The sequence below is a fragment of the Taurulus bubalis genome (assembly GCF_910589615.1).
Source record: "Taurulus bubalis genome assembly, chromosome: 15".
Classification (NCBI taxonomy): Eukaryota; Metazoa; Chordata; class Actinopteri; order Perciformes; family Cottidae; genus Taurulus; species Taurulus bubalis.
Window position 1 is genome coordinate 8,419,132 of NC_136603.1, and position 140,072 is coordinate 8,559,203.

Sequence of the window (140,072 nt, forward strand, 5' to 3'; positions counted from 1 at the left end):
ATGTTGTTGGTACAGCTGATGGGGAGGGGAAGCGGGTCAGCGGTACCTCCCAGGCTTCCCATTCCGTCCCCCCATCCCATCTGTCCTGCACTGACAGGCTGTGAGCAGAATAACAAGTCAGCATCTGTCCGGTGCTGAGGTTCCCTGCTCAGCATCAAGATATCAAATGTTAACAGGTAGATGATGATAATAGTGTAGCCTCATCAGCCTCATCGCTGTAATCACTCACTCCTCTACAGAGCACCCTAAACAATAATTACCAGACAGTTCTGCATTGCAAGTGCAAAGGTAGCAGAGATCTGTACCCTTCAGCTTCCCACCACAATCTGTTACGCAGTGTAATTATCTTCAGACTGTCTCAAGTGTTCTTTTATAGAACGGACTAAACAATGTGAGCAATTGGATGAGTGGTGTGCAAGTGTCCTGTACGATGAAATCCATCCAATTTCAACACAGCTCTGTCATTTTCATGAAAAGTTAAGAATTAAGTTATTAATAATAAAATACAGAGAGAGAGTTGATCAGAAACTGGGAAACAGCTTCTGCAAAGCTGAAACATATACTTTCCAACAACTCTAAACTCACCAATGAACACATATTACATTTTTGTAAAGAAAACAACAACAAGCTGTGGTTTCAGGTGTAGTACTGACTAACAACAGTTTATCCACGTGTCAAGTGTCTGACGGATTCTTCACACAATATGAAACATGTTAGGTGCCCTTTATGCTAAGCTGGGCTAACAACAACGTGACTCCGGGTCAAGATAGATCTTAATTCTTCTAATCGCATACATTTCCATTATAATAATTGGCTAACGGGCCATGTTTGTCACAGCCTTCTTCCTGACTGCAATAATACAATAGTTATTCTCTGCATGGCATTCTGTATGCTTTTAAGAGCCTTCAGTCGAGTCTGAAGAGCTGGTGGTTTGCCTCCTCATCCAATCGCAGCCTGCTCAAAAGACCTGACACCATGAACTCTGAAGTGAGAGTGTGCTTTTTTTAAGAGGCTTTAAGAAAGTAAGCTCATTTATTATTTATAATAAACAACATATATTGCAGATGTTTCGCATGAATGGTTTTTTGGTCAGAAAAGATTCAACTGGTGACATTTAGCTTTTTGTTCCACTTTCTCATGGGAGGGAATTTCTTTCATTTTTCATGCGGGGGTCAGTTTAGAGAACTAAGAAAATGCACTTTAGAAGGAGGAAGCAAAGGCTCGCCTCAGTTACCTGCTTTGCTGCTGTGACCTTCAGCTATAAAGGCGGATCCCTGCCATTTTCTGTCGATTATTTGGTGCCCTTGTCAACAGCAACCTTTTTTTAATTCAGATTTAGATCAATAACTTTACATGTACCTCCATTTATGTTGTTCTCAAGGGAATATAGCTGTAAGTCATTCTGTAGAAATATCTGATGCCAAAGTTAACTTAACGCCATATTGAGCCCTGTTCATGTTCTGACACATATTTCAAGCCTCTGGAGAGGTTTTGCACGATTAGTTTATCCCCAGCAAGTGACACAGTGGTCACATTCACTTGTTTTCACTGTTTAACATATACATATTGAGGGTGTGTATGAGTAATATGTTGCAATGCCACATAAAGCAGCGTGCTGTGATGTGAACTTGAAGAGAAGTGATCCTCAGGGCTATAAAAAAAAATAATCACTGAACCCTGCTCTTTGCGCTCATGTGCAAAGCATGGCAATTCCTCAGTCCACTGCACAAGCTTCCCATATTTTTCTCATCCCTTTGGGCAGTGTGTTCTTACATATACAGAAAAATGAGTGTCCATATGGTCCTTCAGCAGATAGTACAACCTTAATAATGAGAGCTCTCATTGGGCAGTGGAACCTCTGACTTTCATCTACTATATAACATGCTAGCAGAGGCTGAACATGCTCGCCAAGGCTGAACTAAGCTACTGAACCACACCATGTCCAATCGCAGCATTAATACAAGCTGATATGATACCTAGCAAGCCACACCAGTCATTTCAGCATTTTCATAGTGATTAAAGCTACTGTAAAACTCAAGTGTTCTGAATTTACAATGAAGTGATGATTGAAAGCCTCCCGGTTTACCTGTGTAGTTTCACAGTAGAATCAGCCTAATCACAAATGAAAAGACATTTTGACCGTGTGGGTTTGCATGACTTATTTGATCCTTCTTTCTCACTGTGTGTTATGTCGTTTCACCAGGTCTTATCATTTACTACAAACAGAGTTATCTATTAGCGTTTCACTAACAAAGACCACGCCAATAGCGATACGGGTTTACAGATTCTTTATTGTGCGATGGAAAGAAAGGGTCGGGTCGAGGGAACGGACCGGGGTCGAGGGATGAAGGGATGGTTGTTGGTGCGGGAACGAGACGGGTAGAGCGGGTCGTGAAGAGAGGGTCGAAGGGGTGCGATGAGAGGCTGCTGCCGTCTTGGTGGCTAACGGGAACGGCGGGGGCGGAGACTCGTGAGTGGGGGTTACCTCTTCTGAGACTCTGGCTGTGCAGAGTCCCTCGTTGGTCCTCTAGTCCTGTGGGGGAGAGAGAGAAAATAAGAGAAGAACGGGGTTGGGTGGGCAGGATGTCAGAACCGAGTCGAAGTAGAAAGTATCCTTTATTAATCCCCTTGGGGAAATTCTTCTCTGCATTTGACCCATCCCTGGGTAGGTAGCAGTGGGCAGCCCTGTGGGGCGCCCGGGGGTTGGGTGTCTTGCTCAGGGACACTTTGACATGTGAGCTATGGGGGGACTGGGGATCGAGCCTGCTACCTTGTGGTTGCGGGACGACCACTCATCCCCCTGAGCTGCAGCTGCCCACCCTGAGCTATAGCCGCCCGGCTGTAGCTCAGGGTGGGCGGGTTCGATTAGTTTAAGTACCTACAGCTCGGCTGATTGGCCGAGTTCGAGGCGTGGTCTTCGCTCCCGAACTACGTTTCGCAAAACACCATATCGACTGGACATTATATTTTATTTATTAATTTTCCTCAATGATTAAACCACCCACTGTTAACTGTTTTAAAAGAATTACAGTAAACTACTGGTAGCAATTTTGCCAGTAAGCTGTTAAATTTACAGTGTCTACTCCTGTATTACTGTATCAAAGGCATATACAGTATACATTTCTCCTCTGCGGGACTAATAATGGGATATATTATCTTATATGGCAACTTACAATGAAAGCATGCAGTAATGTGTTGTAATGATTAAAAAAGTATAGTACAAGTCTGAATATTGACCAGCAAGAAACTGGACAGTTAAGAGTTTCTTTACTGTATCGGCTAAATAAAGTAACTTATTGTCATTAAAATGTACAGGAATTTGTTCATGGTCAATTATTGTGAAAAGAAACTCTTGACCGTTGGGATCATATGAGCAAGCATTAAGACTCCAAGAATGCAATCCTTTCACAGCAATATACAGTATAAGTATAATACAGTAGGTCTTGTTCGAATTTCACTATAAATTCACATCGAATTGTTGGCTTGTTGGGATTCTTTAGCCTTTTGCTCGCTGTAAATATTGACATTGCATTTATTGAAACAGTCATTATGTTCTATAGATGAATTCTCTAAACTTGTGTTTTTAATTGTCTTTTTCTCTTGACGAACAGTGCATTGGTACGATGTATACTCTGATATGCTCTTAGCTTATATTCAGTATTCAGTGTTCTGTCTCATCAAGATGACCAGAATAGTTTGCCATGGTGTTCACCAACCATCTGCAGTGAGGAGAGCAGCCAAGTGGTGCTGATCGCAAAATGAAACCACTTTGTCGGCGTCATGGTCATGATGCCATGCAAATTAAATGTTAATTTTATTTGAAACATTTAATATACATTTATTATAGATGGCATGCATTTTTAATTGATACTGTTTGCCACAGAAACCAATAATTTCAGTGTAAATATAGATAGCTAGATGAGTCGTAACAGTACAAAGAGCCCTAACAGCATGCACACGCTAACAATACACATTACAGCGGACATAAGGAACCTTGATATAGGTAGTTCAGTGATTTCAGTCGTATACGATGAAGCTCATGTCCGGTACTTTCAGCTGAAAGGAGGGACAGTAAAGCAGCTCTTTGGAGTCTGTGACAACTGTGCATGCTCCCCGTGTCACAGGAGGTGAGTTTAAGCAAATTAGGAAAAACGACAGATCGGGAGGACAATTTTGGCAGCTTTATGTGAAATTTTGGGGACAGCTTTCGGTTTGTGACAACAAACCAGAACAGTCATTGAGAAAAAGCAAATGGTTACATGTAACAGGGTCAATACAGTTACATATATGTGACACGCTTGAACTGACTTTGAATTGACCGTGACTTGTCGACCTGTGACTACATGATACTTTGATATTTTACGGGCAATTTTGCATTCAGGAGATGGATGCATTCAGTTTTGTTTCCGATTTGACCATCAAACGGGCCGATGAGGACAGTGGGAGGGTGTTGATGGGTCACCACCGTGCCATACGTGCAGATCAGAGAGGCCGGATAATATAAATGGGCTGTAGGGGGCATGGATGCCATCCCCTGTGAATCACATAGACAGCTTCAATGGTGATGGAGATTTTTGCAGAGTTCTTTATCATGGCTTATTTATGCACATCTTGCTGTGCATAATTTTCTCGTGAACAAGACAAACTTGCTTTTTTAGCTCAAACAACTGAGTTTCAGAAACTGCAGACATTTCCATCACAACATAATTATACTCCATAGCCTTCAGCGAACAAAGCTCTACCCACAGCAGGTACATCCAATGGAAAGCTATGATCTTATGACATTCATTGTATTGATTGAAGAAGGTGCATATGAAACATAGGAAACACAGTTCGAACATGGGACTTTTAAGTAAATTGTCATTTTATAACGTGCAACAATGGGCTCTACTCATCAGCTAGAGATGCAGATAAAACACTGCAATGAAAGGCTTTGTGAACACAGTCATACAATTAAATTAAATGTTATTTAGATTAAATTCACTTTAGGACATTTCCTTATTAGATTGTAAAAGTGTAATCTAAAGTTTCCTCTCACTCAGTGCAGTTATTAGCTCAAGGGGGAAAAAAAGACCAAATATCAGCCTGCTGTCTGCCGCCTCTACAATTCCACACCTTCAAATATGAAACATCGAGAAAAACAAGAAATACAATATTTTATGGCTTTTATGGAAATATGACATTTCCCCTGCCAGTTCCACAGAGCCACATTCTCTGTTGACCACAGACACCTGCCTGTGTTACTGCTGGGGTAGCAGCAGCCTCTGCTGCATGAGTCTTCATTATTAGTTATGGACACATTAATACCTGTCGAATAGAAATTACACACATGCAAGTCTAAAAATTGTAGGTCAAATCTATAAGTAAACCGGCTCTCACGGCTGCACTTTCGGGACTGAATTGCAGTACAGCCAGCTTTTTTTCATTTGTTTTTATTGAAGAGATTGAAAGAGACAGCACAGTCCTTATATACAACATATCAACTCCAATTTATCAGGCACAATGTGGATCATGTCGGGGGATCTATTTGTAGAAATAGAGTTTATAATAATAATGTTTCACTGGCAGTCCACTTAATTTACAAACAGTATTAGAAAATTAGACCAATTTTGCTGATCAATTAGTGAAAATAAATAATATATTCATGGAGCGTGTTTTTTTCTAATTGATGGCTCGCCGTGCATAGACAGTGTGCTGGAGAGAACAACATTGTGTGTCTGAGACTGTTTCTCTGGTCAAACCAAGGCATCACTACTAGGCACCTTGACCATTTTAGTAACTGGACCCTTTTGAATTTTAATTGAATAACCGTTCTTAAGACTGTTTGAATATTAGTGTGCTTGCTTGCAAGAGTGAGAAGCTCTATGTTTTAACACTAGGAGAATGTGGAAACTGCTCGCAGAACCACAGTTTCCACATTCACACACATGCAGCAACTTGTTGCCACAGGCCTCCTTTATCTCATAATGTACAAATTGAACCAACAGGAAATTGACTCTTAATTGATACATGTGGAGAGGACTGTCAGAGTCATTCATTGCTAAAGAAACGAAATCTTTCTTCACTTCTCCTCTTCTAACTTAAAGATGGTCCCTTAATTGAATTGAATTCAAACACTTTGTCCATATTAACATGTTGAGGTAGCTTTGCTGCCCCTCACATTGTCTTTTCAATGTTTTCCGACATTGTATTTTATATGTTTGTTCGCAAAGATTCTCCAGCTCACAGCGGTGCGTGCTGTTGGCCTAATTCTTCTTTAGGAGTCTTGTGCAAAGTCGGTTTCCTGGCTGATGATGAACTTCAGTTGCTCGCTGCATTTTGAAGGCATGGGTTCCTGCAGGTAAAAGCTCTGGTGTTCAAACCAAAATTCAGCTACAATGTATAATGGTTAACAGAGATTATATAACCATTACCCCAAAAGACTGGCATCACAATTGAAGCTGGTTAATTAGGGATTTTATGTTCCATGATATGCACTGACATTTTATTTTAACCAAAGCAAACTCACACTTTTCTTCAGAAGGTTTTTGCTTTTACTACTATAATGACTTTTGCTTACCAGCAGCAGAAAATAAAATAATGTATTGATTAAAAGATCAACAGATGTATGCTCTATTGATATCAGCATAACAGTTTGTTTCCATTGCAACTTTTCATGGAACTCAGGAACTACTGTATCCTCATCTGAGGAACACAAGTGTAAATCTGGTCCCTTTGCAACAGCTCCTGGACAAAAAGAGTCCTCTAGGGAAAAGACTTTCAGAGTTTGCAGGGCTTATTATTTGTTTATTGACAAATATTGTTTAGTTTCACGCTTTGTAGTTTCCATCTTTGTTTCACTCTTCCCTGTGGTGTTTTCACTAAATAATTAAATGTCTTATATTCAGTTTTAAAACATGTTGATTTTTAAAATCTAAAATATCTACAAGCAAAGAAAATAGTTTAATCTTATAAATGTCCTTTTGATTATAAGATGAGCATGTCTTCCCTTAAGCATCCTCCTTGACATTTGGCCAGTGAGCTGAATCGACCTTAAATTGCCAAACTGCAGTTTACATCACAGCAACAACTGACCACAGAGACGTCCAATAGACGGAGCGTCTGGGTGAGATCATGAAACTGTCAGCCTGCCCTGTTCTCATCATCTGTCCACATCCCTCAGTTATTCCCACCATTTTTACTTCTCCGGCCATGTTAAAGCTTTTCAAGCATATTTTGGAACATGTTCATTCACAGATGAGACTTGAATTTGAAAAAGAGAAAAGCATTTGGATCATGGCAATCATGAGCTGTAAAAGAAATGTTTTCATATTACTTGTGTTAGAAGTGACCTTGAAACCCTCCAAAAATTTTTTTTATATATTTGCAATATATTATAGTGTTGTATTTTCTTGCAAAATGAGACATGATTATACATGATTAACAGTGTGAAAGATAACGTGAATGTCAGCGACATTTAAACCATTGTATGTCATTTTTAGGGCATCAAACGCGAAACAGGCTTGGGTTTTGGAGGGTTATTGGCTCTGACAAACAAACATAATGCCATGCACTCCTTGAATGGTTTTCATGTGCCAGATGTGCCTGCGTGTTTTTTATTCACATTTGGTATTTAGTCATGGCGTGGACTGTGAGCTTTCATTTCCTCTGTGAGACTGTAAATAAGCCCAGCATCCTCTGGGAGTGACTACATAAAACACTCTGTGGTTAGCAGACCTCGGTGCCTGCCAGAGGCTTAGCTAAACTATGGACGCTTCACTTTCAACAAGTAAAGGCAATATTGTAGATATCTCTGTTTATCTCGCCGAAGAAGACACCATCAAAATGCAATCCTACGATATAAAAAGCATAAAAAGCAAATGTCTGAGTCACTGCATTGACAAAAAACATATAGGAAAAAAGGTGTGTATACATTGTTTTGTCCTTAAAGGAGATGCTGATTTTTAACCACCCAAAGAGATTAGTTTTAATTTTTTATCTGATTTAGATCTAGATTCTTCTTCTCATTTAGTGTTTGATTATGCGGAAATGTTTTTTTTATTTACAACAAATATGATTTAAACAAAATTAAGATATTTCACAGGTCAACATCATCAAGAAATGTCTTTTTTAACCTTTATCGCGCATTTCTGATGCCCTCTCGGATTTGTCACGGCATGTGTTTGCGGTTCAACTCCCTTTTAAATATGCCTTTTCTCTCGAGGTCCCAGCCCCTTGTGATGTGAATGTGACCCGCATGACTAATTCCATTTAAAGGGGAATAACATGCATTAGGGCTCTCCCTTTTCAGCCTTGAATTTGCATAATTTTGTTTGGCAACTTGGAAAAGGGCCATTGACAGCACTAAGACACACACTGTAAAGAGTAGGAACGGAGGCGGATCAATACTTTATTTCAACATCTTTAGCAGCATCGGGGTGCGGTGCAGGAGACTTTCAGTGATTCAAATTCGTACAGGAGTCTTGTGATGCTACCATTAGTTCCTGATAAGAAAACACTGTTGTACTGCCTCTCTTAATCTCTGACAAACACGTTCATTCAATCAATACTCTTTTACTTTTTTGTTGCAAAGACAAAATTGATTGCCAGGAGTCGCTTGTGCTCAATAACACTCCTCGCACTCCTCATTATTGTTCCAATTAGGCTTTCTCTAGAGACCTTATTGGGGGTAGCATTAAAAAAGTGCTGACCTCCTGCGGTGCATTGAAACACCGGATGTTTGGCAGAACAACCTTTGACACCAACTTTATTCAGGTCAAAATGTAGAAGAGCCTGCCAAACAAGTGGATTAAGCAGGAGGGGGGCTGTCTGATGCAAGTGCTGGGATGACCGGGGAAGTTGCGACTCTCGCCAGTGAGGAGGAAATAATCACAATGTTACCTTCTCATGAATTATTAAGTACACTGTGCCTATTTTAGTCCGACTGAAAATGCTGCATTTTCATCTGTGGGTCGGAGGCAGCGTGCAAGGGTGTTTTTTTATTTATTTGACAGCTGTATTACTGCTGATAAGCGAGACTGTGTGAGCTGATCAAGTAGTGAGACAAGCGTTCAGAGCAGTAGCAGCACAGCAGCAGCAGCGCTCTAGTCACTAGGAGCTGTGGCGGCAGAAGCAGCAGCAGCACTATCAGTCACAGCAGAGGCAGCAACGGCAGCAGCAGCAGCAACAAACTCTCTCCTGTCTTTTTCTTTTTCCTGTAGTTGCTCCCCGCTCAGAGGACACAAGCCAAGGAAGTAGAAGAGAAGTGATCCAGGGCTGATAGCTGCCATTAAAAACAAAACCAAAACGCAGACCTGGCTGCCCCCATGCCTATCGAATTTGTTTGCAAAATCAAATTTGCAGAGGAGGATGAGAAGCAGAAAAGCAAGCAGGATGGAGACAAGGAGAGCCTGATCGAGGAGAGCTGCACACCTCCGGCTAAGGACTTGGCCGGATTTGCTAACTCCTGCTCTCTTCATGGGATTAACCACATCTTTGTCTCTGGTCGTCTGGGCATCCGGCAGACTCTTTGGGCTCTTGCCTTTCTGACCTCACTGGCACTGTTTATATACCATGCGGCTAAGTGTGCCATCTCTTACCTGGAGCACCCTCATGTCACGGCTCTGAATGAAGAGGCGAGCCCAGAGATGGTTTTCCCCGCTGTGACCATCTGCAACATCAACCGCTTTCGCTTCTCCGCGCTCACCGATGCCGACATCTACCACCTGGCGAACTTGACAGGACTGCCCCCCAAGAACAAGGATGGGCACAAACCTACTGATTTAATGTATCCTGCCCCCGACATGCAGGACATCTTCAACAGGACAGGACATCAGTTAGAAGAGATGCTCAAGAGCTGCAATTTCAGTGGACAGAACTGTTCAGCCGAAGACTTCTCTGTGGTGAGTGAAAAAGTTTCGCAAAGTTCTGTCTTTGTCAGACTCTTAATATATTACTTCATCCTGATGTGTTGTCTTTATCAAAACTTTTTGTACGAAACAAGTAAAGTAACATTTTCACATTTTAGGAATCATACAAATGCAACTTTACGAGTCTCGTCCTGTTCACACAGAACTACCGATGAGCATAAAAGCAAAATGAATACTTTAAGGCGAGAGAAATTGAAATTCTGCGTGTACTCATCTCCAGGGGCCATGTGGTTCCCACGATACATTTCCATATGCAAGATTCATGACTTCGGCTCAGTCATTGAGCTGTATTTCTTCCTCGCGAAGTTCTAAGCGGCAACAGTGCTTTTCTCCAGCCGTGTGTTTCAGCCTGTTTCCAGAATCTATTATGTCAAAAGAACAAAGGCTGCTGCCGAAGAAGAGAAGCAGGGAGCTGTCATATGTGGTTGTATACTTTTCCAAGGCAAACTGTGCTTTAATGCTGCTTCCAACTCCGGTAGCTGAGAGTGCATGGCAACAATATTGTCATCGAAAATAGCAGTCTCCTCTCTTTTCCATCTCTCGCTGTCGATCTCTCTTTCTGACATTGCAGAGCAGCTGCCTCTCTCGCTGAGCTCTTGTACCTATCAGGAGGGACGGAGTAATGCTTCTTCAACGTTTCTATCTCGCTGCTGTTAAGATTAAATATTTAAAGACAGACATACATGATTTTTGCATTAGCCAGATTGACTAAAAGCAATGAAACAATTTCCATGACGGAAAGTGTGTGCGTGTTCGTGTGTGTGTGTGTGTGTGTGTGTGAGAGAGAGAAAGAGAGAGAGAGAGAGAGAGAGAGAGAGAGAGAGAGAGAGAGAGAGAGAGAGAGAGAGAGAGAAAGAAAGAGGGGGATCAGGTGAAAGAGGGAGAGTTTGTGCCTGTGTTCTGTGCACTATTTATTAAAGGCTCTGTCCTTGCAGGAGATGGATTTCCCCATCTCTCCGGCAGGAATAGGAATATGCAATTGCTTTAGAGATGATAAAGTGTGAGTGTCAAGTCTTAATAGGGTATGTTGAACATTGATATGCTCACCTTCCTGAGACCTAAAGATTCTGTCTTATCACATGGATGGCACTACATTACCTCTGATGTGCCAAATTACATCAAAGAAATAATGACATTTCACTGCTTCTCATTTGGATTCTCTAATAGCGTATTGATGTATTAATTTGTCTTTGCTGTCTTTAAGACAGCCCACATGGGGACCTAAAGTTGGGTCTTGAGAATGGATCCATCTCCAAAACAAATTCTCATTTGTTCTATCAGGCAAAAGGAAATGTCTTTCTCCTCGGGGAGCGGAAAAGTTTGACGAAATGCAGTCTGAAGCAACAACATGACTAAAAGTTGATAATGTGCTTCTAGAACGTTTGACGGCAATGTCCTATGACACGTTGACACTCGGTCCTTCCTGAGTACATTAATTAGCGCACAATTCTGACATCTTGGAAATGTCTGTCCCGTGTCAGTCTACGAAGCGTCCCGTAGCTCTCTTTGGACACTGGGTGACTTCATCACAGATTAAGATCCTGTTGAAAATTCCCGAAGCTGCTGTTTCCTCTCTGTCGGCAATGTGATCTGCATTTTCGGGGGCTGTCAGTTAGATTTGTTACAGGCTACTTGCTGCCTCCACGCATGACAAATCACTTACTCCGACTCCTGGTGGGGAACAAAACTGTGAGTTCATAGGGAGGAAGCACTGGGAGCTGTGGGGCCGGGCAGGAGAGCACACGCAACCGAGCACAAACCCAGTCACACGCATTCACTCGTCTGCTCGTGCTTCTGTGAGTGTGTTTTTTGTAACTACAAATCGCTCATCATTTGTTCCAGCAAGGAAGCCATTGGTGTGCTATTAATCACACGTAAGCATATACAGAGCTACATGCGCACACATGCAAAAGTCGAATTGCGCACATCGGCCATTATTCGTTCTCTCATGGGGCCCTCCTTCAGGATCGGCTTCTTGTAATGTGTTTTCTTCCGATTGATTATCCCGGGAGCTCCAGATGTTTCATTTTGATAAGAGCTACATGGATTTGGGGCTCTTGGGAAATATATAATTGAAATAATTTCCGGCATTTAAGCTTCTTCTGTAAAAAATACAATGTTCTGTACAATGTTTTGTGCAATAGACCTCTGGTTAGCAATTTATTTTATTGCACAAGTAATTGCTCATAATTAACATAACATACATAATAGTTCATCATTACATTTTAATGGTAAATTTAGCCAAAATCCACCATCTCAAATGTCTGCTATAAAATGCTTGAATTACAAAAAACACTATTATATATATTTTTTTCCCTTCCATTTAAGCGATTAGTTTATTACAGACAACCGTTAATTGACTTCTGTAAATTCACTGTTTAAGAGATTTAAATAAACACAAGTCTCCGGGCCCAAACAAAATTGTCCGCATGCTCTAATTTATGGCAGGAAAATACATAATCACGTAGCAGAGAAATTCGTTTTCCCCTTTTCAGCATTGTGGACCGGCGTGATTATTTGACGTAGGTAATAAGGCCATTCTTTATAATTAAAGATTACATTATTGACTTGGATTAATCACAGAAGATAAAGCTAATTCAACCAGCCATGAATAAATAGATTATTTTTTTCCCAGTCTAACACTGAATAATTGTTCATCTATTGTGTTGTGCTGTCGCAGAGATGAGCAGCGAGCCCTTTGGCTTTTTTTAAACAGAGCTCTGAATTGGTTTGCTCTGACTCTCAGCTGTGTTTGCTGCTGCATTATCAGATTTTGCTCTCAGCAAGGACAGATCCCTTCTGCATATATTCATGGAGATAACTAAACAGCTATAGGGTGGCATGTGAGATGAGCTATAAAAACTTGGGTTAACGGGGACGAAACTGAGAGGCTCTACCCCTGCAATCTGTCATTACACTGATTGAAGTCCCCATTGTGTGTTTTATAGATAATTGAAAGTTTAATAGTGTAAGCCATAGATGATGTTCAACCCCCTCCTGTCCTTCATACTGGGATTAAATCTGAAACCACATTGTAAATCAATACTGTGAACAAATGGCACAAAAGTGACATTATTTTGAGTTATAAGGTTGGTTAATCAGAAAATAAAATACAATGAGTAAAGGACATACAGCACATATACACAGCCTATATATGAAAAGCAAATTGATGATAAAGAGCGGTGGGTAGAGCATGCACTTACACTTAGAAGACTCCACATGGAGTAGCATTTGAGTGTTGTCTATGTGAATTGTATACCTAATGGGTTGGTACCAGAAAGGTGCAGACTTTGATGTGCTATCATACCAAGATGAGTCACCAAACATACTACATGTCTACTACAGCTGCCCAGCTTTACTTCTATTGCAAAACAAGTTATTTCCTGCCGTGCTGAAGCCATACGCAGTTTTTGATTCAAATTTCAGGTGCAAGGTCGCACCACTTGTCAGTCTCTTTCTCGCTGTGTGGTTTTCGAGCATCTGTAGAAATAAGTGTGATCGTCCCCGTAACCATGAGAAATACATCCCCCTGGTTGTTTGCGAGTCCTGCGAAAACTGACAAGCACAGCCTCTCATTCTCAGTTCTATATATATATAAATACTTGTGACTATTTGTGTGTGTCTGTGTGTGTTGATATATTTGTGTGAAATGGCCCGTCTGAATGTGCAGATGACTGTGAGAGTGACATCCACCTCCCCTGTGGGTTTGCACACACCCCTTGACAGCATGCGCACCCACGAGCGCGCACTCACACATGCGCGTCCTGCCGTGCTGCCCGCCTTCCCCCTGGTGGAGATCTCGGAGTGTGGGAGCGTGAAAGTGACTGGCTATCTGGACCTGCTTCGTCTCCAACAGCCTGTCAATTAGCCGTCTACAGTTCCACTGCCGTGGGTGTCCCTGCAGCTTAGCGTGCTGTCTGATATCTGATCCACACACCCAACTCTGGAGACCTAACTGAGCATTATCACACCCCCACAACCCAGAAACCAAAAAAACACGTATGCTGTATTTTCTTGCCTTTTTCTTGTTATGTTACCCGGCTTGCAAAATGCAAAAATAAATAACTGAACATTGATCCCGTATTTTTCAAGGCTTAAGGGAGGACTGCAGCTTTTACAACCCACTTCACTCCCACTGCACTCCTTCCCCACCTTATCCTCCTCATCCTCCTATCAGAGGAAGATGAATTACAGTGCAATTGGTCGGCTGCGCCTTCTGATATGCATCACCACTGTCTAATCAGATGAAACCCACCTGTGACCAGCCACTGGATAACACCGATATGCAAACAGTTTATATTTGGGAAGATTTACCTTTTTTATCACTCCCTGAGCCGGTTTTAAAGCTCTCACTGTGCCACGGTTTAGAGCGCCTGGTTTGATGGGAGGAATCTCCGGCTCCGAGATGGCTTTTAACTCAATGATAAAGGCTTCGGATGTTGTGGTACCGCCAAACCCCCCTCCTCTAACCCCTGGGAGTCTTTTACTCACACAGACATTTGTCTCTTTCTGACACGTTATACACCAACCTGTTGGTAGTGTTAATGTGGCGGCACATGCACACACACGCACACGCACACACACACGCACACGCACACGCACACACACAAACATGGTGTAGATAGAATGCTTCCCCATACAAACACACAGGTTTCATCACAGATTGAGAGACTTGGCTCGCAAGATTGATCATGACTCCTGACTGGGTGCCCCTCCCTCTCTGCAGGATCAATACATCCTTCAGTCAGATTGCTTCCCTGCCCTTCCTACTCCAAGCTTGGTGTGACTAATTATCTTGTGTCTGTGTTTTGGACCCAGTCTCAGCTGACTTTGTTAATGCCGCCAGAGTTGGTGAAGAATTTGATCTTTAGAGCAAGATATCTGTTTGTTTTAGCGTATATCCGGCTCAAATCAATCAATATACACTGTCTACCTTTTTCCAAAAGGGCGCTGAAATAATCGAGCAACACAAGATGACCCACAGCTTGGACTTTGTCAGGATGGGATGAGTGTTTTAATGAAGTGAAATCAAATTTAAAGTCAGATCCAAAAGTCAAAATAGGGATTTTTCATTTGTAGTTGATTGATGTTGAAGTTCTCCAAAACAGCACCGTCTGAATTAGGATCCACCTAATAAAGAGCACGAGGGACTTTTGATGGAGATTGCACCCTTAGGCCGGATTAGATTACTCAGAAATTCAACAAACTCAAAGATTACTGAATTTGAATTAGCTCTTGCAAATGAAAAGTGTGTTGCAGTGTCTTAGGGGCAATAACATGTATGTAAGCTTCTCCTCAAGTTCCATATTGCACATGTTCTCCACATCAACTGTGCTAATAAATTGTTGTGGCATTTAAAATGTGGGTCTGTATTACGAGTTTGAAAGGTTTCATTTGCCTCAGCGACTCCATTAAACAAATACATCTCAACCTGACTCGAAGCACTGCCCACAATGCTGGTTTCATTGGAAAAATAACGTAATAGTATCAGTGTGTTTTGGAAAATACTTAGATTGCAGTTTAAATTAAGCTAATACATTAGTTTACTAGTGAATATGCATTTCTTCTTAAATATATAGTAGACTTAAACTTGAAGCACGATTGCACATCCATCATAATATGGAAGTTTTTTATTAACATTGATGATGAATAGCACTCACCCTTCAGGATGACGTACACTTTAGACACACACTTTTCTTCTTTGCTGCCAATGTGAGCTTTTTATTTTGTCATGTTTCCCAGTCTCTGAATACATTAGTGGAAATTCCTCTGAAAAATTAACCAAGCTTGCTTTTAGGCCACCGCCACATAATGGGTTCGTGCTTCTTCATTCCCCTCCCCTGTATGGTTTAATTGCTTTGGGAGAGATGGAGGAGGTGGACAAAAAAATAGAGACACCTTACAATGTAATTTTGTTCAATGCAATAGTTGTATTTGCGTAATGAAAACTTAACTTGAATTGTTTATTCAAACTGATTATTTATCTTAAATGAGCTGCACAGAATTAATTTGAATGTATTACGTTACTCACAGAAGAAGTGCTCGTTGGAGGTGATGGATATTAGCCACCAATTTAGAGGTTTCAAACGAGAGAGCAGTGTGTGGGATCATTTTGAGTTCATACCAGAAAGTATCAAACTTAAGTGCCTAATGTCTCCTGGCAGCAGTTTGGCAGTTTGTGAATTTGAACGAAAAGAAAAAAACAATACAATAACTAGCATGATCGAGAGAGAAGTGGTTAGCCAGCAGTGTAATGCCATGCTCTCAAAAGAGCTGCTGTGGTGGGAAGTCTGCTTTGCTGGTTTGTTACTTGTTTATTTCCAAATTGAGGTAAAACTAGAAAATATCTAATATTTTTATAAACTAAAGGTCATTCAACTAAGGCAGAAACAACTAAAGTTCTTATGAGGAAAAAGCCCAAAGATTGAACTCAAACTCCTCGGGTAAGGCCAGCGATGTATTATAACTGGTCTTCACTGCAAGAAAACCATGAACACCGTACAATATGTTCCGGTGTTCCCACTCCCGGTGTATATTCAATATTTTAAATAGATTAGAAATGTAGAAATCATGGCCAGTGTGACTTGGATGAAAATGTCATTCGGCTAGAAATCAGCCGATGGAAATAGCATACAACACAAATGTCAAAGTGAATATTTACCTCTGGCATCGTCGAAACATGAAGGCCTTGTCTGTCTGCTTGGCTGGACACTGGGCCCTTAGTCTGTATTATGTCGAATGTCAAATACTTGCCTGTGCCCCTTGCTGCTTTTTGGACTCAACACATAACCATAACTCTCACTAAATGGTGTATGAATGATAGAATAATTTTAAGTAATTCTGAGTGCAATAGTTGGTTGTATTTGCTTTTTGTGTGTCATCAGTGCAAAAGCATTCACATAACTATGATGAGCCGTTAACAAGTGAGAGAGACTGCTTCTGGTGGAGGGGTGGGGAGTTGCATGGGTCAAACACATACCATACAACCAGGAGAACGATGTTCAAGACCCGCGTTCTAAAGTGTTTTAGTTTTAGTTTTTTCTTTTTAATAATAAGTAAGAGACCCTTTTCTGCATTTATGTTGTCAACGCACATAATAGACTTAGTTCACAAGTCAAATATGTTATTTAGGCCAGACCTTGATGTTATTTCTAAACCTAACTAGGTGGTTTCATTGCCTCAACATAACTGCGACCATTTCCGAATAACGCATGAAGCCGCATGCTTTCATCCCTTTCTCCTTTTCCCTCTCCAGCTATATTACTGTTGGCTACAGTTATGCAAACAAGGATTGAACTGTACATAAGCACTAAGATGCCATGACAAGAGTGATATTGTGTCTGAATCTTTACTGGCCCCGTGTATGATGACATTTGGCATACCTTGGGAGATGCATGCAAGGATTTGTCAAATGGTTTCGAGGTTGGGTCAGCAGCAAATGCACCAAACACTCTTTTTTCTCCAGAGCAATGTTAATACTGATTGTAAAAACCTGACATAAATTACTCAATAATGTATGCCAGGAGAACAGTAGCTCCCACTGGTCAACAATGAGGCCATTTGCTGTGGAGGCACCGCGGTCATGTCTTTATACTGTTCTGTGAAGCTGAGAGGAATCAATGGCTGAATAAACATTTTCAGAAAATTCAAATGTAGGTTGCTTTTTGTAATATTGCTAAAGTAGAGCAACTGGGCTGTCAGTCAGACCCACATTAGTCACAACAACCAACTAAATGTAAAAAAAAAAGGTGATTTTCCTGACCTTGGCATTTTGGTGGTTGTGCTTACTGGGGCAGAATGATTTGAGAACAAAATATCAGATTTTGTGGATTCGGACTGCTTCACAGATCTCAATCCTGGACATCTTGATTAAAAACCTTGAAGCGACAACGCTACAAAACGGCAAGCACGGCAAGCTACACGCACTCTATGATATAACGTTCACGCCCGTCATGCAGCTCTCTCGCTCTTTCATTTTGTTTGCACTTTCTGTCAATCTTTACAGCAATGTATTTTTTCTTTTCTTTATTGTTTAACACTTTAACTGACACAATTCTAAAACCGAGTGTATTGCACTCCCTAGATATATGGATATTATTATGAGATGCAAACCTTCAATAATAACTGTAAATCTACCTTTTCCTCCCTCCTCTCAGAAGTGTTATGTGCACTTCCTGTTTGAGTATTACATGTACTGTAAATCTTTCACCTCATGCTGGCAGCTTCGTTGTCAGGCTCTGTTCATGTTGACAAAAACACTTGACCTTCAGGTGCAGTGAAATGTCATCTGATTTAGCACAGCCAGTTTGAATTGCCACCACTCATTGTGTCATCCAAGCGCTGCATTTCGGTTAGGAATTGTCAGAGCAAATGCATTACAGTATAATGAGCTTACTTAAAGCAGGATAGTCACACCCATCGTAAGTCCTCATATCGTACTATTTGCGTGTGTGTGTGTGTGCGTGTGTGTGTGTGTGTGTGTGTGTGTGTGTGTGTGTGTGTGTGTGTGCGTGTGTGTGTGCGTGCTCCAGTGTAATTGTAAAGAATATGAAAATAGATAACTGTCCATTACACGGTATTCTTCAAATTGATACCAATTTATTGGTCAAATAAATGTGAAACATTTAGACCTCTTTGGTCCTGCATAAGAGAGATACTAGATTTATACACTACAAATCTTTGAAGTGGCATTCATGCTGAAAAGCATGATGACAGTGAGCAGAGCCACGATGCACTGAGGTCTTGCAACATTAAAGATGATATCGTGGATTGCTTTGTCATTATAAATGTATAATGCAATGTTTCATTTATTTTTAGAATGAAATAGTGTTACTGCTCACCCTCTTTTTCTTCCGATGCTTCTCCTTCAGTTAACACGGGAGCTTTTTGTCCAGTGTAACGTCTGTCAGGCTGTATTTACCTACATTCCTCATGTCCTGTCCTCGCGTGATACCGAGCCACTGTTAGGCATGTTTGTTTAAGCAAGCGTGTAACGCTCGTCATGTTCCCCAATGTGTCGTCAAGATTAATTCAGTTTTTGTCCTAATGCATGCTAATGAGAAAGTTGTGTGCATTTGATTGTCAATAATGTGAAATACGGCCGTGCTCCCTAAATGCTGGCTCCGTTCAATAACCTATTAAAGTTGAATCACAGATAACTTGGCGCGCATCAGGAAAGCAATCTGAAATTTGTGCTGACATTGATCCAGCAGGAAGGAGACCTATTGCTCCGATTAACACTGTTGCCCCAGGAGAGGAGTCCCTTGGCCATTAATAGCCTACTGTCCTAGATTATACTTAGACAACATAAAATTCTTATATTCATGAGAAACATGGGGGCATAACAACATGGACATTGTAGAACGATAAGGACCTTTTTTTAACCTTCTCTGGGAGCTGTTTGTTGATCACAGTGTGTTTCATTTCACGGTCATATTCGAGGCCACATGTGTCAATGTCACAAAATTTGCTGATTGACCGATGTGCTTAAGGCTCCAGTTTATCGATGGCCAAAATACAAAACCTCCTATCTACAAAATGATCCAGGAAAAGTGGGGGAAACCTCCTATCTTCACTCTGTGTATTTTTTTTTATTTTTGTTTTGTTGTATTATGTATTGGGTATCCTTAATATATAGTATACTGCAAGAAAACAACAGGTTTTTTTTTTTATTCTCAAAAAAGTGATATGTATGGTCAAATCTACCGTATGCACTGATTATACAGCAGAAGCAAAAGCCAATGTGTATGAACGTAAAGCTACAGGTCAAAGCTTAAGCAGGGTTGCACCAAATTATTCCAACGATAAATGTTAAAGACAATTAAAGGAAGTTCAGACTTTGTGGCATATAAAAGTCTGTCCTCTAACATTATTAATGAGTAAACGTGAATCTCTGTTTTTGTTGTTGATTTTCTTTTTTGCTATGTTTTAAGATCCTGCCGATGTGGCATTTAAGGTGCCCTTAACATCAGACGGAGCATTTGAAGTTGGGAGGTTTGAGTCCCTAGTTACAGTTTCTTGCACTTTCGGTGTCATCTCAAAACGAGTTAATGGGTGTCCTGATACATTTTAAACAGTGCACAGGAACATCTGTAAAATGCCACGGACCCTTTATTAATATGCCAATTATTACCAGATGTCTGCTTGCTTCTGTATTTTAATGCCAACTCATGGGAGGCTGCTATAATTAGACCCACTCAAACTGTGATTGTCTGATCTTACAATGAGATGAAAAGCATTTATCATGCATCATGGCTGGAAAAGACAAATAGCTCATCCATTAAACAACCCCCCCCCCCAAGAACTTGGAATGAGAAAATGACAGATCTTTTAAGAATTGCGGTCTCATCCATTTAATTACAAATCACTGTGATAAGGGCATCTCCTTAGAATAAATATGACCAGTAATGAGGTATGACATCGCTGTTTACGCCTGTCCTTGACATTCACTTTGAGAATAAGGAAAGAGGGCAACGGCATCTTTCTAAACAGATCTTGAAAGTCCACGGAAGGGATAAATGTCAGTGGGCTTCACTCACAAATCACTGTGCATTTTTTCTTCCTCTCTGACCTTCACTATTTCTGCTCTAAAAAGAATTAGCAGGATATTAATAAATAATTGGTATGTATACCATGATGAAAGTTTTCCCCAGAGACAGATTGAACATGTCTTCCGTGAAAGCATGCCCTTAAACTGACAACTAATTAGTGCGTTTAGGTAATGATGAATAATAAATTAGCATGACATTGAGGAACTTCTGGAACAACTGGATAAATTACAAAATTACCTTCACCGTAAGCCAAGTGAGTCTGAGACTCACCAACCCCACCTACATCCATTGTGTGTTTGAATAGCAGTGTCATCTAATTGGTGTCATCATATCTCTCTTGGCACGCTTCGCCCAAGGATACCATTTGGCTGCTCCAGTGGAAGTGCACCGTGAACCAATCGATAGATGTAGTGGGCACGATTATGTCGCGATTATAACCGGAGAGAGCCTTGTAAACCCTGGGAGAAAAAAAAAGGTGAATTGAAGAGAGCGTTGCCACACCTCTTGGCACAGTTCCTTCGGCTGAAACAGCTCAGCAGGAAACAGAGCGGTCAGTGAGATTGGCTGCAGCCCTGCTTCAGGACCAGCTGGCGTGAGAGCAGCATTAGAGCCTCCCCCCTTGTTTCCACCTGCTGTAAGATGCTCAAGTGCTCCAAATCAAGCCATTATTTGCTTCATTTCCTTCCTGCTTGACTCAGCTTGCACGTAATTCAGCAGCTCTTATGGAGCTGCTTCGAAACATATCTAAGGGTGAGCGCTTTGAAAAGTGAGTTTGTATTGATTAAATCAATACATTACAGATAATTAACAGGCAAATTAACTTTTACCAGAATAACAATGGGAGCAAAGTGTCAACATGAATTTCATTCATCAAATATTCTTTTCAGTATGACCACAACACAGCTGGTTCTCTTTCTTACGCCTCTGAACCATTGAACTTACAACTCTTATTATTCAGCTATGATGTTAAAAATAAATCAGAATGGATCCTTATAGCGTATGATGATACTCAGAAGAGGTCACCTTTAACCGTGCCTCTTTCTGATGAAGGTTATGCAGGACTATGGCCTGGTCTCACCAGACATCGCCTGTATACAGAGTAGTTGCCACTGAATAAATAAAACCCTCACCCCTCCAAACACCACCGTAAGATGCCAGGATTTGCATCTCATTAGACAGTACTTGCGCTGGTGGTTTGTGGACAAAAGAGTGAAAAGCAGAGCAAAAGAGGGACTGTTTGAGGTGCAGGAGATTTAGGTTCATGCCTTCCCTGGATAGTTCATTTTATACATTTTTATTGGAAAGGATCTGCCTTTTTGTGGTACTGTGAGGTTTTTATGAGGCATGATCGCCTCCTCTGTTGCAGCAGCTGCATCATTACAGAATACTGGGGTAGAGATGTTTGTTGGAGGTACAGACAAGCTTACAAAGGCAGAAATTCACTTGTGTGATATCCTTAAAAGTGTAGGAGTATTGCTGAATTCCGTACACCCAGGAAGACAGTGTAATCTAGAGAATACTGCTTGCCCTGAAAGACTAGGTGACAGTTTGCTTCTGAGATAAATTGGCCTCAGCAAAAGTGTCTCCTGCTGGTGGCCAGTCTGTGTTATCTGCGCCCTGAACATGCAATTTCCCCTTGATTGTGCTCCCCACGGATAAGTAAACACATTCAGCAGAGCAGTAAACTACAAAAGACAAGAGCCCAAAAGACAGTGGTAATAATCTGTCTGAGGAGACAAATTCAAACCCTGAAGATTCTAGATATTCAGATTATCAGCCTGCAGTAAACATGTGGTCTCTTCTGGAGCATCTATTCATTAAGCCCAAACCTGGATTTTGTCTTCTTGCATGGCTCCACAATGTGAAGCAAAACCTTTATATGTACTCTGATTTCCTAGATGTCTCTGGGAGATGTACTATAACTGACAGATATGAAAGAAATATATAACGCCTGAACAGCCTGGACTATCCCACAACACCACCTCAATTTAGCCATACAAACAGCACTTTTGCAGCATTGTGTGACTAGGTTTATGTTACAGACTTACATGGAACAAAGCCTAAAAATAAGGTTAATGTTATTGGCATTGGAATGGCATTCCCAGGTGTGCAGTGTGGCATGTTGAACTTGACAGTTTTTATTCCCATACGGATTGTGAAACATGTCCATATGTAAGGTAAAATGACATCCCTGGCATACTATATATATATATATATATATATATATATATATATATATATATATATATATATATATGCTTGAAATGGAGGCTGAAGTCTGGATGTTGATTGAAATGGCAGTAGTGTGTTTACTTCTGGCTGTTATGCCATAATCTCTTTCCAACTTGGAGAACTGTTCCTCGTTAGTGTGCAACGCTATCATAAAAATCTTCATGTCACTATGAACCGAGCAAGAAATCATACTGTGAAAGTTAAAATGTCTTGCTCTGCCTTGTCATTGTGACAAGTAGTGTCTGAAATTAACTTTTAAACTCACTGCCAAGGGCTGTAAACTAAAAAATTATCTGCCAAGAATACCGCCCTTTATCAGCCAAAATATTTAGTTTCTTTTCGCAGAAAAATGTCACTATACATTCAGAGGGTTTTCTGAATAGAGTCAGGTACTGCATGTGGATTAGTTTTAATACGCACTTGCCATACACTTTTAATGTTTCAGACCCAATATGTACAGTTTAATCAGAGTGGAATAGGGTTTAACTAGAGATGACACTGATTTAATTAACCATCTAGATAGCAGGACTCAATGGTTTGCTAAACAGTTGGCTTTCAGAGGGCTGGATTTGCTGAAATGTTTCACAAGTCTATTTAACTGCAATAAACATTGAGCCTACCTTCCTGCTGATGGGTGAGAGTTTTTTTTTTTTTTGAAGCTGATACAAAAGGGCATAGACACAAGCAACCCTCTCTCAGCCACCCCCCTGAAAAAAACTACTGTAGCATTAATGGACACCATGTATGTGCGCCATTTTGTGTTTTAAGTAAACCTTATGTAGCGTTATATGAACTGAATATGACCTATATACCAGGAGCAAAGTTACCTCTATTTTTTTTCAGCACTGAGCAAATCTTTTTCTTTCTGAGCGCACATTTCAGCACTGTGAGCAATTCACAACCACGCGACCTGTCGAAAATGACTACAAGCCTGCGTTAGCCATAGGGGATTCAAAGAGATGACAGCAAATGCATCAATATGTATACAAGGTTGATATTTATTCAATATCCTTTATAATGGCTGGACTTTGGGAACATTTTAATGATGGTGTTTTACCAGTCAGTTTAGTTGAACTTAAAGGATCTTTGTTGAACTTCAATAACGGGAGGTTATAACTGGTTCACTGGTTATGACTGATAATGATATATATATAAAAAATAAAAGTATCAAAGGTGTTTAGTCATTCCTCAGCAGGTACAACATTTCATTTTCATTTAAAGAAAAATGCTAATGCAGTGCTTAACAATAATTATAGGCCTATTAAATTGACATGGTGTCATTTTTCCTAAAGGTAGCCTATATAAACAATTTAATAACTTCATATTCTTCATATTTAAATATGTCTGAAAGTTTCATCCTACCTGTGTCAGTTTGGACTATTTCATCTAGCCCCTCATGTTTGAACGTTAGGCAGACCTTTTTCTGGGGCGCCTGCTCTGCCTTTCTTTTCGCCATGGTAGCCTGTAGCTGCTGGAGCAGGGCCCGCCAAGAGGAGCCTAAACAGCGCCGGCCCGAGCTCATGTGGCACTCTGGGCGAGCTTCACTCCTGGCGCCCGGAGGAGGACAGCGGGGTGGGGGGTGCTAACGGAGGCAGAGCGCTAGCAGAGGTACAGAGAGCGCATGTCGAGAAACGGGACGCTGATTGGCCAAGAAGACTCGACACGTCACATCAAAGATCGTATTATTGCGGAGATGGCTCACTCCTATCTCAGAAACACTGGCACAAAAAAATATTTTTAACCCCTGAAAAAAAAACGTTTGTGCGGTCAGAAAAATGTGCGCGGTCTGAAAAATCTATTGCGCGGCCCCTTCGACTGGCCTGCGCGGCCGCGCACGCACGCAGCTTAGAGGGAGCACTGACCAGGAGTCACCTTTTTTGATATGAAGAACCATTTTGGTATTTGATTGTAAATCAGTGAACAACATCATCATGAAAGTTTGCATTAGTTTTATTATGACAGCACATAACAATGTTAATCTCCGAAGGATCTGTAATTTCATTCCATCCGTATATGGTGCATAGCAACATAAATATATATATATATATATATATATATATATATATATATATATATATATTTTTTTTTTTTTTTTTTTTTCTCCCATTATCAGGATTTCGTAATTATACTCTATATGAGAGCACTATACAAGAAGGCTGCAATCCTTATACAAACATCCACATCTGATTTAAAATATCAATCAAACTACCGTAAATAACAGGCTGCACAACTGCCATTGGCTGTGAAAGAGGTAATTTGGCATGCAGATGAGGAGGCACTTCAACATCTCCAAAAATCTCTCTTGCACACTTATTGCTAATGTGCCATTGGTTCAGCTACCACATGCCAATGGAGGAACGCACGCCTTATAGTCAATATACTATATATACTTTAAACAGTGAACAAATCCCTGAAGATTGTAATCATTAAGGTGTAAAACATATTTTCTCATTTTAATTTTACCCCATTGGTATTGTAAAGAGAGAAAGGGTAACTGGCAAGGGTTTAGGTATACATTGTATAAAACTCTGACATAAACTTGATTTTCTTCACAAGAAAATAGATTTAAACATTTGCCAGGTCCGAAGGTAGTGTGAACACCACACCACCTACTCTGCCTAAGTACAGGAGGCACCTGTTGTGACTGGCCCCATCACACCTGTTTGGTGCCTTTAGTCTGGAACAAAGAATACAAATGATACATTGTTGTCCTTGAGTTCTTGTCCAGTTCTGGGTCACAGTGACGTATTAGACACCAAGTCAGGTAAACATGAATTCACATGGACTGACAGATAACTCATTCACTGCACAGGCTTGGTGGCTTGTCGTCCTGCATCATCGGCATCACATGGACCTGCAGGGGGAAATCAAAACAAGGTTTATTTTGATGACTGATAGAAGGTTGTGCTACACTTCACTGTGCGCTATCACTTTATTAATCTTCTAGGGTGTCACAATAGAGCTCCCAAAGAAATTGCTGGTCATAAAATGAGACTGCAACTGGACTACACCATTAGACAGTTAGGGACAGAGGACAGAATCGAGAGGTTTGTCCTGTAATATTATACATTGTATTCACAATTCAAATGTAACTTTGACACTTTTGTATTTTTCTTGATTAGAAACCGACTTTACTAACTAGTCCTCAGACCTAACAGCAACATGCTATGTGTCAGTCCATTCCAAAGTGAGGCTGTGTTCACCAATAAAACAACAGGTCCTTTGTTTAAATGCCGAAAACAACCTCCTGTTTGTTTCTTGTGGTTGAATTGGTGGTGAGCTAGGACTATAAAGTTAGGACTATGGCTCTCTCTTCCTCAACGAGGAAGTGACATAATGGTGTTATTGCATCACAAAAATACTGCAGCTTGGTAAGTGCTCCTAAGCTTCAAACTAGGACACTCAATGTACCCCCGTAAAGTCAGTTTGGACAGCTTGTGAATATACTCTAGTTACATGCATAGTGTCTTTTCAAAATAAACTCCTTCCTTCACTGGAAGTTTAGGTTTAGGCAACATAACCACTTAGTAAGGTTTAGGAAAAGAGCCTGGTTGAGTCAACATGATTAACATGATTAACATAGTGACTGAAGTGACTAAATGATAACATTTAGTATTTGTTTTGCAAGAGACCCCAAAAAAGCATGGCTAAAAAAATTATCTTGTTTAACTCATTCACCGCCTCCCCGCCTGCCCTGTGAGGAGACTATCTGGCACGTTATACTGCATCGGTTGCTCTGAGCGTGTAAGAAGGATGCAAGTGTGTTGGTTGCAAACCCAGTGCATAGTACACGCACGCTAAATGTGAGCCGCCGAGCAGCACTGACCAAGCTGCGGTATCAGACACATTAGGAAGGGAGAATGGGCTGACGTGGAAGTCAGTTGTTGCATGATTACAATTGTTCCATTACAAGATAGTTTTTGGTTAAGCCTAACAAAAGCAGTGGTCAGAAAATGGCTCTAAGAATAATAACGGTCATTTGTAAATGTTTTGGCAGCCACTGACATACAATGTCGTGCTGAGATAAGGGACACCGGATCAGACATGGGGCACTGTGAGAAACAAGAAGCGGATCCATCAATGTGCATAAGTGGATATAATTGCCATCGCAGATAGAAATCTAGAAAATTGCCAGCTTCCTAATTCTAAATATGCAACCTTCTCGGCCGATATTTTTATCATTGGTGATGATAATTGAGTTCTTTGCTTGTTTACGCTCTGATTATTAGTAAAGACGAACTTAGCAGGGGTGTGTATTATTTGAATAATGTATAAGGAAAGAGAAAGGACATGTTCATATAATGGAAAAGTGGTGCGAGGCATTGTTATTCTCTGCCAAGTCAAGTCGTGTAATTTCTATTTCAGATTCACAGGGAAAAAGAGAAAATGATCAAACCAAATAGCTGCAGTTGCTCAGAACCGTCAAGCAGCGCAAAGACAGAAGTTTAAATGCTCACGCTTTGTGAAGAATGAACAATAGAGAGCTACTCAGAGCAATGGCCTTGCTTTGATGTTACAGGCGGGCAGTGAGTGTAGAGGCAGCAGGGACAACATGTGAGAACCAAGGCATTCAAACATTACAGCCATATGCATAATATATACACCAATTACCATTGGACTATTTCTGTTTTGACTAAACTTCAGATAAAACATTATGTTTAAAAATGTTTATGTTTTCTGTATTTGAATATGTGCTTGATTGTTGAAGGACACATTTTTGTCATAAATCAGAACAGCTATTGATAAAGAATTTTACATCAAATTAATAAATTCTTCTAGTGGAAACTAATTAGATGTAATATTTCACAAAAATAAAAGATAAATATTTAAATCTGCCTCAAGGACCCTGAAAATTGGACATTGGTTAAAATATGAACATTGCAGCTCTAACAAGTTTTGACATGTTTGGAATTTCAAATTGAATGTGCTCTTTCATGTTTTTTTCAACAGCCACATTATGTAGCAGATCAATCAATATGATCATGGGAAAATGCATATCTAGAAATGTATCAGTGTAAAGGTGGGGATTCGGGTTGAATTCAAACAATCTTAAATCTGCTAACTCCTCCTGTGAAATATTGATATGTGTGTCTGGGAACTACTACTCCAACAGTCTCCCCATGCTGTAAAGTTAAGATCATTTGATCACCCACCTCAGAGACATCCGCAGCCGTGATTTATTCCCCGTCTTTTATTTTATATTTTATCCGGCCGATCATCTATCCTGGCCCAGCACATGGAGCCGGGATTTGCCCTCTGTATTCTATCTTCCAGATTACAACAGGTTCAGCAGCCTGTCCACCGCCCACCACTCAGCGGAAGCCTTTTGTGGGGCCTGTGGGAGCTGTGGGACGTGGCGCGCTGCCGACGATCCTGAGATGTTGCTGGAAGTTTAATCCCCACACTGTGAGAAATGAGGTTCTCCTGCTCTCCCTCTTGCTCTTGCAACTTTGATCAAGCCCTAATGTGATTAGGCAGTGACCCTGACATGACTGGCCCAGGAACTTGTAAAAGAAGCATGGGGTGTGGGAGGGGGGTCGGGAGAGGGTGTGATCTGACCAGTAAACCAGGAGAAGAAAGGAATTATTCTGAAGGTGTCTTTTCTCTGTTGCTGCGCGGCCTTGTGGGTAATAAAGGTTTCATGTATTCGTTTTACCCCGGCAAAAATTGCGATCTATAATGACCTGACATTTCTTTTTTTAAACTAGCCAAGAGGCTCATGATTTGAATGTTAACCAGGGCTCTGCTTGATGTAAAGTGCAGTCTACTGGGAGGAAGCTTCTTTTGAATTCTCCAGGATCGAGGCGCCTCTGAGTTGAGTCTTCATAGTAAATTAATGTGAATCTTCCACTGCCTGTATTACGGCGCAAAATGTTTGTGTACACATCCCGTCTTTGCAGTATATCTGCGTACATAACATATTCCAGTTATTCACATGAGACTGTGTTCGGTCGGCACCCCCCTCAGACATCTCTTGTTCAGAATCATGCGCTGAGCCTATTTACTGTGTCGTGTACTGGACTGCTCCCATATGTGCTGCACATTATTCTTGCCGTCATCTCACTGATGTGTGGGGGGGTGGGAGAAAACGCGGTGCCTTTACTTCAGAGGCCAAATGTGTCAAGTCTCGAAATATTAACTTCACTCTAATGGACTTTATCAGCCATAGTGCAGAAAGTCATGGAGATTAGAGCGAGAGGGAGTGGATGTTTGATTATTTTTGCATTCTGTTTGGTGTCCCGCAGCAGGCCAGCGGTTGCATGAGGATGTTTACAATGCCCTTTGGAATCCGTTGAATATGGCATTATACTTCATATTCAGGTAACTGCATTTCTTCTACTGATACAGAGGCTAGCCACACCCACGGAATCTTCACTCGTAATGAGTTCATAGTCCTTTAAGACTATGTTTTCGCAACATGTTATGTTTATGTTTCAACCATTTTTGATGCTTCAAAGGTGTGCGCAAATGTTCAAAGTAAGAAATTGGAAGCCATTGAAATTCAAGAAATATATCTGACATGTACACCATGTTTTCAATCAGTATTCCAGTCAGATACAGGTATGAAGACCCTCCTATATATTGTGTATTCCTTGCTTGCTTTGGCAACCCAAAGGGGACAATGTCAAAGAAGAGACAGAATGTGAAAGATGTCCTGTACAATTGGCAGTGAGATGGAAAAGGATGCTGCACCACAAGGGATCGTTTGCCATTAGTCTAGAATGAGGGAGCTGGTGTAGAATGGAAATAGACTGATTTACAGACACAATGGTGCATTGGATCAAGAACAATGTGTCAAATCAATCACATTGTGGATTGCATCGAACGTTTACTTTTGATCAAAATGAGGGAAATGAGCGGATGCGTATATATTGATTTACAGGCATTTGTTAGGTGTGGATGTGGATATATTAAAGCATCATTTACGTTTACACAATCTGTGTATTAAAGAATATAATGTTCAAGATCCTGGGAGGTGGTGTGGGGTATAAGGTCCGGAGTCCAAAAAGAGTTATACTAATAATTATTTAACAAAAGAATGATGACAGAACAGCTTATGCAAACCCGATTGGGGCCCCTCCTTCCTCAACGAACCCCTCCTGTGTTTACTAATGCAATATTTGACCTAGAAGGAATTGTTATTCAGTTATATATGTTACAACTGATGAGACTACAGCTTTCAGTCATCCTTCCACAGACTCTCTTTACCTCCCCCCACTGTGCCTGATAAGAACAGTAGAGATTCCCCAGACCACAGGTGGTCCAGTCCCCTTTGTTCTTAAAACCAAATGCTCCCTTGTAAAACCCTCAACCACTGTCTGTGTGTAAATTACCATGTGACCCTCAGCATACTAGTTACTCTGTGACCTGATAAACAATAATTCATCCTAAGCATTGCAATGTACACATGGACATCATTACACAGTAATAAAAATGACCTTAATATGCATACAATCACAAATCCTTCATAATAATATCCCTTATTAATTATCATATTTCATGCATTGTAATCTACACATAAACAACTAATTTTACATAGATGTGCAAGTCCACATGTGACAAACTAAGCTTAAAAAACACTACAATATATACATTATATAAAACCATTTAAGATTTGATGAAGTTTGAGTTTCTGCACAGCGAGACTCACTCTAACATCAGGGTTTGAGTCAATTCTATTTAAATCTTATGTTGCATATCTATGACCCATATGAACAATAACCAATATAGGAGCACTGACATGTTTCTCATACTGCATCCTTCCCATCCATTGAGATATATTAGCCTAGCTTGGTAATTATTTCCATTAGGCATTACCATGCTACAACAGAGCACCAGAACTGGGGGACTGGCAGCCCAAAGATACTGCCTGTCTGACTGCATCTCCACTCCCTCCACAATCGACCGCATCATTCAAGGCCGCATGCAGCTAGACAGGAACATAAACTAACACAGATGCCTGCACGGTGGCCTTCATAGATCGGGTAGTACATATACCATTTGAGCAAGCATTTCAGTTTTTTGCCTCGCCTATCTTACAATTGTTAGTTTTTTTTCTGGCGAGTTAATGTAACGACCCCAAATTGAGTCAATTACAAGAGCTCATTGTTCTGTGGTGTTTTGCAATGTACTTCCCAGAGTTCATTTGTCAAGTACATGTTTAGGCCAGTACTTTGAGCAGAGGCTGTTTTTGTAGAATGTTTTATATTTCTCTCTATAGTTCCAAGATAGAAACAACTGTACCACCATCACATAAACAGTATTTTGAAGAGGTGATGGGACGTTTCACCACCAGAGATTTAACTGCTAGCTATTCAAATATGGTGACCATCAGCTTTTCTGATGAAGAGGCTCTTTGCATTGTATTCTGACTATATGGACATTGTCAGATCATTATGAAGATATTGTTTAAGGGCCAGTCTTTAGGATTTGATGTCATCGAGTTGAAACTTCTTCCCTTGCTTGAAAGAGAACTACGGCGGCCGAACCTAAAACATGAATGACCTTATCTAGAGCCAGGGGTTGGTCTGTTTTGGGCTGCTGTAGAAAAATGGCAGCCGGCTTCACTCCTATATCTAGATATAAAAGTTTAATTCTAAGGTGAAAAAATTTCAATCAACTATTCATTAGAATTAATGAATGGTTTTAAATTAAATTTGTGTACAGGTGATTACTATTGTATTTTAATTCTACTAATAGATCCCCATTAATGCTTCACACTGGCCCTTTAAGTAATGCAAATGGAAGATTTGAAACGCAAAATAATATCCTGGTAGCCTGTTTTAAGGCAGCCATTCTAAAAAAAGACCTGTGATCAGAACAGAAAGGTTAACATTTTGGCTACTCACACGGTGTTGCATGGGTGGATACATCCCTGGCCTTTGAGTTTGACTTCCTTTTTTGTGGAAAAGAACAAAAGTGTGGTGCTGGACTAGTGCTTACTTTAAGAGCCACTGATCTCACACGCAAAAAAGACAAAATCCACAAAATTTTTATTAAAGCACGCGTTTTTCTAGACACTGTTGGCCACCGGTCGGACAAAATCCAGACAATGAATTCTGCCTTCAGCCGTTCCTGTTTGCAATGTATGGCTATACAGAAAGCCATCCCTGTAGGTCTTTGATGCTGAAGAAAACTTTTCAAAATGTAATAATTCTCAAGTCAATTCTCAAGTCTTTCTTTTTTATAATTTCAAGGTGGATTTATGAATGTTCATTCACGATGGACATAATATATTCTGGAATTCTACAATCTTTTTGTCATGTATTAGATTTCACTGAGCTTTGACTCCAAGTTGTTTCAATATTTGCTGCTAATTTCAACTATCTGGAGTGCTATCTGTAATTAATGTAGCTAATTGCCATTTTTAGCTGCCACAACCACTGCTGACCATGTTAGTGAGTGGGCCAAACAACAATCACTAACTGCCCGGTGTTTTCAGACTGTCCCTTTAACCTCACGCAGTATTGTTGCCTCATGTCTCTTCCTGTATACCCACCTGAATTATTAAGGTGCCTTAGTTAAGGAGTAAACACATAAAGGACTTATTGTTTTGCAAATGAATATGCCAGACTTGATTTGTAAGATATGGATCGCATGGGATCTTAAACTTGGTTCATATGATGTCAGTCATTGCTTTACCTTGTACACACTTCTATCTCTACATTTTTTTCTGCTTTACTGCAGCGTTTTTACTTTTCACGTTGGAGCTTTGGCCTCAAATATGAAACACAAAGCAGCCCTTCACCCAAAATAGAAAAACAAACAAGTAGTTTACAACCCACGCAGAGTGGGCCAGACATCCCACCTTCTCCTGTGTTGGCCTTTTGTTACTGTGTTCTTCAACAGTACACACACACACACACACATACACACACACACAAACATACCTTTTGTCCTTCCGGCTGCATTGTGGACTAGTATATCTACAGAGACTTCGAAGTAGATCTAAGGCAGTGTCCCCCCCAAGGAAAGTCAATCTAAGCCTCCCAGCGGTGAGCCATTTCTCCGGGCCGAGCTGATCATTTTCCCTCTAATATCCAGAGTCCCGGCAGCTGAAGCTGATCAATGTTTTTGAAAACAGAAAACTGTCCATTCTGTCTGAAAGCGGTGGGGGAAGTGAGAAACACACTGAATTGATGACTTTGTAAATGGAAGCTGGGGTAGACTTGTGACACCCATGGTTTCCCCCCTCAAAATACGTCCCCTGTCCCCCTCATCACAAGCGAATTAGCAATTCAGAGCGTTCCCCCGGGGTTGCCGAATGTTTATGTGGTTGCCCAGTGTGATGAAGGCTCACATTTGTTTCCTGTCACTGACCTGTCACTCACTCTGCAATTCGAGCCGAAGGCAACGCTGATTTTAACCTCAAATAGTAGCAAGACGTAAACTGTGGTGACCAAAGAAAATGGGACAGAAAGAGAAGGAAAAAGAAGAGAGTAGGAATGTTTACCAACCACACACCCATCACCTTCATTCACACACATGCACACACCAAATAACAGACGTTGTACCATCAAAGCTTTCAGGGAGAAATGCCCTTCACAAAAGTGGTGAGCTGGCACCCTCAGTCTCACAGTAGATTGCGTGGTGAGAGACCGGCGTTCTGTTTTTAGACATTATTATATGAGATCAATATTTCTAATTAGCACTGCTGAAAGAGCCGAAAGTATTTTTTTTAGATTTTCTGATTATATTTTCCAATGCATGGATCAATTAGATGTTTGAAGTGTCATCTTACTTGTGCTACAGTAATTCTCTCTTTTAGCCAGATAGAAGTTTCTTCTACCGTATTGGAGGTGAACTACTCTTTTCAAGGGCAATTTACAGTAACGTAACATCGAGTTGGAAGCATTACATTTAAATGGCATTTAATGCTGAACATCACACTGTTCCAAAATACCAACAGCAGGTGTTAAATTAGATGCAGTGCGATGAATGGTAGTGGATTGATGAAGGTGGAAATAACACCTTGTGTTATGTAGGGGGGTTATTTTATATTCAGTACTCACAGATACTGTATGCCTTCAACCGTACAGTATTTTCTGCACTGAATGGATGTGGCTATTAGCAAGTTGTTTTAATTCAAACGGAGGCTTTAGTTCATATGGCATGTTTTCATTTATGTGATGTGACAATACATGTGTCCTCTATTAGAGGCACCTTGTTGAGTATTTGTATATGCAATGAAAGTTAGATTTTAATTCAGTTTTTCTCACCAAAATACATTGTGTGTATCTTTGAGACCTAATGAACATGTTAAATGCATTCCCTAAGTGCAAAGCTATCTTCTTGTTCTATTATTTTGAAACCTCCATTTCTTGCATTGCTAGCAGTCTTCTTCTTCCACGCCTAAATCTATACATTTCTTGGTATGTTACCACCACCAGCTGTCAATTGCGTGAAACCATCTGTAGGGCTGAGCATGGACAACCTCATGTGAGAGCAAGAGATAGAAACAAAACAATGATCCAAAGTGCTACTGGCCACATGGGTGGCCACATGGGTGCAGAAGACACAGCTGAACTTTAAACACAACATTGACATTGCTCAACTTTAAAAACACACGCATACAGCAAATATGGATGTGTAAATGTCCAATATCGCTCTCCTGTTTGACCCTTTCTACCGACTCCTGAGGGAATCTGAACCTAGTACCTAGTTGCTGATACCTATTTCAGAGTGGTTTTCATGGTCAACGAAATATCGAACCCACATCTGACCTTTACACATGATGTGTAATAAGGCTTTGCTTCTCAAAGATTGTCTGATTAATGAGAACCATGACTAAAATATTGTGATAATGCATACCACTGGCTTTAAAACTGTACTCATTGTAACATCCATTAATATATATGAATGGCATTCAGTACATGTAGGCTGTAATAAAACAGAACAGCTTGCTGTATAAAACACACGAATCAACGTGCTATTCCCTGCCACAGTTTTTATCCACCGCTTCCATATAGGATGACAGCTCATTGTGGCTGCACAGTCTTATTAAATGTAATAGCGGTCATGTCAGCAGAGGTTTATATATGTGCTGTTTGTCCATGGCTGACCCTAATTATTTAAATGCAGCATTAATCCTTAGAATCCGGGGGATTGTGAAGCTGAATTAGGGTCAGCCAGAGGTTAATAATGGTCAGAATTATCTGGGTGGCTCTCCACAGTCAGTGTTGTCCACCTTGTGGTTGTCCTGTAATGTTCAAGTTTGGGGATGTTAAAGCAGTTGTGTATTTCGTCCTACTGCCAAATAGTTCTTTCATTTGACTTTCTTGTTGGTATTTGTAAACAGTTTTCAACTGTAGCAGTGGCCCATCACATGGAGCTGTTTAATAGTACAGATCGCAGTGGGATAAGTGTCAAGGCTCGACTGCTTTTGATTCCTGTCAAAAGATTGTGAGTGCCTGATCTTTCGGTTTGCTGTAGCGTAATCAATAAGAACTTGGGTGGCCACTTACATGTTCTGCATGAAAGCATTCACTCAACACACCAGTTCAGAACAAACAAAGCACCAAGGAAATTGAGTGAAATGAATCGTGAATAATCAATCGAGCTACTGTACGTGAAACATTTTTTTGAGAATACTAATTCAATACTTCTTAAAAGCGTCTGATGTGGTTTTGATGGGAGTTTTTCTTCAGGCTACACTACAGGCTTTGCACGTCAACAACTCAAAGTGTTACTGGAAGGTAAGTGAGGATGTGGAAGCACTTTGTATAATATTATTCTCAAAATCAAACCTTAGAGGCATGTTTTCAAAGTCTGTTGTCAGGTGAAGTCGCTGACTGCCTCTTCTTCCTCAGCATTTCACTCTGTAGCGGGGAGCATCTCCCTGCCTGCACCTTGGACAAATTACTGCAAGACATAATGATAACCATAATGGACATGTTTTTATTACTCTGTTGTGCATGAACACAACAAGATTGTCTGACCTTAAAATGCTAATTAATGCATAGACCAGATCCAGACTATACGTTTCCATATAACACTACGGAAAATCAAGTATAATATTTTCCGATTTAGCAAGTTAAACTTATGTGTATTTATACAACGTAAAAATAAATTCTATAAAACCACTTTCTTTAAAAACTTTTGACCCAAAAACCTTTTGGTTTTATCATTAAGGTTCGGTTCGTTCTTTTCGGCCTCCATGTTTGTTTTCACCATACATCCTGCCTGCACAAAGATAACATATGTTATGTAATTCCTATAGTCCCACCTGTTTGTAAATGCAACAAAAACAATACATATATATATATATATATATATATATCATACAAGCAAAAGAAGGCAAATAGATTATGGAATTATTAAGGCGACATCCACATATCCATTGTTATTTCCGACATGAATCCATTTTTGAAAAAGGCTCAATTGGTTAGCTCATTGCACACTCAACACGCTCGGAAAGGGTGAAAGAGCCTGAAGCCTCACCTGTTTGTGATCTTCATAAGGAGATCAGGCAGCCTGACAGGGAGTGCATTAACATAATTAATATTTTGTCATGGCTAAGTTGGCACACATGTAGTATCAGATGCCCTACGGCTCTCATCGGGTCTAACATGGCAGCACTGGTAGCGCGTGACTTGGCATAAGCAGTATCTAAGGAGGAGTGTGTGGGGCCCAGGGGTGCACTTGATTTGGTCATCAACATAATGAGGTAATTTTAAACAGATTGTCACTGAGACAGATAATGAGCACATCATCAATGTGCCGGTCTGACCTTTACTAACAAAGCATAAAACGGCCGTGCTCCTGCTTGATGTCCGTGTTTCAGTGCACTCGCCTTCATATTTTTTAATCATAAGTTTTTATGCTTTTTGCTCCTTAGAAATTATTCAAATTAATATGGAGGTATTGATTGATACATAGCATTACTAAAATATACCTATAATGTCGATGCTTTTGCAAATTCTTATTTCATCTTCATTTTATTGTATTATTATTTTATATCATCTTGAATCATAGAAGGGAAGAAAACTGTAATGTTTATTCTAACATAATTTGCCATTTTATGATGCCATTTTGTTCTGGTAAGATTAAACAATATCTTGAAGGGATTTAGTGAAGTCCAGAATAACATATTTATATTTTAAATAGGGATAGATCTCTCTAAATCAAACTGAATTCAGCACCAGCACAACATCTCATTTACATATATGCACACAATGGCTGTCCTGCTATTTCTACTGAGCAAAGTGATAGACAACATTAATTTCTCAAATAAGACGTTTTCAAAAGATTGATTTCATTTTCATTGAAAATATTTAAATACAGTATATATGTTTTCCTTCTGTAAATGCTCCCATATTCAAGATGGGAAAGGATCGACCTCGCATTGAAACTGCATCACATTAAATGGTGGAACTGACAGTGCAAGCCTGCTATTTACTTTGTACAAATTGACAACCTCAAATAGAAACTCCGTTCTGACTGATGTTCTCATCTCACCGTGCCGCTCAATGGAAGATGCACGCTCTATTTCTGGTCAGTGAAATATTGTAGAGTGCTTTTGGGTAGATATGCCAACTTGTATGTACTGTCAAGTCTCAGCAGGGCTTAGACTGATCTGAGCTGTGGGCTTTCACGTTGAGGGCATGCATGTGATTATATATTTCATCTTTTACCTCATCTGCACTGTGTTTCCTTTGCTTGTGAGACCACAATGCTTTCACAACCTCTACATCTGTTTTATATATATATTAATATGTCACTCTGAGACAATATTAAGAAATAGGACAAATTAAATGCAGTTTGAAAGTAATATGCCAATGAAATATCTCACTGTGGCCAATTGGATTTGTGGTTCATCTCAACATTGACCTCAGACTTTTGAGAATAATAATCGGCATAACATCATCTTGTAACATAAAATTGCCGAACAAATGTAATAATACAGCATAATAGTCCACATGCATCACAGCTTGTTATGATGTCTGTTATCAGCATCCCGGTCATTAGTCATCATAGACAAATGTTCACTGTTGCTGGCAACAGACATTAGAGAGATGGAGGACATCAGTGTGTATTATCCATATTCTTCTTCCAACCAAATACGTGTTTTGTACCCTTTCTTTGCCTAGTTAATGTGAACATTTTCACTGTGGATTACTGCATATGAATATGATTTGACATGTGTTTTGCATACTAAATGTTTTAAAACATCCTATTACTTTTGACAGGTGTACCTGCTGTCTTTTCCCCATAGTGGTAGTATATTGTCTCACATTTATTATATGTTACATATAATAAATAATGTTTTATGACAGTTTTAAAATAATGTGTTTCTTAGATTAATGTTTCTCCCTCCTCTCAGTCCTTAGACAGTACAGTAGATAACATCACGGGGAGAGGCACTGCAGATTAAAAATGTCAATTTCAAACGTCACACTTTTCTTTATGATATACAGCCCGGGGTTGGGAATGCTCAGAGGAATCTGAACAAGGACTCTCCACTCGATTGTCACAGAGAAAACACCTGCTAGAGCCACATTCATGTGCACACGCACACACAAGACGTGACTGTCTTAACTCCTTGTGCCATGACTATATGCTCTAATCTGCGTTTGGGTTCACCCGGCGTGCTGCGTGCTTCAGTCTGAATAATGTTCCTCCATGCTCTCGCTCCTAAACCACGCTGGCCTTTGGCTTGTTTACACAGATTAAAGATGTGATGTTGAAACATGCGCTGGATCAAACAGCAGCTCTGCCGAGGCCTAACAAATGTCAGCATGATGAAGGTGAGGACTCTAATGCTGTATTATCTCTGCTACATTGTTTAGCGGATACGAGAGAAGAAGCAGGTGTGATGAATGTCCAACACAGAGAGACAGTCATTTCTACCTGTCTCCACCTGTCTTTGGAGGGGGAATAGGGGCAATCTATTTAGCCGGGGGGTGGAAGTTAGGTCAGGCAATCCAATCTGAAGATGTTTGCTGGTTGACAGGGTGGAAGCAGTGAATGGACATGGCACAGTTTGGCCCAGGGAGATTTCTATCTGACACTGCCAGGGAGGATAGACAGGAGTGGGTCGAGGACAAAATGGGAAGGGCAGCACAGGACAGACAGGTGTCACCTGATGTATTGTGGGTTAACAGCCTCTGAGTGATGTTGCCACCGGGTCAGCCCACAATAGAGACATCCATGAAGCAAAGCTGAATTTGTTCCTCTTCTCTGCATGCCTCTGATGTTGTGCAACTGACGCTTGTCTGACTGAATTTATGTATGCTGAAAGGGGACATGTCATGAAAATCTCACTGTTTCACTGCTTGTACCTGGGTATCCTGAGTGCCTGCCATACCATAAAACTGTGAAATAAGACAACACAGTCAGTTTGTGAATGCTGCTGAGATCACCGATAGATTTTGTGATTCAAAAAGCCATTCAGATTATGCATCTCTATCTATATCACATGCAGGCTCATCAGAACTACCAGCCGGGTATCGCCTCCCACGGTTTGAGAACTACCTTTGCAAAGGTGCATCGTATTTTTCTCGCTTGCCAGTCACAGCAGACTGGGTGTTTTCGGGAGGGTGGCTTAAAGAGACAGGTGCTAAAATGGAGAGCTTTAGACAGAGGGTGAATACAAGTATATACAGACAGTACAATGTGCATGATATTTCCCCTTTGAAACATAATGCTATAACAACAACAACAATTTAGCAATTCACCTGGTAACCTTGTGCTTTGTTTCTCATTTAGTTGACAAAAAATATCTAGTTATGTAAATCCTAGCTAGCTGCTAAGCAAACCCACTATTGTCTGTGGCGTAATATTGAACATAAAAACATGAAATGCTTCTCATCTAAGTAAAACTATTCTTTCCATTTTAACAAAGGGTTTTAGTGTACTAATCCTAATCACACCATAGTAGTGTATGTGCCATAGCCACAGTATGTATGTAACTTTGACCATGATATCATGGCCATGCGCAAATAGATAAATAGTGGAAAGAGAGAATAAATAAAAAACCCTTGGCACTGATATTGACAGTCAGTTCCATTGTATTCCATCACTATCAGTACCCAGCTAATATTCTACGTTTTCAACATCCATCACAAAGACTGTATGAGTCAACAGTCAGTCAACAACAGTTAAATATCATACGAATTAATCACATAGAACAAATAATAGATTGTGTTGGTGTCAGATTTCTGGAGAAAAACAGGCTCTCATTTAAACATGTAAAATAATTACAATATAGCACACTGACCTTTTCCCTGACCCTTTTTTTAAAAGGCTGCTCTGCTGACAAGCTCTAATTAACATTAGCCTCCAGCAGCTGACTGGTGTCTTCTGGGAAGCAGCGAACAATCCTGGCCAGGCCTGTAGTTCTGTCAAACACAGCAAAAGGCCATCAGTTCATCTGTTCATCCCCGTCCCATCCTCCTCCTCCTCCTCCCAGTGAAAAAAACAGCTGGAAAGATGCTCCAAGATGCTGCTATTAAAGATACTCGATCCAACATCAGAAAGGTGTGGGCTGGATGTCACAGCGTTGGCATCAGGGTTCTCTTGGTTTGGCTGGACTTGAGAGCTAAACTATTTACTATTTACACTACTGAGTTACAATGCAACTTTTGTAATATGTGAAGTTCTCAATAAAGGTCTTGAAATATATAAATTGTGCATTTCCCTCCCATGCCCCACCTGTGATACCCCACAGTTTGAGAAACACAAATGCTTTCGACAAAAAATGGAAAGGTAGTACAGCCTCTGCTACTTTGATTTGTTTGATTTGTTTTTATTCCTCCGACTAATAGCAATAATAAATTGCTAAAATACCCCAAAAATATTTTTGTATTCTTCTTTTGCTTTTTGGCTTTCTTTGATTGTGATAGTGATAACCAGGAACTGGAGTTAGATTTGAACCCCAGCCTCTGAGGTAAGGACTCTGAGGTAAGAACATGGAGCTCTACCAGGTCAGGTTGCGGGGCGCCTCATACCCTCTCATCTGTTATGTCTTGGTGTCTAGTTTATACTGTGCAGGTTTGATATAGAACAACAACACACAGCACATCTAGTATGTGTTGTCCTTCGGGCCGTGCTGCTAGCACAGCAAACACTACATTACATCTATTATTTTAATTAAAACTTTTCCTCATGCCTTTGTGCATTTTGACAACCATAAAGAACCAGTAGAATTAAGGGCCACAAATCAATGAATGTGCTCCAGTCCCTTTTCCCCTCTGAAGCTCACTGTCCTTGAGCTGAGAAGCACCTGATTAAGTTGCATATTGCTGGACGATGCTAAAGTTTAGGGCCTGATACCAGTTAGCAATGACTACAGACATTGTATCCGTGTTGTTTTGCTGCTGTATTTACTCAGGCTTCTGTTATCCTTACTCAGTTGGTTGTAATATCAATATCGATTAATGTCTAAATATTTGCTGGGCTCTGAAGCTGCGAGCTGTAGCGCTCTGAGCTCCTCTGATCTTCCACTAAAAAAAAATTCTCTTATTGTTTTGTAGAAAATAAGTAGAATTTCCCCCAAAAAGTGTCTGCAAAAAAAATGTGTCCCCCCCAAAAAATGTACCAGAGGATTATAAGTCATTTTTAGTCAAGGTCAAACACCCTCAATTCACGGGATACTGCCTTAACCTCCTCAAGATAAATTCAGGTAGCGTGAGAACACCTAGTGAAAACGATTCCCCATACCATCTGCGATGTGTCTAGTGCCGACAAGTACTCCCTACGCACCTGCCATTTTTCACTGAGAAAATCAATCAGCTGCATCGGGGGGCTCATTTTCATCATCACTTCATTGACTTTCTCCCCGACTAAATTCTCTTCACAAGTACCTAGTGATACCGCTGGAGGCCGGGGAGATCATAGTATATCTTAATGAGTTTGTGTGTGCGTGCACCTCTTTTTCCTTTAGCCTTGTTAGCTGACGTTTAGCGAAGCTGCTCACATGTTGCTGACAAAAGCTTTTTCGAGGATTGCTCTTGCTACGTCAGGCATGTGTAGCGCTGTGCTTGATCCTGGTAGTTCAGAACATGATCATCATACAAGCGGTCAGAGGAACTAATCAGGTGATGGAGAATCCCCTGCTGGGATTTTGTTGATTGAGCAATTTTATGAATGACTTTAATGGTCCTACTTATGGCAGTATGGATAAAGCTGCACAAGGGGTCTTGATTGCTTTGCTATTCATGCATATTACAGAGCAATAGTTGTAGCCAGTATATTTTTTACTGCAATTTGAACACAAAAATACCATAATATGCAAATCGAGCTTATGCATTTTATTTGGGTTGGAGCAATATCAGGCCCATAATCTGGCCAATCAGAGCGCAGCTTCGGCCAGCGTCGCCCAAAGTCCAGTAACTGTCTTTCCTCCAAAGCCTCTCATGCAATCGTTTCAGATTTTCTTCATTGTCAGGCCAGGTTTGTGGATTTCAGGCTGAAGGTTGGAAAGTTTTCTAAAATGTTGCCCTTCTACATTTACTAGTGTTAGGTAAACTAAATGTAAACACATGCTGCTTTGCGTTTTATTAGTTGTTGTTATAATAAAAATGTACTATGCTATAAATTGCTATATTATTCAACATCACATTATCACATACAACTGTTATGTCAATTCAATTGTGCTTCTTTTTTTTTACAGTGTTTTTACAATATAAACCAAAAGTCCAACAACTGAACTAATGAAATGCTTCATTTTACTTTATTAGTCATAGTCAAAATCTATGCTTGAAACAGTCCAGAACGTTGTAGTTATTTTCTATTAGATTTGATTTTATAAATGTATCCAGCTACATTATGGTTTAATAATAATCTGTTGAGCTCTATGTTAGGTCCTTAACTCCAGGTTACAAGTGATTATATTGATTTCATTTTAAACCCCATGCAGAATTGATAATACGGTTCTGGATGCTTGTTGCCATGTAGATTAATGTTTGGAAAAACATTTATTAAACAGTATCTGCAAGATATGAGACATTTGACTGTTGGCCACACCACCTTTACATTGCCTCGGGGTAATAACATACCCTGGCCTTTTTTTTCCACTGCTCCATTCACTAAGACGTTTTTTTTTTAAGTGCAACTCTCGATCGTCATGAGACAGCTGCGGTTTTTTAATAAAACTCCCATGTTGACTCAGACTCATCCTTGTAGCTACGGAGGTCTTCCACGTTTTTCCGATGCTGACCTTATTCCCAGTATGTGTGATGTGATCCAACATGACATTCAAGTATGTCCCCTGGACCACCAAATAGCTCTTAGTGCCGTGTGCCTTCAGAAGAGACCCGGCTCTCTGGTTCCCTCTACTACCCTACGGGGAATGGACCGATCACCTCTCGTTTTCCAAATGGACCTGAGGCACCCCTCTGGAACTGCTCCTCAGATAGTCAGGTAGGTGGAAAGGTGCCAAAGAAAGCCACTGAGGGGAAGGGAAGCATGTCATGGATTGTTGGTCTTTTTAATCAGATCTACATAGCACAGGATATGTTATACCACTGCTCAGCAGAAGTGAGTGTACAATAGGACCGTGTGGTCACAGTGATATCTAAAGGCACTGAAGTGTGTTAAACAATCTGAGTGTTCAAATATCCTGACCAACATGGCTGTGGCCTCACCCAAGGGATGTGAACTGTGCTAATGGAAATCAATGAAACCACTGGCATTTCAAATGCCGCTTGATGAGATGTGTGAAGTTAGCAAGAGAAAAGGGATAAATTGATCGAAAGAATGAATTGATGCAGACTGAAGCGATAGATGCCGATGGCTAGGTATCGTTGTTGGTAATGTTTCTCAGATGGTGTGGATGTGAGCCAAACATGGGCTGAGAGACCTGTAGCTTACTGTTGCCCAACCACCATTATGTAAAAAAAACCTGATGTGTAATATTGCCGTAGGGGATTACAGCCAAGAGCTCACGGAGGACTGATGCCCCGGGGGTAATCACACCAGCAGTTACAAAAGACAAAGTATCGGGGCAGGATACTGTGAAATGTTAGTCTGTGATATTACTAGCTGAGGTGCAGATCTTAAATCGAAGTTATGTGGGTGTTGGATGTGTTTTAGAAGCTTCCCCACGAGAATCGCAGTGAGAAATGTTCTTTGCCGGAGGAAAGGGAGAAACACAATATATTCTTACCTCTCTTCTCTTTGCTACACAGCTCAAAGGTGAACCTCAAACTTCTCATCTCACCGTCTCGTTTTTTTTACAACAAATAATATTTCTTTCATTTCAAAACAAAAAAAATAAATATTTCATTACTTGCATTGTTTTTGTTTGTCCATTGTAAAGCCAATGATCCACATGCATACAGTGCAAAGGCTCCTTCTCTGCTGATGCGTGACACTTAAACAACTCTCTTAATACAAGGACTTCCACCCATTTCATTTTATATTTCCAAAAGGCACACTTTTATCAGTTTTTGTTATTTGAATTCCCTACTGTATAAATTGTGAATGAAAGTAGGAGGATTAAAATATATAATTGCGATGCTTTGCTCTGATTGGCCCTTTGTTGTGTAAATGTTAATACGCTGATGGCTGATTATATTGGCACTCACTCTTAATTATTAAAAAACGATGTTATCAGCAAGCTGCATGATTTGATAAGAGCAAAAATAAGGAATAATGGATTACATTAGCTTCATGATTAAGTAATAGACATTGTGTTTTGCATGTTATAACTATGTTCACATCCATTGCCTGATCAACAAGGGTTCAAGAAATAGGGAACGACAGGTCTTTTGAAACTGCTTTGAAACAAACATGACAGAGGCCCTCGTGAACAATGACACAGGTGGTCTGTAGAGTTAAATGAGTGTGTTGCTTCAATAGAACAAAGTCAAACAGAAACTGAGAGGCTGAGAACAGAAAGCTGCCCATTTGGCAGACAGACAGCAGCTGTGGCAGCTCCCAGAAGCTTTCGGTACAGTAGACTCTGACAGCCAGGGATAAGTGGCCATTAAAATCCCATGATCACTTAATACACCTGTCATTAGCCATCAACTGTGCATTAACACTCCTAGCTGGGGATTACCACAGAGGATATATTAGTATTCCGTCAATTAAAAAACTTAAAACATCGTCCTTTTTGTAAAACATTGTCAATTTGCACTTAAGTGCCCTCAGGAAAGAACAAATATTTGTTAAACACTTAACACTTAAAAATCACAACATTTAAAAAAACACAACAATATTTCAGAAAACAGCATAATTTCGGAAAAACAACATTTCACGAGACATTGTTGCATTGGGCTTTGAGTTTTAAGTTTGAGTTCTTCAATCTGCGCTGGTTGATACAGTGTAGTGCTCTGTATCCCAGAGACACAGGCCTGCACAATGCTCCTACAAGAGAGGATGTTATTGTGTCTTACTGTAAAATAACAGTTTAGCCATTGAGCTAAATCAATGTTGAATCAAGGCAGCCCTGGTTATTGAATAAAGTGATGTAACATGTTTTGCATATTCAGTGGCAGCACCACCAGCGCATCCTCTTCCAACACGTATGCCGGGCAGTACTTAAAGTAGTTAGCCTGCGATGGACTGCCTTGATGACGCTCGGCTGCCTTCGGGTCTTCTAGTCTACAGCTACGGCCACCGGCCTCTGAACACCTTCTATCTGGAGTAACAATAAATGGAGGCGATAATATCGATGATATCTACTCCTAGGCTCACTGCACAGTAAGGGATTTGGTGCAAATCCTGTGGGGGAGAAAGAATAACACGATGAAAACATTGCGAAAGTAACTTAATCTGTTTGTTGTACACTCTGAACTGCAATAAAATACTTTTATATTGGCAGTCTTTGTATGTGTACTCTTCCCACTTTGTATTGCAGCTGATGCACGACAATATCCCCAGCAATACTGGGGATTAAAGAAACACACATTAGTAGATCAGACGCTGCAATCTCTGGCGGTGATGTCACAGTCTTCAAAAGCCCAACTATCCACCTTGAGATGTTGTGCTGGCTGTATGAAGACGTCACATTCCTTCTGCCTTTACTGCTTTAAAGTGTTTCAATAAATGACCCAAGGAATTTTCTGATAAGCACAATCCCCTTTGGAGACGACTGTCTTTGCTTTCCGGTGTTTTTAATCTCCCGTTCCACCTGTGCACATGCCCTGTCCAGGGAACATCTCGCTGACTCTGTGTTAATGTCTCGTCATGCGCTAATGGGACATTTGAAAGCATCCAGTTGCTTTTTAATCTGACAGCAATCGTAGTTGCCCAATCGTTGCAATTTTTTGCAGTGGAAACACAAAAACTAATGCACTAAAGAAACATGTGCTCCCCAAATTTGTTCCTGGGGCTTATAGTTGTTGGAACTGTTACATTTAAAATGGCTATTTGCGAACACCAACAGTCCGGAGGATATAGTTTCATATCTGCAAATCTCATTTTTATGAAAAGGCTCATAGACTGCGAGACTGTTAAAGTCCCCTTAGCAGCATTGTCAGAGAATCACCTCCGGAAATTGTAGAAACAAGCACACATTAGGAATATTCTCCTGATTCTGGCATTTGGATGAGGTTGTCTGTGTAAACAAATGCTGTATCGACTGAGCTGTCCAACATCTCACACATACTGATGCATAACTACTGTTTTTATTGCAGATTTGCTCTGTAAAGACAGCAGGCACTTTATCTCAAAGCGTTTGCTGTCTTTTTGCTCTATAAAAATTAACAAAACGGACAACAGAGTTGGGACCTTACCCAGTCAATGGAATGTTATCATTAATAGAGTCATTAAAACAATAGGTAGCTGTATATGTAGAAATGGATTTTCTGGTAATTGTTTTTGTAGCCTGAGGCTTGGGATGCAGATTTGTTTTGTTGGTCTGTTTATTTCTTCAGTATCATAGCTAAGGGTTGCCCATTTTCTGCATGAATATACTGTTATATAACTGTGGATGCCAGGTCATTTCAATTTGGTCCAAAAGTCCAAAATAGGGCATCTTCTCTGCCAACACTTGCAACTCTTCTTCATGTTGTGTTGGTAACGACTGTTGTAAGCTCTGAAAGGCTGAAAGTTGTAATGCTTCAATGGCTTCTGACAGCGTTGTTATTAAAGGGTTATAACGTTTTCTTTCCACCTTAACGCAACATGAACACATCAACAATCTGTATATAATTTGCTGCATTATATTTCATGTTTAAAACCTTTTTTAGCTAAATGTTGATGAATCATTTTAGGCAGATGATCCACTGACTAACAAGGATTAAAGAGACAACATAATACAACATAATGGAGTTTAAATGTATAACCAGTAATACACGGCTAGAAATCATCGATGAATGTGAAATTGTCGATAGAAAGAACAAATAAAGGTAGCCTTGAATTCATGCAATGAGTATTTTGATGAGATGGATGTAAAGGAACAGCCAGTGTGAGAGAAATCAAATGAATGAGGAAGTCACAGAGTCGTCGCCTTCATTATGTTGATTTTTTAAATTACTGCCACTCTAAATCAGTGAATACAGTAATACCTCTCTCCATTTGCAGTCATACTGTTTGTTACACCCTCCAGAAAAACTTGTTGGATCCAAGGCTGGAACCTAAGTGATGGTTGTATGGTCAAGTGGAAGTCATCTAAAGATTTAGTGTTCTTTTCCCACTTCCTGGAGGCAGCCCAGTTATTTTTTGCTGTTAATAACAGTTGAGTAGAGCTTGCTGCAGGCCTTCAGTACTAGCTCCCCTTATGCATATTATACTGTCATCTACTAATCAGAGCCATAAGCTAAGTTGCAGTGAGATGTGGCTTCAAATATGAATATCCACGCTTCAGTTTTTTCAAATAGGCATGCTAGCTAAAATGTATGCCCGTTTGGGAATGTTCTTGTTTCTCTGCTGCCTGAGGGTAGTTGACAGCTGTTCGGTTTGCCAACAGTCTTGTCAGATAGCAGGCCAATGAGTTCCAGCCTTTCCTCACTGGTTTCTTCCCTCATCGCAGTTTCACCAAAACAAATATAGAAATGGAGGTTGTCGTCCTCAGTCCCACAGGATGTTGAACAAAATCAGCTTCATCTGACTCTCTGTGGTCACCACAAAGCCGCACGACAGGGCATGTAGGAGGGTTGTGGGACAGGCTGGGGTACTGTGTATGGCTCGGGTAGCATCGCTACTTAATGTAGCTGCAGCTAGCTTGTCTTTCCTCTCCCGCTTCACCCCGGCCGACCCCCACCACAGCCCAGCGCTGAGTGATGTCAGACAGTCAGGGAGGCTGGGTGCTGAAGGAGAGTGCAACGACAGCAGGCGGCCGAGATAAGGCCCCCCATACCTCCACAGATTAAACAGCAGGATTAACCTCTCTCCTCCACCACTGCCACCACGGTGTCTTTCTCACCCTTATCTACCCCCACCGCCCCCTTTTCTCCTCCAACATTTGCCCCCATACATTTGTACAGTTGTCATGATGTAGGAAATTGCTTTTTAACCCTATGTTGCTTTGCGCTGTCCTTGGCAATTGAAACATAAGAAAATGGAACAGGCCCTGCCAGGGGGGGGGGGGAATAAACAGTTTTCCCCAAAATGTTTTTTGGTCTCGTCCCAAGTCAGTCTTGAAACGGCATGTCTGCAGAAATGAGGAGAAAAGGAAACCCTGCGAAATGTGTCACCGATTACAGCAATTCTGGTGATGTTGTCCGTTTTTTTTCCTTCTTTTCTTTGCATTTGCCAGATTTAATGAGGATTCAGTTGCAACATTTGAGTTATCCATGTTCAAAAGAATAAGAGGAGCCAGAAGCACCAATAAATAGTCCAACAGATAATGTCCTCTAGCTGGGCTTATTTATTTCATGCTCCAGTGTTTCCAACCACACTATACGATAATACATGTCCAGTTCTCAGGTTTCATCAAATTAAATAAATAGCAATAACTATATAGCCCACTATATGGAATAGTTTATAATTACATAAATGATATGGTGCAATCAGTGAGCATTCAGAAATCACTGTATTGTAACTGTTTTGCCCCAGGCGTATGTTTCAATTATATAAAAACTACATTTGAAACAGAACTGTTTTGTTATGCTTCCACTAGATTTATATTCATATTTGCATTTTCTACATTCTACATTTTTGCAGTTGTTGCTAGAATGTCCGACAGTGTCTCATAATAGCCTTGTTATTCACTGAAAATACCTTTCAGTGTTAACAACACAACGTATCATATCAACATTTTGTCTTTGCATGTATATGCTTTTGTTATAGATAGCGAATATCATGTCATATGAAATGGTTCTGGCCGTCAGACATCAGGCTAAGATGGAGGAAATGACAATTCTTTGCTCTCCAAACCAGGCAATTAGCAAAGCATCCCCCTGTGTTAGGTACCTGCGATAAGAGGACTAGTGACCAAGTGAGCTATGACATTCCATTGATCCAGAAAATTGCTGCAGAGCCAGCCTTGAAATTAGTTTAAATTGCTGAATCAAAAAATGTTATCCTGGATTCTGGCAAGGCCAGCGTAAACCGTATGCCTCTAATCCCCAGACTGATGTGAAAAGTTGTCAGGGATCGTGTCGCCCACCGCCACGATTGATGGGGGAATTTGGATTTGGTGTGACAGAGAGAGAGACACATGCAAGCAACTGGGATTTGACTTGGATAGCACTTATGGCTACTGGGGTCGTGACTTGGTTTCAAATCTGCAGGCTTTGGGAATTTCCAGTGCGATCTACCACTGGCTTTGTGTTTTTTAATTCAATTACACGCCAGCTCTTTACTCTGTGACAATGTCAGATATCAAGCCCTCTTAGATGTGAGTTGAGTCATAAATTTGAGCTTTGACGCACGGTTCAAGGATTGGGGGGAATAATTTACCACCAGTCAGGTGTCCCGTTTTATCCTCTCTGGATCCTCTCAAAATAGCAACAAACTGCAACGTTGGAGTTGTTGATTGATGGAAGTAGGGAGCAGGGAGGGATATGTCAACTCTAAACACCCTTAATGTGGAATAAGTTCTAGTAAGAGGATCACTGAAGCAAACAGAAGAGTGGATTAAAGTCAAACATATTATGTTATGAGTAATCACCAGTCTGTCTAAAAGCAGTGCTTGACCAATACTACCAGCACTGGAAATTGTTGATCACATATGTATTATATGGATAAGACACGGACCACCAATCCCCAAAGGCATCTGGAAAAGAAGAGGCATGCACATTGAAACAGCACCCCATTCTCACTCCCAATGCCTCAGTGTCTGACACAACGCACACACACACACACTCTTTAGCTTCTGTATGCGACGCACTGGGCTTGCAACTAACTCCAATGTGAACCCACGTGTGTCCTTAGTACAGCCTCAGAGCCACTGACGTATTATAAAGTGTGAGATTCATGTGCGCTGTTATCGCGTTGGTGTCATTACTTACGTGTCTGTCTCTATCTATCTACATTTTAAAAGTCAGTGGGAGTGGATGACCAATATTGTTTGGCTTGTTTAAAGTACAAGCTTTAAGAAAAAAACAGCTCAGGCTTGTATTCTTAAAAATATCAGAAACCAAAGTAAATCTGGGCTGAGGTGCCCTGTCCCTCTTGCCTCAGCAGTCTACGGTTTGAACTTTTAAGAAGTCATTCACATACTGTATTGGTGGCACGTTATAGTCTCGACACAGTGAATAAACAGGCAATAGATACAGCCTACTAAACCTATTTGTTCAATGGCTGGCTGCATGCTACTGCCCAGATGTTTCAAGACTGCTCACTAATTAACGGCTGGAATGTGATTCTAAAACCGTCAGAGCTGCAGATGTTGTTTTAACCTGTTCAAACTATAAATAGTGTGTCGCGGTTGAAATACAACCGCAACCTCCTTGCTCTCTCCACCCAACATCACTGCACCCAACTCGTCTTTTTTTCTTCCTTTGGCGCAATTGCACTCTTTTTGGTTCAGTTTCACTTTTTTTTTTTTTTTACATCTGCCATTTTTGCTGCTGAGTTTAGAAAATGTCAACACGAGGAAAACCGAAAGGCATTTTGTCTGTCAGTCTGGTGGGGTAATTTTGGCACAAGCCCTGTGTTTAAGGTTTGTTTACAATGTCAGCAAATGTAAACAGTGTATTTTTCTCGTTTCTTTTTTAGCCTCGCGTGGAAAAAGGTTCATCTCTAAGTGGGTGAAACTTTAAGTATCGTACATAATCCCTCTTGCTTCTGACAGGAATAAGAAACTTGCCCTAAAGACCACTCAACAGATTTTTAAGTTAGTGTGTGAAAATCCAGTAGGATAAGAGAATGCCCCACTGGATACACCCGGATTAGTATATCTATTGATTTGTGTCATCTTGAGGAACACGCAGTATATTACAAGCACGTTAGAAGACAGTACCTCTCCACATTACAATGTGAAGCAGAGGGAACTGGCCAGGGAACTTCAAACAGCTGCTTAGAAGCTTACTGATCTGCTGAATGTGTTTCTTCCCAACAGGTATGTAATAATGTGTTCTCATTAGAGCTCCAACATCAAAGCCGCAAACAAAAAAAATCCCTATATCTCCTAGTCAGGGCCGAGGACTTCACTTCTATGTACAGGGAGTAACTTCACAAAGTTCAAGATTACAACATTTGATAGAACTTCAAAAACAGCATGTCGGTTGCAGTGACCAGAGCTCCACCAGGAGCAGTCCTCAGTGCTTTGTCGGCCTAAAGTCTCCCGCTGGGGAGCAAAAACCACAAGGCCTGACAGGGTGTTGACTCTGCAATGTGTTGACATCGTGTCACACCAGCACAGATGCTGAACTGGAGTAAAAATAGCTAACCAATGCATGTGCCGTGTCCAGCAAAGCTAAATAATTTCTATCCTTATCCGAGCATCGACTGCTTTTTTTATGGTCACTCACAGCGCACACACCCTGGTGAATTATACATGAAAAGTCAAAATACGTGAGTTGATATAAAGATAGATATATGTTTTCATACTTGAGAATAGAAGGGAACTAAAATCCCAGACATGACTAAATTACATGAGGTGGATTTTCAGCTTGTTCATTATAAAGCAAATATCCCAGCACTGATTCATAACTCACACACTTTAGGCAATTTCCTGAAGGCTTGTGTGAATAGTAGCACCACATCAAACTTTAAACACAGGGCCTAAGTTATGATTGACATGCTGCTGCTACTTCAAGTGTTGGGGAAAAAAGTATAGATTGAAAAAAATGGGAAAAAAAGGTGTTGGTTGTGTTTTATAAGAGAGTCCTTGAACTTGAAATCATATGGTTGAATAAATACCACCTGGGCAACAGCATTAATGAGAAGAGTGCACAGCATTTTTAGAAGATGTGGAAAAGACTGCATTGCTGCATCACTCTCCTCCATCATCAGGCTCTCTTGTGAATGCAGTAATGCACTGAAACGACCGGCGTCGCACAGTTCGGGCCTGCAAATCACAGACTGATCAGACGACGGATCAGACTCGCTCCTCAGCCGCTTTATCTGCTGTCTTGTGTCTCTAAACCATGCACTCGCAACCTTGTACGCGCTTTTATAAACGAGCACCTAAACTATCCCAAGTGAACAAAATGTACTTATCACAACAGGGTAAAAAAACAACAATCCTTACAAGGATAATGGTTTCATAAGTAAGGTCAGGCTGCTGGAGAGGAGATGTGAGGATGAAGATGTGAGCTGCTTCTCAGACAGGCAGAGCTCCTGTGGTGAAAATGGGCAGAATGTGTTTCTCTGAGCTCCACAGTGAGTTGAGCTCACATTTTAGTGATATTGACAGGACATCTGTTAAACTAACTGGACCGGGCGAGGAACCCTATCCGTAGAACTGAGAGCAGCGGCAGCGAGCTCGCGAGGCTGCAGGAACAGTTGATGGATGTGTCCTCAGCCCGTGGGCTAAAGATAAAGGAGACAGACTTGACACAGTGTCCAGAGTTGGGGAAATAGGGCCTTAATAAACCCTTATCCTTTGAATCTGACTTATTGTGTGAAGGGACTTCCGCAGCTTTGACCCAAATCAAAACGTATTTAGTAGAGGAACAAATTAAATGTTGACAGGGAGCATGAGTACAGCTGTGGTCAAACTAGTGTCAGACTTCAAAGGCAAACACTCGGAGGTGCCTCATTTCAGGGATAACCAGAGGGTAACAAGCTACTGTATTTCTATTATAGATGTAGATGAAGGGATAGATGAGCCTCACTGATAGCGCTGATACCGTTGTGCAATGTGATGAAGATGTTCAGGAAATAGTGCATGAGAATCCCCAAGATAATTATGCTGCCATTGGAAATTACATCTTCATGAGTGCCACATTGATTGGAAAGCATCGATCTGACCTTGAATCTCTTTGGCCGACTATTTCATCAGACTTAAATAGATTTACCCAAATATTCAACCTTTAAAAATGTTAAGGGCAGCAAAATATTTGCATTCCAATTATCTGGTTTTGGCTGATCTTCCTCATGTTGACTATCATATTTTATTATTCTATTTTATAATTTGTTGTCTTTTACTTTCATTTCATCTATGATGGTATACTGTGTATAATTATATATTATTATATGATTGTGTGTGTGTGTGTTTTTACTAAATGGAGATGTACCAATTACTTTCCAAGTTAAAATGAGGTACACCACAGAAACTACGCCAATGAAAATTGAGTTTGACTAAATATTCACATCCACTTCACAACTGTTGCCAAACAAATGTTAGCTTGGTTACCTGTTAAGATTGCAGAGTAAAGAACAAAACATTCACAATATACATCAATGAACTCATATATTATGCTAATGAGTTAGCATCTATGACCAAATAAAGCAGGTATGTAAGTATGGTCGGATATTTCCCTCTGAACTAACCAAAACACTTCTTCATGTAGCCTCAATATAAAACAACAAAGTGAGACCTATAGTACAATAAGTATTGTGTTGTGATGTATGGGTGAATGTCATTCAACTCATCATGTCAAAAAGACTAAACTAAAATCAGCTTCTTTCAATTGTTGTTGTGTTTTCAATCCAAAAAACTAATTATAGCATGATTTAAAGACAACTAATTAAGAACAAATTCATCAGCATGTTAATGTGTTTATAGCTCTGAAATGCTGCAAAATGATTAGATTTTTGCTTGAATTGGTTGATGGGATTTCCATTTTGCTGGAGTTGTATTGCAGCAGCACTACGCTGCATGTCCCAGTGGAAAGCAGGAGTAAGTACCACTAAGCTTATAGGCCAAATACTTCATGTTAGGGCCATGCATGATGACAAAAGAGGGGGGAAAAAGCATACCTTTTAGTTTCATTCAGCAAAGCTTCTCCGTCGTTAAATAGTTGCTGTGCAAAGACCTCCTGGGAAATTAAAAACATATTGTGCCACAATTTCCCTGTGACTCAGAGCGTCCCTGGGGAGAGCACTTTTCAAATTTTTAATAAAGGAGACTTCAAATTACAGAGCGGGGACCTGGCATTAATTAAACTGGGGATTTCAGTCAGGTCAACTTCTCATATTTATCTGTTTATGTCCATGCTTTGGTCTTCTGTAAAGACTGTATGGTGTATTGAGGTCACAGCTCATGGGTAAAACTAAGATGTGTATGTTCTCAAGTATGATACAGAGATGATTTATGTGTTACAATAAACTAAAATCGTACGGGGATAAAAAAAAAAAGAAAAGGTGTTGCAGTGCAGAGGGCGAGGGAAGATCTGACAAAGTTCTCTCTTCTGTTATTTTGACTTGCCGACTTGTCATCAAGGGGCCTTCGCCTGTGAAAAATGTGCTGTTACGTCCTTAATTATCTGATTCTAATGTCACCATCTAATTTGTCAGATTAACCTTTTAAGTAGCTGTGCAGAGCGAGGATGTTTTAACAAGGTTTTTCAGTTTCTGCCCTACAAAATAACCTGCAGCAGAATGCGTCTGCCATGTATTTCTGTACCAATCTACAAATGATCATTCACCAACTACCTGCAGTTTCACAACAGTACAAATACCTGTAATTTACTGCCCTATCACGGCCGACCGCTGTGAATCTATTTTAATTCAAGATACTAAACCTGAGGCTATTGTTTTTTTACAGCCTTGACTAAATTGCAGACTAGTTGGCAGGCAATATACAAACGATATGGGATGTTGTTTTTCCGTGGCTGTGTTATTTGTGTGTGTATCTGAAGCAGGACGGTGGTCGGGCATGATTCATAATTCCCGTTTCAAGGAATATGACTGCATGTTTTGTTTTCTGTCCTACTGGTGATGAAAACTAAACACGGTTGTGTTGCCCGGATCGCTCAAATGTGATGATGTGAAAGGAAGTAGTAAGACTGTTTTGTGCGGACGTCTTATTGTCCCAATGAATGAGTCCAAATTATTTCTGTGTTCCACCTTCCTGTAGCTCCACTGTCAGTCAACTATCACCCAGAATCAACCAGTTCACGGAGTGTTCCAACTTGTTTTTATTCATTGTTTTCATTTTACAGCTGTTTTACATCGTTTTAGTTCATTTTCACCACACTAATGGATCCTTCCAGAGAAAACTATATGGATTGTCCAGCACCAAACAACAACAAGCTGGTAAAAAAACAGTGGAGCATCTAGAAGCTGCGATGTCAGATAGTACATCCCCACTTTATTTTATGTTATGGTGATAAAGTCACCATAACATAAACTGCTATCAACTTTGTGTGTGTCTCATATTATTTGTCATTCCCTCTGGATGAACAGCATTTGCTGGCAGTGTTTACAACATAAGGATTTAATCAGGGCTTTGTTTTCACAATTACAACTAGTGATCCCAATCAGTAATTTCCTGTTGTTATATAAATGGAGCCAGACAACTGCGGTTCATTGTGAAAATAACTGTATTCACCACGCTTTGTAGCAGCAACATTTTAGTCTTTGCTTTCGGATTACACCTCATCTACGATCTACACACGATCGCCTTCATCTTTTTTTCCTTTTTCCACATGATGCTCCATGGACTTTGTTAAAACCTTACAACTCTAAACATATCCTACAACAGGCTTTGCAACACATCACATCTTCTCAAAATGTTACTCTGTAAATCATAAATGCACCGTTTCTGACCTGAGGCCTGTGAACCATTATCCAAGATCAGGAATGCCATGCATTGCAAGCAAACATCAATTTCAACCCCAAACGAAATATTCTGGTGGTGTCCCTTAATGTATGATCTCTGGGAAAAGTAGCCACACTTTCCTTTGTAGTGAGAGAGATTTTGATACTGCACGTCTTTAATTCACCATCCATTCATTATTATCTGCATTTCAGAGTCTCTTGACCTTGACCAGTTTTCCTGTGAAGAATTAAATTCTTTCTCCAGCAAATCTTCTTTCTGCTCGACATAAAGCAATTGCAGTATGAAGTTCCTGGCCAATAGGTGGTTTTGGGACTGTATCTTTGCAGCTCACCCTTTTACAACCTGAAATGAGCACAGTCTAGTGTCTTTTTGAAGACGCTCTCAAGGGGTTTGTGGTCCTTTTCAACTGGAATGCCCAGAATTTCTCAAAGCCGTAGACAGTTGGTGAGTAGCTCTTTTCCTATCTATCTGTGCATACCTGTGCTTACAGTAAATGAGGGCTCCTAACCCATACGCTGCAGGCTTTCTGAGCTGGCATCTACTGACTGGGTGATTGGTTTGTTGACATTGGGGTTAGACTATGGTGACCAGATGTTTAAGCTGTTGAAAACTCCTCTTTTGCGTTTCCTGCCAGTGCTGCCATGTGTCATCTTCAACCATTTTCCTTAATGAGGCGCGGATGTCTGACAGGTTGGCTAGGAACTTGGCAAGATACTGGCTCCCTCTCATGAACCTCAGAATCTCCCTGCTGGGTCACTGCTCACTTTTGCCTTTGTGAGTGTGTCCGATGTATTTGATTTCCCTTTTTATGATTTGCGTTTGTTCTTGTTTAGTTCCAGGTTATACGCCCTTGCTCTAACCAGCAATATCTCAGCTAGTGGTCATGCTGTCCCCATCACGCAATGACCTTCAATAATCTGTGCGATGTCTCACGGAAACATCCCAGATGTCGATGAAAATGTCACACGACAATCATTAGAATCTGTATCTTCCTTTGGGGCTATTAAAGGTACACATCTTTGAGCTTTCATCATTAAGTTGTATCTGCCATAAGCCCTGTTTAGCATAAAAAGTACTTTGCATTTAGCACATGATGAACTAGTTCCTCTACTGTGAGCAATTGATACGAGTGTGGTCAATCTGTATATGGTGCTGACTATTGAAGAGATCTGCATAGTGTTTAACATGACAGTGTCCAGTCTAAAAATCACAATTTTCTTATTTGTTCTCAAGTTCTTTGTTGTATTTTAGCTTCACTGTGGACTTCCACTTCTTCTGTCAGTGCATGGCTTGGCTGGATATAATCTCACTTGCACAGCAGATATTGATTGTTTCTTCTAATGTCTCTTAACAGTCTTTGTCTCACCTAGTTGTTAGTTGAACCACATACTATTCTGTTACATAGCAGGGAGTCATGCAGCTGTCCAAATTCACATTATTTGGATTTACTGTGGCATATGCATCAATGGGCTCCAGCGGTTTCTGGGCTTGTGTGAAGAACGATATGAGTGAAGTATTTCTGAGCTCACAATAGTCCTGAAATTTCCTCTTCAGCATTTCTATTTTATCTCTCTCGTCTTCTACAAAGTCAAAAGTGTTGCATTTGATCGCCTCGTCTGAATCCTGTTGCTCCAATTTTTCGTCAAGATTGCCTTACACACTCAAACTCTGTGAAGGCCGAAACTGCACCATACTTTTACTCCAACTGAAATGACTACACCGTGTTAGATAATGTAAATGGAGCTTGACAACTGCAGTTCATTGTGAACATACCTTTACTGGCCCAACAACATGCTAGACTCCCTTTCGTTGATGTCACGTCGCCATCTTTGCATGCCCACATGGTATGCAAGTGCATTACATTATATCTATGTTACCATGTTCCAGATTTCAATGTTACCAGATTTTTTAAATTGATTCTTTGGATAGAAATGCACCACAAGGGTTGGGGTGCATTATATTAGATATATTGAGTTCAAACAGATCTGTATTCCCAGATATAAGAGGCAGTTACTTTGAAACAATATGTGTCTTGTTGTAGAAACAAAATTGTTTCTGTGTCCTGGACATAGTAGCCTGAGAAAAATGATTTGATGTTATGGTGCAGACCATGGTTGCATGACTATAATTACATTGTCTGTTTTGTAGAGCAGTGGCACATCAATCTTATCTTCTAAACTGCATGCAACAACTCACAAACCTGAATAAAAAGCTCTCAGCTGCCACAGAAGTACAACACCTATCTGCTCTGTATTTCGTCAATACCAAGTGAAAACCGATTTGTTATTCATCATTTTAGAATCTCACCTTCTGTCTCTGTGTAATATGAATGAATCTATAATATTGAAAATGTAGAAATGATCACAACTGACTTTATTGAGAGTGAATGTAGAACATGCAGCTTTATGCATTGTGTTGACATTATGTGAATTGGTTTACATATTTAGATTTATAGATTTACATTTTATTAAATAAGGAGAGATTCGGTAAAATAAAACTATTGATCCTCGTGTGGAATGTGACTTGTTGCAGCAGTAATGTTATGGCGAATGATATAGATAATATGCTTAAGTGCATTATTCTATCAGTGTAATTGATACAGTGCTGCAGAATTTTGCACCACTTTTATACCCATCGCAGCAACATAACAAACTCCCAATTTTCTCTCACAATTTCACAATAAAAAATGTGTCCCAGACGTGCCTCTTTGTTTGGGTAGTTTAGCATTACAGATTGGACCTTAACAATGTTTGATCAAGCTTAATTGAAGATAGGGCCAGCTTTATCTCCAGCTCAACAAACAGCAGGGTATATCCAAGTAGGAGTGATGGATGGCTCCTCCTAGCCTCGCTTGTTGTTTGTTTCATCCCTTGCAGTGTTTAAAAATGACCCTTCAAAACGGTACCAAGGGTGGAAACTAGTGTTCTCGGCTGCGCTGAAGGAGGATATGCTTGCTTGGGTAATCTTTTACCATGGCTTTTACAAGGGCCTTTCTTGGCACCAAGGCAACCCTTCAAACATCAATACCGGGTGTGCGCTATCCCCTTTGGGTAGATTCAGTTGATGGCTTTCCATCCCTGTATGAGGGCTCGCTGGCAGAGATGGAGGAGGCATGGGAATGCACTGACATTGATTTCTTCATCCCAATGCACACACTGATGTATTGACTGCTGTACCGATCAGTTAGAGACATTCTGTTTGCCACTGTTTGGTGGAGCTGAAAGACAGCGAACAGAATTTGATCAGACTAAGCCACAGAGTCAAAGGCCATACTCATTTCATTTCACTGGAACACTGCTTTCTTTTTCTGTTTCTTTTCGGGGGGGAAAACTAAAATCTACTTTGACTGTTTTCGTCAGTGAAATGTTGCCGGAGTCAGTTTAGAAAAGAAGTCTTAACTTGCTGTTCAAGCTATGATGACAACCAATATGATTATCCTGAGGGTGCAAACAGTAGGCTTGCTCTGCTGAGTTGCACTTACTGTCATTTACCTAAAGTCAGCTGCTCATGTTTAGTGAAATGTCTATCGACTCTGAGGGGAACAGACACGCATAGAGAGAGCCTTGTGTAGAGTCAGGTGGGCCTCCTCTCCTTCGTCACATTGAAGACTCTGATGCATGGGGCTTTGTTATCATCATTTAGTCATCTCAATGGTGTCAACGCTTGCTAATGATATATGATGCACCGCACAGAATTCCCAGACTGTGGGATGTTCAGTCTTCTGATGTTTTCAGAGGTATATTTTGCTGCTTGTTGTCACAACCCAGCGAAAATAAACATGCTCCGTTGCTGACACCTGTCAAAGTGAATTATAGATCTCGAGAAAAGTTGCAGAAGTCACAATTCTTGTTCTTGGTTTACAGCTTTGTTGTTTGTTATAATAAGTCATGCGTTTGTAATGCCTGACTGGGGTCTAACTTATACAACACGTGCTCTAGAGGCAGAGTACAAGGAGAACCACACTGCAGCTGCTTCCCACCTTCGGGTAGTGGGGTTGATTCTGTGTGTGTGTGTGTGTGTGTGTGTGTGTGTGTGTGTGTGTGTGTGTGTGTGTGTGTGTGTGTGTGTGTGTGTGTGTGTTCTGTGTGGAAGGTTGCAATTGATCTTGCAGCAAGAGAAATACTCCTTCATACTTAATGATGTTGTATCAAAATGTAAAAGATAAATTAATTGTATGTCTAAACTCATAACCCTAAGCATTGAAATTCAAATGGCCTGATTAATATTTGAAATGCAAGGACTTCTAGATATGATAGATATGTAAAGCATTTGCACGATATCATCTCACTTTTGCCTGCAAAAGTGCTCATCACTGGAGGCATCAAGGTTGGCTTTGTGTCCGTTGCATGCAATGAAATTGCTCTGCGTTGTGTTAATGGAACTCAGTCAAAATCTGAGCAGCCTGGGACAAGGTCAAAGTCGGGGGTGCCACCTTTGAAATTGATTTGACACAGATTCATCCGCGTGGAGCAAATGTGTGTTAAAAAATGCATGTGCTTGATATTTTCATATTATAAATTTTGAAACTAGATTCATCTGTGACACAGAGAAGGTAAAAAGTATATATTACAGTCTTGTCTCGTAGATATAAATCCAGTATAAACACTGCCATCTGCATTAGAGAACAAAGACAATTATTTATCTGTTCATATTGACAGTAAAAAAACGTATCTGTTGAATGGAAACCTCTCCATGTAAAAATGAAAATAGACCCGTACTTGTATAGCGCTTTTCTAGTCTTCCGACCACTCAAAGCGCTTTAACACTACATGACATCATTCACCCATTCACACACTGATGAGAGGAGCTACCATGCAAGGTGCCACATCAGGATTATCAACCATTCATACACCATAGGCGCAGCTACAGGAGCAATTTAGGGTTAAGTGTCTTGCTCAAGGACACATTGACATGGGCTATTTATAGCCCATCCTAGTGGGTATCTAGCTTCTGTCTTGTGAGCTTCTTGCTGCCCTTCGTCAAATTAATGTTTGAACGTGTTTTCAAGAAAACAATGTAAATCCTTTGTAGTTCTCCTTGCAAATAGGGAGGCTTCAAAAAGTGTACTGTTAATAACTGCATAGTACATTTCTTTATTAATCTTAATAGAGCATTGTTTTCGCTTTAAGCCTGGCTGTAAAAAGTCATCAAAAATAATTTAGACAAACTCAATAAAAAGTGTTTGTAATGTTGTTAAAAAACAATTAGGAAACTAACTTACTCAAGGCTTTTATTTACATTCATAGACTGTGTACAGTATATATTGTTAACAGGGTTTTTATAAGTACTTATGAGTGTCTTGAAACAAATGTGTTTATGCAAATGTATGTTTTGGCAGGCCTCTCACTGCTATGTTGGCTTCTATTGTTGTTGTAAACAGGGACTCACCTGTGTTCTTTTTACAGTGCGTATATCCCGATTGATGAATTAACAGTCCATTAAGGTGTTTGGCCAGTTAGATGATTGGCCAGGTGACGCGTGTATTGGCCATGGTTGTGGCATTTTGAATGGCAGTGTTTTGAAATGGTCAATGACTGTTGGTGGATGTCTGTGTCTTATTTTGGGAACTCTTGAATTACAAATTGGGTTTTGTTTGTCAGATGTCAAAATCATTGTCTGGTACTGGTTGTCATTTCTTTACCGTTTAATCGTCATCAGTGTTTACATCAATGTTTACAATATTTTCTAATTAGCACAAACAAGGCAGGCGGGAAGATCATTAATTCAGACTTATTTTGGTCATAAATCAAAGTGCTGGCGATCACTAAAGTCATTAGGATTAATTTCCTAGGCACTGCAGGCATCTGTACCAAATTCCATTGCAATCTATCCAGCAGTTGACAAGACATTTCACTAAAACCACAAAACGTCAACTTGACGGGGGCATTAGTCAGGGTATCACCAAGTCATGAAGATTAATCCTCTGGGGGCACATACAAAATGCCATGGCAATCCATTTGGTTGATGTTATGAGATATATTTACTGGATAAGTGAAAATATGCTGTTGCCGCTAGATGAAAAGTCTTGAGGGTAATCCTTTGGGCGCCATGAATGTCGGTTTAAAATTTCATGCCAAACCATCCAATAGTTGTTGAGATATTTTAGTCTTGATCTGGAACCGACCAACCGACTGACCTCATAACATTTCAGAATTTCTTCTTTTAGACACGACAGATATTTACATGTGTTTAACCTCTCTGATTGTTTTGGAATGCGGTGTCACATTGCTGCAAAAGAGTAGGTGAGGTCACAAAATGGCCTTATGACCATTGCATGTGATGTTGATTGCAGCTTTTATAGTGGTCTTTGTCTCCGTGCCTATTATGACAGTTAGTAATGTGTTTCGATGATGGTTAACATAATGGCAACAATCAACTCAAACTTCACCATAGCTCAGCCGAGTGTACTTCTCTCACTCTAAGGCTTTGGCTGTAAATACCAACAAACAGCTCCAGTGTGAGTTAACTGCAAGGAGATCAAATGTGCATTGACAGTCAGGGCTGTAACCACAGGAAGCCTTCCAATGAGGCCCTATCACAAGCAAGTTCTTTAACTGACAGTCAGAGCCCAGGCAACAGGCCTGGAATTGTCACGACTGTGGGATATGCAACTCTTTTTAATCCACACCGAGCTTTGTGGCCTCTGATGCACGATATCAAAAGTGCCTGTTATGTTGATAGAACATTCTAATTTAAAGGTGAGGCAGCCGTGTCATCAACTTCTAAAGGTGTCTGAATCAAATGTAATAACCTTGTTAGCAAGGTGTGAAATAGATTTTTTGAAAAATGTTTTATAAGACATTGAACAGAATACATATATAACAAACATAAAAGGATTGATAGATCATTATAGAAACTATGTAAAAAAAAATGTTTAAACATTTTGACTGCAGGCTTGTCCTTGAAGTTTGGGAGCCTCAGATGCTTCCTGGAAGCCGTCCTGTGGTCTCATGATTCCCATTTGGCAGACCTGGAGTCCACATGCCAAACATCTGGGCAGGTGGCATCCAGCCACTCAGTTAATAGCAGGCCAGATATCTGGTCTGTCTTTGATCTGCAGGCAGGGATTACAGTAGTCCTCTGCTCTCACTCTAAATAACCTGGCATTAAAGGTGTATCGAATTATCTTTAATCTTTATCGACCTCCATTGGTGAACAGTTGGAGCAACAACAGTAATAGATGAGAGAGAGGCAAGAGACGTGTGAACTCACAGAGAGATACTGAATGTCTGTAGAGATGCTACAAGGGTGTGTGTGTGTGTGTGTGTGTGTGTGTGTGTGTGTGTCGGTGTGTGTGTGTGTGTGTGTGTGTGCGTGTGTCGGTGTGTGTGTGCGTGTGTCGGTGTGTCGGTGGGTGCGTAGTTGAATGGGCTTGTGGCGTTTTTATTCCAGAATAGAATAAACACATGCAGGGTGTTCTTTCAATATAAACTTGACAGAAAGTTAGGTTAAATAAAACACATTTCTTTTAGGTTTAGGGTAGAAAATCGAGCTTGGCGTTAACTCGCCTTACTAGCGACTCACATGACTAACGACAAAATGTCAACGTTTACTTTTAGTCGGTCTCTTTCGACAAAAGTCCTGTGTTGGTTGATCCATCCAAAGCCTCTCCTGCACGGCCTGAGCAGACTCTCACGCACTCTACTCTAAGTCGCATGCTCGTACCGTCCACTAGTGCTGCGGGCTGGTTCACATTGTAGCTAGTTGAAAGCCTGATGCGTCGCATACAGCCGCTAAAGGGTATTTGACGAGTGAGGAGTGGGAACGGTTTTGCCCCTGCAGATACACAGTGCAGACATTAGGTCTTTTTGTGTAGCTGCGACTTTGATCAGAGTCACGGACAGGATCAGTCTGAAGTTCTTGATTTCTGTTAAATTTTCCAGTCCTTTGCTCTATTGCTGCATTATCTCCTACTTCAACTCAGCAATTTAAGAGGACTGTGATCAGTGGCCAAATTAAAGTGGGCGTGTTTAGGTGTGCAGTTCAAACCCCTGCGTCTGCCAAACTTCCTTGGGCTCTGGCTTTAGATCCAGCTTAGTCTAATGGACTGTGAGATCTGCTTTTGACTCAAAACAAGCTCTTTCGCCTGAGCAAAAACACTAATCAGACTTGTTTACTTGGATGATTTATGTAGCATGAAATACATGAATCCCCATGCTCATAAATGTTACACGGTTGAGAGGCAAATATTGTTTCACTGTTGCACTCCCCAAAAGGTTTGGTGAGTCAGTAAATGGGTAAGTAAGTGCACTTATTGCACCATCTTGTGAACAAAGCAAGTGGTGCATGTCATTAGGAGTCCTTGGACATTAGACATGTTCCACTGGGGCACAAGAGGAGGGAAAAACATGGATTATCTCATGCAGCAGCTGCATTTAATAGAACACTTGCAATCACAAGCATTTGTATAAGTTGATGCATGTGCTCAGTTATAAAAACTTGTCTCCAAATGACAGGAGCTAGCCACTGATATTTATTTGCATCTGGATCTCGCTCATATCTCTGAAGGATAACCATATTTTATATTGATGATTCATGTCAAGAGATAGTAAATCCAGCTTTTCCTCCTCAGCAGTTTCATCAACCCTAACATGTCGCGCCAATCCAACAGATATCATTTCCCTAGAGTTCCCTGGAAAGGAAAACAACCAAGCAGGTGTCTTGGTTATGATGAATACTAAATAAAAGTTTGGCCAGGGAACTGTGACGGCATTTCTTCAGTGGCAGTTGGGTGGGAGTGTTTGTGTTTCCGAGTGGGTGCCAGAGTCTGAGAGAAGCAGAGAGTGGTGTGCAATTGAAAGCTTAGGAAATGAAATCCTGTGTTAATGACAGAGGTGCCTTAATTAAACCTGAATATCTAAATGACTGCAGAAAAACAAAGTCGACAGTTAGACAAATGCCTCAGGCGGGAATGTTTTCCGGTGCAGTGCCCAGGGCAGACTTGTCTTCGGTATCAGTGTCGACCGTATGCAGAATGACTGATCAGAACTGTGTGCAAAATGAGGTGAAGTGGAAAAGCGAAGCATTCTTGGCCGATGTATAGCGGGCAATGTACTCTTTTGCTATTTTGAGCGCACCATTAGCTTATACATTCAGCATGACTGTACTGTACCATGACCTCTCCTCTGAGCAATGACCCTGAGCGCTGGAGTGGAATCAAGCCTGCAAATTGTTACTACAGCACCATAGGCCAAAACATAATCATAGCTTAACCAGAGGCGCTGTAAGACTTTGACAGAGAGGATCCTAAACGGCTCAGATGAAGCAGAGTTTGACAGGAAACCTCGAACATGCCAGCGAGTATACATTGATATGTTTTCAAAACAGTTTTGAGCCATTATCTTGAGGATTGAAGACATTTTGACATAAAATCACCATTCCGGTTGAGTCATATGTCCATAGATAAATTGATAATGACAACTATTGTTCCATATGGAGCATAATTAATAGGAGCTGTTTAGTTCGACTCTTCAGGTCAAGAGTTATTACCATTTTGGTGAGATCAGGCACGGGCTCTCGCTGCAGGAAATGATTCATCTCAATTACACATAAAGACTGATTAGGGACCTGTTTCACTGTGATGATCCAGATGAATTATCCCCATTATGACAGTAGTTTCTACTCACATTTATAAAACAGCACCTTTATGGGCCCTTGGCCCATGATGTTAGAGCAGACTGTACTCAAAGGAAGCTTCCACGTCTCTGAGAGTGCTGCATGTAGTGACTATTCTATTTGTGAGTTGCTGTATTGTGCTGGAGAGCCTGTCCATTTCCAACCTCGTTTTCAAGAGCATCTCTCACTGCTCCATTAGCTGAGTATGCTCGGATATGCAAGGGGAGCAGCATGGTGGGGGTGAGAGAGGGAGAAAAAAATGGGAATACTAACATTTGAAGAGAGAGAGGTTTGCTGAGTGCACTGTTCTGACTTTGGTGCTCCACTTATTTTGATGCTCTGTCGGAGGAAACCGGAAAGAGGGCAGCAAAGGCAGAGAAGAGATGAGTCAGAACTCCTACTCTAATGACTGAAACAAGCCCTGCGAGTTTATACCACAGTTCATCATTTTAATGTATGGTATTTAGTGCAAAATGTAAAGACACTACTTAAAATCAAGCAAGTTCACCAGCTCGAGTGTAAACCAACCTCAGTGTTTGATCATGAACAGAGCCGAATTCAATCAGAAAAGATTACATTTACTTTTCTTCTTATTAATCAGAAGATCTTGTGGGAACACTCGCGCTAGCCAGCCTTCATTTACATTTTAAAAATGCTATTCTGGCCATCAGCAGAAGACCCACCATGATGACAGCCCTCTGATTACACTGTATTTATCTCACTTGAATGACCGTATTAAACTACCATTGAGATCTCGGCACTCAGGTTGTGTAATGTGTTCAGAATTGATAGACAATAACTGTAATGTGTTGAATAGCAAACCTAAGCTGCGTTCCCAGTGCCAACATTGAGATGGAGGTTAATGGTGCAAAACGTGTGCGCCTCACATTCCAGTCTGCACTCTTAATGCGACATGTCAGAGCCTCTCCTCTGTTTAGGCAAACTGTTTTTCTTTAACGGGGGGGTTATAGCGGTTATAAAGTTTGCTATTTTTGTATTTACTCCCCACTGTTGGCGAGACCTCAAAGCGCTGACCCAGGATAAAAGCAATCTGCCTGACATTTGATTGAGGATTATTTATGAATTATGCAGCCTAAACATGATGCATAAGAAGAAGAAAGATTTAGCAATGAGTATTTATCACTTTTTGTCCGTTTTTCAGTTTGTTAGTTGTGCACTGGGTTAACACATCACCATAATTTTTCTTTTCTAATCTTGAGCTCAAAACAGTTTCAGAATCTCTGCAGCCTTGCTGTTAGCCTTGTACGTGATTTCTGAAGACCTCTGAAGGTTCTTCAGCACAGGCGGATTGTTGAAGGATTGTTTGCGCTGAGTTTAGGGTAAAAGAAGAAAATACCCTAAATTAGCACTTTGTGTCAAATCACAGAATGACATCATATCTGAATGAAACTCTTAAATACATTTTTGTTGGCACTCTTGCAGGTTTTTATTCAACTCGATGCTCATTTATAAGGTTGTAGTGTTGTTGGCGATGTATTTCATTGAGAGGTATTGCTAATGTTTTGTCCACCCCATGAGAGGTTCAATGCTATCATACTGAAGAGAGCAAGAATACCCACAAATGGTGTAAGTCTTGTAAATGTAGCGAGGGAACTCACAGATTTGCCTCCTTTAAATGCATGTGAGTGTGCCCCACTGGCGAGTTCAGAGCTCTCCACCGCGCTCATAGGACGATTACGGCTGAAAAAGCTGTCCGTTGTGGAAGTTTAGCAGCCACAGCACTGTTCTCTCTGTCAGCATGTTTGCTGTAGTTTGCAACGTTAGCTTTGTTTTCACCGTTAGCTGCCAGCCACTGTCGTCGCCATGTTGAGAGCCATTGAGAGACAATATAATTGCACCTCTATCTCTTCATTTGTCAAGAAAAGACAGCAAAACCGAATTGTACACATAAATATCAGCGATGTGATGTCCCTCTTTCTTCCTCTACGTCTTTTATTGTTTAACAGAAGAACACATGCAGTTTAGTGTCACCTTATCACCCTATGTGGGTTTTTGTGGGTGCTTTTGAGAGTGTGAGAGGTAAACAGTCACTTCATAGAGTAAAGTTTTGTATCCAGGACACAAATGGGAGGATCGAGTGCAAGAGGTGAAAGGAAGAAAATAAGCAAAACTTTTTCTTTTTTAGGGAGGCCCTAAGATTTAGTCATTACGGCCTTTTTTCACATACTTTTGTACGTACTTTTTGTACGTCATGTTGTCAACAACAGTTTTGAACAAACTGAGGCGTCTCCCTAAATACTTTTTGCAGCTATTTGGCTTCTCATTTTTACAGGAAGTCCTTTTGTCCTCCAGTGCAGGTTGGGTAAAATAGTGACACTGTCTTAGATGCAAGATTCTTGCATTGTCATGGCAATGCTAAATTATTTATTTATTTGTCTGGTTGTGTAACAGGGATGTTTGTGTATTAAAATACAAACTACATGCATGACATATCCATATAGTCCATGAGAATGTGAACTAGGACACGTTTTGCTGTGGTGTAACATTTAGATTGTTTTAATTATTTGTCTTTATGGCAGGAAAGTACAGAATATTTTCTGTCAAACAGCTTCTTCATGCAAATGACCTGTGTAGAAATTACAATTTATTTCTTAAAACAAGACAACATGTCTGCCAAATGGGATAAAATTCCATTTGCTCACAGTGCACCCCATGAGAGGTTCAATGCCATGGATTTCTAGAAAAGAATATACACTCTTGAAACTAGACAGAATAATTACTTCACTAGAAAAGAAACAAACTGAATTATGATCACAGTATCTATTATACAGGTGATGATAGATTCAATAAGTGGGCATTGACCAGCAGCCTACACTGCAAGAACATTCAAAAATACCATGTAAATATTCATGTCACATTGTGATTCAAGTCCTACTGCTGGGAGCTTGAAATTAAGCCATTAAATCAAGGAATGCACTGTCTCAACCTTAAACCTGCATGAGCCAACCTTAATGGTTTTCAACTGCCAATCAGGGCTCTGGCATATTCTACCAGTCTCCGTAAATTAATTCAAATCCTCCTTCCTCATACTCGGAGAGCTACCTTGTGACACGTCACCTGCCTGGAAATGGATGTCGTCCGGAGAAGCACTGAAGTGATTCCTGCAGGTTATTTAAAAGGAAGAGTGCCATGGGACTGTCAGATCATAGCTATACAGAGGTTTTAAAGGGTTTCTCCCACTAGGGCTTCTGAATTACATGGTATGTGGTTGGTCTCCTAATGCATTTAGCATGGAAAGACAGAGAATGAAACAAGACACTTTGGAAGAAAAAACATGGCCAAAAGACACATAATGAATTGACATTTAGGATATTGACGCTATAATTGGTGAGATACATTATATGCAAATGACGTGAAGTCGGGCATTGTTCCATAATATGTTGCAGCAATAGACGAGGGCTCCATCTTAATGCATTTATAAATCCAATGTCTAGTCTCGTCAAGTTGAGCCAACTTGATTTATTTTGCACAGAATCACCGATTTTTCTCAGAAAGCTTGACAGAGGAACGATAGACAACCTCGACCCTAAGATCCTCCATTTTAATGAGGAAAAAAATCCACACATAAAAAAGATCCCTCACATATTGAATAGATATAGTCTTATAAAGAGGATAGACAAGGATACTGCCAGATTAACAAGGTAAAATGGGTAATAAATGAAATAGGGCCCATTCTTCCGACTTTGTATTATACATTGTGTTGAGCACAGAGACTCAGAAAACCACCAGTTCTCTATGAAATACTCTCCTTCTCCAGGTTTGCTCTGTGTGTTAGTTTATGGTGAACACAAATGTATTTACTAATAAAGGTGTTAAAATGCAATGTTAACGCGAGATCTCTCTGTAGGACTGAACATCAAGTTAAGGAAAAAATTATTGCCAAATGTTCCTATGTTCACCAGCTAAACGCTAACTTTGTACAGTGCAAGGGTTTTTTGGAAGGCTTTTTTTGCTGAAAAACAGACTGAGATTTAACCAAAACAGTACAGTTGCAGGACGTTAAAACAAAAAACAAGCCTTTTCAAAGAATAGTAGTCCTACGTCGTAGGGTCCTACGACAAAGGAAGTCCTAATTAGCTATTATTCAAGCAAATTGCTACTTTGGAGCCTCTGAGTTTATGGGGCCTTGGGCCAGTTGCCCAATTTGCCCAGTAGATAATCCCTCCTTGAATGGTAGAATCACAATATGGAGAAAAAATCAATACATAAATAACATGAACAACATGAACAAACAGAACAGAACATATAATATTAAGTGTAATACGTTAGAGAGTTTTGGGGTTTGTGTTGAGACCGAACTCACATGATACACAACTGAAACACATGTTTGGATCTGTTTTCCAGTACCATCTAAATGTCTGTTGATTGCAGTGATATTGTTTCAGACCTCGGAATGGCAACAATGTGAACAATGCCACATTAGGTGCGGCAATAATTAGCTCTTGTAAACAACAGAGTCACTCAGAGGAGTACAAACCCTCTTTTTATTTGGTTTGTAACTGCCAGGCTGCTGCTCTGTTTCAGCTTGTCAACAGCAGTGCCAAGTCCCCACTTGGGAATTGCCCAAGTCAGCCCTGCTACCTTTGCTAAATTTGGTGCAAGATGTAAGAAGAGAAAAATGCATCCATCAATCACGTTGCAGATGCAGAGAGAGAAGGGGGGTTCAGAGGCAGAGAAACAAATCAGCGGAAGCTCTGCCAACAACCATTTCCTGGGTGAGATGATGGGAAAACGTCGCCGTACTCTCTGGGAACATCATTTGTAAACTCGTGCCGTCGTCCAGATCCCAATGTTTTAGAGCCGAAACCAGGGACTTGGTCAGGGTGGAGCATTTCTAAAGTGAAATCCTCCTTTGCCTCTGTTGCCTGCTGCATCAGATAAAGTCTGCCTGCGGAGGCTTAAGTGTGTCAATGAACGGGGGGGAGGATCAGTGATAAGTGCAGCTTACCTCCACAACTGCTCCGCACCAACCAAATAGAGATTAAACCATTTCAACCTAATAGCACATGTCAGTCAAAAGTCACACTTGAAAACTTCTTCCCGGCCCCCGCCCCCACTTTGCTACCTCCCATTTTCTAATCACCAGCCAAAAAGTAATTATACTATTTACAAAGCAATGCAGAACTAAGTGAACAACTTTTCACCATGGAGACACTTCCTTTTTTTTTTACCGCATTAGAGCCCAGACTGAGATGTGTAATTGAGTCGGCCATTTCTCTGAATACTCAACTACGACTCACTTTGATGCATTCAAAAACTCTCTCAATACAAACATGCATGCACACTCAGATCAAAAGCCTCAAGGTCTATTATTGTGAAAAATACAGCTCTCCTTCTACACAAGCTCAAGCTTTTGTAACTGGTACTCATTTCTTGCTCTAATCACTGTTTTGGATATTGCTAAATTGCCAACTGTTCCAGGGAATTGGTGGACTGAACCTCACAACCGGGACTTTGATTTGTTGTTCAACCATCTCAGATGTGAATACACCCTGTGGTCTGCAAATGAGAGTGTCTGTTGTTCCTCCAGCATCCCTTATTTAGACATCACAGCACTCATTAGGTGGAGCAAGCTGATATCAAAGTCAGAACACAGATGTCGATGTTTCGGAGAATGCTGTGACCGTCGCGGTGTATCTTTAATGATACGTCTGCCCTCTTCTCAGCTCGATTGTTATCTCGCTGTCAATTCTCCAGCGAATCGTCGGTTGACCTCTACCATGTGATTTCTTCGGCTTTAATACTTTCATCACTGTCCTTTTTTGTTTGATGTTTGAACAAAACAAATCCAATAGGTTACTCGCTCTGTGAAAAGGTGTGTTATGATGTATTATAAATGTGTAGTAGAGAGGAGAGAGATGTTCACTCATGATAGTTGTGGGCATGTGAGGCATTCTCCAAAGCAAATCTTCCTTAAAGCCACCAAAAACCATGAGGCAAAGTTTTTTTTAAAAATCTTATTTGTCTCACAAGCATTTTCACAGAACATCTGAATAATAATAATGTAATTTGATTTTGAAGTCCAAGTATTATAAGTACAATTATGAAAAACATGAGGTGACACTGTAATATTGCTCTATTATAACTCCGTTAAGATTTTTTTTAAAGACTAACCGATGTGTTTTGCAAACGGTAACTTAGTTAAACGTTAAGTACATTTACATTTTTTTCAAGGGGTTAGAAAAATACACAAACCCTGACACTGTTTAAAAGCTGTCATGCAGATTTGCACAGGCTCCAACATGACTGGCAAGCCATCTTATTTAAGTTGCTATGCCATTTAAAAAAACAGTAACTTATATTGTGTTGTTGTAGTTTTAGTCTATGTATTAAAATCAGGTAATTTGGGATTGATGGCAGGTTCCCATCCGGTGTTGTATTTATTTGGTGGTGGATCTACGGTCCGGTCCCTTCATGTAGATCACAGATTGTCCCTTTATAACCGGCAGGGAGATACCAAATAAATGATTGGTAATATGCACATTTTCTGCAGTGCAGCAGTTTAGAAGAGACGCATAAACAAAGAGACAATGTGTCCCCCACAGAGACAGCTCCTCTGATAGATGGTGACATGATGGCTCTCTCTTATTGTCTTTAGTTTTCTCTTGAAGGAAGATTAAAGAATCTATTATGCCATTTGATATTTCAATGGGAAGGTAGTACTGTTTCACAGTAGTATTGTGCAGGGTTTATATGGTGGGTGTTGGGAATTAATTCAAATACAGTTTATCATAGTACATGAGGGACAGCCGGCAGACTGCATCCAGAGGTTTGTGGGTAATATTCAGTAACTTGCCCAAGCAGACACTCAGCTTGTTTATCTATTTTTTTCGTCCATATCTCTGCCTTCATTGCAATGCACCACAAGTATGATCTTGTCACAGCCAGCGTGTGGACTTTGTCATGTTTATGGTGATGTTCATGATAGGAATCTATTCTTCCAGGTTTACACCAGATATGGGAAATGCTATACCTTTAATGGCAACAAGACGACATCCAGGAAAAGCAAGCAGGGTGGAATGGGAAATGGACTGGAGATCATGTTGGATATCCAGCAGGATGAGTATCTGCCCATCTGGAGAGAGACAAGTAAGCCTCAAACTATTTGTCCAATGTAATCCCATCATATGCTACAGCATGAGATAACTCTGCTGGGCTTTACAATAACCTGCATCCATTTCTCTGGCTCACACACTGTAAATAATGCATTTTTTGATTGCATTCCTGCAACCTGGAAAATGTGATTCCTATGAGGAAATATCTGAACACAATACCTCAGCTTTGTGGCTGCATTGTAGTTGTCACATAATGTTAATCTCTACTGCCATGTTATTCAAACATGACTGAAATATGGTTTTCAGTTCGCTGTCATATGAGGCGGCCATCTGTAATTCCCTTGTACTCTCCCCTTGCAATGCTCCGTGCTCGTGCTCCATTTCATCCTGAAGATGAGACATCCCTGGAGGCCGGCATCCGAGTTCAGATCCACAGTCAGGACGAGCCTCCCTACATCCACCAGCTGGGCTTCGGCGTCTCTCCTGGTTTCCAGACCTTTGTTTCATGTCAGGAGCAGAGGGTAGGTCTTCCTCATCACAGCCCACCGCCCCGCTTCCCCTCCCCACAAGATTACTCTTCTTCATGCAACTGTTGGCGCCTGGTGGTTCAGACTGAGGTCTAATAAATCTCTGTGTACTTAGCTGACCTATCTGCCCCAGCCCTGGGGGAACTGTCGCTCCGCCAGCAAAGAGAAGTTCCCGGGATACGACACATACAGCATCAGTGCATGTCGCCTGCTCTGCGAGACCAACGAGGTCCTGCGAGTGTGCAGCTGCAGGATGGTGCACATGCCCGGTAAGATCACCTCACATTTACACAAAGCCCAGCAGGTGGCATGGGGAGCAAGATTTAATGACATGATGAATTGAATGATTGAAAAAATTACAAATGCACTCATATTAGTAATCCATGCTGTCAAGTTATTTTTACAGGAGGAACTAAGAATGATCAAACTGATATCTAAATTAAGAATACAATGTATATACGGTTGTAGAAACACACCAACATAAATCTGGACAATGTTATGTGGAAACTTCAAGGTCAAGACATGATAAGCATGTATAAAGTAAGACAACTCACATTGGGAAAATCTAAATCCTCCAAAAGAGTATTTCCCTCTCCTTTCAAAATTGTGTGGTCTAGCGTGATTGAAAAACAGCCAGCCCTGTGTTTCCAGATGACACAATGTGCAAAACAAGTCATTATTTTGTTTTTCACTTCAGCGCGGACATAATTTGGGCTGCCACATGTTTGACCGTGATGCTTAATATCTGGAGGGGAATGCCCTTCAGCAGCGCTGGTAGCTCTCTGGACACTAACTCGTCAGACTACAAGTCTCAGTGACTTTTTGATCCATTTGTTTGTACATCTCAGCTGTTGTGCTTCTGTGGCTCTCATTCATTATTTTTTGATTGATTTTGATCAGTCCCAGTTGTTCTCGTGCTTAGTTTCCACTGGTAGCGGGTTTTGCAAACAGGATTCATTTAACATTGACTTACAAACTGGGAGATTGCCTCGAACGCACGATCAATTCAAAATGTCAACTGATTACAGAGATGTAGCACAGAGAACATTCTGATTCATACAGAAAGTTTTTCATTTTCAGGATAAGTTTAAGATAACAAAAAAATGTTATGGGGCCATGTGTGCTGACAGCAATTATTGTCGTGTTTGATCGATAAAAAACGAAGAAAAAAAAGCAAGGGCTTTTACAATGTCAGATGTTCACTACCCTAGCATCGCAATATCTATCGAACATTTTTAGTCAATCATCAACTTTGTTTGTTGTGCTTTTTTTCCCTTCCTTTTTGGCAAATTAATTACACTCAAAATATGAGTGTAGGGAGGTGGAGCGAGAGTCTGTAACCATAACTGTACAATGTGTAACATTAACATGATATCAATGATTTCATCTTTTAAATATTATGTTGCACCTCTAAATCAAGCAGTGTAAAAAAAAAAAAAATATATATATATATATATATATATATATATATATATATATATATATATATATAATACATCAGAGATAAATCTACTGTTGAATTATAGTGAACGAGCTATGGACATGAGATAACATGAGCAGAATGACAGACAGACACAAATACAGCACATTGAAGACACGACACACAAAGTCGTGTATAGTCACGCAGTGCCTCTGGTCCGCTCGGGGATTTGTTGCAGAGGTCAGTCCAACAAACGCATAATAAGATGTTTGGAGTTACTCAGCGCATGCGTCATCACGGCCAGGCTGCAGGAAGTCAAAGAGCTGACTCACTGAATGCAAACTGGCGATGGCTGATGGGTCTGACAAGTGGGCATGTTTGAGGTGTTCGCATTTAAAGTGACGGCAGGAGACTCTCAATGGATGCAGGAATCAATTTGGCACGACTGAAAATGTCTATTGATGTGAATAAGCAACACAGTAAGAGACATTTGAGGTAGAAACCATTTGTAATACTAATTAAACCCCAGACTGCTGGAACTAAACTGTTGCAGTCTCTAGAATATATTCGCCGTGGTTCTTATATATCAGGCACACATTTTTAGGCTATACTGGTCGCACCAAAGTGGTGGTCCGATCTGCAGAGAGAAATCACAGCTCATCATTTGATCTGGACAGGCTGTGAAGCGGACACGTTTCTAATCTGTTCGTGAGCTCTGCAGCGTGTCAGTACCTCGCCACGAGATTGTGATTGTGTTGCAGTAAGCTATGAGCTCATGATTTGGGCAAAACTAGCCAAGATGGCTGGTGACCTGTAAAACTGGTCACTGCGTGGAAACCATCTCACTGCTTTCACTTTACTCATACCTGTGTGTTTAGCCTCACACACCTGCAAACACATGTTTTGCTCCGGGTATCAGATTCAAACCTATGAAAAGGCCTCAAACCCACCAATCAGTCACAGGTAAGAAGAGGTCTATTGAGTGGGGCACATTTGAATTGATAGATAGTGAGGGCTGTTCTTAGAGCAGATGTGTTTAGAGAGCTGCAGAACCCCCTTATTATATTTATTATCTCAGATGTAATAGATGTGGGAGCTTTTCCCAGGCCATTTGCCCAGTCCAGATTTAGAAGAGAGTTTCTGTCAGGCAGCGGGAAGCTTGCATTAGTTCACTGCACTTATCAATGGTGAATCAAATTTATTGTTGCATATTGAGTTTGCTGAAAACTCCTTCAAGAGGTTCTAGAGAGCGATTGATTCAAAAGCATGCCAAAGGAGTCTGAGGCCAGCTTGTGAATTGAAAATCCTTTTATGGCCCCGATGTGACAACACAGTGCTATGTAACACAATTTACAGTATCATTCCTTTTCCCCAGCACTCCGCTGTATCCACAGCAGCAGTTTGCCGCTCAAGTTTTGTGTTGCTTGATTTTGAGAGAACAGCACAAATGTTTATAACCCATTTATTTCTTTTTCTGATTTACGTCATTCAGCAACTGTCGACAGTCTTAATTTAAAATGCCAGCAAATTGTGATTGGCATGTGTTTGCATAATCCCACAATTGTTTATAGTCTGTTGGTTCTAGTCTTTATATTTTTTTGTTCTCGTTTAATTGTCTTTTTATGGTTTATGCATTCATGTTTCTTTTCCTTTTAATGATATTGCATTATGTTGAATTCATATTGTTTAGGTTGTTTTCATGTTGCTGTTGCCTCCAACAGAACACAGATTCCTAAAATTTGGCCTAGCAAGTGACTCGTTTTTGAGATGGTTATTTATAAAGTATTTTATATTTTGCTCAGGGCACCTGAACTCTGAGGTGTAGAAGCAAAATGGTGTTTTCCTGGGTTCTTTAGTCCAAGATTAATATTTCAGTATGTCATCCTATTTCTATATTCGGATGACCACCAAAAAAACGCTTTTAAGTTGTTCTTGTTCTTAGTGTGTGGACAGCATGCAGAGACACTGCACAGCTTTTTCTTCCCGACACAAGAATAGAAAAGAAAATGAAATACACAAGATGATTAAAAGTAGTTTTTTCTCCAATCAATAAGGTTTAATGATCGTTCCTTCTGTGTGAAATCAGCACAAGTTATTTCTACAACAGAATACGTCTAACTCTATTCAGAATCATCAGCTGAAAGTGTGTGACTCTGCAGCTCATCAGACATTATTTCACTATGAATTAATGAATTAACATTTCTTTGTGATTGGGAAGGAGACTTTCACAAAACATTAACCCAATGAACATTTTACAGACAGACAAACACATCTCTGCCAATTAATTGTGCTGCTAATGAATACCTGTCATTAATGGCCTGGGAAATATGTTTGTCTGCGAGGAAACGACTCATTGATTGTTTTTTAAAGACTTTCCAAATATGCGTTATGGGTGAAGCCAGCATTCTCCATTTCTCAGTGCATTCGAGGACAGACGTCCAAGACTCTGTGGATGGAAGTCACCCTCTGTGTGCCTGCACTCATTTGAAGATGACTAATAAGCTGTGGAGTGTTGTTCACAGCCACAGCTCCTCATTGCAGCAGACACGGGTCACTGATCATTTTGTTTCACATTGATCAGACTCATATTTCTGTTCTCCTCTCCAGGAACTGCAGATATCTGCCCTCCCAGTAAAATCAACTGTGTTGATAAAGCACTCGGTAAGAAACAATCTTCCCTCATTTCGTTTCTCATTACAATAGATTCCCCCAAAGGGAAATGGAAACACACTCAGTAAGCATGATAAGATTTGGTTTTTGTTTTTTTGCTGTAACACAAATACCTGGAGGTAGACTTGATATTTTAAAATTACTTTTCCTCATTGTGATTTAGTCACTTTAGAGCTTGATGGCTGTGCTGCCTCCATTGTTGTACTGGTAATATTAAACCGACTCTCACTTCCTGCCTGTCTGCATCCCCCACCCTCAGCCATGAACAAAAGTGCCTTGATTTCAAAGGCATCACAGTTGATGTACAAAAGATATTTGTCATGGTCATGGCAGACATATAAGTCCAATCATCATATCTCCACCAAATAAGCCAGAAAATGTAATTATGTCTCCTTTTACTGTATTCAAACCCTATTTAAAAATTGGTTGAATGAAATCTTAGATATATCTTCATATTTAGCCATATTCATGTGGGTCATTTTTCTGAATCAAAGAATAAATTCACCCTCCATGAGAGGTAATACATTAGAATATCATTTATATTTTTATATTGTAAAGGTTTTGTTCCCATATCAGACAGAGAATATGTGCCACCGTGCTCCCGCATACACATAAACGTATTGTTAGAGTTATAAAATACATCATCAATTTTTAATCACTTTTTTCGGTGCTCCCTCTCTCCATTTTTGTTGAGACTGAATGCATTTAGAATTTGAAAGAGAGATTGTGAAAAGCTATTTAGTCTCCTGTGTACGTAGCATTGTTTCAGAGTTGAAAATGTATTTGTTAATGTGTGAGCAATTCATGCCTGCAAGTTAATTGGGTGTTAAGTCTAGGTATGTTTTGCAGAGCCCTTAGTGGCACTTACTATAATTTGATATATTCTACGAACAAATGCCGTGACTTAATGATCGTAAACAGTGTTGCCACAGTTGTTTATTAAATAATACCACTCGACAAACACATCATTTTGTTAATATATCCAGATCAATATTGGTTTGTTAATACCATGTGGTCGGTTGCTTCTATGGCAGTGAAACCGCTGCTGGAGAGGTCTTTAAACCCTGACTCAACCTGACTTTTCGTTGCACATTTTATCCGCTTAATGACTTTGCAAACTGTTCATTCTTCATTCAAAGGCTGTAATGAATTTGTTCATCCTCAAAATTATCCAATGAGGAACACTAACTATGTGTGATTTTCTGGGCACTACAGTAATATGGTTTAATGATGCTGAGTGCTGAGTGCTATTTTAGCCTTCAAAAACTCTTATTACTGACCTAATCATCTTAATCAGGCGGTAAATACTTGTATTATACTACATCAGAACAAGTAGTACTTACCACGACCACTTAATGAAGGAAACCGAGTATATGTGATTAAATTGTTATTTTCAGGTAATGTAACACGTTCCATAAATTATGTTGCTCTTGTTACCTGCAGTCTAACATACAATGTGCATAGATTGTGGTTAAAGTGTTGACTGGAACTGTAATTGAAGTTTGCTCGTATGTTGGACAGTATTAATGGACGCCTGCTTACCAGTCATTTCTATGGTTATTTAATTAAATACATTAACATGGACCAATCAATATGTTTATTCTAACAATGGATTAAATAATTATGTGAAAATATGTTCTTAATACAGTGACACTGTACTCCCACCACAATCAAATCAGCCTTGTTTACATCTGCATATTGAAGCATTTAACATCCAAGTATTGGGGAGACCAAAGCAGAGCTAAAAGCCCAGGTAGTGAGAAACACAGCTCCAAATTAATTTTAATGCAACTATATATGGTGATAAGATTTAAGTGATGTGTTTACATCGTGTTCTGCTGCACCTAAGTGTAAAAAAATGTATTAAAAAAAACTACTATTCTAATAGGACACACTATATTCCTTCACACTGTTTCCTTTGTTGCATATTGAGTTTGCTTCTTCCCTGACTGCCAGCAAATCATCACTGAAACTGATCCTGTCTATACCTGTTAAACCACTGTTTCAATTGTGTTGCAGCACAGCTACAGAAGAACAGTGGGGACGCTTGTCCATGCGAGACACCCTGTAATCTCACCCGCTACGGTAAAGAGCTCTCCATGGTCAAAATCCCCAGCAAGGGCTCTGCTCGCTATCTCTCCAGGAAATACGACAAGTCAGAGGACTACATCAGGTACGACAGGAATGTTCACCATGACTAAACTCACGTATGGGCAGTGATGTGGCGCTCAATAAAAAGGGCCATAAACTATGACCTCCAGTCGGTGATTAAAAAACACACAACCATACATATAAACAAAAAACTATTATATTTTCACACAAGCATCAATTTTTATTTTGTCTTTTAAAGTGAATAGTTGATCTTCTTAGAATTAGAAAATCTGGTGATAGCAAGTTGATTGTGATGCACTATGGGGTTATTACAAGTATTCAATTGGAAAGTTAGTGTATGTATTATTGTGAATTATAAGATTGTGAGAAGTTGTACTCTCTGGTTCATCATGGTCTGTCAGTCGAACAAAAAAATATCGTTTACAAGTCAGATTGCCATGAAACTGAATAGCTACTACTTTATGACCCTATGATGCGTCTATCCCGACCATAAGGTAAAAATGTGTCACGTGGTCCTCAAAAAATAAGGAGAATGTGTCGGTGATTTACTGTCTTTTCCTACAGCACCAGTTTTGGGGTGAAAACCCTCTACTCCCGAAAATATCAAATGAAAAGATAATTGTGAAATTAGATGAATACAACTAGAAAATACAACTTTTGTAAATGTTGTACACTTTTTGACACCAAAAATTGCAGACAAGATATCTCATGTGTAGCTCATATGGATTGGCAGGAGATTTGGGGATAAACCAATCTGACTTTAATGTTTTCTGCAGAGGCAGAGTGTGTGTTTCTGGGAAATCTTCACCTACATATATATATATATATATATATATATATATATATATATATATATATATATATATATATATATATATATATATATATATATATATATAAAGAGTAAAGGAGGAAGATCCAGTAAAATCCATCCAGCACAATAATAACATTTACTAGAAACAGAAACATTTACACATTTTCAGATTATGATCAATTGAATGCATTTACAATGTGTTTCCACTGTCATTCCTCTCAGCGCCTAATAGGCAGGGATGTGGTAAAAGGTAAACATGCCTAAACCAAAGAGCCCATGATGCCGTACAACACTTATTACCAGACTTTGTAAATCCAGAGAGATCAGAGACGTGGCAGAGACTGAGCATGCTGTCGGTGCTCGTTCTCCTCATCTCAGTTAAACCCTGCAACACCTCATTATCTCACAATCACTGGTTGGATCTGTGTGAAGCGCTGTAGGCCTGACAATTCCATCGTGACAATTTACAGTGAGCATAAAGATGACTGGGAATGGTATTTTTCAAATGACGTTAGATTTGTTGCGAATTATAAATACAGAGCAAGTGTATTTCCTTGTTGTTTGACATCCATACTTGTTTTTCCAGAGACAACTTCCTGGTCTTAGATATCTTCTTTGAAGCTCTCAACTATGAAACAATTGAGCAAAAAAAAGCCTACGATGTTGCAGGTTTATTAGGTAAGATTTCCGTCACTTGTTTTCTCCCTTTTTGAATATTCAGATAGACTTGCAGTTGCAGATTGAAAGGTGTTGTGGCTGCACTTACTGTTCATCAACATTAGTAGCAAACAGAAACTGCTTTGGCATTGTGTCCAATGCGCTTCTCTTTAAGTGCTCCTTCTTTTCAGGTGACATTGGTGGACAGATGGGCTTATTCATTGGAGCCAGCATCCTAACAGTTTTAGAACTACTGGATTATATCTATGAGGTATGGTGTCTGTGAAGCCCACACATATGACTCAATCACATTGTTAAACTCGATCTAGAACTGATGTATTGTAACTATTGAAAACACATTAGAGTGTTTGTTGTAAATCTAAATGTGTCCTCAATATTGGCAAATTATTCTTATTGTATTTGTGGACTGGCTGTGTAAATGTTATCACTAGTTATGCATATGAGAAGTTATATTGTATTTCCAGACTGGAGAAACTGCAGCAATATCCGCTCAGGTCTGACATGCCACTAACAACAGCTGTCTCAGCTGATGTATCCCCTTTGAGCTTACTAGCTGGCTACCTGCTGACAACCGAACATACATGTATAAAGCAACATCAGAGGGAGGGACTGTAATGCAGACATCACAGTGAACAAACTCTTAGCTCTGCTCTGTCTCTTGTCTCCCTCACTCATCTCTGCTCTTCCACCCTCCCTGCTGCTTCGCATGGGTGAAACCAGATGATCAAGCATCGGCTACAACGCCTGCTGAGGCCGAAGAAAGAGGAGAAGAAGAACAAGAACAAGCCGCCGACCAGCACGGTAGCAACAGTGGGTCTAGAGGAAATAAAAACAAAGGTACAGCACACACTGTACTCTAACAAATAGCTGCCCACAACTTGCCCTGCAGCACTGTAACTGCATCAGGAAACTACAAGGGAATAATTCAGGGAGAAACAAATTCATATTGTTTCACTAAAATAATTATATTAATAATGTTGCATTGTTCCTAATTAGTCTTAACCACAGTGCAAAGCACATCCTCCCCTGGAGCTTGGATTTATTGTACAACTTCATTCTGTTTCTATCTGAACAATAGACTTATTGTCTCACATTTAACCACAAGTGTGTCCTAATTCCACACAAAATACTAAAACTATAACAGGGTTTCACTTTTAAACAACGCTGTCAGAGAAACTGAAAAAAACGATTGATTGTGTAGCTTTTCAATATTATTAGGTTTGGCAGGTGTGGACGGCTGACATCACATTTTTCTTCTCAGTGGAGATGTAGACGCCAAATTAGTTTTAGAATATGGACAGAAGAGCCCAGTATCTAAATCTATAGACGCTGCACATAAATACTGAATGCACTAGACCAGTGGTTCTCAACCTTTTTTCAGTGATATACCCCCTGTGGAATTTTATCATCTAACCAGCACAAAGCATTTTTGGTTGAAAAAACAAAGTAATACACAGCGCTGTGCCACCAGTGTCTGATTTAATATATAATATGTACAATTTGGTTTAAGATCGTACACTTATATTATTGAATATTTATTAAATAACTATTTTTAAAGGCTTTTTGAATTGATGCTAATTTTAAATATACATTTTTTTAAATCTCAAGTACCCCCTGGGGTGCCTTCAAGTACCCTCATTTGAGAATCACTGCACTAAACTAGCCTAACTAGCACTAAACTATTTCCCAACTCCAGCTGCGTACTTACCTCACAGATAGTGTTGTTCATTCTGTACACATGACATCTGTTGCACTTCTGTCCACCCTGGGAGAGGGATCCTCCTCTGTTGCTCTCCCTGAGGTTTCTTTCCTTTTTCTCCCTGTTAAAGTTTTTTTTGGGAGGGGGGATTTTTTTCCTGTGCCAATGTAAGATCCCGGGACAGAGGATGTCATAAAGCCCTCTGAGGCAAATTTGGGCTATACTAAATAATTTGAATTGAATTGAATATCAATCTATTCATCTCACTCTCGTAGAGAAAGTTCAGCCTTTCCCAACATGTTGTACTATTTAATCTGCAGCATGATCACGGTACTTCAGCAGTGTCTGGGTTTTGAATGACCTTGTCAAGAGATTATTCTGGATCGATGTAATGTGCATTATCATTTTGGTTTGTCCCATATGACGTTGCACATGATCTCTGAAGCACGATGTTGAAGTTGACGTGTGTGCTGTGCCTTCAGCAGGAGCCGAATGACATGACACGGAGTCACCCAGAGGGGGCGTACGCCAACACGATCCTCCCCAACCACCACCACCCTGTTCCACACCCCCACCACCACCACGCCGGGCGCCACGGGGTATTTGAGGACTTCGCTTGCTAGAGCCAACCGGCGTTTCCAGTCCTGGTGACACCAAAAGATTAAAAAAACGTCTGTGTTCAGATCAGTAACGGACCCTTGGCATTTCCGTCGCTCCTTTGCTGTCACCAGTGAAAAGCTACAGCCAAAGTCAAACACCAAACTCGTGCTGCTAACAAAGCACTTGTACTTATAGGCACAAATTGGACACCGCTTTTTCTTTTTCTCTGGATGGACCTCTCAACTTTGTGCATCAGGACCAATTTTTGGTACATGATCACTACAATGGGACAAGAGGACTGTATTTCACCTTAATCAAGTTTACGCTCCAATGGTTTATTTATTCATCTCTGATTTCTTTCTGTCTGTATCTCTCCATTCATCTCTTCTCCAACTGTTCCTCCTACTTCACGGAAAACACACTGTACCATAGAAAGCCATTACACGTTCTAAATTATGTAATTATTTAAAGAGACGCTATTATCTATATGTTCTATATTGTATACAAGGTGACAATACTTACAGAAAGCAAACCTCACTCGTGCTACATCCATACAAAATACGAGGGGAATTATTTAGGCTGAACTGTAGACCTTGGCTTTAGATCTAGCAGCATCTTTCCACATGATACACTTTGTCTGGTTTGTGGTTAAGGTGTTAGAGAGTAGCATTGTACCTGTACATAAAGTCCAACTTTAAAATGAGAAAGTTCTAAAGTTCTGTTTCAATAGTTGTCGTTTATATTCAGTTAATATCTAACTTATGTAATATTAATTTGAATTATTTATACATTTTAGAGAAGACTTTTATATGACGATAGCGGTCACGATTGTAGCAAATACTCACTTACAATCTGCAGATATGTTAGACTGCCAAACATCAATACATTTGTCCAGGAAACAAAAACGGACTGTATGGATCGTGACTATTATTTACATCGTTTTCTTTTACGTGTCCTGCTTTTTCCAAGACGACACACAAATCCTGGATTAGGAGTGGTTGATGTCTTCAATTATGAAATGGTTGTACTTATATTCTTCTTCTTATTCAATGCATTTCTGCCCACCATCCACTCTTCACTTTGGTTAGCACCATAACTTTAAGCTGACATAAGCAATAAGAAACAGAATTTTATTTTTTGCCGAGTCATCTCCTTCAGCTCGTGGGGCCTCTGTAAGAGTGTAGCAGCTATTTACAGTGTAGACCCAGCATCAGTGTGTGTGTGTGTGTGTGTGTGTGTGTGTGTGTGTGTGTGTGTGTGTGTGTGTGTGTGCACATTTGTTTGTTTGTTTGCATGTGCACTTTAACATTTTGCACACATGACTGAGCACATTAGGCTGATGCGACTCGGCGAAAAAAAAAGAAGAAATGTTTGAAAATCGACATAGTTAGCAAAAAAAGCTTAGAGTTTTATTGCAGTACTAAGGTTTTTATCTAATAAATGTAGAGTTAGGACAGCGCAGAGTTAGATTTGAAAAATTGCTCTGGAGGCTGAAAATATTCTTAATGGGTAACTTAATCCTCAATAGACGGGACAAAGACACAATATTTTTTAAGAGCACAAGTTAGCAAAGTGGGAATGAAAACTAAAATGGAGACTTTTGCATTGATTCACTCATAATCATGTCGTTATCACGGAGAGTCGGCTTGCTCCTTTGCACTTATGAACTGCAGGAACTTTAACAACATGTTACCCCGACTTCCCACACTCTGATTTTTTAATAATTTGTGAGGCTTTGGTGCCAGTTTCTTCTTTATAACTAACTCTTTATAAATTGAGATGTTTTGGATTTACACTGTTAAAAAAAGCAACAGACGGTCCCAACTATACTATACTATAATATAAGTGGGACAAACCACAACAGAGAAAGTAGTTCAGGTATTCATTTTCTTGCACATTTTTAGGGCATTGTTGCTGTCGGTGGTCAAAAATGGGGTCCAGCTCTTTAAAACCACTTTGTCGTTTTTGTCAAAAAACTTTGTCTTCTTGTCGTTGTTTTTTTTTTTATGGTTCCCTCACCCAGACCTCTTTCACAACCATTTTTCCCAGAGTTTTTCTTTTTTTAAATATTTTTTGTCTTGCTCAATATAGAGACAGTAGTAAATTGGCGGTGGCTGTTGTTATAGTCATTTTTGTTACGATGTGACGACACATCTGCTTGATCGATCACCATTAGGCACTGGGATTTGCATCTAGTTTCATCTGTTGCTTCGGGCACTCAAGATGAACCCATAACAATGGCTAAGTGTTAAGTTTTGTTCAGTTCCTGCAGAAGAAAACGTCTTTTGATGATGACGACAGGCTAGGACTGAGTTTCTAGATGGACACACTAGGTAATCTAGACAATTTGGCATAATTTGACACCTTTCTTTGTGTCAGCAGAACGAGTTAACCGGACCTCACAATTTATTTCCTTTTTTTCCTCACCCTTTTTCAATTATTAATGGGCTTTAATCTCATATTGCTTACAGTACATGCACACTTTATAGTACTTTCTTATTCATCTTCATTGAAGAAGCATTCAGGAATGTGCATTCAGAAAAGATGCAATGCCAGAGATGTAATCTTTCTTAATGAACTCTCAACCACAAATACTTGACGTTTTGCTGTGTTAGTGCAGCATAATTTATAATTATGTTGCCCCATCCTCCACTAATGTATTCAGCAATGCTAGAGTACAATGAATGGATTCACATCCAGTTGAACTACAGGACTGCTTGTGCTAAATCAAATTGTATTTCTGGTGTAGATGTTGATCATGTTTCCCTCATAGCGTGCCAGTAAGTTATTTGCTATCATGCAGCAGTTTGGGCTTCAAAACATCACGTTTTTTCTCGTTGATAATTGTCAACAAATCTCTTTGGACTTCATTTTAAAGTCCAATGCTAAACTGCACAAAATCAAGCCAGTTTAATGCCCCCTAAATTTTGACAGGCCTTTGACAATCCACTCTGCATGTAATTCATAAAATTTGTCTGGGAAATGTGTGAAATTCTTCCGAGATATCATGTTTACAAATGACAGCTTAACTTTTCTGTTAATTTGGTCGATGCATTCTGTTGCCGCTATATCACCATTCATCACTCTAACTCACAATGCGATTCCACAGCGCTCCATCTGTCAAATCCTCTCCTCCTGTCAAGTAATCATGGGCTATACATGGCTGTTTAATATTCATAATCATGTGTCACTTTGGCATTTTCAAAAGGTTCCCAATCACATTCTCTGATGGCATCCTGTACATGCTATGCATAACAATCTTCTCCTCTGTCATCAATAATTGTAGCGATCCTCAGACAAGTCACACAGGGGCTGGTGTGTTGAGGTGAATACTGGGCTGCTTATCACTGTAGACTTGTGTTTGAATGGTCGAGCCCAGAGTCGATGTCGAAAGGTTTTCTATCCTCGAGATTCTGCGCACAACCCGATTAATTTTTATTACAAAAGGTATTAAAAACACAGACAAGTCGATTACAAATGGAGGATTTTACATCAGCATGCCGTCCGTGTGAGGCGCCACAGGACCGAGTGGTGGGCTGCAAGTCTGTACTGTAGCAAATGGGACAACTTCCCTGCTTGATAACATGTAGCTCACATTCTTGGGATTCCTCAAGCCTCCACTCTGAGCTCCCTTCGTGCACATCTCTATGGGTCTGTCTTTTTATAGCTCCGTGACATTCAGTCACATGCACCGCTATATGTGCTTATTGCATTATCTGTAAAAAAAAAAAAAAAAAAATCTATTTAATCCAACCAGCCACCAATGTTAATTTTTGAAGATCTGTCCTCCTTTTTCAGCCGTTTGTTTGTGGCTGAGGTCTGAGAGGTCATCTGAGTAGAGGAGAAATATGAGTGCAGGGTGACACAAGCAGCTGTCAGGAATTCCTTCTTAAGAAAGGTTTTACTAAGAAGGAAAGCCATCACACTTCTGACAGACATCACTACAGGAACGCTTACATTTTGTACAGATGTGTTATCTTGTGATTATTTTCTTCTGTTAGAACACATTTTATAAATGTTAAATATGGTAAATATACGAAAAACTATTAAAGTTTAGATTGGTAAAACCAATGCCTCATAAATCCAGAGCCCAGTTCAATTCCACATTGTGTATTCATTATTCACACACTCATGTATTTCAATTTTACCACACTTTAAAGCCTTTCCACCATTGACATTTGTTATAAAAAGATATACGAGGTTACAGCGATTGAAGGCGTTTCAGTGGTGGGTTACATGGGACAACTCAGAGGGCCTTTGAAAAAGGGTCATTTTCCAGTGAGAATAAGTAAAGGGATTTATTGACCATTCTTCTTAACGTCCAGCAATTTGTGTAATTCCACTTGTTAAAAGACCCTCTAGGTGAACCCGAATTCTCGTGAAAACTGAGAACTTCTTGTTTCTAGGGGACTTGAAACAACCGCGTCCCCATGTGGGAGGAGAAAGTCCTGGGATCGAACATAAAACAAAGTACAAAATAATGACTTACAATTAACTACCAGCTGCTCTGTAGTTATGCGGTTTTACAGCAAGCCTCAGGGTAGTGCATACGGACCCTTGAAATAACTGAAGCTGTTATTACGGTTGCAACATTTTCCCCGTTTCTACCCAACCCAGACATCAGAAATACCTTGAGTCTGACATGAGCAAGAACGCGAACTGCAGTCCTACTGAGCACACGCTGTGAATGACAAAACATTCATGTTTGTAGTAAAAATATTATCTCTAAATGCTGTTCAGTAACGCCGCTCACCTCAGCGACTGGAAGTCCTGGTCGAGGACCTGTGCTGCAGACACTAAACACGCTCTTTTGCTGACACCTAAAGGACAAACTGCACTTATGAATACTATTTTCTTATTAAAAAGAAAAGGAAATAAAGACAATAAAAAGAGGAAATGTTTATATTCAAATACTCTTTATTTAAAAATCACAATAATTCACAGTTCATTAGAAATTACAGCACACAATTAAATGTGATGAGTATTAATTAAAATGTATTGCTTTGGTTATACTAGTACCCATATGCATAATATAATGTAAACCAATAGAAATTTTAAAAAAACGAGCCTATGTATTTGCCTGCTTTTTGAAATGATTTGCTTGATTGAAAGTGAGTAACAAAAGCATATTTTTTAAATAGTCTTCATGGTCAAACGACATGATTTTCAAAGCACAAAATACAAAGTTCGATACAGTATGTTTTTGTCACCAAAAATAAAGTATCAATTGCTGTGTACATAAAGCTACAAAAGGCTTAAAAATAGAATCTATAAAATATTTATACATTTACAGAGAATGTCATGAAAGCCTCTGTTAGTGCGGAAGTATTCAGAATCTGCATAATTCATCGAGAAATGACAGATAAATAAGTTATGAACAAAATACTTAAGAGACTTCGCCCAGCGACGGTGGCTGCTTTAACAACACAGGGTGATTAATCTGCCACGCTCTTAATTAATTTTAGGCTCCTCACGTCTACAAAAAGGCAGAGACGATGCGGATCACCACAATAACTTCATATTGTAATCTAAGCCCTCCATCTTTCACAGTGGTTTTTGGAAGATTCAGTTTCCAACTGCGCACATTATTATTAGTGTCGTACTCTTCTGCTCTCGTCAAGAAAGAGATGCGTTAGAAAATGACCTCCATGGTCTTTTGTCACGTGGCAGAAAGTACAGCAAATGTTGAGGATCACCACTGTGGATGTAGTGTGTCCGATAGGTTTGCATCCAATTAAAAGTTAAATAAAATGACATGCCTTCATTTTATGTATTTCGAAGTAAAATTGATGATGAAAAGTGTCTAGTGTCAGTAAAATACATTAAAGGTCTTGTCAAAAGAAATTACAGTGTATTTACTTGACATTGAACAGAAAGAAGTCCAAGTCTTTATGCAACATCGTGAACAGTATTTTGGTATACACACTGCTCGACTTACAGCAAATGTCTTTGAAATGAAAAGTCCTGCCCTCCATCGGACATCGAGCAGGTTGTGTCATCTGTAATATTGCACATTATAAACATACCAATAACTCTTGTGTTCAGTACAGTACCCCCACAACCACCACTCAGTAACGTAGAAAAGGCCTCCATTTGGACTGCACTGCCATTTCTAAAACTGAGCTCATCATTCAATAACTTACAAAAACTTTTAGCAATACAGTCCAAAATACTTTGGAAACACTTAAACACCTTCTTTCAGACTATAAAAACCGCCTGCCATACTTGATGTTTCATACATTCTTAATTTGAGTCATTTCTAAACTAATTAAATCCTGTTTTATGAGGACTCACCTGGTCTATCACTTTAGACATTCACCAAGGTGATTTCTATTCCCCATTATTCATAATTCTCCTTCGCTTCCTGCATGTAGATTTTCTTGTAACATCAAAAGGTTTCATGGAGACAACTTGAAGTCATGTGCAGACTGGGAAACACCAGTCGTCATCTATGACCTCTGAAGACCAGCGGAAGAGTCTTTCTACCAAGTCCCACTCTGCTCTGAGGCACGTACTCAACCCGTGGATGGTTGACGTCAGGACATTTTAGAGACACCTTTAAAAATACATGTAAGGTTGACCGACTACCCATTCAGTTCTCCTAGCTATGTAACGTTACTTTATCCTCAGTGAAAGCTAATATCTCCCACCCGCTAGGAACTATTATTCATGTTTTCAAATTAAAAACATCAGCAGTGCGTCACCTGTAGGGGTGACCTGCAAAACTGTGCAACATAAAGATAATTCCAAAAGTCAGCATATAGAAAAGTCAGTGTCAAGGCACATAAAGAAGCACTTTTGTAAATACTCAAATTTATCAAAAGCTCAATTTTTCCAATGTGAAGGAGCACACAACCTTTGGTGAGCTCTACATTAATTTAACAATATATTTAATATTAACATGAATTCTAGATAGGTGAAAGCGTCGCCGCTAGTACCTCTGAGTCTATGTAGCCGTGTAGTTGACACCTGAACACATAACTGGATAAGCCAGCACTAAGCCCTCTGGCTCTGCTGCTGTGAGTTTCTGCCATCCAGTGGTCAGAAATTACTTAACGTAGCTTTCAGGATTGTCAGAGTAGCGAAAAACATTTGGTTCAAGCAACTCATCTGTACAAACAGGTATTGTAAACATTTAAAAGGAGAGGTTTCATTGGGAATGTACTGCATTCATTTTTCCAAACTAGCAAAAAATTCTGAACACACCAAACGATCCTTGATTCACACAGAGAGGTGGAGTCGGGGGTCACATAATGGTTCTTCAGCCCCCAGACATGGGTTGTCCCAAATTCTAGTACAGTAAAAAACACACAGCTGTTACCATCCATGTCAAAAAGACGAGCGGGAGCAGGAGTTCACTGGTGCTTTCAAGTGCTGTTTCCTTGCTCTTGCTCAAACAGCAGCATGGCGAGCTGGGAGCGAGAACCCAGACCTTCCAAGTTGCTCTGAACACACCTGTGGTAGGTGTCTTCGCTCAGCCGCGGGTTGCAGGCTTGGTAGCTGTACTGCTGGTGCAACGCCGGCTCCACCGCCCTGAACACGTGCAGATCCGAATACTTCAGGAACATGTCGAAGATGTCCAGGGTCTCCAGAATCTCATCGTTCTCTTGGACGTCTGCCACCATGCGCGTGCGTGTCGCCATGTAGTCAGAGTTGTAAAAGCACGCTTCTTCAAATGACCTGCGGTCAAAATGCCCCGCGTCCTTGATCAGATCGACCGTGGCCGGATGCTGCTGGTTGTGATAGGCCACGTCGGGGTTGAAGTCCTGGAAATGGATGGGGAAGAACGCCTGCCAGTTGTTTATGGAATTCATGCGGCAGCGGTTCAGAAATTCTGAATTGACATTTGTGTTGACGTTAGCCAAGAAGAACAGCGAGTCGACCGGGTGCTTCTTCGAGATGATGTCCATGAACTTGATCTGGGATGGCGTTTCCGTCTTGACACTTATCCACGGGATTTTTACTGTTGGGTATTTGTGTTCATACGTGTTTATCTGTGCCTTCACACCGGCAAATATATCATTCTGGTTAACCTGCTGCGCCTCCACTGGGTCATAAATGAACAAGAACGTTAAGATGGCATTTTCACTGGTCTCAAAAGCATTTGAGGCGAAGACTTCCAGGAAATGGTCAACATGGACTCGGTCCTGCAGAGTGAGAGGTATTATGATGTGAATCCTTGTCGCTTCAGTGACATAGGGCATGGGGATGATCTCAATCCGACTCAAAGGTCGCACCAGATGAACTCGCTTGGTGATTGATCGGCTGTGACCTTTTTGGTTCACGACTTCCAGCTGAAGATCCAACGTGTACTCCATGCCCCTGACGGGGTCGAAGCGCCTGTACCCGTTAATCAGCTGTTGCTTCTTCAGGTGAAGGACCGGCTTGTACTTCTTGTTCAGCTCCGCCATGGCTACCTCAATGACGTCGGCCACATCCATGCGATCAATACCCTGCAGTTCACACTTTGGAGAGCCATCGACGCATGAATAAATCTCCTCTTCTGTAAAGTATTCCCACTTCAGAACTTCAAACCGAGATTTTGCCTCAAAAGGTGGATTGATCCCAACGGGCCACTGGGAGCTTCGGTTGCCGTCGAAAGCAACCACGCTCACGTTTTTTATTTCGGCCTGTGGAAACACAAGAACCGTTCAGATCTAGACAGCTGCTGACACGCCAGAAGTAAGCAATGAGAAGCAAGGTTTTTAATTTATTTTGACTGAACCATTGGCGATTTGTGACATTTGAAAAGCAGCTTACCTGCAGTTTAGCAATCTCATCGTACGTCTTCTGGAGTTCAATCTCAGTGAAGTATCTGTGCAGCTTGTACATCTGTTCAGGGTCAGACACTGGATGGACAGTCAGAGCTTTCTTGAACTGTTCACTTTGTTCTTTACTTGGATCAGAGTTTTTCCCCAACTCATAATGGTGGTACTGAAGTCCCTGAGAGAAAACAGAGATGTCTTTTCATGAGCCATCTTAAATCTTGATGACAGATCCATGCTTTATGTTTTTCAAAGCATAGTTGTTACGCTGTGCTACTTCCATTGGAACACACTTCACACGACATCTAGACAGCATCTTGGGCTAAACTCCAGTGCAAACAGACTGGTTTCAACCATAATTGCAACGTGAAGACAGAACAGAGATTCATTTTGTACGATTTGAAAACTATTGTACAAAAACCTCCTATCGTCCAGAGTTTTGATTATTTCAGGGATTACATGAAACATGAGGTTTAAGAGATGCTTATCTTAATGTTGTTATTTAGAATTAAATAGGACCTCTGCAGCATCAGGTTAAAAAGCAAACAGTTGAGAACTTAATGTTGAAACCAAACAGCAAATGAGTGAGACTGGCACCAGAATCCCACTTAAAGACACAGTCACTTAAGCCGAAAACAAAGTAGTCACCTAAGGAGCTTGAGTGATTAAAAAAAAAAAGTGAATCCAATCTGATCAAGCTATTAAAAGAACAAAGAATGGAGACGCGGCTTAACTGAGCGGCGAGGCCACTCTGTTGTAAATGTTTGCCAACAGCCTGTAGTGGTACACTTAGTGAAGCATCAAGCGTGCCTAATTGTCATCAATGTTCTCTCTTAACAGAAAAATTGTTGTCTGGTTGTGTTCAAGTGGTTCTCTTCACCCACACCAGGCCCTTTTAACTTTCTCCCTGCTCCCCTCCCTCATTTAGGGGGCTCTGCTGGAGCTCTTCTGGCTCGGGGCACTTTAGTTAGCCATGCAACTCACTCTCAACTGAGAGACAAGATGGTTTCCGGCACTGTGTCGTGGCCGACGAGGAGAAAATGGAAGCAAAAGACAGTGGAATGACTCGACTACCAAATGCTGGCCGCAAGAATATTGTAAAGGACATTGATAACCTTCTGACGATATATTTGAATATGTTACAAAGACCACACACTTTTAGCATCGAGGGAGCAGAATGTATAAAAACAATCACCTGAAAGGGCACTGTGGGACAGATCAGGTCTCCACAGAGCTTGTTTGACCTTAAATGCTAATGACATTACAGGAGCAGAGCATGTTGACCCACAGGGGATTTTCACACCATTGAACCTAAGCAAGACTGAACTGAGCTGCGCTCTGCTGGCCTGTTTAACTATTCCATGTTGCTGCTGGAGCTGTGGAGTAAAAGGGTATTAGCAATCTATTCTGTCGTATAAATACCACCTCTGTGCTAGAATGGTAATTACACTTTTATATATCTGTCTGTCACTTTTAAGTGCTTTCCCAGAAGCAAAGCATGATTTCTTCCGTGACAGTTTGGTTTTTCTTTGGAGAAGGAGAACTCCTTGCAGTTGCTCATCATTCATTTTAACTTACGAGTCGCCTCATTCTGTTCCCTTTGAACATCAGACATTGAAACAGCTGAGACTGTTTTATAGATTTAAAAAAGATAAATGTATTATTGAAAAAGAGATGGTGTTGGATAAGTGCAGTGTGATCATGTGCCAAGATAGACGCAACCTACCTGATATTCACTGATGCAGTTTGTGTTTGTGTAATCAATGATGCATCTTCCGAGCCACTCGTCCGGCCTCGCGCTCAGGATGTCGTTCCGACAGTTTTCCAGGAAGGGTTGGAGTCGGAGGAGCAAGGTACGAGACAGGATGTACCCGAACCCTCCGTAGCAGTACTTCCCTTCCATTTCTCCACCTATGAACTCCTCCGGGCTGCCCATGTAAAGCTCTCGGTCCATACTCAGGTGATCCACCAGGGCTCTGATCCGGTCCGCTTCTGTGTAGGCGTCATCTTGGACAAAGTAAAACCAGTCGTATTCATTGATGTAATGGTCCAAAATGTATTTGATATTCTGAAACATGTTCCAGATCAGCCTCTCGTCGCCGTGGGAGACGACAAACATGCCGTGAGGGACTTTGCGGTTGCGCATGCCGGTGAAGAATATCACAGTGTCCAGGTGATGGCTGATGGTGCGATTGACAGCTACGCCCAGAGTGTTAATGGTGTTTTTGGATGTCAGGACCCCGACGAACAGACGCTCTCGCATCCCCAACTCTGTGCTTATGTATTTAGCCCTGAAAAAGACACCAAACAGCTACTGAATACATGTTGAATATGTACGATTAAAAATACACAAAAAGAAAACTAGAAAAACTAACTTTCACTCAACAACTCTTCATCTTACTGTCACACTAAAATACATTATTTTGACTGTTTTCTCACTAAAACTTTCATGTTCAGCTTATTGTTTAACCTGGAAATGGATGAAAATAATAACAACTGAAAGTAGTAGTTTAAAAAAAATAAAAAGACATTTTGGATCCAAACCAAATCTGTGGGTTTGCCCACTAAATTTCCAGGAAATCCTGAGTGTTTTTAAATATGCAGAAATACAGACAAACAAGAAAAATGATCAGCTCTCTGGAAAAGTAAACCTGCAAGGACTTGAATTGTGATTCATCACTGCAGTTATGGCCTGTTGGTTGGACAGAATCCACCTGGCTCTGGGTACTTATTTGGACACTCTAACTAAAAGATTGACCAACTACTCCAGCAAACAATCGGCATTAATAATTAACGAAAATAATTGATAGTTGCTCTCCCTTTTACAGGGTTCATACACATTTTGACCTATCGATTTCCATGACTTTAAACTAAATTTCCATGACCAAACATGTTGTGAAATCTTGGTGTATACATGAAAAAGTGAGAACATGTAGTATTTAAACTAACAATGAGAGTTCCAAACGCATACAGTAAACCTTAAAGGATACAAATGAATGAGAGACAATAGTTTGATTAAAAGAATAAACATGTATATAGATGCCTGTATGTATGCCTGCTTATATTTTGAGCTACTTTCTTTTAAATGCATATAATTATTTCAAACTCAGCGTAAATGAACGTCATGAACACATGAATATAACACATTTACATGACTTTTCCAAAACTTTTGGGATTTTATTTTTTTCAAGGATTTTTCCAGGCCTTGAATTCCATGACTTTTCCAGGTTTTCCATGACCGTAAGAACCCTACTTTTAGATTACAATCCACTGCATGACACTGGATGCCTATGAAACCTGTGAGCTGAAATGCTTGAATATCCTGTGTGGCTCTTTTTCCCACAGGGAAAAGTCTCTTTCTCAGAATTGCAATGCAATGCAACCACTCTGGGTGCGAGGGCTAACAAGTCAAACAAGGTCTCTATCCAGAAAGTCCAGGAAATATCTGCCTGTTTACAAAGAAAATGTGAGGCAGAACTCATTCAGCATGCAGGCATTTCCCAAAATATAGATACTCTCGGCTCTATGGCAGGGAATGTTGGCAGCTAGAAACCCTGCAGATGAAATGGGGCTGTAAACTTCCTATTCCAGACTTTATGTGCCAATTTGATCAAGACCATCAGGGAGAGGGAGACAAAAAACGTACTGATATTATTATACATATATAATTATACTTACTTATGCCTGCCATTTGGTTTCGTGTTATCACTCTAACTCATGTGTTGTCAGTGTAAAGTCTCATACCCACATGGGGACCAGTGACTTCTATGAACTTATGGCCTGCTGGGCTGCAAACGAGCCCATAATGGTGTGTCCTGTTTCAGAACAGGTACAAGCCATTTATTATCCGCAGTTTAAGTTAACGGTCATCCCAAACTTACCTGAACACTTTCTTTGGGGGACTCTGCAGGACTTGTTTATACGGGACTATTCTTGGTTCAAAATCCTCCTCGGACTCCACATCGTTGATGGTGGAAATAGAGTTGGGCTTTCGGGCTCCTTTGAGCTGCCCATCGTGACCCGAAGTCACATCCTCGCCCTCCTTGCCGTCTAGGTAGCACCCTTCTTCCGTCCAGTTTACGCTCAATAAACTCAACGTGAACCCTAAAGAAATACCTATTACCACCGGGCCGACCGACCGCAGGACGGAAATAAACGCCGAGAATCTCATCTTGTGCTTTTCGGCTCGAGTCCCGCGGCGCTCCAAACGCGTCCAAACAGGCCTTCTGGTCCGGGACAGGTCAACTACATTAAGTCTGAGTCGAAGAAGCAACCGTATGGACGTTTCAACTTAAGGAAAATATGTAACTTCCTCCTTAAATCTTACGCAGGATTCGTACGTGTCAGTGTAGCTGTTAGCTGGCTCCTCCCCGGCCAGACGTTAGCGTCAGAGGCGGGTCTCGTTCCAGACCGTGTGGATGGATTCGGGCTGCGCAGCGCGGAGGGATAATAAACATGACCCGCCGGACTGCAGGCGTGGAAATGTGAACTGGAACACAACCAAAGTCCCTCTGTCTGTTTACAGGCCGGTGATGACGTCCATTCATATGCGGTTGTATTTACAGAACTGTAAAATAAAAAGTATTTATCCTGTTTGTGCGTTGTTGTTTTTTTACTTTCTAATTTAGAATAAACTTTAATCACATACAGCTATTAACTATTGCAAATGTTTACATATTACAAATACCATAACTAAACCATATAACTTATAAAACCAAATTGTCACTAACATGATAGTGTTCACCTACAACTTATAGGTGTTTGTATTGATGGTTTCTATTTCAAGCCATTCCACCACAACTCAGAGGGAAACCTTTTTATTTTTAAACATTTTATTCTTAAACATTATTATTATGGCTAATAATAATGTTTTAACAATTTACATTACGTAATTTTCAATGTAGGACTTTTACTTGCACAATGGAGTATTTGTGGGTGTGATTCAGCTAAAGGTTGTGAATACTTCCGCCATCGTGGGACTGACATGCACCTTCATGCCTATCTAGATTATCACCTTCATCAGCCGACTCAGGCCAATAACATTACTGAATGCACAGATATTACCTCCCACTGAACACACCGGACACTTTAAACCAACAAGGATTGTTTTCATGCTATTAAAATGTTCAAACTCCAACGGTGGTTAACTCCAACTGCTGTTTGCACTTGCATTGCACTTCAAGTTCTCAATTGCAGAACTTATATATTATCATATATAAAAAGAGCAATGGTAATACAAACTATGTTATCTTGTATCACCAATCATCTTTTGTTGTACCCATTAGGTAAACACCCAATATGTATGTACAATACATTCTGTATAATGTTTATGATTCTGATATTTGATTTAATATATTTATATTAAGTTTATTCTGTTTACTTGTTTTGCTCTTGCCGGCAGTCAGTTTGAGCCCCATGGATGTCAATGCTGTGCTTTGGGCTGGACAATAAAAGAGGGTGGATGTGTGTGTGTGTCGTGTGTGAGTGATTAAAAACAACATGACCTTTTAAAACAGTTTGTTAGAACCCATTTTACAACCCAATGAAACATATTGTTGATGTTCTTGTTGTTGTTTTCTTCTAGTTGCCTACACCCAATTGAAACCATATCATTTGATTAAAGGATTTATCCAGAGATTAAAATTCATAGAATAGTGGGTTGACACGCCTCAAGTTTCTCAAGACCCTCAATATTAAGGATCCACAAGACAAGTAATTTGTCTGTGCCAGATGTCTCTCTCTCTCTCTCCCTGCAGCTGCTTCATGTGTATTTGAGTGATTAGCTCAGCTTACAGCTCATCCACCTGGCCCTCGCTGTTCTCTATCTGGACTCTGTGCTCCTCACCCAGATGTCAGGGCCAGTGTGCTTCTTGGCAGTCGATCCTTTAACTGCATCTTTTTGAGTCCTTATCTAAAACTTGCTGCCATTGATCTCACTAAGACCTCCATCCTCCAAATCTGTGATATGCAACTGAAAAATAAAAAGTGTCCTCTCTTGGAATATTGTTGTTGTGTTTTAGTGTACATCCTCTATTGTGCTTGTTGTTTCTGCTTTTGCATTTATTCAGGTACAAATCATCTCTTAGCTCTCTTCTGCCCTCTGGTGGTAACCGAAATACTTGCTTTGGTCAATCTGAATTTGTATCATAAAAGGGTTATCAAGGAGTTACAGAACAAACATTGACTAACAGTATTTCACATTTGGCTTCATATATTACTAAATACATTCAAATAAATGTGTGGATAACTATTATGTTTATTATTTTACAAATTTTCTGTCGGTCAGTGTAAAATATTTAATATTTCATTCATTAAGTCATATATTCATTAATTGTATTGTACATCCATCCTGAGGTCACTCAAAGCTCTTGAAATGCAATATTACATTTTTCATTACTATCATTTTCTTTGCCAATATACGTGGTATAAATAGCTGCCCAGCTAATATGAAAGGATAGGTTCACAATTTGTAATTTGTTAGTCTTCAAACAATAGAAAGATACCCAAATGAACATTGAAACAGTTTTGCTCGTACTCAGTACTAAAAAAACTGTCACTTTGGAAAACATCAACTTGATTTAAAGCCTCATCAACTTCAGATAAACTGTTGAGTGTATAATTTGTCACCATCACTTACATTTAACATACATTCTCTTTTTCGCCAGTATTAACATGCAGGAGGAATGATTAAAGCAAATTGTTGCAATTCATGTGTACCCTGAATATTGTTTATGATTTTTTTAAATGTAAATATTAATTTTACAAAACTAATAAACTGTTAAATGTAGCTAACGATCTGAAACGGTAACGTGAGGTGAATTTATTTTGGCAGGAAGCTGGGGGCTCCCACATTTCTCATGAGCCGTTGAATGCACCAGTTTAGGTGTCCTGATATCTGCCTGAAGAAAAACTAAATGTCACTAGCAACAGCGCCGCTTCTGCCCTTCAATGCTTGAGTTGTTCCTCACATGCTAGGAATCAGCGTGCCAGAGCCAGTTCACACGCTTTTCATGCAGCTTTAGAGTTTGTCACGTCTGTTTTCTCTGTTCGGTGTTTCGACGCGCGGCCGGTGTCACGTTAGTTCATTGCGGTAATGGAGTGTCGTGTGTTGTCCATTCAGAGTCATGTTGTCAGGGGATACGTTGGGAACAAGTCGGCAACATTTCCTCTGCAGGTAAGACTTTGATCGTGCATGCAGGTGGGGCCACGAGACTTCAGCAACACATAGGAAATAGCTTAACACGGGGAAAGAAAAAAGAATAGCACATGCGTCTTGTTTGGAGCGTGACTTCCTGATTTGCGAGAAGAGTCTTATTGCCTTCACTGAAACGTTATAGGAACCTTTCCTCTTCTGCCCAAACATCACAGGCCATGTCCCAATGTTTAGACTTACCCAACACAACGTTATCTTTTTAAATAATGGCTGTGGGAAGAAAAGAAAATAATAATAAAAAAAAAAAATTTAATCCGAAATGTAGGAATGATGTAGAGCAGTTCAGAAATACCATTGTGCATTAATATCTGGAAATTATTAATTCACTATGCAGTTCCCAAAGTTTAGTGGAGTTCAGAAATTCCTGTAGACTTGGTAAACTTCATCTCTGTAAACATCTGCTTACTTTCTCTTTTCTCAGGTGCTGGGCTTTGAAGTGGACTCTATCAACTCTGTGCAGTTCTCCAATCACACAGGTCGGCCGAGTGCTTTCAAAGTGCTTTTTAATTCAGTTTTACAAAGTACATTTATAGTTATCTTCCACTTTCTTAACAACTCAAAGCCGTGATTTTGAGTTATTACTGGTGTAGTACATGGATTGGTAATGCTTTAAATCATTGTCTTTGGAAATGATTTACTTGGTAAGATAATCAATGCATTTGTCAGGACACAACATGTTTGAGTGAGAAACACTGGACACAACCAAACCTAGGGTGCCAGAGGTGTGATGTACAGAGTTAATCACTGCCCAAAGCTCTTTGATTGTAGAGAAACCTTTGGATGAGCTCTGCATGCATGCGTTAGCTAACTCAGTGACATCTAATCTTTTTGGTCATCAGTTACTGTGATTTAATTAAGTTAATGTTTTCTGTGAACCATTTCTCCTTGATTAATTAATCTTCCTTTTCAGGTAACTTTACATTGGGTTTATCTGTGGGAGTACTTTGTCTTTTATAAATACTATATTGCAGGCTGTCAAACATTAATCAACATTCTGTTACTGTGTTGCCTATTTCTAAAGTTAGTCAACGTTAGGCAATAGCTAACGTTAGCCACCATCATAGTAAACCAGACCATGTAAAGCTGTATAAGCAAAACCTCTCAGTATAATGAACCGAGCAAGGGTGCAAGTCATTGCTGGTTTTCATTTGAAAGAGGAAGAATACGATATTTTCTTTCCTTCAACTGGTACACGGTGTAAAGATCAAGGTTATGCATTTAGATGATTAAATGCGAGAAGCTGCCAGAAAACAGATTTAGAATGTAAAAGGAGTGAAACGTTTCCAATGCAGACGTAAAACCTTATCAATAACCATACCAATACACAATGAGGATTAATATATAGTGCATTGTATTTGTAAGTATGGTAGTCTGGACTTTTGGCACAGAACAGAAGCACAGACGTCTTATTTGCCAAAAACATCATGTGTTGTTTGTTTTTCATTCGTTCTCTTAATGTTGTGAAATATTGTTGATCATGTATATGAAAGCCAGAAATCGTTATCTCTGGCTTGTTGATCATCTTTTTTTTTCTTCTTTTTTTTTTAACATATCAATCAACAGAGTATGGGCAGTACAGTATGTATCCCACATACAGTATGGGCTTTATTTAGGTCATTTTGTGAAATGGGGCGGTAAAAATGTTGAACCATTCAGGAAAACAACATAAATAATAACTTGTTGGCGGAAATACCTGCTGAATGGATAGGATTATAATTGTTGTCAATTTATATAAACAATGGAAAATGTGAAAGAAATGCTCTTGATAATAGTTCATCTCTATATGTACCCTGTGCACCCTGACGCCATTTTCACTGAGGCCTTTTGCACGTTCGCAGTCTGCTAACAAAGGACTTGTTTTTCTGAACAGTCTTCAACTCTCAGCTCTCTCTAACGTTACACCTGCTACTCCCTCTTTCTCCTGCTAACTGTGCGCTTTTCTCACAAGATAAGTTTTCTGTTTGTCCTTCAACTTCCAGCTCTCTGGTTACACACCAACAACCATGCTGCAGAGAAAGGGGGGTTCCTATATCCCTGCCTACTAACCATTTGTATTTTGTCTCCTCGGAAACTTTGTGGATTCTACGTGCACGGATGCTGTGTCTGTGCGTAATCCCCATCTGAGTTCTATTCTATACTCTGTTTTAAATAATTAGAAGACAGGCATATTTGCTTGAATTCACCTTTCACCTTTATTTCACTCCCGACAAGGAAATACAGTTATTTCCACAACAATAATCTGGGGTCCACGTTCCAAAGTATGTGAAGAATGTGCTTTCACCACAGGGACATGTGTACCACTCTTATCAATGTAAACAGCTGCTCGTCTGTGAGAGGAAACGAGTCAGTGTTCAGCATATGGAGTAAATTACATAACTGTGTCCACCATAATCCTGCTTCTAATCCTTCTTATAAATATTCAGAAATGTTCACTTTTATTTGGAGGCATTTATACACAAGTTCCCCTCCACATGCCTCTACTTGGCCTCAAGCTTTCTGTTAAGTCCTCGCTGCAGGAGGTGCTCTCTCGCTGGCTCAGGGTCAGCTTTGGGCTCCGAGTGAACAGTATGAAGGATACATCGACGTGTGTTTGTGTCCAATCATTTGCAGTCAGAGCAGCTTTTGAGGGTTTATTCTAGGTCAGCGGAGAGGGAGGGACAAAGAAAGGGAGACAGGCATCCCATTCAGTCAGTGTGGAGGCCCCTGTGTCGCCCTGGACACTGCACAGAGTAGAGGAACCTCAGCAGAGGGAGCCAGTGGAGGGGAGGAGGAAAGCAGAAAGATGGAGAAAAACATTGAAGATTGATTCACAGCAGGGTTAATATATTATTACAGTGTTTGTCTTGGTTTAACTGTGTGTCAGGGTTTCCACGGATCCTCAAAAACGTCTTAAAGCATCTTGATTTGTATCTTTTAAAATGTCATTTTGAACCTCTGCTCTCCCTCTTGAACCCTAGGCTACGCCCATTGGAAAGGGCAAGTACTGACAGCAGATGAGCTAAATGTGCTGTATGAGGGCATTAAGCTCAATAAGGTGAACCGCTATGACTACATCCTCACAGGTGAGTCCAAGCAGTGTATCACTGTCGAGTAAAGAAATGTGGAGCTTTTGTTTTGCCCTTTTACTAGAAAACATAGTAAATTGTCCTTCAACAGCAGCCGCAGAAAGCCTCAATGTAGTACTGCACTTGGAATGAAGGGGCACAACTTCCACCTAAAGTTATTGACGTGCAAACACCAGTCTACCTAGCATTTCTCACTCTTTTTTTTAAAATTTGACCATATGGGCTGCCATAGATGAATTGGTACACTTTGAATAGTAGTTGGAGTACGTGGAGAGGGAACCGCAAAGTAAAACAGACTTACAGGGAGTCATTTGTCTCTTCTTCACACTTTAATCTCCAAGGATACAGCAGAGACACGTCCTTCCTGGAGATGGTGGTGGACATTATTCAGGAGCTGAAGAAGGCCAATCCCAGCCTGGTATATGGTCAGGATACTTTTTTTTTTTTTTTAAACATTGTTCATGTTTAAAATTTTGATAACTAATACTGGTCAGTTGATACAACCAGTCGATGGACAGAAACATTATTAAAATCTATTTTGATAATCCATCATTCTCTTTCAAGCAAAAGTGCTAAATATTCCCTCTTTCCATCTTCTGAATTTTTAGGCTTCAACCTGTTATGCTGGGCTTTTAAAAAAATCATTTAGGACATGATGCAGGTCAAATAGTTGATCTGTTTATTGATCAAATACTCAGCAAAATGAAATAATGATTAGTTTCAGCCTTAACCGAATGTAATTTTTGTTCTTAGTTACAGCCTTAATTAAATGTAACTTGTGTTCTTAACATGAATTAGTTACAGCCTTAACAGAGTGTAACCTTTGTTCTTAACATAGTCCAAAGCCTAATTTTTAGTCTTCTTGTCCACAGTTTGTGATCCTGTTATGGGTGACCACGGTTCTATGGTAAGCATCTTACAGTTAATTCTCCTTTTTTCTTTTTTTAAACCACAGACCTGATGAGGGTTTACTGTACTTTGTACTCTTTTTGTACTTAAAAGTTAACTATTTTTTAAATAGATGGTGTCACTTGTCAGGAGGTTTAAAAACCTCATGTAAACCCTGTTTTTTGCTGTCTGTTTCAGTACGTTCCAGAGTATCTGCTGCCAGTCTACAGGGACAAAGTAGTGCCTTTGGCCGATATCCTCACCCCCAACCAGTTTGAAGCAGAGTGAGTTCACTAATACTGATACTAATATGGCAATATTAGCTGATATGGAGGATTGTTAGATGAGTCATTTGTTCATTCAATGTAGGTAAATACCTGATTGGTACATTTGTAATTACTGCTCCGTTTTACACAGACTATTAACTGGGAGGAAAATCACCACAGAGGAAGATGCTGTTGAGGTGAATATCAAACATATTCCTCACTGTGCTGTATTTAGTTTGTGACACCAGAAAGTAAGAACGCTATAATGTGACCCTGACTGCTCTCCAGGTGATGGACTTGCTTCATAAAATGGGTCCAGAGACCGTGGTCCTCACTAGTACAGACCTGCCCTCAAGACGTGGGGACCAGTTCCTGGTCGCCCTCGGGAGCCAAAACATAGGTAAAGTACCAGAACAACTTTCAAACGGAACGTCTACTTTCTGCTGCTTATAAGACATTTGGGGATTTTACTCTTAATTTGGATGTGTCCTCACTGTAGTGAAAGCAGATGGGACCAAAACCAGTCAGAAAATCTGCATGGACGTCCCCAAAGTGGATGCTGTATTTGTGGGGACAGGAGACCTGTTTGCTGCCATGTTGCTAGCCTGGACTCACCATCATCCTAAAGACCTCAAGGTCAGTGGCACACTTCACCATTTAATCCAAAAACTGATGAAATCTGGTCTTTTCTTGTAACCATGTCTTCCTTCTGTGGTTCACAGACTGCCTGTGAAAAGACTGTTTCCATCATGCACCATGTCATTAAGAGGACCATGACTTACGCCAATGGTAAGGATTGTGTGTGTTTGTGGCTTTTGATTTGTCATGTGGTCGCTCTGCTTTCTGTTGAAGTTGTTTACTGGATACAGGAACTCTGTGTGCTCCCTTCTTTTAGCTCTATATTTACACAAGCAGTAGTAACATGCCAACAAGTAGTGTGCATTATGTAGAGGCCACTAGCATTGTCTAAAAAAAAACAATTGTCGAGATGCACATCTTAATTGATTTCATCCATTTACATAGTTTTCCATCGCACAGATTTGGTTTTGCGATCTATAGGTATTGAGTAAAAGTTGATTCTATGTTATAGGAGGCTCACAAGAAATGTCATAACCGTTGCTCTTATAACTGCATTTAAAATGCCACTAGAGGATTAACAGCCTGAAGACATTCACTGAGACATTCGACCCTTTCACTGATCGGTTGACCAGTCATCCCAAGTCCTACGCTTTGTGTTTCCTTTAAACTGCTCTTCTGTCTTTCAGAGATGGCTGGCCCTGGGAAGAGGCCCAGTCCTGCACAACTGGAGCTGAGGATGGTTCAGAGCAAAGCGGATATTGAGAAACCTGCCGTTGTAGTGGAAGCTCAGGTTTTACAAAAGTATTCACGCTGAAGACCGTAACATTTCCCTGGACGTTGACATCTCGTTGGTACAAATCGACTTCAAATCTGGGCGGGCCGCCGGACACATGTAGGATTTTCACATCAAAGACTCGTGTCTTTGCCTTAGAGAAACTCTGAGGGAGTACAACTATGTTTTCATGAGCGCTGTCTGCAAGATGTATGTATGATGTATGTACATTCTGCTCACAAACACACTGGAATCACTGCCATATACGTCTGTACTATAGTCTGTGTAGACTTCATGTGCCATTCATGAGAAAAAAAACAACATTAGCCAACTATGTTTAGGTATAAAGATAATTTAACTGTACTTAAATCCTCATCAACATGGTGAAAATGATTTCTTGCTCTAAAACAACTCGTAAATAGATGCATGCGTGACCGTGCCTCTACTTTCTTTGGCTATGATCATAAGTAAGGACTAGTCACAAAGCATAGTTTATCATGCATTTTAAGTAAAATGTTCTCACCTTCTACATGCAGATTGGATGCATTATAAGTCCTGAAATGTGTATTGTGACTCCCACAAAATGGAAAACATTGTATGCAATTAATATGTAGTCTATACAGTTTAATTAACCCAATTTGTTTCCCTTCAATTGTAACTTAATGATAATTAAAATAATAATAATATAAAATTGTTCTTTTAATCAACTTTCTGAAAAGGTTTTTCACCTCCTTTTTTTAATTATGCATTGATGTCTTGAACTAGCAGATGTTAGATCCATGTCTTAAGCATCTCAAATTGAGGTATTTGCACAGATAATCTTTAATATATTTCCTAACAATCATTGTTTTCTTCTTTGACTGTTATAGTTATTTACTGTCATATCTTAACAAAAGAGTCGGTATGAGAGACCATGCTGTAAAATAGCCTTAATGAGGGTAAGAAGAAAAACATTTGTTGTGAACGTTTTCATGTACTAATGTAAAAATGTATACATTTCTCACAAATGTTAGAAAGTTAAGTGCCAAACCTTGAGCTGCTGCTCTGACAGAAGAAACAGCAATATAACAGAAATAAATAATTCATATTTTACTGAAACTGTTTTGGATTTGATTTATTTATTAAGTATTGCTAGGTTTTAAGATGAGTCACCCAAGCATGTGGTATTTATTTTACCTGCCACATTTGCGATCTATTAACTTGAGTAAAAGCACATTAAAGACACTTTTCTACAAGGTGTTCACATGAAGGAGGGAATGTTACTCTCTTGCATACAAATAACTGTTTTATTCCTTTTTTAAATGTTAAACATGTACGGACCTTTAATGCCCAAATATAGTTCTGATTGAATATGGGTAAAGATGAGAGCAAATGTCTGGGACCAAAAGAAAATAAACATGCTATTTGTAAAAATGTGCACTACAGAGATATAAAGTGACACATTGTTCACTTGAGTACTTTGGTACATTTAAACTTGACTTACGACTAAATATGACTTAAGAACAAAGTCTAAAGTGTCTCATTTTAGGCCGTTCAAAATGAATGCTAATGATCTATTTAAAACTGGCATAATTCCATTTGATCTTCATGTAGAGGATATTTTTTACCTTAAGTTTATTGTAATTCTGTGTGTAAGGAGGAGCTAGTAAAAATACGCTTTTCATTGTACGGAGTAACTGTCTGGTATCTGTGCATATGACAATACAAATATATTGAATCTTGAATAAAGGAGAAATCTGACTAGGTGCTTTTAATTTGAAAGGGTATTGAAATAATAGCAAGAAACAAAGAAGAAGTACAAACAAGTCATCTCCCAAGTGCTTAATATATTGTGTGATTAGGGCCAGGTGTCGCTGTGTTTTGTCATCACTAATCCACAGTATGAATAGCCAGCATTAACCCAAATAACCCGGCAAGCCAATATGTCTGCTCAACTGCGACCTGGATAGTGTGAGCAAAGGTAGAAGGGCGCATTATTTGTGTGCATTATCTACAACGTCAACGGAATGATAAACTCGAGGTTTTGTTGTGAAAAAGAAGAGATGAATTTGTTATAGTGACTGGTTCATGTTTGAGACATTAAGACTCCCCCTTCCAACTTATACTGCAGCGATGCAAAAACACCAGCAGAGGGCTAAAGAGGTCTAAAGTTGATCAAACATGCACACCTTATTGAGGGAATGATATGACTTTAATAACATGTCCATGGCTGTGTACAGTTGACGTTTGTTAGTAAAACGCCTGGTAAAACGTCAATTCCTTATACATTATTTACACATGCAGTGCCAATATACTGTATATCCAGTTAAGGCAACAATGTTTCAGATATTGCAATATGTATTGTGGATATAACAAGCAATTTATGTTGTACATGTTTTAGATGCAGGAGGTTCAATGTATCTTTCTGAGACCAAGGAATGCTTCCAACATCAAATTTAAACATGCAATACATTTTCAACAGCTTAAGCAATAGCCTGATCTATAAACTGATGTACTGATTACTGGGAATCAGTAATATACGAAAAGATACATATAATAATTTCACTAAATATACTTGTACTGCGCTGCTGCAATATATATATATATATATATATATATATATATATATATATATATATATATATATATATATATATATATATTGTACCTGTTCTTGAACCCTTGAAAAAAAAAAAAAGATTGCGTATTTAATTTAATTTTGAAAATGAATGAGGGGCCGGGCCGGATGTATGACATGCCACCTTCAGATGGGCTTTGAGAAAACGTGGCGCTTTAACAGACAAACAATAGCGCTCTTGCAAATCGCATTACCTCAAGTCATTTTTTATTGCGTTTCGGGAAACGGACGAAGAAAGAAGAACTCCTTAACCGACTTTTACGGACCAAAGGAAGCAGCGAAAAAGTATAAGAAAAAAAACAACCGATTCCCAAGTGGATCATTTCCAGGTGAGCCGTTACAGACCGTTACTGACACTGACTGCTAGCGTTAGCTGCCTAACTAGCATAGCACGGCATGAAGTGACACAGGTCACTTGACTTATGACAGATATTTATATATGTATATGAAGACGTTGCCTCATATTAGCTGTTGAATATCAAACTAGCCGTCCGCATGCTCCTCCCCAAATATAGTTATTTTAGCTACGCTGGGTTTGTCAATTTAGCACGCTAGCTCGCACGGTTAGCTACCTACTCTGTCCTTGTTGTACACTAGCGTCAGGTAATACTTATGTGTTGTCTCTGAATATACAGCGGGACAGAGCAGATTTTTTTTTTTTTTGTGATTCAGCCAAAGACGTGGAATCATCCGTGTTTTGCAACTCATGACTTCTCCGCTCAGCTAGCTTGACGGCCGCAGTCATAACATGTGTGCCCGGGTCACTGGTTTGACAGAAGGACGTTATTTAGCCTTCTCTAAGCTAGCCATGCCGCACTCATGCACAGTGCATTTTATTTTAGGGGGCCAAAGAGCTGCACATGTTAGCCGAGTAACGTAGTATACGGAAGTAGCACACAGTGCGGCATGTCAGAGTTAAGTTAGATTGTAATATGTCGTTGGGCTTGTTTAAAACGCACTGAAAGCATTTGACCCCAACATCAGACGTGAGGTTACTGGAGTTCATTCGACTCTTAGCAAGTTCACCTTAACTGTAGTGTGAGACAGAGACAGAGACAGGCAAGTAATGTTACCTTGATCAGTTGGGCTTTAAATTATGTGTTATTAGTAATTGATCATAAAATGCCCTGACCATGATATATTTGTGCAAGAGGCAGCTGTGTTCTCACAACACTGTCCACGTAGTTAAATTGGACTACAACCATATATGCCTAGTCCATTGATACAGCGTTTGTCTTGATGGATAGACAGTGCACTAATGCAAATATAATGTAAATATGTGTCATTACTCCAAGCTGATATTGCAGAGGTGTGACTGCATGCAACACAACTTGACAGATGTGTACATTGCTTTAGTGCTTGGCTATGATAGTGATGAGTGATTATTGTTATAAATTAACAGTTAATGTTGAAATCTGTGTCATTTTTGGTAATCTGCTAAATGACTGACAAAGAGCCACTTATCTAAATTGCAATCTGTTCATTTTCTGTTGAGACTCGCCCCTCGGCTGTCTAATCTTTTCTGTATTGGTGGTAATAACAAGTGTAACCTGCTGAAAACAGGGGCTCCCAACAGGCATTGCTCAATTAATCAGATAACACCTGTAGAACCTTTTAATTATGATGATTTACAGTAAATTAGAAAACTGCAGACATCTATACGTTGCAGCTTTCAACCTGGTCAGAAATCCATTCTGGCCAAGAGAGAGAAAGAGGCCATTAGCTTCTTATTTTACTTTATGTGCATACCAAATTTAAATGATTTATTACTTGCTCAGTTTCTCTTAAAAGATGAGCTCAGTCAGTTTATTTTATTTTGATTATCCCTTCACGGTTCACAGCATTTTAGAAGTCTGTGTGGGTTTTTATGCTGTGCATAGGCCTAAATGTCAAACAACATTTGTGGCCTTTATAAACTAAGTGCGAACAGAAATGGTATACTATATATGTTATGTAATAGTGGCCAAATTGAAGCATCTACTTCAAAACTGCTCCGATTGTATAGATGTCATGAAAACACACTTGGTAATTTTACAAATTGTTGGTTCAAAGTCCAAACACATGTTTGTGTGTAGAACCCCAGTGAACTCTTTATCAGCTAATCAAGTATTGCCCTATAGGACTTTGAGATGTAGATACGCCCTTTTTTCTGAGCAGTACCTTCTTGAAAGGTAATCCCACACTAGCAGTGTATCGTTTTATTAACCTTGTAAATATTTGTGTGACTGTTTAACTGCTTTCAACTTGGAGTGTCCACACTCAACTTAGAGTGTCCATACTCGAGCAGATGATTTCACCCACTACATCCCCCCTCCTCCTTTTGCCATTAGTCCCATTATTTTTGCTGACTACAGCAAGAAGGACCTTTTTATATAGCATTGAGTCTTATCAGTCATCACCTCTTACTAAAGCTACCTCTAGAGTCCAGAGTGAGCTTTGAAAGTGTTGTAACCCTGTTAAAGTGACGCAAGGCCATTCTACGCCAGTCAGCAATTTACGTTATTTGTTAAATCATTTCTGTCCTTTTTGAGAAGCCATTCTGCTGAGGCTTTGCATGGACTGTTGGAGTATATTTCAAGATTTCCTCTAACTGCTGTGTATCAAGATTAATTTCACAAAACTCTTCTATTGCATTATTCTGTTGTGGTAATTTTGTCAGACGTGCATCACTGAGCGTGCTCAAGGACATAAACTAACACCCACAGTGATTGTTGTAATAAAGAGCTTAGATGTTTCACAATGGTAGATAACTACACAGATGTTTTTTAGGATCGATTTCATTTTAATCTTTTCATTATTGCAAGACATGACTTTGCCATGATGGTGATCTTTTCCTTTTCGGCCCATCTTTTAAACTGTGAATTCCAATATTGAACAAACATTATTAGGGTTTAACCTGGGCAAGTGCATTTTTCCCTGGTGTATTATCCTCCTCAGTGTTATTTTTTTCTTCTTCTTTTGACTCGTGTGTGTATGTTCATAATCAAAGGAATTGAATGCACATTCACAGTTTATTTTACCTGTCAAGAGTAACACCTAGGGTAACTTTTGTCTGTAGTGCTAGTCAGTGATGTGGCTGTCACACTTAACGAACAACTGTATAACTGACATTGCTATTGAGGGCTCAGCTTTACAGTGTTGCTATGCACAGGATTCAGAGCACTTAATACTTTGAAACATGAATGACCTTCATTGTCAAGCGATCCCAATGTATTTGTATCTCTATTTATATTTGGTTGGAAGGCTCAAGACTGTACTCTAACCTTTGACCTATTTGCTTCAGTAAATGCTGGAGTTCATTCCTGCATCTCTCTGCCAGCCTGTGTGAACCCAAAGGCTTTTGTTGGCTTGCCCACTAGCCCTGTCTGCCATGTCCGTGTGGTTGAGCAATACAGATCTGTTGTTAATAATTTCCAGCTCTCAAGGTACTGCCAAAAGAGACACAGAGAGAGAGGGAAGATGTAGTATACACATTAATACACACTAATTCCCAGGCTTTTTGTTAATTCATCCCCAATGACACTTGATCAGAGAGAAACAAAACACAGCACGTCTGCCTAATGCTAGGTGTTACTAATAGGTGGCCAATGGCAAGGTGAGGCGAGAAAGTCTACGTTATGATTGGTTCCTTTTAGCGTAACAGATGCCCTTCTGCTAACTCTACCGCAGTTGGGGAGAGCCCTGCCTTCTTCTTTGTTAATTTTAATGAAATGTGACACATCCAGGGTGCCCATAGCCTGCTAATCAGGCCTAATCTGATCCATTGGATTAGAGGATCGGAATGCATGTAAGACACTGCTTACAGTACATGTGTGTCTCCCTGCTTCCAGAAGTGAGCCATCTTCACTCTTCCTGGACTGTTTTTGCGCTTGCTCTCAATGAAGATCCATTATTATTGGTAATTTTCCTCGTTACATGAAATCCTCTGCTCCTCAGTGAACTTGTTTGCTGAATAGTCAGCTCCTCCAAAAGGATCTGGGGATCTGGCTGTGTTCTCGCTGTCCTCATCATAATCCCTCTCTTTCCTTCTGTGGGATTATAATGGCGATGAAGCACTACAGCCTGTGACTATCCACTGCTCTTTGCAGGATTTTTCTTTATGTTCTTTTTTATTATTCTGGCTTTGATTTGGTGAAATACCAGGAGCCAGAATGCTGAATCAGAGTGCTGTGATGATCTTCACTGGGACTTGTGGGGCATTGGTGGTCATGGCAATGGCCTACTATGTCTACTGGTAAGTTAAATACGAGAGATGTAGCTTGGCCGAGCTAGGTCGGGCCCTACCAGTTTTATTAGAACTAAAAGAGATATAATTCGGCATGGCACTCCGGTGTGTAACTGTTCAGTGGTAAGAGGAGTTCAGACCTTTGCATGCCAAATTCAGTTTTTAAGAATACAATTTTCTTGACAAGGGTGCAGTGCCTGCCAGGATAAGGCTAACTTGTTTTATCATGTGAATTTCAGCAGGCCTTTTAGAGCAGAAGCGGCTGTCGAGCCTTAAGCAGCTTTAACCCAGTCAGCGTCTCTAATCTGTGTGTGGTTACAGGTGGGCCTGTAGGGAGGTGGATCTCCATTGGCTGTTTTTATGGTCGAACCAAATTTTTGTTTCTCTGAATGTCATTTATTCCTCCTTTTTGTTATGTGGGCCTCGAAACCCCAATGCAAAAATATGTTCGTAACAAGAGTACACCTGAAGTTTGGTTCAAGAAAAGTTGATGTGTTTGATTAGTGTGATCATCTGAATGATGAAGTCATTGTGTTGCATTAAGCTCAATTGAGGTGTTATTCTGATTGGGCTGTGAATATTTCTTTTCGAAAAAAATATGTTTTACTGTCTACTCTTAACTAACTACTAACCTGAATAACTGAAATAGAGCACAGATACAATCAATTACGCTGAGCACCACAACATTTTTTAATTCTGTCTGTTGAAGTTGGTATGTATCTTGGTTATGAATTTTTGATAGAATATAACAAGCAATAAGGATCACATGATTTTGGCTATGTAAATGCATTGTATCAGTCCAAAAATACAGCATTATCTGGCACCAGATTTTCCGACAGTGTATTGCAAGTTGGCCCACCAGGCCTAAGCATCAGGTCAAATAAATAAAAATGTAATTTTAAAGATATTGTTTCAAACTAAAAACACAATATTAGTGGTGAAAACGACACTCCAAATAGATTCAGCTCAGGTCTGCTCTTCAACGTCAGCGGGTAGCCTTCAGTATGTGGGTTTGTCATGCGGTTCATTTGTCATTTTCTTATCTGTAGATAGTCAGAGAAAGTAAAGATCGGCATCCAGCTGCACATCCTTCATATACAAAATCCTAACAACCCAGAGCGTCTCTCCTGCTGGGCTGCTGACAGCGCTGTAAGCTGAATACTGACATTAAGGAGGTCGGACCAGCGTGGGGTTCAAAAGTAATTTACAGTCAACACTTCACCTGAGATATTTGGAGCAGCCAGGACACACAAGCCTTGTGCTGTCCACCTTCGCACTGCTCCCCGTTACTATTACCTTTCACTTTCCATCAGTTAGTTTTTGAGTTTTGGTCATTTTGTGGTTTGGTCATTTGGAATTACGGCCTCCATTTCAACTTGAGTTGAAATTTGTGGTCTTTCAGAGTTGTATGACTCCCATGTACAGAGAGAAATTGAGAAGTAGTTCATGTTGTTTTGAGAAATCTGTCACAGATTTTGGGAAACTTTTTTTTCTATTTGCATCCTCGGGCCAAACAACACCACATTGAATATTTTCCTGAGCAAGTTTCCACAAGTTGATTTTAATACAGTAAATCTGTTTTAATAGTTTCAGATAACAATTGTCCCATAGTGCATGTTCTGTTCATCATTATCAAGCTGACTGAAACAAAATGGCATGTATCTGTTGCATTTTCTATTTACAACACACTCCCCTCTTTGATTCTTCAGTGTTGTAGCTTTCTAATTATGTTACAGGAGCCACGGGATAAATATGCACTGGCGTGACTTTACCCCTTCCAGCCACTCTCTCTCAGTACGAGCAAAGGTCATATCTGGAGCACAATGTATTGAGACAGATGTTTGGACTGATAGGCAGAACTATCAGGCAATAGATGACACGTAAGGCTGTTGCAACATTTCAGTTTGTCCCAACCGCACAGATTAGGACACATTTTTATGTCTGTTTGCCCAGGAGACTGAACTCTGCAAATGCATGTAAGCTTTCCTTTCCTTCACTCAGAGGCTACTTTGTTATTCTGTGTGTTGTGTTGCAGCGTTTGAGAGGGATTGATTGCACTGGATCAGACTAGTTGTCTTCATTAGTTAGCCACATCATTGTGGGCATGTGTCAATTATATAGCTTTATTTACTGAGTTTTTCTTTCTTTCTGAAATGGTACTTTCATGAATATGATACAGACTTGAGGTAAGGTGTCTTGGCTTTTTGGTCATCTATGTTTAGAAGCTAAACTTCTTTGTCAGGATAGAGAAAACAACTCTGGTTACTATCTGCAACTATTTGGCTGTTTAAGGATTGTACTCTCTGCACTGGACTCTGTCGTTACAGACGCTATGTGAACAAGACAGTGTTATGTCTCTCCCTTGTTGTCTAGCATGCAGGCTGCTGTTCTGAAATAAAGCAATAACGCTGCATTATTTCTTTTGCTGATTTGCTGACACAGTTGTCAGTGAATGCAGGGGACTGTACGTATGTTGATGTTGCCAGCACTGCATAGTTAATTGTACGGTATAATAAATCAAAATGTAATCTTTCACAATGAATAGAACTTTGAGTGCAATATTGATGCTTTCTTGTTCAGGTGAATCAAATTAAGCTCTCCCTCCCTTATTTTGTAGATTTATTTTTGACATATAGCTCTATGATTTTTAGCCATGTACACTGACAGTTGATTTGACTTAAAATGTAAAACAGGTGGCGGAAGTGGATTGGGTGTCCATAGATCGCGACAGATCTGCGAAAGGACAACTCGGATTAGAAAAGTTTCTCAGAACGACTTTAAACTGGCTTGACCTCCACTTTAATTGGCTTTGGTGCAGATGTGGGAACAAGTCCAGTCAAGGCCGGGTGGCCTGTGGACGGCCTGATGGGGAATATTTATTGATAGTAACATTTTTAACAAAAACAGTTTATGAACAGTGTTATGGAAAGCAATCAAGCTAGTATGGCCAGTACATTGTGTAATGTGGGCTGTTCAATATAAAACATCATCCGATGCAGGCGTTCACAACCTTTAGAGACTTGAGACCAACTTCGGATTAACTAAATTCCTCGTTTGTGCAAACATTCCTGGCAATAAACGGTTTCTGATTCTGATCTGATTCTGATTAAAAAAGGACCGCCATCCAAAATAAGTGAGAAAAAAACACTGTAAGGGGGAAAAGGTGGTCTATAAGTATGTTTTGTCCCTGCCAGCTGTAAAGACCAAAATAAATGTTCTTCTCACCCATCTCTGCCTGCCATTGTGAATCAAAATGTAATGTCATATTTCCGCACTACACACTCGGGAGCTTTTATTGGCTTAAAAATAACGATCCATTCTGTGTCACTGCATCCTCTGAAACATTGGCAAACAGTGGCAAAACACATTTGTCGACCTATGGTGTCTTAATTGGGGTGGATATTGAAATTATGTTTTGTTTTAATCACTTTTTACTTGTTTTTAATGTTTTGTTGTTGTTGAATATAAGCAGTTTTCAGTAACTCCATAGCCACTAGATGGCGCTCTGTGGTTAAAATAGCTAGCTGATCTAATTTACAAGTTGTATAAACATGTGGCAGATGCCTAGTATAGATCCCCAGCCCTTTTCAGCATCACAAAGGAGTGCAGCCTTTCCCAGCATGCTTTGCAAAATCACACAATCATCCTGGATAGGTCCCCAGTCTGTTGCAGTGCTAATAGTCCGAACATGGCCACATCCTTACCGAGGGGCAATTAAATGTTTACGTTTCACCTGAGTTCAAATGTGTTTGAACTGGAGCTCCCAAAGTCAGCTCAGAAAAGCACAGACAAAACCTGTTCTGGTGGGCAGCATCATTGGTGTAGTATGATGCGCTTTGGCTCAGGCTGCAACTTCTGATCGTTTGTGTATTTCATTTGTTTTGTCAGGAAGTTCTCAAATTTGAAGCTGGAACCATCAGAGATGGATCAGGCCTTCTATGACTAATACCGATCACTTGAAAAATACTATGATTGGTCCTGTGCACTCAGAACAACAATGTATTTCTTAGTTTATTGAAATGTCATTGACATGTGTGGCTGTCTCACTTCTGTCTCACAGCCTTTTGTAAAAGGTCAGGCTCGGGTCAAAAATGAGGACTGACACTAAAAATCAAAACTTTGCAACCATGCTCTTTTTCAAAGCAATGTGTAGTTTTTCGACAAAGCTATATTGACCAATTAACTGGTTAGCTATTGGATAGCAAAATCCAGCCTGTTTAATGACCTGTCAGCTCAACCTCTGTTCTTCTGTCTCCATCAGGTCGGTAGTATTGGCTGACGGACCGTGCAAACGCGGCCTGTAAAAGGATCCCACCGTGGTAAGAAACACTACTGTTTATTGAACTTCTGAAAGCACAACAGACTGAAACGGACCACATTGTTTTATCCCTGCTGTTCCATCAATCATTAATTGTTTGCCTCCCTTTTTATTTTAACCCTCCTCCTTCATGCACATCGCTCAGTAAAGTTGTTTTGCCTCTTGTGTTTCTGCCCTCTCTCAGGTTGGTCATAGTGTATAGAAAGGAGCCTACTCAGCTATGGCTCTGCTGGCCTACCTGAAGAGCCTGTTCATCCTGCAGTTGCTGATGGGCTTTGTGTTTGTGGTGAGCGGCCTCATCATAAACCTAATTCAGCTCTGCACTTGCATCCTCTGGCCAATAAACAAGCAGCTCTATCGCAAAATCAACTGCCGGCTGGCCTACTCTCTCTGGAGTCGTGAGTACATTATACGCTTGTGTTTTTGCTATACGTTGTAGTTTAGTTTAATGCAATACAAAATGTCCTATTTCAAAAAAATGTAAGAAAGAAAAGGCACTAGGTAGTTCGTCATCACATTTGACCTGGCTACTTGCCATTTGCATTTAAATTATTCAATATCCTGTGTGCATAAATCTGTTAAGTGGGCAGTGGCTGCCCATATGGGTTATCGAGAGCAGCTGAGGCTCAAACCGACATACACAATTCTCTGTGGCGTGGTAACTGATTTGTAGCATAAATCTGTTTTGTATTAATCAGCAAAACCGAGGAACAAACTTGACGTGTTTTTAAAGGAAAATGCTGTGAATTGGTACTTAGCATAGTTCTCATATAGTCGATACTATAAATAATCAGAATCTGTTTTATTGGCCGTGTGTTTACACATACATGGAATTTGACTCCGGTTTCACGTAGCGCTCATCGTACATGTATACATATTATATACAATAAACAAGATAAATATAAAAAAAAGACAACGGAGACAAAAAGATAATTAAAGACAACAGAGTAGTATAACAAAGTATTGTCAGTTCACATGATGTTTTGTCATCTCTGCAGAGCTGGTGATGCTGCTGGAGTGGTGGTCAGGCACAGAATGCACCCTATACACTGACCAAGCTACGGTGGACAAGTTTGGCAAAGAGCATGTCATCACCATCCTCAACCACAACTATGAGATCGACTTTCTGTGTGGCTGGACCATGTGCGAAAGATTTGGCATCCTAGGGGTTAGTAATGTAGCAAAAATGAATCCAATTAATTATTTGTCGTAGTCATATTTCAAACTTGATTGCGTTAAATCTAAGCTTCATCATTATACACATGTTCCCATCCTCCCTCTCTAGAGTTCAAAAGTGCTAGCCAAACACGAGCTACTGAAGGTTCCTCTGATTGGCTGGACCTGGTACTTCCTAGAAATAGTCTTCTGCAAAAGAAAGTGGGAGGAGGACCGAAAGACTGTCTTCAAGGGACTAAGCAGTCTCAAAGACTATCCTGAATATATGTGGGTAAGTAGACGTGAGACGTACTTTGTTTATCTGTTTTGTAGAAGTGTCAGGAGTAAGCTGTGTGGAAGGTTTAGCTGTCTGCTTCTACACATCCATTTGCAAAATCACAATATCATGTACTGTTGCGGCTGCACGGTGGTGTAGTGGCTAGCACTGTCGCCTCACAGCGAGAGGGGCCCGGGTTAGGATCCTGTACTTGGCAGTCCCTCTGTGTGGAGTTTGCATGTTCTACCCATGCCAGCGTGGGTTTCCTCCAGGTTCTCCGGTTTCTTCCCACAGGCCAAAGACATGCAGCTTAGGTTAATTGGACTCTAAATTGCCCGTAGGTGTGACTGTGAGTGTGAATGGTTGTCTGTCTCTATTTGTGCCCTGCGATAAACCGGCAACCTGTCCAGGGTGAACCCTGCCTTCACCGAATGTCAGCTGGGATCAGCTCCAGCGACCCTAAATAGGATAAGCGGTTTGGTTAATGGAATGTACTGTTCGATTACTCATCTCAACTCTGAGTAGACTTCTTGGGAACAACCAGACGTGTAGTTACTTGACTACATCATGTCAGTGAAATATAGGATAAAGTGTTTTACTTTTTAAATTCTGGTTAATTACAACTTGGAACTCATTTCTGTGGCATATGCATCACTTTTACTGGTTATTATTATTATTATTATTATTACACTCACTAAGTATATTGCTGATTTTTCTCAAAACAAGTCCTACAGGGCAAGAACAATTTATTCAAATGTGTTTATACCCGTACTTTTGAGTAAAAATTCCACAGAGCAGAGAGGAAACACATCACATCTACACACCTAGTATAGTAGGTCAAAGGTCAACCATAAACTCGGCCAGTAAACCTTTTTTTAATTTAAGCAGTTTGGGTATTTTTTTATTCCAAACAATTTTGACTGACTAATCAAGGAGTTTGTAAAAACTTGTTTAAGTGTATGTCAGCTTGTGTTTATATATTCAGCTGTTAACTTGGTGAATTCAATGTTATTACAACCAATGACAACAATTAAATTAAAAAAATATATATATATGATCCAAGTTGGAATTTATTCATGCACTGTCAATTCTTAAGGATCCATTGGGATATAATACTCTATTCAAGAATATGAGCGAATGCAGATGCTGCCCTTTGACAGAGTTTGTCTCTACTTGTGTATCTAGATATTCACATGTCCTACAGTACACCAGCTGTCGAGAGCGTTAAAAGCTCTCAACAGGAGGGAGTGTGTTTCTCTTTTCTCTGAAACCTCATGAACTGAACTTTCCACTTTGCATAAACAGCCGCAGGCAAAATTGCTCTTTTCTGTGTAAACAGGCAAGGGACTTGCATTTGTGGAAACTCACCTGGTGGCAGCAGGTCCTTTACTGAAGGTGTAAAGCTCTGTGTGTTTCAGATTTTCACCTTGACTCAACCAGTTCACCAGCTGAGATTAGGCAGATCAGCAGTTGATCTAATTAACTTAAGTCAAGCATTAGGCCACTGCTGATGACATAGCTTTTGTGTTCAGATAAACAACCTAAACACTCAGTGGAGTTGCCATCCGCTTGCCTATTGAGATAACCTGCTAACTTTATATCAGCAGTGTTACATTGAGGTGAATTGACCTGTGAAGCAGAAGAAGGGTAGCGGATAAAACAAAGGAAAGGAGGTCACCTCAAGTCTTGCGTGATTATTTTTTTCCTTTTTAATGGATGTGTGCTCGTGCGCATTAACACAGCTCGTCTCCCTCCACAGTTTCTGCTGTACTGCGAGGGAACCCGCTTCACAGAGACGAAGCACCAAATCAGTATGCAGGTTGCAGAGAGTAAAGGCCTGCCCAAGCTCAAATACCACCTACTGCCCCGAACCAAAGGATTCACCACCACCATGCAATGTCTTAAGGGCACAGGTAGCGTGTAGAAACAAAGTTCATCATGCCTCAGTTCACATATGACTCGTTTGTTTCTAATCTGTTTCTCTTTGTTACAGTAACTGCTGTGTACGATGTGACTCTGAACTTCAAAGACAACCAAACTCCAACTCTCCTGGGCATCGTCAACGGCAAGAAATACAAAGCTGACTTGAGTGTGAGGTGAGTTCCACTGAATCCCTGCGTGTACTGAGTTTCTTCAAATGGAACAAGGCCTCCAACCAAAAACTGCATTTTTGTCCTATAACAATGAAAGAGACCGTAAGAGTGCTTTGCAGCACGTTCAGCTCACGCTGAAATGGCCGGGACAAGCAGTGCTTTGTCTCTGCAGCAAAACTTAAGTAGAGAGATGTAGTATTTCTTCTTTGTACTCGATGAGAAAAGGAGAGTACTGGAAGATACTTTTGTTGATTTTGTGGTAACCAGTGACTTTAAAGAAATCACTTGGCACAAACATAGATCTATGGTGCAGAGGGAGCCCTCTGGTGGTGAGAAACATCATACCAATGGGTTTTACATTCATACTCTTTCATGAAATGTTAGCTGAATTAAACTAAACATTGGTTTAAAAAAATGTTTAAAAGAAATCTTCTTAATGTAATACATAGATAATGTGTGAATGTATTTTATATAGACTTTACTGGGACTTGTAAAACCACATATCAAGAAGATATAACAAGATATGTATTTATAATATAGCTTCAACCCATAATAAAATAACTCAATACAACATCTGTATGTTAGCTGTGAGCATTATCGGAGTACAAATGAGGTGCACAAGAGTAACCACAGGTGTGTCGTACTAGGTTGCACATGTGCAGTAGAGATTGGGTTGCAAGTGACACGTTGTTGTTCCTCTGTAACGGAAAATGAGCTGATGGATTAAATGATAACGTGCTCATTTCTCACTGTCGAAACAGGGAAAAAAACAGTGTAGATTCAGGAATCTTAAGGTCCGTTCCCAGTGTTAAGACGAGAGTTGTTGTTTTTTTTCCAACCAGGCGGTTCCCTGTGGAGGACATACCAGCTGATGAGAAGGAGTGTGCAATCTGGCTGCACAAGCTCTACCAGGAGAAGGTAAACTCAGAACATTTAAAATTCTAGTTAATTAACCTCGGTTCAGTTTCAGATACCTTCCCTCACTTGTTGTGCACTGATGAGTAGTAGTATTAAAGCTGTTTGCATGTAGACTGAACATGAATCCCTATAGTATGAAAGTGCAAACTTCCTTAATGACTCCAAATGCCTCTCTGGCCCTTGAGGCATTTTGTTCTGATTTGAGTCATCAGTTAGTCTGTACAGTATGTTAGATGACGGGTTAAGGGCGGTTACTATGTCTCAGGTTAAAAGAGACAATGACCTAGCCCGAAGTGATCAAAAAACAATTCTTCTTCTTGTTCTGCTTAGGATGCCTTACAGGAATACTACAAAAAGGAAGGCAAGTACCCCGGACCCACAATAACCACGCGTCGCAGGCCATGGACGCTGCTGAACTTCCTGTTTTGGGCCACACTGCTGCTTTCGCCCCTCATCAACTTTGCTTGTGGTGTGGTCGTCAGTGGCTCCCCCCTCCTCATCATTGGCTTTATCATTTTCCTCATCATAGGTAGGTAAACTCTGTGCAAGCGGCCCTTAGACTGAATAATAACACAGCTTCCATCCTCTTGTGGATCGATCAAGAGCTTGTTGGATTGGGAAAACAAAATAGAAATGGCTAAATGTACAGTTTTGTTTAAAGTCTGTCCTCATTTACTCAACTCCTTTGTTTTTCCCTTTGCTCTCTCCGCAGCCTCAATAGCCATCCGCCGCCTCATAGGGGTCACCGAGGTGAACAAAACGGGCTCCAGTTACGGCAACCCGGGTGTCAAGAAAGAAAACTAAAGTGTGTCCCCCCCTCCTCTCCGTATACAGCCGTTACTTTGCGGTCACCCTGCGGTATCTCACCCCTACCCAACTCCATTCTCCTCCTACTGTCGAGTCGGTTGAAAGACAGGGGAGGAGACTCAGCCGTGAAAACATGGAGACCAGAGTTAGAAATACTAATGGCACTAGAGTGAGAGAGAAAATGGAGGGTCTGGGGTTCAAGCTCTCTGTTGTAACACACAACATAAGGAGGGGGAGATGCAGCACTGTATTCCCCTGCATCTTTCTTAATCCCACTGCCGACATCCAACTTCCATTAAGTCCCGGTAACACCCAAGTTTAAGCTCCTAACATGTCTGCGGTCACATGGACAGCCAGTAAGCCCATTTCCTGCTCTGCTCTCCCAACCACTTCCTGTCAGTCATCAGCCAATCATGGAGGGGTGACATGCGCATTTCCTTCCTCCACAGAACCCAAGAAGATTTGTCTCTGATCTTTTCAATCGGAACCACCGGGGGGCGATGTGTTTCTGCAACAGCAATCTGTAACATGCAGGACATCTCACTCCCTTTTTTTCCACTTAGTGGAACTTGTAGTGGGAACTGATGCCTTGAGGCCCAGCATGCTTTCTTTACTGTTAACGGGTCGTTTCACCACAATCACAAATCAACTACCATTTAACTTCTAGGTATCCAGCCAGGCGGATAGTTTGGGTTTGTATGTGTCCTGAGTCTGAGCCACCACTGACACTTCTACTGCTCCTCCAGTACAATGTAGCTGAGTGAAAGTCTTTCCAGAAACCAATGTCTCTGTCTACACGTGATCATTTCTAACAATTTTCCTCAGTTACTATTTGTTGGTTGTAAAAAGACTATTATAATAACAATAGTACAAAAAATAATTCAGTCATTATCCAAATAGGATTGTTTCTTGGAATAGACACTGCAGGTATCATTTTTAATAATTTGAGCACCACCACTGGCATTCAGCCCACCTCTATTGTATTTGGTGAGCAGCAGAAGTCTCAGGGCAGAGATCGCTAAACACAAATCCCACATCATCTCCTGGGCTATATTCCACAAGGGTTAAGTGGGGACATTTTTTTTATCTCGTGATTTTGGTGAACTGACCCCTTAACGTCTTGGCATGGAGAGGCTGGTGTCTGCTAAACTAAAACAAGGGCTCCGAATGTGAAAACTACCCTCATCAAGGACACCTACCATCTGTTGCAGGTCTCATTTGTAGCCCTCAGCACCAACTCCGATGGATTCATTGACACATTTCTATTTATTTTCCAGTTTTTATTCCTATTTTCACTTGCTTTACACAAATAGGAATTTGCTATACATAATATTTCATTTTACCCCTAAATGTGATGTTAATTCAACCAGCAATCCCAGTCCAGACACTGAAGCTGTTCAGCTTACCACCCACTGATGCCAGTGTTGACCGTTTAAATGCAGTGCACACTGCTCTGTTCGGCTTTTGTTTAAATTTCAGTGTAACCGGATTCCAGGAAAAGGTCATGAACTGTCTTCATGCAGCCTCGTAGCGTATAATTTTCTTTCCAGACACTGTAGTAGTGATGTTTTAACCTTTGCCTTAAATCAAGCTTGCTCAGGCAAGGGATTGCTCATCTGCCACCCCTTTAAAGCAGCACCCACCTCATACATCTGCGTTATGTTTGAATATTCACCCTTTTCCTCCCATTACAGTGCATGAAAGAGCAGTGTGCATTCATTTGGATAGATCACCAAAGCGAATGAATAATTAAAAGCCATTTTTATTTAGATGAAAGTCTAAATGAAAAGTTGTCAGTTTGTTGCTTCCTCGTACCCAGTACGTAGTCGGCGGATAAAGGAAGCTGCTCACACAGCGTGCAGGCAGCTTAGTTTCACTGGATGTCCTAGCCGTTGTTGCACAGCTCCATACATTTCACCATTTTATAATCGGTCATCCCAGAGTTGGTTGTTTTTACCGCAACAAATTAAACGTTGGCTGCTGCAGTACATGAGTGGATCTCTTCCAGTGTTAAAAGCCAGTTTTGCTGGTCCAAAATGCAAACAATGGTAGCAAGACGTGGAGGGGACATTTTTTTTTCCCGCTCTCTCCTCCCCTCTCCGCCCGCTCCCGTGCCACATGTCGTGTTACTCATTTAATTGTTCACTCCTCAGCAGCAATATGTTGTGTACATCCTCTCTGTGGAGTCATCTCAAACCAGACCGATTTCATACAAGCCTTAATAGACAGCGCTGCTTACATTTTGTGTGGAAATGTAGACCCTAACTGAGCCCCTGTTGTGTCGTCCTGTATAGCAAGCAAGTTGCCCGAATTAGTTGCCAAGCAGCTTGTTCTAAAGTTAATTAAGAAATGAAGAGAATTGAGATTAGGTGCAGTCTGCTCTTGTGCACAAAGAGCTTTGTTCCTAATCACTTCACATTTTTTACAAGAAGATACTTTGGTTTAGTATCTTGGCCTGCTATCTTTCTTTTTTTTCTCAAGAGATCTGATCAGATACCAACGCAGTCCAATTCATCATGTCATTCAGTAAAAATCATATTCAGAAGCAAGAAGAATGCTGAAAAGTTAAGCAAAGTATTTAGGATAACTTTTTACACTGGATGTTTTCTATTCAGTAAAGGAATATAAATGTAACTTGTGGTTGCTGTTTTTTCTTTTCTGAGGTCTCTAATGTAATCAAATAACATTACAAATCGACACAATTTAATTACTTCTTTTTTTTTTCTTATCTCAAGGCTAATTGAGTTAGTGGCACCTATTTTTATGTTTTCGTCAATTAAAACACTTGATAATATTAAAGGATTTAATCACACAGCAACTCTTACTCTTTTGACTTATTTGTGTGAGTTTCTCTGTTTGCACAAAGACTATATAGCTCAGTGTGAGTCCTGGGGATGCTGAATCCACACAAAACGTGTTTGAACCGTTTCCTCCCTCCATCTTGTCTCATCCATCAAAAGAACCATTTTTCGCAGAGCAACATTTACATCTATCCTCTGTCATTTATAATGACACATCCACAATTTTCCATTAAGATAGTGTGACAGCATGAAGAGAGAAATATCTACAAATGGTTAATGGTGACTGTCACATTCACTTTTAGAAATTGTAGGGATGTAATAAGCTGTTTAGCAGTAGACCTTTTGAATGACCCATTAACCAGTCGTCCATCAAATGTCTTGAGGGCATTTTTGATTTATAGTCAGAGGATCTGTGACAGGATTTTGAGCGACTGTATAAATATGTACATAATGTAAATTATTATGATCCCTTTTTAGAAATGGCAGCAATGTTTGTTTTCTTTTGCAATAGTTCTTCTGAATGACGGGCCTTGAGTTCAGGCTACAACCAAATGTTCCACTGTTGGAAAAGCTACAGCAGAAGAAGATTCAAACTGAGCTGTCCTCTGGGCTTCACTTTATGAAATTATCTGCAAAGGTTATACGTGACACTGGCTCACCTTTTCAGGTTTGGGGCTGTAATTGCCTTCAGTGATGCCTCTTCTAATTAACGCCACACACAGAATGCTGTAGGCATGCACAGATGATGCTTACATAACAGTTTTCCAACTTTGTAATTAATCATGGTTTCTTACTGTAGTCAATTACTTTTTTGCATGATGTGCACCATTGCACGATCACTGAATTGAGTTAATTCTAACTCAGGGACTCCTTATTGAAGACTGGCAATGCAACAGCTGTGGCATTAACTCTGAATTTGAACCTGAATAAAAAGACTTTCTAAGGAAGCTGAAAAAAGCGTGACTCTTCCTTTTCTTAATGGTATGCTTTCTGTTCAAACCTCTTGATTTGTCTTATTTAAAGGCCAAGTGAACCTTACTTTTTTTTGTTGTACAATATCAGTTATGACATAAGCAGCAAAGCTAATTTTGGAGAAAATAAAACATTGTATGTTATTACTTAGAGTTTAATGTAGGCAAACTAATCAGGACTGGTTGGGCGTTGTTGATCAGATTAGACTGAAACGTGTCAACTGGTCAAATGTCACTCTGCCCTGATTGGTGCACAGAAGTAAATGTCATCACTTTTTCCAACTGAGCCCCGCCCACCTAGAACTAGGGAGAAGAGCACATAATAGAAACACAGAAGATTAAGAAAAAGTGTTTACGTGCTAAATGTGCTCACTGTTTGAGATGATCACATCTCTATTTCATAGATAATATGTTTATAGACCTAAATGACTGGTTGAGTTGGCTGGACTTTGACCACTTTGCAGAGAGAACGCTGAGTTAAACATTAAAGCGCAGCTCCACATTTAGGAAGGACACACAGGGGTCTTTGACGGAATGAAAAATGGAAGAAAAGGTTCCAGTGGGCTGTGAGATGAGGAAAGGTATGCTGTTGAATTACCTTTGGTTTGACTATTAACTCTTAAATGAGTATTAATTAGTAGTGTTGTGTCTTTTTAACAGTTATATCACCGTTTTATAACTTTTAGTTCACAGCAGTCAAAGAAGAGCAAGCAGGAGCACAGGCCTCTCCCAGCAAGGTCTATTTAGTTATAATCCTTGTATTAAAAACCTGTTTTTTTCTGAGTTTCAAGACTTCTGATCCCTGCTGGTTTACAAGTTGAGACTTGACCTTTTTAAAAAGGCTAAACAAGCCCAACACAGTCCATTTTGTCGCTGTTCTGGAGCTTTCTATCATATACTACAACAACTACTGTTTATTTGGCTTGTTCTTGATATTTGAATACATCTTAATATATTTAATGTTTATTCAATAAGATTTCAAGACGTGTTTTTATAAAACAGTTAGCAAGGATATGATACGATGACATACTGGCACTGCTGTTGAAATATCTTGTCTGCTGCCAGGGGACAAACGCTGTCTTCAGGAGCTGAGGATTGTCCTCCTGGGGAACGACTGGCTGGAAAAGAGTTTGACAGGAAACACTATCCTCGGCCGCCAAATGTTCGATACCAGCAGAGACGTGAAGATGTGTGTTCGGAGACAGGGTGTTCTTGAAAATAACCGTACAGTCATCATCATCAATAGCCCTGAAAGGTGGATCCACTACTCTTCCCGAGACCCCGGCCTGGTGAACGACAACATGACAGCCGGCATGGCCATGTGCCCGCCAGGACCTCATGCCTTCCTCATGGTCATACCCATCAGCCCTCACCGAGGCAGGGAGTGGACAGTCGAGGGTGCTCTTGAGCTGCTTAGTGATACAGTGTGGAGAAGCACAATAGTAATATTCACCCGATGTGAGAGACTGAGAGGGTCGTCCGTAGAAGGCTACGCTGCGAGACACGGGTTTCTCAAAGCCGTTTTGGAGAGGTGTGGTCATAGATACCATCTTTTGGACACAAGCATTTGGGGAGAAGATGATGATGCTCAGGTTGCAGAACTTCTGGAGAAGATTGATTCAATGGTTGCAGGAAACATAAAGGCCGGAGGAGCTGGTTGGCTGACGACAAATGAGGAAGTCTCTCGAATAAATGGGAGAGAAAGGAAAGAATTAGAAGAGAGGGCGATTCTGAGGTGGATGAATGTGCAGAAGTCCAGAAAGACACTCAGATCCCTCATGGGTAAGTATCAGTTAATCAATTAATATTGTATATTAACACTGAATCAAATGACCATGTATAATGTGAAAGGAATCACTTGAGGTGATGAACCTACAAATAATTGTAATATTACTCTCTATGGTTTTTCCAAGTAATATCCAATGGAGTTTCTTAAAACAAACTTTCCCTTTTTGAAAGAGTTCATGCACCTATCCTATCTGATCTCTTTGTAATTGTCCTTTTTCGAAGTCCAACTAAACATCAGATTATTCCAAGATAATATTGTTGCCTAAATCCTGCATTTCTTTGATCCAGCAGTGTCTCCACCGACTTCAGTGCTTCGAGTTCTCATCGTGGGACCAAAGCAAGTTGGGAAAAGTTCAGCTGGAAACACCATTCTTGGAGAGGAAGTATTCCCTGCTGGACTTCCAACACAACAGTGCACTGAGGGACGTGGAGAAGTTCTCAAAAAGCAAGTCGCTGTGGTTGAGGCTCCCGGCTGGCATGGGAGATACTGTTCAGAGGACACTCCACGGGAGGTCCAACAGCAGATTACCCACAGTGTGTCTCTGTGTGCCCCCATTCCCAATGCGGTCCTGGTGGTCGTACGCAGTGATGAGACCTTCACTGAAACGGACCGCTTGACAGCGGAGGAACACTTGAGCTTGCTTGGAGTTTGGGGGTGGACTCGAGTCATCGTGCTGTTCACTTGGGGAGACAAACTAAGAGGCACTCCCATTGAGGAGCACATTGAGAGGTGGCCTGCCCTAAAGTGGCTGGTGGACAAATGTGGGAATAGATATCATGTGTTTGATAACTCAAACAAGGTGGGAGATATTCAGGTTAAAGAACTGCTGGAGAAGATTGAGGAAACCGAGGTGGAGAATGATACTGGAGAGTTATTGTGCAGTTTTATAAAACTCCAAGAAACCAACCAAAAGCTGGATCAAAGCTCCAAAAAGAAAGCAAGGCAGCTCAAGAAGACAAGGAGGGACATTGATCTGCTTACACAAACAGCCAAGGAGAAGGACAGCATAGTAGAGGACATGATTAAAACAGCTAAAGAGAAAGAGGAGCAGATTGAAGCTCTGAAAGCGGCGAGGGAGTCAGAAGAGAGAAAAGGTAAAGACTTTAAAGAAGAGATTGGCGAAGGATTAGCAGAGGCTAAGAGGGAGAACAACCAGCTCAAACAAGTCATTATGGGGAAAGAAAGAATGATAAGAAGCCTGTGTGAAAGATGTGTTGCGAAAGATGATGTGATTAAAGCTACAAAGCAAAGCAGTGAGGGGGAAAAGAAAGTGCGAGAGGAAAGAGTGAAGGAACAAGAGCAAGAGACAGCTGCCTTGAAGGAAAAGTGTGCGAAGAAAGATCAAGCTCTTGATGAAATGATGATGAATCATAAAAGAGAAGCGAAGGAGATTAAAGAGACAATTAAATGCCTGAAGAGAGAAAATGAAGACACGAAGAAGGTGTTGAAGGCCACAATGGAATTGATGCAGAGGCACTATCAGAAGAAAGAAATTGAGAGAACAAATGGGACAAACACTGTGGACTTTAACAAAAGTAACCCACACAGGAAAACAATGACGGACCTCAAGTCATTGGAGGAGCTTGCACGACAACAAAAATGGGCGTTTGCGGTGCAACTGAGCCACCATGAAGAAGAAGAAGCTCAACCCAGTGAGTACAAACTCATCAGCAGCACAGATCCTGAGTGACATGATCCTGGTGTAATTATTGAATTAAATATAACCTCTTTCATTCACAGGGACAGAACAGAAGAGGCTGGTTGTGTTAGACAATGACATCATGCTACATGAGAAGGTGAGTGGAATTAGCTGTATGTATTATTTGCCATTGAATGAATAATCCCAGAGGGATTAATTAAATCTTGGTGGAAAACTGCATTAGGGGAGGAGTGCAATAGTACAACCCTCTCTGAGCTCAGCCAAGCTGTACGGCCACGCCTACTCTCTGTGAAAACTGTATTACATGTTTTATAAACGAACTACCTTTTCTGTCTAAAAGCAGGCACGTTTCAGTCTGGCTTTAAATCACCCCATAGAACTGAAACAACTCTTAATATTTATTTTTGATCTTCGCTTAACTGATGACTCCGGGAACTCTTTTAATCGTGCCTTTAACAATGTGTGGGCTTTATAGATGCTGGCCTCAACGGACGGAGAGGAGTTTCTTTGTTCACCTCGGCCAATATTGTTCAGCTGCAGGAACCCAACTACTTACCTGTTGGGTTCCTCAAGCCTCCATTTTGGGCCCTATCCTCTCCTTGTTGTATCTGCTGCCCTCGAGGTCATATAATACTTCATCAACGGAAGCATTTTGTCATGAACAAGATACCTGCAGTTGCCACTAGTTTCATAATCAGCGTATGTATCCTTGCTCCTTTAAGATCAGGTCTATTTTTTCAGTTTTAAATTAATCCAAGCATCGGGTTTGGCCGGAAGTTTTGAGACACATTCTTCTTATAAACAGATAATCTGTTGACCCAATGCAGTCAAACAATTTACTACATGGTGACTCAAACTATTGGGGCGGACAAGAGGAAAGCAACCCCCGGCATCAGAAGCCTGTCAGTAAATCCATTGCTCATACAGGGATCCAGTACCAGGTGAGTGGATGCAGGAGCACGTTGGGCCCAGCACGCCACCGTAGTCCTGCTGGGGGAGCGAGGCCTCAGAGGGCCTCAGGGGGCCTCAGGGGGCCTGAGGCGCTCGAGACAATGGGGAGCTCTGCTCTGCTGGCACACCTCTTTGTCAGCCATACTGGTTGGACATGAAAAACATGGATGACATTCAATTAATAGAAGAGAGCTCCGCTCAAAGAAAGAACAGCAGGAGCCCGTCCCCCTCTTTCTACCACCACTACTTTCTTGTCTGCCCTGCAAGTATCGCTGTTAACGCATTTCAATCAGATTTCTTTTTTTCAAAGAAGAGAGAGAAATATTTTATAAGTGATACAAGGATTTGGTGATGGTTTATTTCAACCAATTACTCTTATTTGTATTTCAATCATCCTCTTAAATAGAGGAGCAGCCTCCTCTGCCTCTACTGACTACCGCTACATATACATACATCTATAAGTACAGATTCTTTATCAGGTATAAGATATGGCGCACTTAACACATACTAATGCAGTCATTCTTATTGGGTCCATAGAAAGAGACTGCTAACCAAGCGTGGCCACTGGAGGCTGACTGGACTACTTCGTGGCTGAGGGCGGGAGGCGCTGTGCTGGGAGCTGGATTTGGGGCTCTTGCTAGCTCCTCCAGGGGGACCACAGGGATGAGTACCAGGTTAGCTGTGGGGGCGGCAGCTGGGGCTCTGCTGGGCAGCCTACTGGTCCAAGGAGCCGGGCTCCAGCCGGGGGAAATGGAGTCAGACACCAACAGCAAGTAAATCTCTACCGTGAGACTTGAGATGCCTTTTGACACAGCATGTACATACAATTCCTAATTAGTTGGAAGAACATCTCGGGGGAATTTGAGTGTGATTCCATAAGGTATTTCTCCATCAAGCAAAGTCTGTACATATTCACACCAGGTCTGATCAGACAAAATAAATTTAACATTTGAAATCTGTGTGGATGTTTGGTTTTTAAATGTATCATGTTGAAAGGATTCTAAACATTTAAGCTTTACTTGGAATATTTGTATGAATGGAAAAAGCTCTACTCATTTATATATGTATAATGTGGCTTTTTCAAGTCTCAGTGAATAACTCATCAAGGTTCAGCTAGTGTGTTTTTTACACGGCTTATCAATATTGTGCTATGCTGTGGGGTGAAAACAAACATATTCTATGAATCACATTCACAAAGAGGCCCAAACAAAAGCTCTGTCTTTAAGACAACAGTTTATTTTTATCTTCTACATCTTCTGATACGTGAAAGAGAGGTGGTTGTGTGTGTGCGTGCCAGGATGTGCATCCCACAAATCTCCATCAACTGCAAGATGCTATTCTATCAATATGGGCCAACATTTCTAAAGAATGCTTTCAGCACCTTGTTGAATCAATGCCACGTAGAATTAAGGCAGTTCTGAAGGCGAACGGGGGCCAAACACAGTATTAGTATGGTGTTCCTAATAATCCTTTAGGTGAGTGTATATCATTTTTCTTTGACACATTAAATGCAATTGTCGAACGCATTAGCTTCTGCTATATGATGTGTATACAATACAATATAACATCTGTTGCATTACTTCCTTTGATCAAACTAAAAATATAATACACACATTAGAGTTGAAATTGAATACAAACAGTCATTTTCTTTCAACATACATTAAACCTAAAATTCTGGTTCGTATCTTTGTCAGTTTAAATCCATATATAAGAGGATTCATTACAGGAGGAATAAGCAGGAATTCTATTGCGATGAAGTTTTGAATGCTCTGAGGTAAATCTGTGGAGCCAAATCGCATATACATCAAATCAAAAAGTATTACAACAAGGAATGTGACTAAAGAGACTAAATGAGGCACACAGGTCTGTATAAACTTTGCCCTGTCATCTTTGGATCTCACACAAGTTCTAATCATATGCATATAAGTCCACATTGTGAATAACCCATGAGACACATAAATGATAATTGTTGCATATGAGAGAATATTACTTGCAACAGTGTCAGTGTCAGGGCAAGTGAGTTGGACAATTATCCAGTTCACACAAAAGAGTTTCGGAATATTTGAACCACATAACTTTAGTGTAGATGTCAGAATAATACTGATGGAAAACATGCAGAGAGGTGTTAGCCAGGAGAAACAAATGAGCTGAGAAAGCCTCCTCTTTGTCATGACAGAGCTGTAGTGAAGTGGTCGACATATAGCCAGATACCTGTCGTAGGCCATTACTGCTAGAATGGATAATTCACAGCACACAAATGAATACAGGACAAAAGCCTGTACAAGGCATCCGTCATATGAGATCTGATGAGTGGAAGAAAACAGATCGAAGAGCAGTTTTGGGTAGAAACCTGTGGTCCCATAAAGTCCATTAAAGCAAAAACTGCACAAAAGGATGTACATGGGTTCATGTAGGTTTTGATCTAAGATAATGATCATGATGATAGAGATATTGAAAAACAAAATCATGCAGTAATACAGTAAAGTAAGTGAAAAGATAGCAATTCTGTAATTCACTGTTTCATTTATCCCGGAGAGAATGAAAATGTTTACAACAGAAACATTATCCATGATATCATCACAAATTATCCCAGTTTTGAAATATAGATTTTACCTGTCCAGTGTCACAACATACATGAAGTGGTTACAGAGCAAGGCGTTAAGCAGTAAGATGCCGTGCGCTCTGACTTTGGTCTCCCTCCACACCACTTATTAATAACAGCTTTGACTATGACAACTCCACATGTGGGAATTCAAACTTTGATCACTGGTCCAGGAACACTTGAGGATTAGTGATTCAAACAACAAGTGGACTAATTTCTCCAACAGGAAGAAAAAAAAAAAAAACTGCAGTTACTTTACAAATGCAAATTATGTATCACATCAAATCCGCCTTCGGATGGATGATAATACATTGCAACCATTCATCATTTTCATTATTATATTAGAATAGATTTCATGATATATTAATAATAAGTAATGTATTATTTGATTGAAATGTCCTTTAGGTAAGACAAGGCAAGTTTATTTGTATAGAACATTTCAACAATAAGGCAATTCAAAGTGCTTCACATAAAACCATTAAAAGCATCAAAAAACAATGCAGAAGAAAACAAAATTTAAAAAAAAATTAAGAACATTCATTAAAACATAAAAAACTGTCAAAAAGAAGAACAAAATTGAATAAAAGTTGCTGTGCAGTTTAAAATGCAGTAGCGAGATGCCGAAATCGATTAATATCCTTGAATCTGGTTCAATTAAAGGCAACAGCAAACAGAAAAGTCTTCAATCTGGATTTAAAGGAGCTGTGGGTCTCAACAGACCTGCAACTTTCAGGGACCTTGTTCCAGATATGTGGAGCAGAAAAGCTGAACGCTGCTTCTCCGTGTTTAGTTCTGACTTTTGGAACAGAAAGTAGACTTGACCCAGACGACCTGAGTGGCCGGGATGGTTCATAAGGTAGCAGCAGATCACAAACATACTTAGGCCCTAAACCATTCAGTGCTTTATAAACCAGCAGAAGGATTTTAAAGTAAATTGTTTTTTGGACGGGAAGCCAGTGCAAAGACCTCAGAACTGGAGTGATGTGATCCACTTTCCTGGTCTTAGTGAGGACTCGAGCTGCAGCTTTCTGATTGACTTTTTACAGAGGCCTGTGAACACACCGTTACAGTAGTCAAGTCTACTGAAGATAAATGCATGGACAAGTTTCTCCAAATCCTGTTGAGACATAAGTCCTCTAGCCCTTGATATATTCTTCAGGTGATAGTAGGCTGATTTTGTAATTGTCTTGATATGGCAGTTCAGATTCAGGTCTGAATCCATAACTACACCTAGATTTCTGGCTTGGTTTGAGGTTTTTAACATTAGTGATTGAAGCTGAGTGCTGACTTTCAATCGTTCGTCCTTGGGGCCAAAAACTATTTAATTCTGGCACATCTAGTTGTTGATTTCTTCAATGGATTTAGCCAGCCCTTGTATGGGATTATAGTCCCCTGGTGATATAGTTATGTAGATGTGTGTGTCGTCTGCATAGTTATGATAAAATAACACACTTTGTTGTTTTTCATAATCTGAGCCAGTGGAAGCATGTAGATGTTGAACAGAAGAGGCCCCAGTATTGAACCTTGGGGAACACCACATGTCATCCTAGTCAGCTCTGATGTGTAATTAGCTACCGACACAAAGTATTGGCGGTCCTTCAAGTAGGATTCAAACCAGTTAAGTGCTGCACCAGAGAGTCCTGGCGAGAGAGGCGCCGGGCAAGAGTGGGGATACTCACGAGCCCCCGGCTGAGCGCCGCTATGTTGGAGTTTTCCCCGGAGAACGAGAGGGTCGCCTCCCTGCGCCTACGGGTTGCGGGGAGTAATGCTCTGACTGTTGTTTGTGCTTATGCACCGAACAGCATTTCAGAGCATCCGGCCTTCTTGGAGTCGGTGGGAGGGGTCCTGGAAAGGGCGCCGCCTGCCGACTCCATAGTTCTCCTGGGAGACTTCAACGCTCACGTGTGCAATGACAGAGAAACCTGGCGTGGGAGGAGTTCGGGGAGGCCGTGGAGAAGGACTTTCGGTTGGCCTCAAGGAAGTTCTGGCAAACCATCCGACGGCTCAGAAAGGGAAAGCAGGGTCTACCCCAGGCTGTTCTCAGCGGGGGGGCTGACTGCTGACCCGGACTGGGGACATCGTCGGGCGGTGGAAAGAGCACTTTGAGGAACTCCTAAACCCGGCCAACATGTCCCCCGAAGAGGGACACCGCTGGAAGACTTTGGGGTGGTTTCACCCATATCCCTGGCAGCGGTCGCTAAGGTAGTCAAAAAGCTCCTTGGTGGCAAGGCGCCAGGGGTGGATGAGATCCGCCCTGAGATGCTGAAAGCGCTGGACATTGTTGGGCTGTCTTGGTTGACACGCCTTTTCAGTGTCGCATGGGGGTCAGGAACAGTGCTCATGGACTGGCAGACCGGGGTGGTGGTTCCCATCTTCAAGAAGGGGGACCGGAGAGTGTGCTTGAACTATCGTGGTATCACACTGCTCAGCCTCCCGGGAAAAGCTTATGCCAGGGTGCTGGAAAGGAGGCTCCGACCGCTTGTCGAACCTCAGATTCAAGACGAGCAGTGTGGATTCTGTCCCGGTCGTGGAACAGTGGACCAGCTCTTTACCCTCGCAAGATTACTGGAGGGGTCCTGGGAGTTTGCCCAACCAGTCTACATGTGCTTTGTAGACTTGGAGAAGGCTTTCAACCGGGTCCCTCGGGGGTTTTTGTGGGGGCCTGCTGCGGGAGTATGGGGTGCCGGACCCGTTGGCACGGGCTATCCGGTCTCTGTATGCCTGCAGTAGGAGCTGTGTTCGTATCCTCGGTAATAAGTCAGACACGTTCCCGGTGGGTGTTGGCCTCCGCCAGGGCTGCCCTTTATCACCGGTCCTGTTTGTCACCTTCATGGACAGGATATCTATGCGCAGCCAGGGGGCGGAGAGGATCTGGTTCGGGAGTCTCGGGATCATCTCTCTGCTGTTCGCGGATGATGTGGTCCTGTTGGCCTCCTCGGACCGTGCCCTCCAGCATTCACTGGGGCGTTTTGCGGCCGAGTGTGAAGCGGCAGGGATGAGAGTTAGCACCTCCAAATCTGAGGCCATGGTGCTCTGCCGGAAACCGGTGGATTGCTCCCTCCAGGTGGGGACAAATTGCCTACCCGAAGCAAAGGAGTTCAAGTATCTCGGGGTCTTGTTCACGAGTGAGGGTAAGGTGGAGTGGGAGATCGACAGGTGGATCGGTGCGGCTGCAGCAATAAAACAGCCGCTGTGCCGGTCCGTCTTGGTGAAGAGGGAGCTGAGCCGGAAGGAAAAGCTCTCCATTTACTGGTCGGTCTACGTTCCAACCCTCACCTATGGTCACAAACTCTGGGTCGTGACCGAAAGAACGAGATCTCGGATACAAGCGGCCGAAATGAGCTTCCTCCGTAGGGTGGCCGGGCTCAGCCTTAGACATAGGGTAAGGAGCTCGGAAATCAGGGGGGAGCTTGGAGTCGAGTCGCTGTTCCTTTGTGTCGAAAGGAGTCAGCTGAGGTGGTTCGGGCATCTAGTCAGGATGCCTCCTGGACGCCTCCCATTAGAGGTTTTCCAGGCACTTTCAACTGGTAGGAGACCCCGGGGAAGACCAAGGACACGCTGGAGGGATTATATCCCCCGGCTGGCCTTGGAACGCCTCGGGATCCCCCAGAATGAGCTGGAAAGTGTTGCGGGTGAGAGGGAAGCCTGGGTCCGCCTGCTGAACCTGCTGCGACCCGACCCCGGATAAGCAGCTGATAATGGATGGATGGATGGATAGCGTATTTGAGAAAAACAATTATATTATAAAATAGATATAACTTTGTGATTCTGTTTAGGCCAGCAGAGAAGGCTTAGCAGGCCCTGACGGCCCGCCACTGTTTTTTTGTAAGAGTGGCCTTTACAGAAAGGTCACAGAAGCAGATCGAGAAATTCTTTCTTTATCATGTTGATTTAAAGGCAGCAATCAGCCAGTAGGCGATCCGTATGACTGAAATATTGAGAAAATCTCAGTAGATTGTGTTTCAAGTACTTTATTGTCAAATGCAAAGCAATAACAGAGAAGGAGTTGTTGGCAGTGGAATATTAGACATCAGGCTCCCTCCAGCAATGCTCATTTACATGTATAAAAGAATGGTGCAAGTGAAAAATGTGAATTTAAAACATAAAGTAGTGCATATGTTTAACTGTAATGTAAACATTAAATGTAACATTTAAATATTAAGTAAAGTACAACCACACAGTGCACAGTGCATGCCGATGACAAATTAAAGTATGTAAACAAACATTGTTAAATATGGAAACATGTTTTGTTGATCCTAAAATGGATGCACCTCATTCAAGTGTATTGAAAAAAAAAAGTTGAGTTCTTTTTCATGTGGTGATGAATAAAATATTTAGTCCTGGATGAGGCACCACGACAAGGAAGCTCCAGTTCAGACGGTTACATTTACAGCTGAACAGGTTATGTAACTACCATCTTCTGGTCCGGTTAATTCAGCTGGTTAAAGTGCACAAGTGTGCATGTGTTTTACTATGTGATATAAACAAATCAGGATGAGCAGCAGGGACATTACAATGAGGAAGGAGAATGGGCTCTTTTTAAACAGAGATTTTACTCATTAAAATGTGTCTAACACACTCCTGGTTTACAATAAACGCATTACATGCAGGAGCAAATTATACATATGTTACACTTTGATTCTCAACATATATTGAGGCCTGTATTCACCTGATTGGGACTTTCTGCAGACGTTTTCAGGAAACCGTAAACCAGAGATCAGCAAAAACATTAAATTTTTCTTTTTAACATTAAATTGATTTAGAGATTAAAGTCAATGGAAGGTCATTTTTCTTTCAAAGTAAACTAAACCTAAAATTTTGTTTCATAGTTTGGTCAGTTTAAATCCATATATCTACACCTTCTATCATAACACCTTTGGCAACAACAATAATTACCACTGGGAATTAAAACTCACAGCTAGACAACAAAGATAATCAAAAAGAAAGGGCTCAGGTATGTAAATGATTTATTTTCTTCATTCATGACTGTATGCTCGACTACCTCGTGATTTACACTGTTTGGAAAACCTTTTTTTATTGACATTATAATGTATAGACTCCTTCATACCCTGATTGCTGACTCCTCTTAACTCGGCCTTGAGGCAGGCACATGATCAACAACTGCTTCAGTTGGGAATCGTTCTTCCTTTAGGGATTAGGAATTGTTCCTGTCCAGATTTGATTGCCTCAAACGTCAGTACAGTAGTATTCCTGCTCTTTTTTTCCATCAACACTGATGAATATGTTCATAGCTCAATAGAGTATTGTTTAGTGTTAATACATAGCAAGTGCATGTGCTTGAGTGTGAGGGAGAGAGAGACAGTGGCTGTGCTTGTTGGTGGTTGGTAACTTGCAGTGGTGTAGTGGCAGTAGAAGTTACATTGTAAGTTACAGTTTGCCCATGAATAAGAAGTTCCAGTGTTTTGCATCCGAGCTGCTGGGCTAAAGTAAAGGGAGAGGATGCAAAATGTAGATGAATATATATTTATTCAGTGCCTTTTTTATTTGAGCATCAACTTTGTGTGTCTGCACATATTGTCAAAAAGATAGACTTGAACAGTAAAACGCTGAAGGCCTCAGTTGACACAGCTGAGACACAAGCCTGCAGGGAGATGGTGCAGACAGCTGCACAGATAACATGAGAGTGTATCTGTTGCGTGAGACCCATGAGTGAAAAACATGTGACACACTCGCTGTCAGACAATTGTGGTTCGTATTCATTGAATCAAACATTACAGTCGGAGTCAATGCAGTCACATCTGTCTCAGATATGCACTCTACTGGGAGCAATTACTTAACAATAAATATGTCTAGTAAAACTAAGTATATTCTTAAATTTTTTTTAAAGTTAATCATTTTTGTCCCTTGAAATGTCTGCACCAATTCCTGGTTTGCAGTAATTGCATTACATGCAGGAACATAACGTACAAATATCCAATTGGTCATACATGTTACATGTAGCATATCAGACATACACATAACAGATTAAACACAACATGTTGCGTTGTTGATCTTCAACAAACACTGAAAATGTAAAACGCTTTGTTAGTCAACATATATTGAGGGTCGTATTCAGTTATGTAGACATAATGATAGATCCTCAAACAAAAACATCACGTTTTTCTTGCTAGATTGAATTAGAGATTAAACTCGGTGGAGGAGGTCATTTTCTTTTAAAGTAAACTAAACCTACAATTCTGTTTCGTATCTTTGTCAGTTTAAATCCATATATGAGAGGATTCATCACAGGAGGAATGAGCAGGAATTCTATTGCGATGAAGTTTTGATTGCTCTGAGGTAAATTTGTGGAGCCAAATCGCATATACATCAAATCAAAAAGTATTACAAAGATAAATGTGACTAAAGAGACTAAATGAGGCACACACGTCTGTATAAACTTTACCCTGTCATCTTTGAATCTCACACAAGTTCTAATCATATGCATATAAGTCCAAATGATGAAAAACCCATGAGCCAAATAAATTAACATAGTAAAATATGCAGCAATGTTGTTTGAAACGGTGTCCGCGTCATAGCAGGTCAGTTTAACAATTACCCAGTTCACACAAAACAGTCTGTCAATGTTTGAACCACATAACTTTAGTCTTGATGTGAGCAGAATACTGATGGAAAACATGCAGAGAGGTGTTAGCCAGGAGAAACAAATGAGCTGAGAGAGCCTCCTCTTTGTCATGACAGAGTTGTAGTGAAGTGGTCGACATATAGCCAGATACCTGTCGTAGGCCATTACTGCTAGAATGGATAATTCACAGCACGCAAATGAATACAGGACAAAAGCCTGTACAAGGCATCCTTCATATGAGATCTGATAAGTGGAAGAAAACAGATCGAAGAGCAGCTTGGGGTAGAAACCTGTGGTCCCATAAAGTCCATTAAAGCAAAAACTGCACAAAAGGATGTACATGGGTTCATGTAGGTTTTGATCTAAGATAATGATCATGATGATAGAGATATTGAAAAACAAAATCATGCAGTAATACAGTAAAGTAAGTGAAAAGATAGCAATTCTGTAATTCACTGTCTCATTTATCCCAGAGAGAATGAAAATGCTTACAACAGAAACATTATCCATGATATCATCACAAATTATCACAGTTTTGAAATATAGATTTTACCTGTCCAGTGTCACAACATACATGAAGTGGTTACAGAGCAAGGCGTTAAGCAGTAAAATGCCGTGCGCTCTGACTCTGGTCTCCCTCCAACCACCTATTAATAACAGCTTTGACTATGACGACTCCACATGTGGGAATTCAAACTTTGATCACTGGTCCAGGAACACTTGAGGATTAGTGATTCAAACAACTAGCAATTTTTGGTTTAAAACAATTTGTTACACACATTTCATTCTAACAATTTTTACTACTTGAGAATTGATCAAAAATGATAAAAGATCATTCAGATATAAGCCATACATCCCCTGAATGCCCTAAGTCTGTAGTTTGTGGTTGTTAGTTGCATGAGGCTGTAATTAACCAAGAGATCAGCAGGTTATTTTGTAGTGATCAAGTTTTTTTTAAATGGTCTCACTAAGTGAATGGCTAATATGGGGTCTACCTACACTTGCAGAGGCTCTCCAGTTGTAATTCTAGTTGATTCTGCCACAGATTGGGCTGTTCATCTTAAACCGCTGCCAAGCTCACATACAACCTTCATTGTGCGTGGCCTGAAGTTACACCAGTAGGCTCAATCATGACCAAGTTGATTATAGACACTCATTTCTCATCCTTACCTGACTGACAAAGGAATTTGGCAGATTTACAGAGCATTCTGCCACTCCCCGAATAAACCGGGGAGTAGAGTGCTTCAATCAGACGCTCAGAAATGGCTTTCGGGCACACATGGCACAGGGCTGCAAGATCACAAACAGCTTGCATCAAACAATCATGCACTACTGGGCCTCACAGCACTCCAGCAAAGAGGTGTCACCATCATTGCTGCCAGCAGCAGGCGCCGCATCTGCTACAGTAGCAATTCAGCAAGATCAAATTAAAGCATGTCAAGAAACCTGCCACCAAGGACTGGGTCAGATTGCCACACTGCAACAGTCCAAAAGGTCCAAAAAGTCCTCCCGGCTTCAGCGCTAGAACACAGAGAACCGCCACTGGCAGAGCCTGAGTTTTGGTGCAAAAACACAGAGTAAAAGTAACCTTGTGACAGTTACTGACCGTCTTGTCTAACCATAACAGGAAGCTTCTAGTCTTTGCAGAAGTGTATGTATGCATCTCGCTCTATTTTAGGCCAGAAGGAGGAAAACAGATTTATGAAGGTGAAAAACCCATTGGATATAGCTACCAAAACATTTTTGAGGGGAAATTATTCCAGTTATTCTTTTATGTTGCTATACAACAAATGATATTCACCACGACACAAGTAAGTTTGAAGTATACTCTGTTTTTTGTAAGAGTGGCTTT

General features: G+C 40.5%; 6 protein-coding genes across 6 annotated transcripts; 3 read left to right on the plus strand and 3 right to left on the minus strand.

Annotated features, from left to right (window-relative positions):
* Window positions 1-9,290: 9,290 nt before the first annotated feature.
* Window positions 9,291-82,928, plus strand: asic4a (acid-sensing (proton-gated) ion channel family member 4a; the record flags this gene model as incomplete). The annotated part of the gene is made up of 10 exons (XM_079231384.1): window positions 9,291-9,881; window positions 72,275-72,419; window positions 72,779-72,906; window positions 73,028-73,181; window positions 76,940-76,993; window positions 79,022-79,175; window positions 80,515-80,606; window positions 80,777-80,856; window positions 81,327-81,443; window positions 82,791-82,928. Exons 1-10 carry the CDS (start codon window positions 9,306-9,308, stop codon window positions 82,926-82,928), a joined length of 1,638 nt encoding a protein of 545 aa, XP_079087510.1. The 5' UTR covers window positions 9,291-9,305.
* A 7,344-nt stretch (window positions 82,929-90,272) lies between these two features.
* Window positions 90,273-95,841, minus strand: chpfa (chondroitin polymerizing factor a; the record flags this gene model as incomplete). Its single annotated transcript, XM_079231431.1, has 4 exons — window positions 90,273-91,535; window positions 91,666-91,848; window positions 93,397-93,961; window positions 95,552-95,841. The coding sequence occupies 4 exons, from the start codon at window positions 95,839-95,841 to the stop codon at window positions 90,273-90,275; spliced, it is 2,301 nt and encodes a 766-aa protein (XP_079087557.1).
* A 2,922-nt stretch (window positions 95,842-98,763) lies between these two features.
* LOC306748077 (pyridoxal kinase-like) lies at window positions 98,764-105,477 on the plus strand (the record flags this gene model as incomplete). Its single annotated transcript, XM_079231200.1, has 11 exons — window positions 98,764-98,844; window positions 99,305-99,359; window positions 101,841-101,945; window positions 102,290-102,373; window positions 102,821-102,855; window positions 103,035-103,120; window positions 103,254-103,299; window positions 103,391-103,502; window positions 103,602-103,738; window positions 103,825-103,891; window positions 104,368-105,477. The coding sequence occupies 11 exons, from the start codon at window positions 98,764-98,766 to the stop codon at window positions 104,493-104,495; spliced, it is 936 nt and encodes a 311-aa protein (XP_079087326.1). The 3' UTR covers window positions 104,496-105,477.
* A 10,356-nt stretch (window positions 105,478-115,833) lies between these two features.
* agpat3 (1-acylglycerol-3-phosphate O-acyltransferase 3) lies at window positions 115,834-120,860 on the plus strand (the record flags this gene model as incomplete). The annotated part of the gene is made up of 8 exons (XM_079231156.1): window positions 115,834-116,011; window positions 116,612-116,781; window positions 116,899-117,060; window positions 118,805-118,958; window positions 119,039-119,141; window positions 119,981-120,056; window positions 120,387-120,585; window positions 120,769-120,860. 8 exons carry the CDS (start codon window positions 115,834-115,836, stop codon window positions 120,858-120,860), a joined length of 1,134 nt encoding a protein of 377 aa, XP_079087282.1.
* Window positions 120,861-130,675: 9,815 nt separating this feature from the next.
* On the minus strand, window positions 130,676-131,605 carry LOC306747614 (olfactory receptor 2C3-like; the record flags this gene model as incomplete). Its single annotated transcript, XM_079230681.1, has 1 exon — window positions 130,676-131,605. One exon carries the CDS (start codon window positions 131,603-131,605, stop codon window positions 130,676-130,678), a length of 930 nt encoding a protein of 309 aa, XP_079086807.1.
* Window positions 131,606-137,800: 6,195 nt separating this feature from the next.
* On the minus strand, window positions 137,801-138,730 carry LOC306748075 (olfactory receptor 11H6-like; the record flags this gene model as incomplete). Its single annotated transcript, XM_079231198.1, has 1 exon — window positions 137,801-138,730. One exon carries the CDS (start codon window positions 138,728-138,730, stop codon window positions 137,801-137,803), a length of 930 nt encoding a protein of 309 aa, XP_079087324.1.
* Between the last annotated feature and the right edge of the window lie 1,342 nt (window positions 138,731-140,072).